Source organism: Mustela lutreola, chromosome 7, assembly GCF_030435805.1.
Source record: "Mustela lutreola isolate mMusLut2 chromosome 7, mMusLut2.pri, whole genome shotgun sequence".
NCBI classification, from domain to species: domain Eukaryota; kingdom Metazoa; phylum Chordata; class Mammalia; order Carnivora; family Mustelidae; genus Mustela; species Mustela lutreola.
In genome coordinates, this window is record NC_081296.1 from 121,221,090 (window position 1) to 121,363,444 (window position 142,355).

General features: G+C 52.2%; 1 protein-coding gene across 3 annotated transcripts; it reads right to left on the minus strand.

Annotated features, from left to right (window-relative positions):
- Positions 1–7,423: 7,423 nt before the first annotated feature.
- Positions 7,424–103,810, minus strand: ACTN1 (actinin alpha 1). Of its 3 annotated transcripts, XM_059182422.1 has the most exons (22): positions 103,307–103,810; positions 51,262–51,376; positions 47,187–47,306; positions 39,462–39,548; positions 37,507–37,594; positions 36,937–37,015; positions 33,444–33,525; positions 32,085–32,170; positions 24,670–24,762; positions 23,128–23,358; positions 21,012–21,159; positions 17,719–17,869; positions 17,156–17,264; positions 16,516–16,656; positions 15,349–15,531; positions 14,917–15,051; positions 13,522–13,701; positions 12,740–12,886; positions 11,682–11,762; positions 11,146–11,211; positions 9,787–9,945; positions 7,424–8,335 (listed from the first exon to the last, which is right to left on the minus strand). In XM_059182422.1, exons 1-22 carry the CDS (start codon positions 103,409–103,411, stop codon positions 8,177–8,179), a joined length of 2,745 nt encoding a protein of 914 aa, XP_059038405.1. In that variant the 5' UTR covers positions 103,412–103,810; the 3' UTR covers positions 7,424–8,176. The 3 variants fall into 3 exon arrangements, with proteins under 3 accessions (XP_059038405.1, XP_059038407.1, XP_059038406.1); XM_059182424.1 differs by lacking the exon at positions 11,682–11,762; XM_059182423.1 differs by lacking the exon at positions 11,146–11,211 and having other exon boundaries at positions 103,307–103,806.
- Between the last annotated feature and the right edge of the window lie 38,545 nt (positions 103,811–142,355).

A 142,355-nucleotide genomic window follows, 5' to 3' on the forward strand; every position in this document is an offset into this window, starting at 1 on the left:
AAAAGTTCTTTCTTGTGTCCAGACAAAATCATCCTCCTGGCAATGATGGGATTTTCCTTTGGTGCTTCCCCAAGTGCGCCCCATGAACCTTCTTGGCTTACTTACTGAATTCTACCCAGAACGTTCTAAGGACAGATTCCCAGTTGTCTTTGCCCCTCTCAGGCCCTACTCAATCATATTCTCAAGAGAGGGAGCCCCGGACTCTGCATCTTTGACAAACTTCCCAAACAATTCTTGAACACAGCAGAGTCTAAGAACCACTAGCAGGTTGAATGAAACCCCGCTTCTACTTCGGGGATCAGAGGGACCTGCACTGATATCCCAGTTCTGCACTAACCTAAGATTTCTGTGACTTGGTTTCCTGGTTTTTATCTTTATTTTCTTACATATTTATTTATTTATTTGACATGGAGAGAGAGAGAGAGCACAAGCACGGAGGTAGAACAGAGGGAGAGGGACTAGCAGTCTCCCCGCTGAGCAGGGAACCCGATGCGGGGCTCAATCCCAGGACCCTGAGATCATGGCCTGAGCTGAAGGCAGACGCTCAACCGATGGAGCCACCCAGGTGCCCCGATGTCCTGGTTTTTAAAGGGATAATAATAATCTGTGTGAAGATTAAATGCATGTAAATGACTTAAGACTTGGGCTTGAGCAAAGTTAAGGGCTCAAGAAATGTTAGCCATTGTTTTTCCCCTGCTAAGTGTGCACCGTTGCTTCTGCCATCCTTCTGTGGCACAAATCAAGGGCCCTCCCCATCCCAGAAATCACCCAGTCGAGCTGAGCTAATGGAAGCAGGAGAGGATGTCCCCGAGAGCGCTTTGGTTTTCCTCCCTGCTGCTCTCCACCTGCCATGCGCTGTAAGGACACACTTGGCCACTGGAGGGCAACATCGACCCAGCTCATGTTAAGACCCGCTTTCCCAAATGGCATTTTCAGGTAGTAGTGTGCAGAGGGAAGATGGAGGCCCTAATGGGGGCTTACTGGACTCTGGGTACGTTGTTTTACCGAATGCCCACCCTCCTCCAGGCAGCGCTTAGTGAACAGATGTGCCCTAAATATAACCTATAAAGAAAAGTTTTGCAAAAACAACTGTTTTCCCATTGTCTTGAATTATAAAATGGGAATTTTGCTCCTAAACCTGGGGTCTCCGGCAAGCGCCCAGGGACAGTTTTCTGAGTGCCCACCATCCTGACACCAGATTTCCCCTCTTCTCTGCAAGCCCACAGCAGGCTCCCTATCCACCCCCCACCCCGGCCTCCAGCCACCAGATTCACGTGAGGAACTCGCGGGGTGCAGCCTAGAGAAAGGAGACGGCTCCCTCCCTGCACACTTGATGTTTCTTTCTCAACCTGGCAGCAGGGATAGGTTCTCCGACCAGCAGGTCCCAGTGTTCTAGGACAGTGTTTGGACTGAGTGTGAGAATCCCTTGGAGTGCATCTCAAGGGTCAAGCTCTCAGGTCAAGTTGCTCTCAGACATGTCCCTGAGAATGGGCTGTGTGTTCATTTGGCTTAGCCCCACAGCAGTCTCTTGGTGGCTGTTTGTGCTGTAAGCTCAGTGGGCAGCTGGACTGACTCCTGTTGGGGTAACACTGTGAAACTGCAAAACCCGAGACTCAATGCCATCCGAGGAGGAGGGAGCTGGTACGCCTTCTTCCTGGAAGCTTCTTCCTGGTAGCCCGCCTTGTCCTCGTCCTCAGCCAGCGTGGTGCTTGGTGGCTCTGGGAGCAAAGTCCCCAGGCACAGAGATGCAAGAGCTCGACTGGGTACGAGTAGGACAGTGACAGCAGTTGCCTCTGACTCGGATGCTGGCCACCCATCGTCCCAGCCCCAATTCCCCTGGCCTCCAGCTGCAGCCCCTCATCAGGGCCGGGAATCCATTCTTTCCCACTTTCGTGGAGCATGTCCTGTTTGTTGGCTGGCCAGCATCCACCTCTGGAGAGTCCACTCCTTATGAGAGTTTTGTGGGGAGGCAGAGGCTGTGTGTTGCTGGCAAGGAAGAGTCCTGTCACACCCAGACCAAGTCCAGGTGGCCTGAGTGGGGCTGCACCCTCCACCTCCGGGGAGCACACAGGCCAGGCTGAAACCAGAGAGCAAATTCCATTGCCCTGGCTGAAGCCACCATGTTCCATACCTCTGGGGGACTTTATCCGGGTACCCCCGCAGCTCTGCCTCAACCTACTTCTGTGACCTCAAGCAAGGCATTGCTCTCTGGCTGTAATCTTCTCCTCTGTCAAATGGCAAGGTTGGACTCCATGACCCCCACATTGCACTCTAACATTTCACATTCTGGTCCTTCATCCCACCGTTCGCCCGCCATGGAGGCCCATTTAAGCTTCCCTGGAAATCTCTCACCCCTCCCGTGGCACTCCCCATGCTCTTACCTTGTAATGGCTCCTTCCTCTCTTCCTGAAATGCTGCTTTCCCCACTGGGCCCAAATTTGGAACTAAAAAGAATTTTTGCCGTGAGTAGAGCCTGAGAGGGCTCCCAGAAAATTCTGGGAAGGACAAGGGGACAGCTCCATTAGATCTGATCCGAGACGACTGAAAACGAAACAAAAACCTCAACTCCTGATCTTCTCCAACAACTTAGTGTCCAGACTGTGTCCTGCTTGCAGCCCTCAGCCCCGTGCCACCATCCAGCTCCCCCACCTCCTGCTGGGCCCAGCCATTCTGGCCCTTTTGGGTGTAGCTTCCATCTCCCTCCTCTGTGGGCTACTGTGTTTAGGGTTAGGGGGTCTGGTCCAAAGGCTGTGTGGCCACCCCCCAAGCACCAACATCGCCAACTCGGGCCTTTGAGCCTGGAGTGGTTTCTCCAGAGCCTCAAGCGTCTAACCCAGGCCACTGATATCAGGGAGGCAGTCAGGCTTCCCAGAGACCTGGACAACAGAGCATGAATTAGTTTCCTACTGCTGCTGTAACAAACTACCACACACATAGTGACTTAAAACAACACAGATTTATTATCTGTGTCTAGCTCGGAGCTCCCCCAGGTTCCATTCTAGATCCGGACCACAATAGAGCAAACATCACAATAAAGCCAGCCAGCTGAAATGTCTGGTCCCCTACTGCACAAAAAAGTGGTGTTTGCACTATACCGTGGCCTAGTATGTGTGCGATTAACATTGTGTCCAAAAAAAACGACGCACATGCCTTAATTTTAAAATGCTTTATTGACACAGAGACATAAAATGAGCAAATGTTGGAAAAATGGCACCAAGACTTACTCAACGCAGGGTGGCCACAAAGCTTCAACCTGTAAGCAACACATTATCTGCGAAGTGCCATACAACAGGGTATGCCTTATGCCTATGGTTTTGGAGTTCAGAAAGCCAAGGTCAGTAGCAGGGCTGCATTTCTTTGGGAGGTTCTAGGGGATAATCCATTCCCCTGCCGGTTCTAACTCCTACCGGCCGTCCACATGCCTCGGCTTATGGCCCAACAGCGTTCCAGCCTCTGCCTCCATCATTTCTCCTTCTCTGACTTAGACACTCTGGCCTACTCTTTCTGAAGGCCCACCTAGACCATCTAGCATAATCTCCCCATCTCCAGACCCTTAATTGCCTCTGCAAAGTCCCATCTGCCATGCAAAAGACGTCATCACAGGCTCCAGGGACCAGGGCCACGATTCAGCCCACCGCGGAGCTCTAAGACTGGAAGAGCACTCCCCTTACTAGGATTTTTCTAGGGCCAGGCCTTTTTGCCTTACGAATATTTAAAATAGCGGGACGCCTGGGTGGCTCAGTTGGTTAAGCAGCTGCCTTCGGCTCAGGTCATGATCCCAGCGTCCTGGGATCGAGTCCCACATCGGGCTCCTTGCTCGGCAGGGAGCCTGCTTCTCCCTCTGCCTCTGCCTGCCATTCTGTCTGCCTGTGCTCGCTTTCTTTCCCTCTCTCTGACAAATAAATAAAATCTTAAAAAAATAAAAAAATAAAATAAAATAGCTTAACAAAGGACAGATAATTTAAAAAAAAAAAAAAAAAAAAACTGTGTTAATACTTACTGTCACCAATTAAATGCCTACCACCGGCCAACTCAAACAGAAAACAGCATTGTTGACACCACGTGGTGGGGGGGTGGTTAAAGATTTTATTTCTTTGACAGAGAGAAAAAAACAGCAACAGGGAACACCAAAAGGGGGAGCAGTAAACAGGGGAAGAAGGAGAAACAGGCTCTCTGCTGAGCAGGGAGCCCGATGCGGGGCTCGGTTCCAGAACCCTGGGACCAAGACCTGAGCCGAAGGCAGATGCTTAATGACTGAGCCACATGTGGGGAGGTTATGCGCCCAGCTGGGAAGTAGCAGGCCCCACCCGAGCCCATGTGTCTCCTCTGAAAGGCACTGATGTCGAAAGAGGTTGTATTTCTTCCCTTGGTGACAGGAAGCAGACCTGTCTAGGGCTGGGTATAGGGTAGGTGACCCAGAGGCATGCCCCACCCCACCTTTCAACACCATCCATGCCCAGCAGCCCTACCCTTTGGCACAGGCCAAAGAACCCACAAAGCCTCTAAGCTCCTTACAACCTAAGGAAACCTTATTTGTTCTCAGTTCTGGTAACTCGCTCACTCTACTGACTGTACCCTTCGGGCATCAGTCTTGTATCCAGGGGACTGTTCTGAGTTGGCCCAGTGACAGGACACAGCAGATTCCTGAGACAGGCCTGGGATGTGGAATGTTCGCAGCATTTTATGGAAGGCTTGACAGGCCAGAGAAAGAGCAGCTGTATTTACGGACTGGCCTTTATCAGGCTGTCAACAAAATCCCTCCAAAGGTATGCGGCAGAGGCAGATAAAAACACAGAAGAAATCCATGCCCTACCTCGGCAGGAAAGATGCAATGTGTTCATCCCACCGACGCAGGATCAACCTTCGTCGGGGTAGGAAATTCCATGCACCCAATCATTCAGAGTAAGCTGGAATGGTTTATGATGAAAAGTGGCCAACAGTGAGACACAAAAGACCATCAAGGGAGTAAGGCGACAGGCTGCAGTAGAAGTGCCCGAGGAGGGGCCTGGGCTCAGGGGCCCTGGTGACCCAGCAAACAACACCCGACTCTAGAATCGATGCCCTGAGATCCCCAGGGCCTTGGGGAAAACCCGGAAGTGGGTTAACGCCTCATCTTGTGTCCTGCTTCAGACTCCCCATGTGACACATGTCACAATCCTCAACCTGTAACCCGAAAACCCAGCAACGAACGCCAGGGGAACTTGAGATCTCCTAGGTAGAAAGAAATAGAAGGATGAAATAGATCCAACTCTTGGCATGAAGATTCAGAGGTTTTATACTCATGAAAACCTGTGGATTAATTTAAGGAGCTTGAAGTCCTAAGAGAATCTGGCATATATTCACTTTGGGGTTTTTACCTGGAATGTGAAATTGAGATTAGATGTGATTTTCATTTTAGAGGTAGAAGGGAACTGTCAGTAAACAGCTTTGAGCTGCCCCAGAGGACTCGATTTCCATTTATAGTATTTCAGTTGCTTTGTGCTGAGCAAGAATTTGTGGCCTCAATTTAAATTTGTCTCAGTGGGGAGCCCGAGGTACCGAGGAATAATTATTAAAATCTGTAAGTATGTTTAAAATATTTACAGGAACTTAATTATTTTGGGAGAGTTAAACGGGGTTGTTTGGGGAGTGGTTAATTGTTACATGTGTGAATGATTAGAAGCAAGAGTGTTTTTATTCTTATAGAAAAAAATGACATTATCCATATAAGAGGAGTGTGATGACCTAAACAGCTTCAGAAACGGATTTTAGAATGTTTACCTCTTTAACAGACTGAAAATTTTAAGTAACTACAGCCATCTGCACACACATAAGCACACTTGAATATTGGGAATATCAAGTAAGGGCATTTCTTTAAAGGATGTGGACTAACTCAGTAAAAGCATACTTTCGTCCAAATGACACTTACACAATTATTTTCTAACCTGAGTGGTGAAAAGGCCGATTGATCGTACCTCTAGAAACTGTGGTATAGTCAAGTGCTTGTACCTTGGGTTTAGGAAACCTTCGGGTTGGAACAATTTCCCCCTCCTCTACTCCTCTACCACTGTGCTCTCAGTTAGACTTGCAAGTAAATAGCTAATAAGACAGGGAATCTTGTGTATTAGCCTCTTTAAAAGGACTTTGAGCCTCTGAGGCCAGGTTCTGGCCTTGTTCCATGTTCTTCCCCCATGGGGCTGCACCCATGGCAGACCAACAGTGAGCATTTACTGGACTTTTAACCAGCTAGTGGTTAATCCGACAGGAATGTCCCCAAAGCAAATGCCAACCTCTACCCCATGTCCTTCCTTCTAAACAGTCTGCTTGCCTCTTTCCCTGGGCAGTGAGTATTCTAGAATGTTCTAAGATTCTAGGAGCTCTATGGATATGCACTGGCTTTCCAACAGCACTGTTATTGCCACTTAATGGCTGAAGGAACTACAGTACAGTCTCCCCACTTTGGAAATGGCAGTCTATTGCACTGGTATTACCACCGATAGTCTTCTCTCCCTGTCCTGTAAATAAGAAACAGCCTCAGGGAGGAGATACAGGTAAGGAGGAAAAACTGGAGAAGCTAGAGGGGGGCACACAGATGCCCTGGGGAGCTTGTTAAAATGCAGATTCTGAAAGTCTGGGGTGAGGCCCAAGACTGCATTTCCAGCAAGCTCCCAGGTGATGCTGGGAGGCTGCTGTTTGCAGGACATTTTTTTTTTAAGATTTTATTTATTTATTTGAGAGAGAGAACGAGCGCAAGTTGGGGAGGGGCAGAGGGGGGGGGCACAAAAGCAGACTCCCTGCTGAGCAAGGGAGCCAGAGATGGGGCTTAATCCCAGAACCCTAGAATCATGACCCGAGCCAAAGGCAGACACTTAACCGACTGAGCCACCCAGGCGCCCTGACTGGATGACATTCTGAATAGCGAAAAACACGAGGACTCTTTAAGACAGTTCAGTGTGGGGGCGCCTGGGTGGCTCAGTGGGTTAAAGCCTCTGCCTTTGGCTTGGGTCAGGATCCCACGTCGGGCTCTCTGCTCAGTGGGGAGCCTGCTTCCTCCTCTCTCTCTCTGCCTACTTGTAATCTCTGCCTGTCAAATAAATAAATAAAATCTTTAAAAAAAAAAAAAAGACAGTTCAGTGTGTTCCCTTATAGGAAAAAATAGGGAGGGGCACACAGGTATCACAGAGCTGATGCCACAGAAAACAAAGGTAGGACTTATCATTACAAAGTCCCTTCCTTACACATCCATGACCTTATCTTCAACTCATTTAAGAGACTTCTGAGGAAACCACTTTTTTTTTTTTAATTAAATAAACATAGCAAAATATAGGAGGATGGAATGTGCCAGAGTCAAAAACCTATTAAGGTTGGGTAGAGGTGGACCCCATCATCCTTGACCCCACACACCCTCCTGGAAAACAGTAAGCAAGGAGCAGGCCAAGAGAGGTCATGGTAGCGCTGTTGCTTTAATACGGTGTGTGACAAGTAGTATCAAAATCGTCCACACTCTCCAATCTTGTTCATTTTTAATCAGCAACATTAAAACTAAAGGAAAAAAGTGTATTAACCACACCTCTGGGCTTAAAAACGAGAAGACAAGACACAGAAATTCTCTTCCTTAAAAAACAGCCATTTCAAAAGATTTTTTTTTAATATCATAAAATATTTTCATGGACAAGTGAGCTAGCAAACACACATGCACCAATGTGCCTTTTGACAAGATATCCCCCTACCCCCACCCCTCCACTCCCACAGCAAGGTGGACATGAGATTGGAGAAATGAATACAGCAGATGATACAGAGAGAAAAAAAAATTGATAAAAAGTATAGAATAGAACGTTGTGCTTGGTTATTGTCCTATGTCACAATAAAACAAAACATTTCGGTGCAAACAGTTAATTTTTCCTCTTTTCCATTTAAGTCTGGTGGAGAAAAAAATACTTTTTCTATAATAAAATATGTGGTTTTTTGGTTTTTTGTTTTTTTACTTTTTTTAACGTAACTTTTTTTTTCTTTTTTGCAGAAAATAATTTTGTAAACTGTCACTTTGCGGGCAGGGAGGCTCGATGCCACGTGGGTCCCAGCTCTCCCGGTTCGAGGCAGAGCACAGAGACCACACCTGGGCGGGAGAGGGGGCAGTGGGGGCGCAGGGCAGGGGCGCACAGCGGGCAAGGCAAGGGCGCTGGCCTGGGCAGGCGGGTTAGAGGTCGCTCTCGCCGTAGAGCGCCGTGGAGAAGGACATGTAGTCCAAAGCACCTGGCACGGCATCGGGGCCGGTGTAGGGGGCCATCCGCGCGATGCAGTACTCGGCCTGGTCGGGCGGCAGCTCTCGGCGCAGCTCATCCACCGTGATGTAGTTCTGGGGAGAGAGCCAGCAGGGGGACCCGGATGTCACTATGGGCGACAGCACCCCGCCCCGTCCCCTACTCCTGCTTCTGGATACAGAGACGTGCGCACACGCACAGATCCACAGGTGTATCCCGTATACATATATAATGCGTGTGTTTATAATGCATACACGTGCATACATACACATGTGTGCATATACAAAATACATGTTCCTTTTCAATCTCCTGTTTGCCATCTCTGTAGCAGTCTGGCCTGTTTCCAAGCTAATTCAAATGCTAACTGCACCTGTTATTTCAGGTATCACTCTGGTCTGCAGCAATCACAGGCTAGAGCCACCCACAGGGACTCTGGTAACACAAGGGAGGCACACCCACTCAAGCAAGCACTCTGAAGATGATGAATATCCACAAATACAGTGAGCATCCAAGTGGGTGCTCGCGGGGGGACAGCTACCTCCACCAGGTTTGCAAGATGCAGGCCTGCCCGCGCCTCCCTGGTCCCCAGCCCAGGTCTCTGCGCACCTGTGACAGGTCTACTGGGAAGTTGGTTCTCTGGGGAGTTTAGCCTCCAGAACAGCTCACTCGGAGGCTTGGCCCCACGAGGTGGGCCCCCAGCACCTTGCCCTACCTCTGCCAAAGCCCCCTACGAACCAGCTTTGAGGAGAATGGGGTCACCCCTAGGTCACTCCAAAAGCCAGGAACCCAGGCCCCTTTCTGGACTTGAGAGACCCAGAGTCACTTGAAGGAGATGGTTTCCAAGGGTCATTCCAACTCCAGGTGCCAGGACTCTAAGAGGGTGTCCTTAAACTTTAGGAACTGACCTTCAGGAACTTCTCTTGGCTCAATCTTTCGCTTTTATAGACTGAGACATTTCAGAAATGATGCTCCCCACTGGCTTTGGCTTTTTATAACTCCATTTTTTCAGTCTGAAGGAAAGATGGCAGAAGGCCTATCCTATGAATTTTACAGAAAGGAAATCTGACCTCCAGACATCCCCGCTTTGCCAGTTTCTGCTGGCACTCCCACTGTTCCACTGCCAGGCAGGGCACTGCAGGGAACTTGGGAAATTGGGAAACCCAAACTGACTGCTGCTCAGGGTAGACCAATCAGACACACGCTACCCTCCCACTCCCTGATGGTGGTCCGCGCCGGCGTGCAGCGCAATAGCAGGGTGAAGTCTGAGTTCTCAGACGACCCTTCCATCACCCGGTCACGTCCTCACCCCACTCTACCCGCCTCCACGACTCACCACTCCCACCTGACTACGAAGGGGTCCCGCTCCCTGGAAAGAGACCCCCTTAGACTCACGCTGTGCCCGAACACCTTAGCTGATCCCAAAACTTTACAGAAATGGGGGGAGATGGACAGCAGGGGGAAGCCCAGTGGAAGAAGGGGACGCAGGGTGCAAGTGACCCCCCCCCTGCACCCTGCACAGACAGCACCCACGCCACCGGAGACCTACCTTGTCCCCAGCCAGGATCTTGAAGGAGGCCATGACCTGGTCTGCTGTGTCTGTGTCGGCCGTCTCCCGAGACATAAAGTCAATGAAGGCCTGGAACGTCACTACACCCAGGCGGTTGGGATCCACGATGCTCATGATACGGGCAAATTCTGCCTCTCCCTAGAGAGAAGAACCAACCCCAGGCCTGTCAGCCTCTCAGCCGCAGGCTGCCGGGAATGTCTCATACGGACCTACGCCCCTGGGGGCTCAGAGCTGCCTGAGGCTGCTGGGGAGGGGGGGACACAGCGGCCCCTGGGGGCTGTCCTAAGGGCATCACAGGGACATTAGACCCAAGAGCGAAGACTCCGTTCAGGCTTCCCACACCCCCCAGGCTCCCATCGGAGCACATGATGACAATGCTGACGACAGCTGTAACGGCTGCCAGTCGCGACATGTACCGCGAACCGCACTCTTCTGACGGCTGGATGCCTTTCACCTCTTTTCTCACCCCCCCCCCCATTGTATGGCGCAGGTCCTTATTACTTCCATGAGGTTTCCAGATGAGCAACTGGAGGCCCAGACAGGCTTGGTGACTTGCTCAGAGTCACACAGCCAGCAGGTTAACAGAGCTGGGATTTGAACTTGGATGGTCTGGCTCCACAACCTGCGCCCCCCCCCCCACCACAGTGTACTTCCTGTGTGTCAGACCCAGGAGCCACACTCACAAAGTTCCTTTGGTGAACCCTGGCCGCAGTCCCGTAGGGGTCCCCTCACCTCACCCTGCTCCCCAAGCTGGTGATGACAGAGCTGGGGTTTACTCCTGGGTTCCCTGCGTCCTAAGCCTGTGCCCTGGCCTGGCCTGGGGCAGCCCACAAGCTCTGCCCTTTGCACTGAGGCCTGGCACCTGCCTCGCGGCCCAGCTCAGGCCCCCGAGTGTGAGGTTATACCATGGAGGAGGCAGTAAAGGCCAAGGGGTGGTGGGCGTGGCTGCAGCCACCCCCAGGGCAGCCGCAGAAATCTCTGTGCTTCCTGAAAGAGGAAGTCGAGCCAAACCCTACCCGGAAGTCCAAACCTCCAGTCCTTCTTGCTAGCGTTGGGGGCCAGCCCCACCAGCCACCATGGGAGAGGAAAAGCCCACCACCACAGGAAGTACCAAAAAAATACACCAGCACAGAGACCGAGGTGAGAGGGCCAGACCTCTGGGACACACGCAGCCCACGAGGCTGGGCCCAGCCTACAGGGCTCCATCTTCCCCATGGACCAGAATCATGAGGGAGGGCAGCCCCTAGCCTGAGGGCTTCCAGCCTGCTCTCGCCAGGCCTCGGCTTTCCTGGCCAGACAGCGAGCCCTCGTCAGAACAGAGGGTGGGGTTTACATTACCATGTTGTAACCCATGGAGATAAGGCAGGCGCGGAAATCATCCGTGTCCATCATGCCTGTCTTCTTCTGTGGGGCCAGTGGCACCAAGACACAGGAGGGTCAGAGGCAGGAGGAGGAAAGGCCGGCCCAGGGCCAGGAAGACAGGGCACAGATGGCCAGAAGGGGAGGTCAACATGTATGATTGGGGGCGTTAGGAAGGGAAAAGGAACACAGGAGGAGATACATCCACGGGGAGGAGAGAGAACAGGGAGAGGCAACAGTCCGTCCACAGGATGGAGAGTGACGAGGAGAGAGGAAGATGGGCCCCGGGCAGGTTCCCACAAAAGACGACCGAGGGCAGAGGTCAGAGGTCGGAGCAATTGGAAGAGGAGCCCGACACGGGCCAGGCAGGGACAGCAGGAGAGGACGAGCCCCCGAGGCCCACAGGAAAGGGGAGACAGGGAGATCCAGACAGAGAGAGAAAAGAGAAAGGAGAAACGCGTTATTTCTCGCCCCGGATGCCACCCCTGAGTGTGCTCCATGCAGGAGGCGAGTACCTGGGGGTCGTTGCCAATATCATAACCCAAGCTGATGAGGCAGGCTTTGAACTCCTCGGGACCCAGCGTGCCGGAGTGATCCTGGGGCCGCCGTGTGCCAGGCAGCGAGCCATGCGGTGCCAGGGAGGTGGAGGCCGTGAGGGGAGGGGGTGGGCCATGCCCCAGGGGGGAGGGTGGTGCGTGTGGGGAGACATGGGGACAAAGGCATGCGGAGGGAGAGGGTGGTGGGTGGAAGGGGCAGGGGAGGAGGGGAAATAAAAAGTGCACACAGTTAGACACACGGACGAGGCCCAGTGGGTGCCCTCTCCCTGGCACACGCAGCCCGGCTCCGGGAAGCAGGCCAGAGGGGACCATGGTGAGCCAGGAGGGTGAGAAGCTCCCCCAGAAGGGCCCAGCCCACCCCAGCCCCAAGGCCCTGATGCCGCTTTCCAAGAGGGCTTCACCCACCCAGGAGAATGGAGGACAGGGAAGCAGGCAGGGGTGGTGGGCAGCACCAAACCCCAAGCGCCCAGCCGTCTGGCTACCCAGAAACCCCAGGGCACTGGGAGGGATGGCCCATGTACAGCTCAACCTGTCCCAGAGCGGGGATGAGAACCCAGGACAAACAATGCTGATGCCCCCAGAGTCCCCCAAAGGCTGCTGGGGAGTGAAATAGGGGAGGGGGCCTCTGCTCCTCTGTCCTGAGGCAGAGGCAAGCTACAGTCCCCACAGAGAGGGGACAGCAGGCCGGCCCCTGAGGCTAGGGTAGCCTCGCTCCCAAGGACTGACTCCCCGTGGCAGGAGAACAAGTGTTGGGGGCCAGTGATCCTCTCTCCACTCACTGTATGAGCTCTTGGTCCAGAAAAGTGGGGAAGTTCACAGCCACACCAGGACAGGCTTTCTGAGACCAGCTGTGCGGTCCAGAGTCAAGGCAAGCTGCCTTCCTGCTTCCCTCCTCCTCTCCCTCCCTTGCCCAAGAACTGGCCCAGCATGGCTGCCCACCTCCTGGGCACACTGCCTTCCAGGGCCCTGGGGCAGGGGCTGGGGACTGCTCTAAGTGTGGGCAGTGGGGCTCTCACCCGGTCAAAGTGGTTGAAGGAGGCCCGGAACTCATTCATCTGCTCCTGGCTGATGCCCTTGGCATCTCGGGTGAGGATCTGATTCTCCACCTCGTTGATGGTCCTGGCGATGGTGGTGAGGAGCTGCTCCCAGCCCACACGGATGTGCTGGGGGAATGAGGGGCCTGTCAGTGAAGGGGCCCCAGGCCTGGGCCTTGGCTGCTCCCGGCGACTCCTCCCCCCAACCGCGGAAATGGCCCAAGCCACCAAATCCAGACTTCCAGCCAGATTTATAGTATCACTGGGCCAGAGGAACCAGATGATGAAAGGGGAAGCACAGGAGGGCCAGTGGCCTCCACCTGAGGCAGCAGAGACCAGAACTGGTGGCCTGAGTCAGGGCAGGAGGGAGGGCCCTGCATATCCGATTCCATAGCCACACACACTTTCCTTCATGGTCCAAACCAGTCACTGCTTGGAAAGCGGGTGTCTAAGCCAGTGTCTGGAGATCACCTGCAGCTGAATCACAGGGGCCTGTTCAAAACATAGACTCCTCTGCCCTTGCCCAGACCTAGGGAATCAAATCCTAGAGCCGAAGGCTTGAAGTCTGCATTCTCGACAAGCTCCCTGGGAAATTCAGAAGGGCCCGAAGACCCAGAGCTCCAGAGGAGAGCAGTGGCGAGTATGCCCTCACTCCCAAGTGAGAGCTTGTCCTCCTACTGTGAGCACTTTCCTTGGAAGATGGGTAACTGCCCCCCTGCCCCAGCCTGGACGTCCCCTGGAGAAGCAAGACCGGTGCCACCCACCTCCATAGTGTAGTTGGTGTGCTTGTTGTCGAAGATGAGCGCCTCCTGGATGAGCTGGTGGTCGCCCTCCAGCTGGTCGATCTTGGGCTTGTAGTTGACAATGCTCTTCTCATACTGTCGCAGGTGGCTGAGCTGGTCCTCCAGAGTCCCGTGCATCTCAATGGAGATCCGCCCGATCTCCTGCTCACCGGGAAGGAAGCCCTTGTCAGACTGTCTGTACCACTCTTGTCGCTGGGGTAGGGACTGGGGCATCCAGGTCATTGGTCAGCCCCTCACATGATTCTCCTTGGTGCCTCCCCTTGCCTGCCACCCCAGTATCAGGGAACCCATCAGTGATAATCAGTCCAGCAAGAACAAAATCCAGTCAGCAGGGACACACTTTGGTATGGAAACAGCATCGTAAAGGGGTATGAAAAGCACTATCACTAGATGACATACCTCCCATCTCTCGGGTGCCTCTCAGGCTCAGAAGGGGGCGGCTAGGTCAGTTCCTAACCTAAATGCTCGCTCCTCTGCTTGCCATTCAAACTCCCCGCCCAAGCTGGGTTTCCAATGATCACCCACCTCAGGGACTCTCTCTGCCCACAAAGCCAGCTTCCCCACAGCCTCAGAGCCCTTGAAGTGTCTCCTCAGTGGTCATGCACCTGCTGTTCTGCTCCTAGGCTGCCTGCCTCCGCCTGCCTCAATCCTACCTGCCCCATAGGCCGGGCCTCAGCCCCCTTTCTGTCTGTACGTCATCTATGGAAACAAAACTTGTTTGTAAAAGCCTTTTCTGTGCACTCAATTCGACCCAGCAAGTATTTCCTGAGCAGCTACTATGCACAATGCATGGTTAAGCAGGTGGGGCTGGGGTGCAGGAGAGACAACCATGAGCTTGACATGGTCTCTGCCATCAAGGAGCTCACGGGAACACCAGGCTCTAACCCAAACAGGGCCCCTTTCCTGATTTACATACAGTACCCCAGGATCTGGCCCAATAATTCAGCAAAAAACCTCCACACTTGCCCAAGGCCCAGTTCTCTCTCTATAAAGATCCTTCTCTTTGACAAAGCTCTCTGCTCAGAAGGAAGGGACACCTGGTCAGCCAAATAAGTCAACGATATATCAGCGATTCAGCAACGATACATCTGTGGCACTTTCTCATGTGGCTCTTTAGTGGCAGCCCTGGGTGGGTCTTTGCGCCCAAACCAGAGATCGAGATCAACCCATTGGCCTTCCCTGACAGGCTCCATACCCCCTGTAGGGCCACAGGCCCATCGTGGGCTTGGGACCAGCATTCCTCCCGGGATCCTGCCTAGGAGGAGAGAGGGCAGCCTGACTGGCTGGGACAGTGCTGGGAAGGGGCGGAAGCCTCCCGTGAGGAGAGCCATCCCTGCCTCCCGTGAGGGGACCCACCTCCATCTTGGTCTGAATCCAGGGCCCGATGACATTGGCCTGGGCTGCAAACTGCTTACGTAGCCTCTCATTGTGCTGCTGGCGGGCGTGCTCCTCCGTCAGGGCCTGGTCCCTCCGTGGCACCAACTGCCGCACCTGGGGTGGGGACAGTCACAGGACGTGGGTAACGGGCCAGCCGCGTGTCCCATACTTCAGACTGAGGAAATGGAGGAGGCATGAAGGGAAGGAGTGAGGCAATAACAGAACAGGAGTGACCAGTTCCAGAAACTCCATCGCTCGTTAACTGGACAGATTGAGTGCTTACCGTGTGATAAGGAAAAAAAATAAAATCCATGAACATCAATAAAAGTCAACCAAAAAAGGGGACAAAATCCATGCCCTTATAAAACCTTCTGTAGCCCAGCCAATACCCCACCCAGCCCTTCCACTCACGTGGTCCCATTTGCCATTGATCTCCTGAGGAGTGATGGTTGTGTAGGGGTTGGTGCCCGCCATGTTGACGTGGTAGGTCTGGACGATCTTGGACACCTCGTTGTGGATACCCAGGATGGCCAGGCGCTCCTTGTCGGCATCAGGGAGGGTGGCCTTGAACTGCTCATGGGCTGTGGTCAGTCCCTGAGTTGAAGAGAAGTAGAATGACGGTGCCTCGTGTGGGCAAGATGAACTAAGGGAGCCCTACGGGTCCCACAGTAGGGGGTGGGGGCAGGAGGGCCACTGAAAGCCTGGCTCCACACCAGCAGGGAGATGCAGAGGCATCAACCAAGGATGCTCATGGCTGAGAACCAAGTGGGCAGGGCTGGCCACAGGGAGGTGAAGGCAGAGCCATCTAACAAGAGCTTCATCCTTAGGACTGGTGAAATCAGGAGCAACTACCCCTAGAGTGTATACCACCCACTGTCAGGACAAGGACAGGGTCTGCTCCCCCAGGTGACCTTCCGTAACCCAGGCTCCCTTTGCAAAATCTCTTAAATCCAAACCCCTGCAGCTGTATAAAAGAATGGGGGAGCTATTTACTGCTATGCAATGAGCTCCAAAATATTAAGTTAAAAATAAGGGTTCAAAATACGGTATATAGTAAGAATGGCTTTTTGCGTTAAAAGGGGTATGAGAAGAACACATTAATAAATATTTTGGGGTGTCTGGGTAGCTCAGTGGGTTAAAGCTTCTGCCTTCGGCTCAGGTCATAATCTCAGGGTCCTGGGATCGAGCCCCATATCAGGTTCTCTGCTCAGCAGGGAGCCTGCCTCCCTCCTCCTCCCCGCCTACCTCTCTGCCTACTTGCAATCTCTGTCAAATAAATAAATAAAATCTTAATAAATAAATATTTTTGCTTGCATAGGCAGAGATAGTGTGGGCCTACTGCTTCACTCTGGGGAGGGCTCTAGGGTAGGAGGGAGAATTTATGGCCTATCATCTTTATTTTCTAGATTTTATACCATCTGCATAGGTTGCCTAGTCAAAATACATAAAATGCAATTTGTTCAAATGAAGAAAATCCTTGGCTGCTATCCCCAGCCCCAAAGAGCAGTCCTGCAGGGGTGAGGTTTGCACAGGGGCCTGGGGGAGCCAGCCTTCAGGGGTGAGGAGTCTGCAGCACACCTGGATCTCTTCGATGGTGTGCACGATGAAGGTGTCCTGCAGATCCTCCATGGCCCCCTCCATCCAGTTGTTGAAGGGTGCAGCCCGCTTGGCGTACTCCAAGTACAGTTGGTCAATGGTTTCCAGCAGCTTCTCTGTCCGCTGGGAGTGAAAATTGGAAGGGGTGGATAGGGAGGTATTCAGCAGAGTCCTATCCAGAATTACCACTCTCTGCCCCCCGACCCCCATCCCAAGCCTCCAAGGTCCTGCTGTCCTGCCCCAAGGGGTCTAGGTGTGGAAGACCAGACTAAGGCAGGCAGAAAGAATAGGCTTTCTCTGGGACACTGGTTCTTAATGTGAGGTCTACAGACCCTCCCACACTGGATTCACCCAGCCCAACCCTCAGTCTGATCTGCAGAATAGGAAAGTGCTCAAATGGCTGGGGTTGGGCTGTGAAGTGCATGAGACAGGGAGGCCACAAAGGACACATCTCCATCAAGGCAAAGCCCAAACCAGCGCCAGAGTAAACCTTCGACACATAGGCCACAGTGGATCCAGGGAACCAGTGGGGCCTTCTGGCCCAAGGCAAAGGGAATCACAAAGCAGCAAGAGGCTCCCAGAGCTGCTAGGGGCCGGCCCCCGTCTCCCTCAGGGGCCACACCTCCAGAGCTTCCCTCCGCTTCTGGGTTAGGGCTCCCAGGTTGTCCCACTGGTCACAGATCTTCTGGCACCGGGCGTTGACACTGGGCGAGTCGTAATAGTCCAGCTCGCTGGAAGGGGAGAGACAGCAAGAGTCTGATGACCCGGGTTTCCTCCAGGGTCTGCTCCCCTCTCCCCAGCGTTGGGCACATGAGTGGTACAGGGAAGCCAGGCGTGCTCCCCAAGACCTTCAGGGACCCCAAGACCCCCCAACTCCTTGGTTTTCGGAAGACTGCCGGGAGACAAATGAAGGCCAGTTCTCTCCAGGGGCCCCTGCCACAGCTCACTGGAGGTGGTCTTGACCCCCTGAGGCCAAGCAATAGCTCTGGTCCAGCACTAATTACAGGGAAGGACTGGATACCCTCATTAGCAGGGTCACGGGCTCATTCTCCGCCTGAGGCAACACTCACTGCCTTCTGTATGGGTGCCCTTCCTGCCCGGGAGCTCACTGTACCCACCCTCCTCGTTTTGCACAGCTACATCCCCTTCCCACTGCAGCCCCAGCCCTCGCCCAGCCGCGCCTACTTGAGCTCCTGCGCAATGGCGGCGATCTGCTCCACGCGGTCCTGGTGCGCGGCCAGATCACTCTCAAAGGCCTCGTGCTTCTTGAGCAGGGCCTTGATCTCCGAGAGGGTGGCGGTCTCGTAATCCTTCTGCCGTAGCATAGCCTCTTTGCCTGCATTCGGGGGAAAGGGATACAAGGCTGAGCAGAAGCCAGAGGCCCCATCTTCTTGGACCTGCCCATCCACCCCTCAGGGCTCCAAAGGCCCCACTTCCAGGGCATGTCCCCAGATGCCCACCATACAGCGATCAACCATCGGCAGTCTGAGAAAGCAAGACGCAGCTGAACATCTGCCACAAGTCTGGGTCGGGGAAGGTGCTACTTTCCATGGGACGTATATGGGGCCACGAGGAGTGGTTACGTCCAAAGGCTACGCTGGGCTATGCCCTGTGGTACAGCCGGGAAAGAACCAGCCAAGTGCCCCATCTTTCTCCAGCTACTGTTGCAGGCCCCCAGGAGCCCTGCAGGGACCCCTCCCCTTGATTATCTGGCTGTGGTCCGCATGTCCACGGCACTCTACACAGAATCCAACAGTGGCCAGAACCTTCTGTGACTGTCAGGGGCGCCGCTCTCTCTTTAGGAACAGGGCGGGCTGGCACGTCTGGGATTTCTGCTTCCCAGGAGGAAATGGGATGAGAAATGAAGCCCCCAGGACTACTGCTACGTGACATCTGCCAGCTGTCTCATGAAGTGTCTGGTCCAGCACAGGGGACCCAGCCCGGCCTGCACGCCCCCACCCTGCACATCTGGCTGGGCCCGTCAGGGAAGCTCAGCCAGTCTCAGCAGATGAAGGCCGGGCTGTGGAGGCTGGAAGGACCGTGCCCAAAGGGGCCTTTCTTTCCTCCCCTCTACCTTTTTTTCTTTTTTTAAAGATTTTATTTTTAGGGGCACCTGGGCTGCTTAGTCATTAAGCGTCTGTCTCTGGCTTTGGTCATGATCCTGGCATCCCGAATCGAGCCCCCCATCGGGCTTCCTGCTCATCGGGGAGCCTGCTTCTCCCTCTCCAGCTCCCCCTGCTTGTGTTCCCTCTCTCACTGTCTTTGTGATAAATAACATAAAATCTTTAAAAAAAAAAAAAAAAAGGATTTTATTTTTAACTCATCTCTACACACAAGGTGAGGCTCAAACTTAACGACCCCAAGATCAAGAGTCACATGCTTTTCCGACTGAGCCAGATAGATGACCTGCTACTTCTTATTCTTTAAGTCAGAATAATAATATGTTAAGTTTACCAGGGAAAAAAAATTAATGATGAGCCTACGTATCTACTCTTTTTCCATCTTTCCTTATACAGATGCCGTGTCACAACCCTCAGGGAGATGGAAGCTGTGCTTTCAAACATTCAGCAGCCCATCCTCAGAGTCTCTACTCTGGCTTCAGTTTTCACCTGTGTCCCCTCTGGTGGCTGAGTCACCACCGGTGTGACCACCTGTCCCCCTACCGTGGGGCGTCCAGACCCCTCAGCTTGTGCTATCAGAGAGGGTCTCCCGGCAAATCTCCCTAGACGTGTGATTTCCCCACGTTCAGGGTTCATGCTTCAGACAGGTTCAAGAACTCCTGGGTCAGCAGGCAGTACCACGGCCAGGTGTGGACGTGCCCAGCGAGACTGCTTTGCCCAGAGGTTGTGCCCGCATTTGCTGCCCTCACACCAGCCATTCTCATGTCCCTGCTGGTAATGGACCGGCTGACGGGGCCAGCCCCTGCTCTGTACCTTCCTGTGAGCTGTGCCCGGGCCCTGGGGAAGCTGTAACTGACACACGTGAGTTGGTGTGATTTCTACTTCCACTCTGCACCAGGTGCACCTGGCAGTGGGGGGGCGGGGGGTTTGCAGAGAGCAAGCTTGCACCACTGTGTACTTGCAACATGGAGCTAACCCAGGCCCCCTCAGGCCAACTCAAGCACGTGCCCATCCCCCACCATGCCACAGGATATAGCCCGTCCCTCACCGTCTCCAGCCTGAGATCTGATGGGGGAGCATGGAGACACTGCAACCTACCTCACCAGCCAACAGAGGCTACGCCAGAGGTTCCAGCTGAAATGGCTGGACCCTAGGAGACGGGCAGTGTGGGTCCCTCTCCACCCCTGGCCCCCAGTTCTAGGAAAAGTCTACTCTAGGTATGACTCTTCTTTCTTTGGAGTTAACTTCAACTGCCAACAGGGAGACACCAGGTGTGGCCCCAAGTGCCTCCAAGTTTCACCTCTGTTAAAACGGCAAGGGCTCTAGGTCACTACCACTGGAGGCCAGAAAACAGCATTAGGGCATGCAGTGGAGGAAGAATCCCCAGGGCTACCATTTACGGAGTGTGCTCTACCTGCCAGGCACTCAGCTAAGCATAAAATGTCCTTACGATGCTTACCGCTACAGCAACCCTAGGGGGACGCATACCGAGTTGAATAGTGTTCCCTGAAACCCAGGTCAAGCCAGAACTTCAGAATCTGACCTTATTTGAAAAAAGGGTCTTTGTAGATGCAATTAGTTAAGATGAGGTCATAGGAGACTAGGGAGGGCCCTAAATCCAATGACTGGAGGCTTTATTAGAAAAAGGAGAAACACAGAAGCAGCCATGGGGGATGGTGCAGCGACTGAACAAAGCCAATGACACCAAGGACAACCACTGAGCACCAGAGGCCAGGAAGCAACACAGACAGCCTCATCCTTGGAGCCTCCAGAAGGAACCAACCCTGCTGACCCTTCTGCTTTGGACTCCTCCTGACCTGGGAGGGAGCACATTTCTGCCATGTGAAGCTAGCCAGTGTCTGGCCCTTGGTTCCAGCAGCCCTGGATGCTGACACAGGGGAGGGCGCTTGGTCCCCTGCATGTCACAGATGAGGGAACAAGACCTGGAGGCTAAGTTGCTGGTCCAAACTTACTCTGCTTCTAGGTGGCAGAGTCATGATGAGAACCCAAGCTAACAGCCTCAGGGGAGAAGACATCATCGCGGTGACCAAAACCAACAATGAGTCACACATACATAGCCTTGTCCTAGGCAAGGAATCCTTCTCGGTGCTTCCGAGGTGCTCATTCATTCTGTTCCCCTAAACCTACCAAGTTGGCACTGTGATTATCCCTACTCTACAGACGAGGAAGCAGAGTCCCCCAAAAGGCCAGTGAGTTTGTCTAAGGAAGAGCAACTAGTAAGAGACAAAGCAAAGCAAAACAAGCAGCAAGACAGAAAGGAGCGGGGGCTGGTGGTCTGGCCGGTGGAGCATGGAAGCTGGTATCCCCTGGGGAGGCAGGAGGCTGGGCTGGCGTTACCGTCCGTCCAGGCCTCGTGGATGGAGGCCTTCTGCCGGAACTTCTCTGCCAGGTGGTCGAGCCGCTCCAGCCTCCGGATCTCATTCAGCAGCCACTCCTCGTAGCCCTTCTCCGCCTGCTCTAGGCAGCCCCAGGCATTGTTGATGTCCTGTAGGGATGGGAGGCACAGGGTCAGGCCCTGCTGGCCTGGCCCCCGAGAACCCCAGCCCCTTCCCCACGTCAGCCAGGCCCCCCCAGCGCCCCCCCCCACCGGTGTTTCCCAGGCTCTGGGGCACCAGGCCTCCTGGGCAGGACATTAGGCCCAAGTCCATATAGGCCACCCAGCTATAGGGCTTTGGCGTGCAGCCCTGTGGGGAAAAAGTCCGAGGCCCTCTGAGGCCCAGGACGCTGACAATCACAGGATGTAGGGCGAGCCAGGGAAAGGAGCAACAACTGAGTGAGGGAAGCAGGGATAGGAGCCTCCCAGGATGCCCACATCTATGGATGTGTCATGAGCTCTGGGCAGTCACCTGGAGTCTGCAGGGACCTTGGTCTGGCTGAGCTGGCCAAGCATCTGAGCATAGGGACAGCTGCTGAGCCCAAACCCACAGCCCTTCAAACCTGTAGGGTCGCTCCTACAATGAGCACAGGGTGCCCGCTGGGCAGACAGGGGCAGAACCGGCCTGGATGCCATCTGGGGGCCCAGAAACAGGCTGCACCCACCCGGGGGCAGGAGGGCCCTTCTAACTCACACAGCACCCTCCAGTTAGCAGGGGCTCTAGCCATCTAAAAGCTGCTATTTCAGCCTGGAATCTGGAAAAAGACTGCAATTGGAGACTCTTTCCTCTCCTCCAGGGTCCCCGGGGATCCTGCCTCCTTCCAATTTGCCTGCTTTCCCCATCCCCTGCCCTTACTGCTTTATATCCCCACACTGTCTCAGGACTTGTCATTTTAAAGGGCAAAAGCTTGGGACGCCTGGGTGGCTCAGTTGGTTGAGCAGCTGCCTTCGGCTCAGGTCATGATCCCAGCGTCCTGGGATCGAGTCCCATATCGGGCTCCTTGCTCCGCAGGGAGCCTGCTTCTCCCTCTGACTCTGCCTTCCACTCTGTCTGCCTGTGCTCGCTCTCACTCTCTCTCTCTCACAAATAAATAAATAAAATCTTTAAAAAAAAAAAATAAATAAAAAAAAAATAAAGGGCAAAAGCTTATCCTGGTGAACTTTTAAAATTTTTTTGCTTGTTTCCCTGGCTCATAATGTTCCTTCCCAAGTCTGAGGACAGGATAAGCAGGAAACAGAAATAACCTAAGTAACCTACAGGAAGAGAATTTAACAACTTGGAAAACCATTCATGATATAATTTTAGTTTTTTTTTTTAAGAGGCTTATGAAATAAACATGCTTTAGGATTTTCTTAAAAATGATATTTACATAAAGATGTTTTTCCAAAGAACATTTTTTTTCGTAAGTAGGCTCCATGCCCAGCTTGAACTCACGACCCTGAGATCCAGATCTGAGCTGAGATCAAGAGCTCGATGTGCAACTGACTGAGCCACCCAGGTGCCCCTAAAAAACATTTTCTTAAAGTTGATATTGACAACTGAGATTATGAGTAATTTCTATTTTCTGTTTTTTACCTGTTTGTATCTTTGAAATAGCCTACCCCCCCCCCCCAAAAAAAAGCCATTACATTTTTTGTATGGTAATACACTTTGGGTGGCTCAGTCAGTTAACTGCCTGCCTTCAGCTCAGGTCATGATCCCAGGGTCCTCGGATCAAATCCCACATCAGGCTCCTTGCTCAGCCAGCTGCTCCCCCTGCTTGTGTTCACAGTCTTGGTCTCTCTGACAAATAAATAAATAAAACCTTAAAAAAAAATGAAGTAAAATAAAGTGTATGAAAAGATTCCACAGCAGTAAAAAAATTATCCTGACTGCTACGGATGGAGCCCTGTTTGGCTGAATATGTAAAGAGGCATTTTGCTTACAAAGATGTTTTTTTGAGGGGTGGGGGAGAAGATGGTGCTGGGAGGGCGAGTTTGGCCTGGAATAGTGGCGAGGAGGGGGCTGAGCCTGGGGGAGGGGCAAGTGGGGGAGCAGCTGGTGGTCCGTTGGGGGGCCCCGGGCTCCCCTGCACTCACCGAGACCATCCTGCCCTCGGAGGGCATGAAGGCAGGCCGGTTGCTGAGGCGCAGCTTGGTCTGCAGCGTGTTGAAGTTGATCTCCAGCTGGCACTTCTCCTGCACCTTGGGCGGCTTGTGCAGGCGCCGGTAGTCCCGGAAGTCCTCCAGCTTCTGCTGCATGGCCTGCATGGTGTTCTCCGGCGCCCGGTTCTCCAGCCAGGGGATCGTGCGGCGGATCCACTCCAGCAGCTGGAGGGCGGAAGGGGTAAGGATGCTGGGAGCCGGTGGAGGGACTGCTTCCCTCTCCTCCTCGTGGCCTTTTGGTCCTTCCCACACGGGGAGGGCCGGGGGGAGTGTGCCCTCCTGATGGTACACTCTGTCCCGACTCCCACTCCCCGGCCACGAGGCCAGGTCCCAGGCCACTCCCCACCCCAGTCTGGCCACCAGCCTCCTGTTTGCCTGGGGAAGAGGCTGACTCCAGCCCCTGCTCTGCCAGACCTCCTGGAAGGTCAGCTTGACTAGGAGGAGACCTGAGCTCGGGCTCCAGCTCTACCACCTGGTCGGGCCTCCGTGTCCTCAGCTGGACCAGGGAGGGGGTGCCCAGTTGTTTCCCAAGGCCCTTGTCACCTGGCCACCTAGAATTCTAGAATGAGCATCTCTGACTCAAAAAGGAAGGGGCTGGCTTCTGGGACACAGGCAGGGAATGACGGCCTGGATGAGGGGACGATGGTGGAGAAGGTGTGGGGGAGGGAGTGTTGGCGGTCACAGGAAATAGAATGAGTGCCGGAAGGGGTCAGCCTGTCCCCTAAATGAACTCCTTGGTATAATCACCTAACCCCATGGGGTGAGGTGCTGTGATCCTCCCCCAGGTTGCAGTGGGGTGACTGAGGCACCATGAAGTCACATAACCTGCCCAGGTGAGCAAGCCGGCACGGCAGAGCAGAGAGGAAGCCCGGCACTTGGGTACCTACTACGCTGGACGGCAGATCCCCTAAGAGGTTGGGCTCAGAAGGCTCAGTTCTTTTAAGGAAGAGGCAAGTGGAGCCTTCAACCCCATACAGTCAATGGAAGAAAGAAGACCCAGCACTGTCTCCTCCTGTCCCCTGAGTAGGCCCAGCTGCTAAGCTAGCTGGAGCCAGCCCTGGTCCCTCTCCAGTTCACATCCTCCCTGAACCAGGCGTCCTCCTTTTCTAGGCCAAGCCACTCAAAGCACAACAGTATACCAGACTAGAAAGAGATCTCTTGGCTTAGCTCTCACCTGACAAGTGAAAAAAACCAAGACCCAGAGAGGTGCAGAGTTCGCCAGGCTCACTGTTTGTCGATGAGAGAAAAGGCCGGGGACTCGGCTCTCTGGAGCCTGCAGCCCAGCCCGCCTCTGCCTCCTGGGAAAAGGGGAGAGGAGCCCAAGCTTCCCTGGATCTGCTGTGCTGGGACCAAGCCTCAGACTGTGCCCCAGGGACGGGTTTGAGGGGGACACGTTCTGGGGGCTCCCTCTTTCCCCCAGGGTGGGGTAGCAGAGCCTTGCTTGAGCAAGGCCAGGAGAAGCCATGAGGTACCCACATCGCTGGCCAACTTCTCATAGTCTTCCATGAGCTGCTCATTCTCCTGGTTGACGGCCAACACCTTGCAGATTCGATTGGCTGCTGTCTCCGCCTGGCAACAAGAAAGGGGGTGGGGGGGATACGCACGGTCAGCCCAGGGTAGCAGGAGCTCCCACCCCAGCAGCTCCACGTGGCAGGAAGGCAGCTCTCAAGGCTCTGAATCCACATCCTCCTTGCCAGCCTCTCTACCAGCCCATGCTGGGTCCCACAGTCAAGGGAGCCCAGAGAAAGATCTTCGTAGCTGAACTGGGGATCCCTGGAGAAAGACCTGAGTTTGAGGCCAACCATTGCATGTTGGGAAGACACTAACATAGTAATGGCCGATATAATCAAAACGTTCCGCTCAGGTAAAGAGATGAGAAAATGCACACACAGCCTAGAATCCCAAGTGGAGGATTCCCAAAACTCAGGCTCTCAGGCTAGATCGGTCAGGATCTCGGGAGATGCAGAAATTCACAGCTGGGAGTCTGGAATAAGGTGCTGACTGAGAGGCAACAGGGCCTCTCGAGATCGCTACTGAATCTGCTCCTGGCTCAAAGCCCTAAGAATATCAGAGAAGACTCAGAGACCCTCTACAGCACAAAGGATAAGACTTAAGGATCAACCCAGCATGGGAAGAATGGCCAGGCAGGCGCCTGCGGGAAAGCTAAGCACGGGTCTTTGCGCTGAGTGAGAGCTGGGCTTCTGCTAGCCTTTGGGTCCTGGTGACAAGAGGAATGAGAGAGGACTGACTGGAAATCAGAGGCAAAAGCCCAGAAACTCCAGGGGACACTGCCTTCTTAGTCTATGAAGGGTGCTGTGGACCTAACACCAGCAAGGGCCAGATGGCCCTAAGTTACCAGTTGCTCCGGTGATTTTTAAACTCATCTTTTCGCATCATGACCCGCCTCCAAGGGAAGGGGAACGCAGAGCCTTTTTGGGGTCCTGGGATAGAAAGCCTAGGGACAGGAGCAGATAATACCAATGAAAAAACAGATATGCATTCTGGGGCCCTAGAGAACAGTGACCCTGCAGATGGCAAGAGCATAAGGGACAGAAAGATGGGACCTCACAACCAGCTGATGAATAACACAAAATGAGCTTTTATTGCAGCAAGATAAATGGAGGCTAGGCATAAGGAAGAACTTCCAGAGAATGAAGGTGCTTTCAACCGGAAAGAAATATTTAAGATCCAAGTGTTTTTTCTTTGCAGAACTTTTCAAATAGGACATATCCCACTGAATCATGTGACTACGAGAGGCTGCTGGGATGCGTGTGCATGCGTGTGTATGTGTGTGTGTGTAAGCAGGTCAGCATAAAGGTCCTTTCGAACTCCAAGTCAAGAGACTGCACTCGCCAGGATAAGGTGTTGGAGCAAGGAGACCTCCCCCAGGTTCAATTGTGGGAATGGCCACAGGCCCCCAAGACGGGATGGGTGCTTTGAATCCCAGGTCTCAAGACACCGAGGCAGGGAGTCACATTCTTAGACCCTCACCCCTCTGCCCTCCAGCCTAACTCTGCCCTGGAGATGCCGTGGCCCCTTCTCACGTGGAACCCCTGAGGGATCATCCTTCCTCTTAAGAACAAACAGGTAACCACAGAAAATTCCAAAAGGTGACGAGGAAGGAAATTCCTTCCTTGTGGGGTCCTGGAAAGAGCAAGGTCATAGGAAACAGGCTGATGTGTCCCATGAGGAGGGCTGGGGATAGCAATCCTCCTGAAGTCACCAGGGCCACTTCCCTTGAAGGCTGGGGAGGGAGACCTCCAGGTGGGCGGGGCAGTGGTCTCCATAGTAACACAGGTAAGTCAGTCCAGCGTGCTGAGCAGGTAGGTAAGAACCAGAGACCGCCACGCACCACAGGCAGGCAGCAGCTACCACTGCCATGTTTCCTGGATAAAGCCCTCCTTGGCCTCATTACCTTCCTGATTCATCTTGAAATTCTGAGTTCAGTGGTCCTAAGCTTTGACCTGTGTGCCGCTTTGTCAAACCAACAGACTGAATGAGGCCTGAGTTCATGGCATGGTAGGAAACAGATCCTGGGAGCCTCCCCTGGGAGCCCTGCCCTTCCTTCGGAGCCTGCCTGCTCCAGGGTCAATAGAGGGTCCTTTTGGATAAAGTCTGGGGGAGCCAGTTCCCCAGTGGGCCACCTGGGGATTTTTCAGAGAGTCCCACCTCTTTCCCAAGCCTGCAACTCAGCCTGCTCACACCCAGGTGGCTTTACCTGAGGAGACTGAGAAAAGCGATCATTATAACCAGGAAATGTGCCTTCGGAAAGAAAGCACAGGTGTCACAGAGCAAGAGTTTAGAAATGGCAACAGCCCATCTGCAAACTCCTCCGAGCTCCCACGGTTCCCTCTAGGAAAGAAGCAGGCTCCTGGAATCCAGACTTGATTTTAAAGAGGGGAAAAAAAAAAAAAAGACAGAAAGATCGCTGACCCGTTTCTTCCGCTCACTGCATAACTCCCCCTGTAGCAGCCTACAAGGTGACACTTGCTACCACACTGGTCCCTTAAAGGATCCAGTCATCCGCCACCCCCCACCCAGGAGGCCACAGAGGCCACGCAGGGAAGGCAGACCTGAGGGATGCACTCGCTGTGGTGAAGGCAAGTGAGGTCCTTGAGGGTGGGACCGAGGCCTACCTCAGTTGTCCCACTTTCTAGTTTTCTAGAAAAGATTTCTCCCATGGCTACAAGAACTTCATCACTATGGGGGATTCGGGAGAGAGGTACCGAGGACCACCAAGTCATAAAGACACCTCAGAGGAAAGATTTGTTCTAGGGGAGGAAACATTCATTGTCTGAGAGAAAGAGAAACCGAAGCCCCATCAGGGGCTTACCACCCTGAGAAGTGCTGGCCTCAGGCTCTCCTGGGCTCTCCCAGCAGGAGGAGATGGGCTGCTTTGGAACGGAGAGGAGAAACCAGACGACCCAGGCCTCTCTGATGTTAACAGAATTTGCAAGAGATAAGGGACATAAGCACAGATATCTTTACCGGGCTGAGAAAGTATTTTATAACATCAGGCAAAAGGACTACTTGTAAATGCCAAAGGAAGGCTTCTAGAAATTTGCATTTACCCCCCCTTGGTTTATTTTTTCATGACTTACTTTAAGTTGTATTATTATACAGCTTAATGCAGAACAATCTGTTTAGTTTCCTATGAGTGTTTTATTTATTTATTTATTTTTAAGTGAGGGACTATTATTCTTGGAGTACTTAACAACTTAGCTAACCCACGTGAAATGCAGCTCTCCCAGGCCAGACTGCTGCCCTACAAAGCAACATCAAATTTGCTGGTCCAGGTAGTGAATTCAGGTGGCATCTCGTCTGTCATCCAAATGTGGCCAAATGACGCACAAATGTCTCTGCCACCCACAATCCACAGGGATTCACGTGAATGCCACCAAAATGTCGTCTGTGATCTTTTTCTTCAAAAATTTCCCATATCTACCTAGAATTGCCCATTTCCTTCCTCCTACAGCTCAGCCCTTCCCTGTATTTAAACCAGCACCCAACTCCAGTGTCCCCACCAACAGGGCCCACAGGCAAAGGGGCTCAGCACGCTCCCCGGCTGCCATCTCTGGCTTCCCCTGGGGGCCTCGCTCCAGGCAGTGGGAGAGACCTGGCCAGCAGGGCGAGCTCACCCTCCCCTCGCAGGCTGCACTGTCCCCCACACTGGGACTGCCTTCCCCACCCTTGCCACATCTTCACTTGAGGACCCCTACCCAACCCCGAAGACCCCCAAGCTCAAGGGCCTCCTGTTCAAGAAAGCGTCCGCGTTATGCAGCCCAGCAGCCCCCCTGGCCTGCCCCTCCCCTGCTCAAGTCTGCAGCAACGTGGGCACTGACTGCACCACAGCCACCCATTGTTGGCTTCTGGGTGTCAGGGCTTCCCCTAGAGAGACCATGTATCCCTTGAAAGCAGGAATGGGGTTTCTTTCCCGCAGGAGATTCACAACATGAAAAAAAGCAACCGAAGGGCCAGACAGATACAAACATCACCATCTACTCCTCAAAGTGCCCAGAAGTACCTACAGCAGAGCCAGCCTGGGCCGTAGATCGCTATTTCTCATGGTCGTTCCCAACAGACCATGAACTTTAAAGCACCAACTACATAAACAGAAGCTGTTGCTTTCTGTTGATTCTAAATTGACATGGGGGAAGAGGAGGGGAAAAGAAAACTGAGAAAGAATCAGAACCCAAACCATCATGTCAAACAGAAGTTGGTCCTCGTCCGACAAGGAGGACCAAAATGTCATCTGTGATCTTTTTCATCAAAAATTTCCTATATCTACCTAGAATTGCCCATTTCTAGTAGACGTGCACTTGCACGCCACATACCTGTATGGGCAGGAGGACCACTAGACATGCGTGCATGCACACACGTGTAGACACGAGCCTGCACATGAGGCACTCTGCTGCCTTTCTAGTTCCACCCTCCAACGCTTGACAAGAGAAAGATAGTGGAGGGGACAGAGGGTACTGGGCATGGGTTTCAGGATCTGTCCCTGGACCGGCACGAGATATGGAAATGGTCAAGACAAGAAGAGTGTGTGGGTCTGGAAGAGCCCTCTTTCTTCCATAGGAGAGGGCGAAGTTTCCCCTCCCCTGGCCCGCTTGGCTCTAAGCAGGTGCCTGAATCCTTGGAAGTGTTTAGGGTTGACTCTGGGAGAGGCTCTCAACCCCAGCCTTGAGAGGCACACCACCACCCTTGTCCCACTCCCCGCCCCACACTGATGACCTTGTCCTTGAATGTGGACCAAAGGAGCGTGAAATGGTTGCAACAAGGATGAGAGGGAGGGAGGAAGGCATGGGGGAGGTGGCATGAGATCGGGGTGAGGGCGGGGGGAAGCAGGCTGCTACATGCACACACACGTACACACACACACACGCTCTCGCACGCACGCACTCCCATCCGAGCATCATCATCAGCCAGGACACAGGGAAGGCCAGTGTCAGCAGGCATGAAGCCCAGGACAGAACCCTCGGAGGAGCTGCAGAGAGGGACGAGCTAGAAAGAGGGAAACCCCGCAGCAGAGCGCCCTCTAGCTATGGATGCAGGCAAGTGGGCCCTCTGTGGGTATCAGGGTGGGGGCAGGGTGGGGGGAGGGGCCGCGGAGCAAGTAGACAGATGCTGCTCACAGCCTGGCTGAAAGGTGGGGGGTCAGAGGGGCCAGAAGAAGTTGGCAAGAGAGCAGCAGCGGTGGTAGGACAGAGAGAAATCGGAAGCAAGAGGCAGACCAGAAAAGAGGCTGGAAAGGGCTGGGGATCCTGGGAGGGCCAGGACACCTGTGAGGAAGCCTCCAAGCAGGATAGCTTTCCTGTCTCCATGCCAAGAAGGCGAGGCCGGAAGGAAGGCAAGGAGGGTTCTGGGTGCCCACCCAGCCAGGGAACAGGGCTGCAGCTCACCCATACGGTGCCTCTGAGGAATGGCTTAAAGGTGCCTCTTCCCAAGGCACTTCCAGTGGAAAACTATCATCCTGGTATGGTAGAGCCTATTTTTCCTGCCATCTGCAGGATTACTTCAATAACAAGTATTCAAATCCCCACGGTCTATGGGGCACCCATGCCTCCCTTGTGGCGCGTGCAGCTGCACCACGTCTACGGGGGAAGGCAGGGCAGATTTCTCCCTGCCCTGTCTGCTGGGTAACTTGAGAGGATGGTCCTGCTGAAGTGGGAAGGAGAGAAAACGAAGGGGTTCCTCAATGTTTCAGGGAGTAGTCGGGAAGCACAGCCCGGAGCTCCACCACCTGGGATAAGGGCCCTCGACCTGGGGTCCAGGGAAGGAGCAGAGATCACAAGCTCCTTTCCCATCTAGGGCCTCCACTAAGCCCAGCGTGTGCGGACAGAGACACACGGGGCCAGCCAGAGGCTGGGGCTCCCCGGCACCTTCAGGTGTCCTGGCCAAGGTTCAGGAGCGCACAAGAGGCAAAGGGGCCTTCTCTAGCCCCTCCTGTCACTGCAGGGGCCACGGCCCCATCTGCCCGCGGCTGGAACATCCCCGGAGGACGGAAGAGGTGGGTGAAGGGCGGCAGGGAGAGCGGGCGAGGCCAAGGGAGAGCTCACCTTCTGCGCACCCAAGAGGGCGTGGCAGTGACATGAAACAATAGGTCACCTGGCCTTCCCATCCGGCCTTAGCGTGCCTACACATCTGCACAGAGAAGGAGAAGAGGTTGAGAGGAGAAAGGGGAGCGGCAGCAGCACAGAATAAACCCAAACAGCCGTGGTGGAGAGAGAGGACACAGGACGGTTGCAGAGACGGCAAATGAGGGAGGGGCAGAAAGAGGAGAAATGAGACGGTGGGAGGAGAGGGGCGGGGGGTGCGGGGCAGAGCACAGGCGGAGACAGGGAAGGGGGGAAGAGAGCAGAGGGGAAGGCTGGGCAGAGGTGGGGGGAGCACCCCCATCATGCATATGGAGACAGGTCACTCGGACCCCATGCGGAGGGTGGGAAATTGGCCTAAGCACATCCACGTGATGGGACAGGTCCACGGCCTGAAACCATGAAGGCCCAGCCTGTGGTCTGTAGTTGTGTCGACCTGCATGTTGTGTTTGCAGGGTCCGGCCCATGAGAGGGGTCTAGGAGAGGGGACTCTGCTGCCTGAGCTAAGCCTGGTAACAAAAATATTCAAATCTTCAATGTCTGTGGCATGAATGGTGCTCTTTAGTTGTGGTACCCTTGTGCAGTGCAGAATATGCACAACTGGACTCTAAACTCAGGTCTCCCTGAGCAAAACTGAGCCAGGACATTTGAAGGGGCTCACGGCTGCCCACTTCCTCCTTCCTCCCCCACCCCACTCCAAGGGTTTGTGCTTATGTCTGTGAATACAGAGTGCAGAGTGACCCCACATGCGGGTCCCAGGTAGGATACAGGAGGATATAAAAGGCACCAGAGTCCAAAAAAGCTGTGGATAGATTTGCTAAATCATGCCCGTGAATGGGAGAAAGGTGGGGGCTTCGTGACACCTTTGTAAAATAAGTCAGTGGAGACAGGAGATACCTCCCCAGGGGACGCCCCATAGCTCCATGAAAGCCTGTAGCTTCAACAAAGGTGGGCACAGAGGGGCTACTGCCCACTGGGCCTTCCAGGCATCCAGAACCCCCAGCCTGATTTCACACATGCAGCTCTTCCTGCTCAAGCCAGCCCTCTGGGCCCCAGAAGGCAAACTCTAGCCCAGTCTTCTCAGAGACCGCAGCGGAAGACGAGAGAAGGAGCAGAGATGCAGGGTAGGAGGCGCCGAGCAAGGACAGCACGCCACGCTGGCCCCACGAGCTAACTCTACCAGAGACAGACCCTCTAGGACCCCCTGCCAGGGAGAGGCGGGCAGGGCGGGAGCACATGGTTTGGGGCCTGGCATGAGGTGTGCTGTGCGAGGAAGGAGCAGGGGGCCCCAGGTACCTTCTGGGCTCCAGAGAAGGCATGGTAAAAGCTGGACACGTAAGTCATGATGGCTTTCTCATCTGGGCGGGCGGTTCCGACGATGTCTGGCAAGAAAAATCCGGAGTTAAAAGCCAGCTGGCGAACACATGACACTCTTCGTGATGTGACGTGGAAAGAAGCTTACAGAACCTCTAAGTCTTCTATGCCCAAATGCTGAGCCTGAACCCTACCCGCTTCTGGCACCAGCCTCCACTTACAGGAGGAGAGGGAGCAGAGAAACAGTGTCCCAAGGAAGCAAACAACAAACCCAGAATAAGGACCATTCCATGAGCAGCCAGCCCGGCTTCTGCAACAAGTTCAACGACAGGAATAAAAAGGAACAGGGCGTGGGAACGGGGGGGTGGGGGGTATGCTACAGACAGGAAAAGACAGAAGACAGAGAACTACTAAATGCCACATGCAGACCTTATTTGGATCCTGATTAAAACAAACCAACTCTCGAGAAAAATAATCAGGGAAATCTGATTTTGAATTGGGCAAGAGATACATCAAGGAATTGTAGTCACACAACTTCCTAGGCATGAAATCTGCTTTATGGCTGCAGAGAAAGAGATTCATTATTTTTAAGGCATGTATTCTCAAGTATGTAGTGGTGAAATGCTGTGATGTCTGGGGTTTAAAATATTTCAACTAAGAAAAATCAAAGGCGGGAAAAGTGACAAAATCTAATTGTGTCTTCGGGAGGAGGGGTATACGGAAGTTCATACACTGTTCTTCCTGGTTTTTACTGATTTGAAAATGGTCCCAGATAATGTCACCAACGATCACCTCTCCCTCCTAGACTCCTAAGGGCCCAGGCAGCTTTCTAAAAAGTCACTTGCTTTTCCATAAATGCTGACTGTCCCCCTCCCTTTCCTCTACAAGTCAGGTGTGGCTTTAGATCCCAAATCTCTAACCACCCCTGCCAAGTACTCATCACTGAGAGCTCTCTGTGAATGCACTTCTGTTTGCTTTTCTCTCATTAATCTGTCTTTTGCCAGTCTAATTTACAGGATCCCACCCGGAGCCCCTAAGGAGGTAGGGGAAAGAGTTTTTCCTTCCCCTACAACGAGGAACACTGCTCCACCCCAGCACCCACTACCCCAGCTCCAAGACAGAGAACCATCCTCAGGCAGCAGATGCCGATCAGGTAGCCTCCCCTTCAAACCACTAGGGAATGAGGAATCCCTCACAGGCAGGTCCCACCACATCCCCACCGGGGTCCCCAGATGAGGTCGCAGAACCAGGCCTCCCCCCCTCCCACCTCGGGCCCCACCCGTCTTGGCCACCATAGGCCGGTGAGGGAAGAGCCAAGGCACAGAAGGAAACACCTATTACCTTCAGCATCCAACATCTTGGGGATGTCCAGGTACTTCTCTGCCACATCAAAGGCTGTGTTCAGATTTGTGAGTGGGTCATCCTAGAGGAAGAAGAAGATGAAGGCATGGTGGGGTGGGGGGAGAAGTCTGGGTGATCAAAGATGGGGGCACAGACAGGATGTCTCTGGCCCCCTGGGTTTGATCCCCAGGGCCCAGCTCTTGGTGTGCACAAGGCTGGCTTCCCTCTAGAGCTTGCTGGGTGGGTGGTTAAAGGGCCATTTTTCCTCCTCAGTTTGTCAGAGAAAGAAGGTGAAGCGTATTGGCCTGCAGCCCAAGAAAAAAATGGCTAAAAAGCACACGCCGAGAGCAGATCACTGACCTGGACGCCGCTCCTCCAGGCTTCTGGTTTCGGCTATGCCGCTCAGCACCCCAGCCTCGGCCTCCCCTCTGCTATTCAAGCAGCTCAAGGAGACCTCGAGCTGCTCCCTTTCCGTGAAATTTGGCGGCTCCTTCAAACAGCCACAATGTGACTATCCTGACATGTGCTACCATCTCCAGAACGCGAATTGGGGACTGAGAAAGCAGAGCCCCTGGGCACACAGTGTGGGGGGACTCGGACCGCCACAGGACTCGCAACCCCACTTCTGGGGGTACCGCCCCAAGAACTGGAAGCAGGGACACAAATCGCTATCTACCCGCCCATATCCAAGGCAGCATCATTCTCAAAAGCCGCGAGGCAAAATTGACACAACTGCCAGCTGCCACATGAGCAGGCAAACCAAGACGGTGTCCCTATAATGGACAGATCCCCGCCTTCCGAAGGAAGGGGAGTCACACCTGCTACCACCTCGGTCAGACTTGAAAACATTTGCTCAGGGAAAGAAGTCAGACACAAATACTGTATGACTCACTCACACGAGGCATTCACAGCAGTCAAGTTCAGAGTCACAAAGTAGGACAGTGGCTGCCGGGGGCCGAGGGCAACAGGGAGCCGGGCGTGACAGTTTCACGGGTGCAGGGTCTCAGCTGTGCAGGACCAAGAGCACAGGGGGCGTTCCCGCCCCCGCCCTGAACACCTCAGCACGGCTCAAGTGTTTAGATCACCTATGCTTTGTGTTTCTATATACATTCCATTTTATGTTATGTAAGTTTACCATAATTAAAAGAATTTTTTAACGGGCGGGGGGGGGGGTGGAATAAAACCACCACACAGTGATGGGACTTCCTTGCTGGTCTTCCCACGCTATTTCTGGGTTCCCCAGACTAACCTACAGCAGCCTGGTTTTGTCAGCCCAGGACTCAGTGTCCCCATGTGCTAAGACGAGAATCACAAAGCTGCAAAGAAATAAATACATTCACCCGGATGCTTTCAGGAAGAAACTGCTCAAACTAAGAGTAGGTAGAGTCCTCCTGGGAAAGTTTCCAGATATGTTTCCAGGATAGCTTCCAGAATGATTAAAAAAACAAAAACAAAAACATAAACAATGCCAAGCTGTGGAAATCACTTCCATCCAGGACATAAAGCAGCCCTCGAGACCAGGCTACACCTGCTGGCCATGCTCAATTTCCACAAACAGCCAGGGTCCCATGCCCAGCTAACACCACAATGGGAAGGAAGAGCTTCCCAGCCAGAGTCCCAGAGCTCTCCAGCATCCAAACACCGCTTGGCTCCAGTAACCTGTACTTTCTGGAAAGCATCCGCGGTTCAGTACGACCAGGTCTGTGCTAGTATCTGGGCTGGATTTTAATAATGCTACTGAATTAAAAAGAGGAGAGACAGACACAGTGAAACAGTGAAAAGACAAGACACATGGGTGTGGGCAGCTGACCAGGCAGCAGACAAAGAGCCCTAGATTCTCACCTCCTGGAAGGCTAAGACCCTGTAGTCTGTGGCATGGGGGAAGGGACCAGACAGCCACTGTCAGCAGGGCCCCACTTTATACAGGGTGACAAACAGCTATGGATTAACTAACTGGCTGTCCCCTCAGCACACAGACACACAAACAGACACATGCATGCCTATGACCGAGGTGCATCAGACAAACAGTTAGGGGGTATATGATGATGCCTTTGAAAAAAAAAATCATCACCTCTAGGGTTTCCCACCTCAGCTCTGTCTGATTCGGCCACATAGCTTTCAGGTAAGTCAGGGGATTCTCAATCTGATTTTCTTCCTCGCAAAGCAGCTGAGCTAGAGCACAGGGACCCTTCCACCCACTAAGATGGTGGCTTGGGAAGAGCTGGACCACTGACCAAAAACATGTGCAGGGCCAGGCCGTGGGCGAGGGGCACCTTGGTGGCTCAGTTGGTTAAGTGTCTGCCTTTGGCTCAGGTCACGTTCCCAGGCTCTTGGGATCGAGCCCCATATCACGCTCCCTGCTCAGCCGGGAGTCTGCTTCTCCCTCTGCCCCTCCCCACTGCTTGTGTGCTCGCTCGCTTGCTCTTTCTCTGTCACTCACTCTTACTAAATAAATAAAACCATTAAAAAAAAGAAGAAGAAGAAGAAGTGGGCCCAGGGCCCAGCCTCAGACTTTGGCCTGGCTTCGAGCGACCAGAGGAAATGGGAGTCTACCCCTTTCCTCCACACCCTGGAAATGGGAGGCCCTGACACCATCACGGAGTTGTCAAGGCAGCTCCCACAGTGGCGACATCAAGCCTGGCCTCTGAGGCCACAAGCCAGGTGGGGTCTTCATTGAACACTGCGTTCTCCAAGCGTCAAGATCAAGTGGAGAACAGGCATTCCTAGAAGCTGCCTTGTCAAGAGAGTCACACAGGGACTGACACCATTCCAACCTGAGCTCCCGATCATCAGCTGGGGGTCAGGGGAGGGCTCCACGGGCAGCCTCTGGGCACCGGAATGGGCTCAGAGGAAAGCTGGTGAGTGAGTTCAGAGTGGTCCCGGACAGATTTCTCCAAGGTCTAGGCCAGCCCAGACCCCATAACCACCTCAAGATTAAGAACAGCTTCCACCTCCCAGTCTGCCTCTCAACCCATGCACAGGTTCAGGAAAACCCCCGCAGCTTCAAGCCAAGAGCCTAAGTGAAACTGAGCAGCAGCTAAAGGAAATCCCCCAGCCAAACTGCAGCAGTGAGCCTGGCGGGTACGTGCAAGGGCTGCCCAGCAAGTCCTGGCCCTGGATAGGAACAAACGCCTCTAACATACAACAGCTTCAATTACGGAAGCAACTACATCCACTTTATAAACCCCGGAAAATAGAAGGGGAAAATGGTAGTGAGGGTCCCATGACCCCAACAATGCCCTACGGTGGTTCCCATACGCTATGGGCTGTTCAGGTCAGCAAGGGCACGGTGTCGTGCACGTGGGACACCCAAGTGGCCCTCACAGGGAAGAGGCTTTCCTCTTACTTCTACAGATTGTCTCTGGGGCCAGTCTAAGGGGAGTGACACCCGTGACCATGGCCATGGGCCCTCAGAAGAGGGCCCCGGTCCTGCCCTTCCACCCCCCGCCAACACCCAGGAGGGACCCAGCAGAAGTCAGACAGGCTCACGTACCTTCCGCAGCTTCCCGTAGTCAATCAGCTCAGGTCGGTGTCGGTGGATCAAGGCACAGAAGCCAAGGCCGTCCTTCCAGCTGCCCAAGGGAGAAGGCGGGGCAGGCTGGTGAGTGGGGCCAGGCACCACCCAAGGGGAAAGCTCTAAACCAGGACTGGAGGGGCCCACCTTTTTTCCAGAGATGAACACACAGTGCTTCAGAGCAGGAGTGACTTAAAACAGGATGGGAAGGAATATTTCTTCCTGCCACAATCCTGGGCCCTGGGGTCAAGATTCTGGGGGGCCTGGGAAGCTAAGACACCTACTGCATCCAACTCTACTCTTTACCCAGGTCTCTGTTGTTCCCCTGCCCCCCCCCACAGAACTTTCTGGACACTCTCCTTGGGGGGGAAGGTGGCATTGGAAGGTATGTGGCACCCCTCACCCCCCGCCCCGCAGAAAGTAACTTCTTCTCCAGGGACCTCTGCTCTGTTCTAGAGCTGAGACTACCCCCAGCCAAAGGGAACCGAGGAGTCTTGGTGGGGAAACAGTCCAGGTTCTGCAAGAACCTGTCAGCCTTCAGCCACTGACCTTATGTGGAAGTTCTGGATGTTGACGTTCTTGTAGGGGGCTGTCTTTCTCTGACACCACAAGAGCAGCCCTTCTTTTGCAGAAGTCTCTGTGAGTAGGGGGACAACGGGAGCAGAGGTCAGTGGGCTGGCTCAGCACAGGCAGGGGTGTTGGCTCATGGGAACCCCACCATGCCCACAGGGTCCATGCTTGTTCATGAGGGGTCCATACAAAGACCCCTAGATTCCAACCCTGGGGCTACTAGGCCACTAAGTCTGTTTCCTCAACGAAGTTTGACAAGTTATTTGAGAAACAGAGAAGCAAGTGAGGCAGCTTTTACAAACTAGCCACATAACACATTTAAATACTGATATAATGGCCTTCCAAGCTTTCAGAATATCTCCCCCATTATTTCCCTTAATTCAAAGACATCGAGCATTACAAAGTAAATCAGCAATCTATGTCAGGTCTATGTCTGATCCATCTATGAAAAGTCCCAGGATCTCTGGGGAGGGGTATTCCGGCCATGCAGAGTGCACAGAGCCGTGTGTGGGGCAGAAGTGTTAGAATATCTAAGAAGTTTCCTTATATTTAATGCATGGATGGACATCACTGCTGTGTGAAGCAGACCCGTGTCTGTAAGGTAAAGCAGGTGGGTGTCTGAGGGGACCCCAGGAGTTCCGAGCACAGACGGCAAACCACACTGTCCCCTTGTGCTCGCATCCATGAATTGCAGAAATGGTACCCGGAGGAGAGGGTTCATGGGTGATCTCATTTACTTTCAATTCACAAAATGGACTTTTAAATGACATGAAAGGATTTCTGCAAAGATAGTATTTCAAGCACAAACAAACAATTAAAAAAAAATCAGCAAAGCTAATGCTTCTCCTCAGCTCAAGCTCATCAGCTATTTTACAAGACTGAAGTAACGACAACTTAACCAGAGCTGAGAAGGAATCAGTCCCCAAAGAATCAAACTGAGCTCATCAAGAAGGCAATTTGAAAATGGATTTATAGCTACCATCACTAACAAGATCCATGTTCGAAGTGACTACTGTGGACACCTTTTCAACTACTTCAGCCCTAAACGTAGGCCTTCCCATGGTTGTAGCATCACATGTCAAACAAAAATTTCCATAACAAAGCAATTTATTCTACATTCTTTCCATCAAAAGAATTACTTTGAATAAAAATCTACAATTCCTGGGCCATGACAATGAATAAAAACATATTTTGTAAAGTTTATGTGTTTATTTATTTATCTTTTTTAGGAATCTCTGCACCCAGTGTGGGGCTTGAACTCACAACCCCAAGATCACGAGTCAGCACACTCCACCAACTGAGCCAGCCAGGTGTCCCATGAATAAAAAATACTTTAAAAATATTATCTCCATCTCACCTGTTTAAAATTTGTTTTGGTATGTGTGTTTCATGATACAAATAACAATATCTCAATATAATTTATTACAAAATAGATGTACACACATCAGATATAAAGCTCAAAAAATGCCAGAGTGTGGGGCTCCAAGTTTAAGGAGATGGCAGCCCCAACCTAGAGCGGCCTCTTAAAGATCTGTGAAGTGGCCACAAGAGGGAGCTATGGGAGCAAAGTGGAGGACCTCGGGTCCGCCAGGAGCCCTGCTATATGGCCTCCCAGCTGCTAAGCTATTTCTCTGCCCTTTTGGATTTAACAACCCAAGAGCCAATACTTCCCCATGCACCCTTGGGCAGTCCCCAAGTGAGTGGGATTCCCTGGGGCCAATGCGCCAGTGGAAACCAGCACCTGAACAGTTCCAGTTTCTCTACAGAAACTAGATGCCACCAATGGGCAAGAAACCCAGGAGGCAGCCCATGATTAGGCCCCCACTGAAGGGGGTCAAGGGTTCCCCAAGCTGAGCTCAGGGAAGAAGACGTGATGGTGAGGGTCGGGGAGAAGAGGGGGCTTGGGAACTAACAAAGCAAAGCAGGAGACTCACCTTCCACAGAGATGTCCTGGATGGCAAAGCGGAGGATAATGGTCCAGATCATGCCCAGGGTCATTTTCACGTTCCCATCCACGATTTCTACAGAAATGGCATCGGGACACTATTAGCTGGGGCAGGATTAACACTCCCGGAGTGCCCACATCACTGCATGAACCATGCAGGAAATCAAAGACCACACAGCTCCACCTCTAGGGAAAGGAAGTTGTTTTTCAAAGTACCATCAGGTTATCACAGGTGCCAGGAGAGAAGCCTCCTTGGGGGTGACCGGGACACGAGATAGGTGTGATCCATTCCAGTGGGTGCATCACAGAAGGCAAGAGAGACGGACAGAGAAGAGGGACAGGTTTCTAAATCATCACAAATGTTCTGGCAACTCTGTGAACCATCCACACCCAAAAGTGCAGGCACAACTCAGAGGAGTCGATCAAAAGGAATCAACCCCATGCCATTACTTGGGCACTAATGTTATTTTTAAAAAATCAAACAACAAACTTCACAATTAAGAGATAATCCATTAAAAATTCAGTCTAAGCAACACTTTAAGAGACTTTTTAAAAATGCTGTAAATTCTATGAAGTCATTTTTTTCCTTTACCAGGCCCGGAGGCAAGGAATATAAACAGAAAAGAGGGAAAAAAAAACAAAACTCTCTTTAAGGAGCCTAAGACATGGAGCCACTTAATAGTCTTGGGAGCTGAACTGATGCCAATCAAATGTAGACTCCTTACCCTCACCTGTTTCCAAACCAGGAGACAGTAACCCAGCCCCACGGCAAGGTACTCAGCTAACCATCTGGCATCCAAGAAATATCTTGTTTTTTCCAACCTGAAAAACTGACTGTAGGAAAACACTAACAAGACCGGGAGAAGGGGTAACTTCCAGGAACTCCCAATATCCCGAGCCCACGTCCACTAGGGTCTTTCCCGCAGACCCTTTAAGCAAGAGTGAATTCCACTAAGGAAATTACATTCTAAGATCTTATCATCTTAAGACCTCAAAAGGGAGGGCAAAACCGCATGCTGCTGTAGGCTCAGCAAGGGGCAGAGCATTGCCGGCAATACCTGGGTGGGGGGGTAGGCAACTCTGCTGAGCCCCCATCGGGGTGCCGAGGAGGAAGAGGGCCCATATCGGGCAGTGGACAGCCTGTGACTCTTCCTGCTCACGAGGGCCTCACACAGCCCTCCCAGAGCCGCAGACACCAGTGGGCCACAGACTGCCTGGGTGAGAGATGGAGAACTGAGCAGCACACAACCACCTTCCTTAAGCAGTAGAACAGCCAGCCGGCACCGCGCAGAGCACACTGGGAGACGCGGTGAAGGTTACTCAGTGAAGAATCAGTCCTTCAAGACTTGGTTCTTGTGTTTTGTTTTGTTTTTAAGATTATTTGTTTATTTATTTGACAGAGAAACCGCAAGAGAAGGAGCATAAGCAGGGGGAGTGGGAGAGGGAGAAGCAGACTCCCTGCCAGACAGGGGAGCCCAATGCAGGACTCGATCCCAAGATCCTGAGATCATGACCTGAGCGAAAGGCAGATGCTTAAAAACCGAGCCACCAAGGCGCCCACAGATTTTTTTTCAAAAACGCCCTTTCACTTGTGATTTCCAAAGGTTTCGTAACGTTTAAAGGGTTGATATAAATTGATAAGGAAAAAGGTCTAAATTCACAATAAGCGAAAGACTTGAATAAATATTTCACAAAACACAAAATATAACCAATTTATACATATGTTCAATCTCTCTTGTAATTAAAGAAGATAACATTCTGGGATGCCTGGGTGGCTCAGGTGGTTAAGCGGCTGCCTTCGGCTCAGGTCATGATCCCTGGGTCCTGGGATCAAGTCCCACATCGGGCTCCTTGATCCGCAGGGAGCCTGCTTCTCCCTCTGCCTCTGCCTGCCTCTCTGTCTGCCTGTGCTCGCTCTCTCTCTCTCCTTCTGTCTCTGACAAATAAATAAATAAAATTTAAAAAAAAAAAAGATGTTAACATTTTCCTAGCTATTAAATTAGCCACTTGAAAAAACAAGGAACACACACCTTCACGTGGGTTGATGGTAAACAAAGGCTACCGACCACACTGGATACAAGTGTAAACTGGTGTGAAAAAACACTTTCTGGGGTGCCCGGGTGGCACACGCAGTTTAGCATTTGACTTGTGGTTTCGGCTCAGGTGGTGATCTCTGCGTCGTGAGATCGAGCCCCATGTCAGGCTCCATGTTCAGCACGGAGTCTGCTCTAGATTCTCTCTCCCTCTGCCCCTCCCGCCCACACATGCTCCAGTGCTCACTTGCTCTCTCTCTCAAATAAATATAATCTTTTTTTTTTGAAGATTTTATTTATTTATTTGACAGACAGAGATCACAAGTAGGCAGAGAGGCAGGCAGAGAGAGGGGGGGGGAAGCAGGCTCCCTGCTGAGCAGAGAGCCTGACACAGGGCTCAATCCCAGGACCCTAGGATCCTGACCCGAGCCAAAGGCAGAGGCTTTAACCCACTGAGCCATCCAGGTGCCCCTCAAATAAATAAATCTTTAAAAACAAAAACAAAAACACACTTTCTGGAAAATAATTTGGCAACAGGATCAAGCACCCTGAAGTTTTTCGACTTCTGGACAGTGAACTCTCCCTCTAGAAAATCTATGCCTAGCTGACTGTCGGACACACGGCGTAAGGCTGCTGTATGACAGGGCCTGTTGTAGGGTCATTTCTTGTGGCCCGAAGTTGGAAAGCAGAAATACACCCAGTACAAGGTGTGATGGAGTAAATGCCCTCCCTGCCCATCACCCATTTGCTCAGGACCTCCGCGGTTTCCCACCTGCCTCAGAGTCCACGCCCATGACCAGTGGGGCCCTGACAAACCCCTCCCAACTCTCCCGTCACGTGGCCTCCCCACAGCTCTCTCCTCCCCAGATATCCACGAGACTTGTCCCGCACCTCCCTCCATCTCCGTTTCATCTTCTCCTGGAAACCTCCCACCTGCACTTCCTGCTGGAATCTTCTCCACCTGGGGTGTGTGTGTGTGTGTGTGTATGTATTTTCTCTCTCTCCCCTTCCAGACCATAAGCTCCATGAGGGGAACAATTTTTCCATTCTGCATCACTGCTTAGAGCCCAGCAGAGGGAGTGCCAGGCACAGAGAAAGCCCCCATCAACATCTATTGAATGAATGAATGAATGAATGAATGAGGGAGCACTGGAGGGCACAACCCACGTGCGGGTGAACGGGCAGAGGTTACTCAGGCCCGTGGCTGGGAGATCATAACCGCACTCGGGCTCCTCCAAGGCAGGACCCAGGTCTGGAACAGAGTGCCGCTGTGCTCAACCATGAACACAGCCACTAAGAATTGCCTTCACTAGTTTTTAATGACCTGGAGAAATCTTTACAATATGGAAAGTGGAAAAAGCAAGTGTGAAATTTCATGGACAGTGTTTCCAACACAGGGGATTATTTTTTTAACATCTAGAAGAGGCTCAGGTGGCGAGGTCTTGACCTTTCCGAGGGCAGAGGCTGCAGCACTGGCCCCCTGCCTCTATCCCATCCCATGGCTCCCCCCATACCTGACCTGTGAAGGCCAAACACCTAGGCCTCCTGTGGCCTCGAGTGTGGTGCCCTCCCAGCACTAAGGGAGACAAGAGGGGCTTCTTTTTTGCCTACTTATTCCTCCCTCCCTTCCCTAGAAACCCCCAGGGATTTCTGCTCACTGAAGTCTCACTCATACCAGATCCTGTAGGACACAGGAGAGCCAAGTACAGGCAAAAAGAGTGGGTTGACATCCCCTACGGCACCCCAGCCTCAGGGCCTGCTGCCCCCCATCCCACCCCCAGAGCATAGCCCCTGCCCCCCCCCAACCCCGAGGGTCCCCAGAACAAATCCTTTTCCCAGGCATCTGTGGGTCTGGATCACAGATGCCCATCTCACCAGAAGCCTTATGTCAGGGGACTGCCAGGAATGCTGGGTCTCAAAGGAGGGTCCCAAGGCCACACTGGGCCATGGGGACAAAACACAATGACAGACTAAACTGTCTACTATGGGTACAGGAAGAAGGGGAGCCATGTTTCTGCCGTTCCTGGTCTACAGCCTGCCACGACGCATTCACACCCTGCACTGACCCCTGCCCCCACCCTATGGAGGCAGTCACCCCGTGCATGACTCAGATGGTAAAATGAAGACATTCTGCATGACAGAAACTAGACCGCCGGGGGTCACGGGCTCCCAGACCCATGCTTCACCCCCAGTACAGGTGACCCATCATCAAGACCACGCCGAGGCTCCTGGCACTCAAAGCCATCAGGCCTTCCCCGCCCGAAGATCTTCAGATAAAAAATCCTTCTGGTCCTCTCACAGGGTTAAATACCAACCACTCACCTAAGTCAAGTCTCAAGTCCATGAAGTCTAGACATTCTAAATCAAGTGTATTCTAAACTTTTTTTTTTTATAAAGATTTTTTTTTAATTTATTTATTTGACAGACAGAGATCACAAGCAGGCAGAGAGGCAGGCAGAGAGAGAGGAAGGGAAGCAGGCTCCCCACTGAGCAGAGAGCCTGATGCGGGCCTCGATCCCAGGACCCTGGGATCATGACCTGAGCCAAAGGCAGAGGCTTTAACCCACTGAGCCACCCAGGCACCCTCAAGTGTATTCTAAATCAAGGATCTATTCTAATCCCACCTGGATATAAGGAAATCCCTTACTTTCAGCCTCTGTGCAAACACCATCGGGGACTGGGACCACAGGCCCCTCCAGAGCACCCATTCCATTCCCAAAGGGCCACCTGGGCCTGGTTTGACCATCAGGGGCTCACCAGAGTCTAGTCCTGCACCCTATGATAATCCTTTAAAGGTCTGGGGTCTCGCCCACGCCAGGCCTGCCCCCGTCAGCCCAGGATGCCCCTCAGCGTACCCAGCAACATCTCTCCCACCCAGACCCCCATGAGTGCTCACTCCGGGGATCTGCTCCACTGCGTTTTATGTTAGTCTACAGCAATAAACCGCATCTCATTATAATAAACAAACCCCATTTGTGGCCTCATCCAGTTTCCTGGCACGGCAGGGCAGGCATCCCAGCACATGATCTTAGAGCTCAGTCTGAAACAGGAGAGGTGATTTCAACGTAGAAGGCTCGGCCTACAGCAAGGAATCCCGAGGGCAGTGAGGTGGTCAGGATTATCTCATTTTAAAGGAGCCTTTCAAAATCTTCAGAGAAGCGAGGCCCGTGTGAAACAAATCAGAAATAGTGGCCAGCTTGGTTGACTTCCTGGAAGGTCAAAGGCACCGGATAGAGTTTATGCCTGGGTCTGTCTTTGCTCCTCGCCCTCTGCCAGAACAGGCACAGCCAAGCGGACCCAGCCCTCCGTAGCTGAGGACAAGCACATAGTAAAGTCCTGCCCTCGGCCCCCACATGCCGTGTCTGCAGCGATGGGAAGAGGTTCAGATCTGAGCTCTGGAGCCCGAACTCCCGGGTTCAATCTGGCTCTGCCCCACGGAAGGAATCTACCCACAGCCTGTGCTCAGCCACACCACCGGCTTCCACCCGGGCAACTCTTCTCAGCCTCAGCTGCCGGGATTACACAATGTGGCTGATGACACCCACCCGACAGGCCTGCTCACGGGCAGAAAGGGAGAGCCCAGCCAAAGCATCCTGTCTAGCCAAAGAGCTGGGAGCAAGTGCTCTTCTCTCCCATCGTCCCCTTTCCTGCTCCCCTTCGGACCTCAGAGGGTTCTTTTTAATTTTAAATTTTAATTTTTTATTTTTTTAAAGCATAGAATTATTGCTCAGAGTTAAAAAAAACAAAAACAGAAACAAACAAACAAACAAAAACCTGTTAGGTAGCTGTTTTTCTTTCTAAAAATCTGGATTTCTGGCTTCTTTCGAAAAAAGATGGAAAGCTCTTGCCATGATGGACCTGTATCCCCCCGCCCCACAGCAACAATCAATCAGACCTGCCTGGCAGGTGCCCCGATTAGGAGGAAGGACCTGCTTTCCCCAGTTCTCCACAATCCCCACCCATCCCTACCATCACCCCAGCTCTCCCTTATACATCCTTTACTGCCCTGCCCCAGGGGGACATGTAAGCTTACACCAGACCACCCCAGCGCCGTCTTCTGGTTTCCCAGCCCTGCTTCATGGAAACTTTTCCTGCCAACTCTTTAATCTTCCCTAATAGAGCAAACTACTCTTTCAAGAAGCAGAGACTACGTTTCCACTCACAAAACAAGTACCCCGCTAGGTGTGAGTCCTTCAAACATCTCCTGAGCACCTGCTGTGCGCGCCACACAGACGCAGAAGACACGGACTTTGCTTCACAGCCGAGGGTGTGCTGGGACACACTTGGTGGCACCCACGACCGCTCAAACGTGAGCCTGAGTCCCCAGAAAGCCTGGGCTTGGTGAAATTGTTCTGCAAAAGCCTGATAGGAAATATTTTCAGCTCTGTAGGCCATACAGTCTCTGTCACAACTTTTCTGCCAACGGTAGCAGGAGAGCAGACAAAGAGAAATGTAAACAGACAGGTGTACAAAAACCCATGTCGGCCAGATCTGAGACCGCGGACTGTGGTTTGCCGATACTGCACTAAAATTTGCCTTTGATGTAGCAATATAAAATCCCTCCATTTCTAGAAAGGAAGGTGGGGGCGGGGAGAGCTTTAGACTCCTCCCACCAGAGAAGAGATGTGCTCCTCTGGTTTACTGGAGCGAGCCCCCCACCCTCTTCAAGAGGGGGGTGGGGGAGATGGGGGGGTGATTTCTCCAACACAAACCTGGTCTCAACTCTGGCTTTGCCCCTTATAGACACTGGGACCTTCAGTACGTTACCTCATCTCGTTAGGCATCTGGTTTCTTCTCATCCAATGAGGGTAACGACGAGAGCCACCAGGGAGGCCATGTGAGGGATCAGTGAGATCGTCTCCCGCCCAGAACCCGCCAGGGCGTGAGTGCTCCGGCATTCACAGCCACGCGCGCATGTGAAATGGTGAGTGAACGGATGGAAAGCTTCCCAGCTTTAGATTTCTGGTGCCGCACCACAGGTGCCCAGGGAGTCCTGATGAATCCACGGGGCACAGTGCTGACACGGCCTGGCTACGGTGTTCCGTTCTCCTCCACCCTCCCCAAATCCTTCCAGAACACCACAGTGCACACCGAAACAAACTGCACTGCCTCGTTTAAACCATTAAGAACGAATAACAATGTATACTGAGCTTTAAAAAAAAAAAACTGTTTTCAAGTGAAAGGAAAAGAGTCAAGAACCTAATCTGTAGAGAAATGCTATTAGGAAATATTCCTGAAGGCTTCTGGACATCAGTCTTCCCCACAGACCCCTGGGAAGACCTCCACCCAGCGCATGTCTGACACTCTCCAGGCAACAGAATTCTCTGCCTCAGGCAGCAGAGTGCAGGCAGGCCCGTGGGTGAGGGAGGTGGCACTCCACTCTCACAGGATCTCAAGGCACCAGGATTCGGCTGGGGGTGGGAGGGATCTAGGTCAGGACCAGGGAGCAGGCCCTTGGTTTTCCAGGGGGCAGAGCCGATATGGGGGGTGCCGAGATTGAACGGAAAGTGCAGCTGTTACATGAAGAATCCGCAGGTTGACCAGATGGAGGTGCTCGCTGCCCCCCACTTCCCAATGCACCCAGCAGCGTGGGAACCCAGGAGTCAGGGAAGAAAAGGCCAAGAGAACAGGGAGCAGAAAATCAGGCTCTGCCGAGCAGCCAGACGGCGGGCCTCACTCACCTTCGGCTCCAATGGACACGAGCTTGACCCCCTTGCTGGCTATGAAATCCAGGGCCTTGTTGACATTGGAGATCTTGTGCACTCTCATCTTGCCTCTCTCCGGCTTGGCCAAGCGCTCCCCTGCATGCAGATCAAGAGGGAGGGCAGGGAGGGTCGAGTGCTGCTTCCTGGGAGCATGGCTGCTCTCGTGACACTCTCGCCCAGGAGCAGCGAGGGGCCCCCACGCAGGGAGTGACAGGGAGAGTCGACCCTGCCTCTTTCCTGCCACTTCTCAGACCTCAGTGCTTGCCCCCACCCAACTGATCTGTATTAAGCCGCTATGTCTGGGACCTGGCAGGCGCTAGGAATACAGGGATGAACAGAACAATTCCCTGCCTTTGCACACTTCTGGACCAGGAGGAGACAGAGCTTCAACAGAGAAACACACAAATACATGTAAACGTATTTGAAGGATAAATGCCTAAAAAGAGGATGCAGAGGAGGACAGGTGGGGCATGAAGGAGTTGTGGAATAGTCAGGAAAGGCCTCTGAGTGGGAGGGCAGCTGCGCTGCGACAGCAGCCAGTGATGATCAAAGCAGAAGAACAGCACATGCAAAGGCCCCGAACCCCTTCTACTCTATACTGCTTGGTCTGGGAAGATGTGTGGGCACTTTAGAATATTCTGAAAAAGTCCCCTAGTGTTCAAAGAAAGCTTCCCATGGTGTTCCTCGCTTGCTCGAGAACCACCACCTCCTGTGGGCATCCTTGGCTCAGCTCCAAGCCAACTCCCCACCCTCAGTCCACCCCCTCCTCCAACACAGGTTCCAGGGTCAGAAGCTGCAGGCAAAGAGCTGGTTCTCCAAAGACCCCATTAAGAGCACTTTCAGCTCAGAACAGAGGCATTCAGGGACCTCTTTAAACTAAAACTCAAAATTAAAATGTGCAACATGCATGCCCATACCAGAGAAGGACATATAGCTTTAGAGTCTCTAAAAGGCCAGGGATCCCAGGAGGCTGAGTACTGTCCCAGAGCCCAAAACTCAGGACCACTGCACCTGCCATGGTCTCCAGGCCCATCCAGCCACAAGCCCCTCTCCACCACACCCAGGACATTAGCAGCCTGGCCAAGAGAGCTCAAGGAGCTGGACAGCCACAATGTGGTAGCAGCGCTTCTCCAGGGGGCCTCCCAGGCCCCCTCCACCCCAGCTTCTGGAGAACAGACTTCCTGCCACAGATGTGATTAGGCCTGGCAGCTCCCAAGGAAGCACAGCTGGGTTTTAATGATTAAATTAAGACATTCCACTTGCAGCTCTCCCAAGGCTGTGGCCCCTGCTCAGCCTCCAAAGTGAGGTACCCCATCAATCCCCCTGGGCAGACGAAATGCCCCGGGGACTCCCTCCCATTGGACGGATGAGGCAGCACTCCATCCCGCCTCGCGCCCTGAAGCTCTCCTGCTGAAGCCCTAGCCCTTAGGTCCTGCCAAGCCTGAGCTCCCCAGCCAGACCCCCAGCTGTGTACCCTGGCTGGAACAGGACTTCTCCATCGGGACAGTGAAGGCAGCGAGGCCGAGGCCGGCAGTTCTCGCAATTCCCATGCCCAGCCCCCTTCCCCTGCCTCCTAATTTTGGAAATTAGGAGGTCTGGGGTGTGCCTAGGACTTTGCATGTGGATAAGCTCTCCTGCAGATTCTGGCGGGGGGTGGTCTGGGGACACTCTTCAGAGGACCACTGGGGGCACCAGCCCCTTCCTTCTGTCCTCCTACTCCCCTCGCAATGCTCAAGGAAGAAAATGCAATGTCTCAGTGACTCAATGTCCCCTACCCCCAGGAAAGAGAGAACCCCAGTTCACGGACGTGCACAGGTCCCCTTGGGCACAGGCCCGCCTGTTCGGTGGGGAATGTGCAGCTAGTCCTGCTGAAAAGCCGGGCATCCGGTCACTCCAATATTTGCCGGCCATCACACACATGCCAAGCACCGTTCTGAGCCCTTGGGACACAGAGATGAGACCATCCCTGCCCCAAGCAGCTGAGAATGGGATGCGAAAAAGCACAAATGGGCCCAAAATGATCATACCGTGGGCAAACGACATGACAGGAATGACAAGAGGAATTAACGGGGTGTGACGGGAGCCCAGAGCTCCTGTCACTCCTGAGGACAGCCACTCATTCGGGGAAAGCCTTCCTGGAGGAAAACCCTGAGCTGAGCCGGGAAGAATGAAAAAGACCACCACCAGGTTTGTGTAAACTAAGAAATGTTAGAAGAGGAGGCAGGGGAGAACACTCAGAAAGGCAGTTGGAGGAGAACAGTATGGTGGATCCTAAAAAATTAAACCTAGAATTACCATATGATCCAGCAATTCCATTTCTGGGTATTTACCCCAGAGAACGGAAAGCAGGGGTTCAAACAGATATCCGTACACCCGAGTTCACAGCAGTGCTAGTCGCAAGAGCCAAAAGGAAGAAGCAGTTCCAGTGTGCACCAGAAGATGAATGGGTACACAGAATGTGGTGTGTATGTACAGCGCAATGTTAGCCTCAAAAAGGAAGGAGAGAGGACACATGGACGAACCTGGAAGACATTATAATGAAATACGCCACAGAAAGACATATATTGTAATTCCACTAATTCCACTAATATGAGGTGCCGAGAACAGTCACACTCACAGAAACTAAGACAAGGGTGACTGCCGGGGCGGAGGGAGAAGGGAGCGGGGGGGCTGGTGTTTGATGGGCTTGGGGTCTCCATGCGGGGTGATGGAGAAGTCGCAGATGGATGCTGGTGTGTCTGCACAACAAAGGGACTGTACAAAATAGTCCAGGAAATTGAAAATGTTCAAAACACTCAATTTTCTGTTTCGTGGGTTGTACCGCACACACACAATCCCCCCTTCCCGTCTTCATTCACCCACACACAAATTTCACCTGCAGGAGGATATTTAAAAGTTCCGGGGAATGAGCTGGCTGGAGCTGGTGCAGAAGCACAGAGGGCAGAGAGCCCGTCCCTGGTGAGGACTGCGCGTCTCTTGGGGTGACAGAGGGTCTGAGGTCTGATACCTTTTTGGGAAGTTAGCTGAAAATGAAACAGGTGCCAGCTCACAAAGGATCCTGCAAGCTACGTGAAGGAATGTGGGCTGTAGGCTTCGAGCCCTGGGAAGGCACTGAAGGGCTCTGAGCAAGAGACAGCGAGACCTTATTTGGGCCTGAGCCGGCCCCTTGGGCTGCCATGCAGAGGATGGACTGCGGTGGGGAAGAAGCGGGGAGGGGTCCAAGGCCTCTGTGGATCATCTAGGTGAGAGCTGGCAAGGCCCACACTGATACCACATAGCAGAGGTTAAAAAGGCTAACAGAAGAAGGAAATAGAAGGAATGGAACTTGAATGCCAAGTTGGAAAGCAAAGCAAAGGAAGCATTGTCTCAGAGCTCTACATTAGGTTTGGGAGAAGAAGACAGAGAATATAGGAGGAAAGAGGTCTGTCGGGGATGCTGGGGGGACATCTGGGTGGAGGTGGGGCCTGAGGGAAAAGGCTGGACTGAAACCAGGTCTGAGCATCACCGATAATTGAAGTAGAAAGTAAAGTGAAGAGAGTAGCTAAGATTACCCAGTGTATAAACCAAGGCGTGAATGTTGGAACCACCAACCTTGAAGGCATGGTGGAGGAAAGGTATTCCTAAGAAGGCAGAGGACTACATTCAGGGGGAGTTTGTCTCTCCAGATTTCTGGACATCCAAATTCTTCACTGGGGGCCAGATAAGGGAGTGGGATCATCTGGATAGAGGTGGAGAGGTACTAGTAGAGCCAAGTTTGGAGATGGTCAGCCATGGTGGACCTTCTTTCTTTTTGCCAATGAGGGTGCGGAAGCAGAAAGACAGTGACTTGTCCAAGGACACGTGGATGGTTGGCAGCAGAGCCAGGACCAAACCCAGTCTCCTAGTCTGAATTCACACATGGCGCCCCTAGCTTCTTGCAAGAGACCCAGGGCTCACCACAAGCAAAGGCAGAGTAGAAGCTAATGTGTCAAGGCAGCGTTCCCCACCCCCACCCCCGGGGCCGAACCCAGCAGGCAAGCACCTCACCCTCAGCCGGGGTGGCCCCCCTCACCTGAGATGACCTCCAGCAGCAGCATGAGCTTTAGTCCGTCTCGGAAGTCCTCCTCGATGTTCTCGATCTGCGTCCCCGCCTTGCGGAGGTGGGAGTTGCACCATGCCGTGAACGTCTAGGCAAAGGGAAGACGAGCAAGTGGTCAGGCTCCCCACACATCCCAGAGTCCCTGAGGCCTTCATAGGGGCCTTGCTGGGTCCCAGGCCCCGCCGACCACGCCCTCTCCGGGCGCTGTGTGGATGATATGGGCGGGCAACCCTGGGACGGACACTCCTTTGCGGCCTCTCCATGCGCCGTTAGAAGGGCTGGCAACTGACCTCTTAGGTTCTTAGGCTTAGTTTCCATCCTCATAGTTACAAGGCAGAATATCCCAGGGGAGGCAGAGTGAGCCTTAATTAATTACCAGGGCAAATGAGTTGAATAAATCTTTGTCCACTTGGCAGCTGGCTTAGGAAAGAATTAGTGAGTCTTGTTGAGTTCACAATTCACAGGCGGTATCAGGACAAGGAGAGAAAGGGGAGGACCCCAATGCGCCCATGTATGTATGTGTCTGTCTGTCTGGAGTCAGGGTGTCAGGCACTTCCAGCTGCAAAGGTGTGAGGAAGAATTCCAGAAGGGACTCTGAAGAGACTAAATGAAAGCCCATCTATATTATGATTTTCCAGTCTGCGGGCAGGGGTTGCGGAGGGGGGCAGGGGGCAGGGGAGAGCAGCAACACTGAAGCAGCCCGGGACCAGCCAAGCAGTCCCGCAAAGACAGCGCCACCTCGTGGCTCCCACAAGGAACAGGCTGACCCCAGGAACAGAGACAGAAGCAGGTGCTTCCATTTCCCAAGCCCGCCTAGAACTGGGGCAGGGTCTCTCCCCAGAAAGAAGAGCTCTCCAGCTTCAGATGCAATCTACTTCTTGGCAACTCCAGAATTCTATGCACCAAACGGCATCTTCAACAACACAGGGTCTCAAGGGCCCATGTCCAGCCCCCCGCCGCCCCCAGCAGCGCCAGTCAGCAACCCTCCCACCCGCCCTGCAAAACTGCAATGGTGAGCGGTGTGTTACTCAACCAGTAGCAGGCACACCAGAACCACCCCTCCCCCTCAGAAAGGTCACCAGACTCATGACCCCCTTCCCCCACCACTTCCTCTTGCCCTGGGGGGGAACAAAGGGAAGTGGCAGGGAACAGGCCGAAGAGAGGAATGGCACCCCAGTGGTCGTGAGCAGAAAAGAAACGGCTGCTCGGGTTTCTGAGCAAGAGCTGCAGAGCCAGTGAGCAAGGAGGAGGGACGGTGTCAGTCCACGCAGGTGGGGAGGAGGAGGCAGCGCGACAACACCCCAAAGTCCAAGCCTCGTCTTTAAATCACGCCTCACGAGGCGATTTCGCTCTCCCTAAAACGCTACTCCACTCTGCCAGTCGGCTCCCACGATGGAGAAGAGGCTTGCGGGTGCTATCCAGAAGCTTTGGGAAGACTGACACACAGATGAGAATGAGCAGGGATAGATTCTGATCCTCAGCCTGGAATGTCCTCCATGCCACGCTTGGCTAGCTCACACTCATCTTCCAAGATCAGGCTCAGCGATCACCTCCTCCCGGAAGCCTTCCTGACAGCCCACCGCCACACCTGGTTTGGGGGCATAGAGCCCAAAGCACCCTGCACCCACGCCATGATTGCCCCTATCCCAGTACACGGTCACTGCCTGGCCACTTGTCGGAGAGGGTGTGGCCTCAGTGCTCTGCCTAGAGTTCCAGAGCACAGGGTAAGGGACACAGCAGTGACCAAAAGAGCAAAAACCCCTGCTCAACAAAAACCCCCTGTGCAGCAGACATTCCAGACAATGTAAAAACTGGACAGCTGGGTGAAGGAGCATGGTGAAGGAGCCTTGCAAAGCTAGGGGGATGGGGGGATGGTTCTAGAAGACCCAGATGCACCTGTGGATGATGCCGGGAGGTATCCGGGCATCGGGCTGTTGGGCCAAACAGTGCCCTTGGGGACCCTCCACCCTCCAGAAGCATAAGACCACTCAGAGGAGGTCTGTTTATTGGGTGCCCTGCCCCTAGTGTTGGCGCAGCGAACTGGCAGGAGACTAGGGGGTACTTAGCCTTTTTCATTTTGTTAAAATTTTTTTGTTGTAAAACATATTAGGGAACTTTCTCATCTTGAAGAGAATTTATCTTGTGGTTCCATATCCTCTCCCAGCTGTGACCTGTCCACATACTTCCCGCCCCGGGTGTCACCACGATCGGTATGCGGAGGGAGGGCAGCTTCTTCTCATCTACCACCATCTGGAATTTCCACCACACCTTGCTCTCACCTCCCTTCCAGGCCCACACTCAGCCTCTGCCCGGGGTTTCCTACAGACTCCAAGGGAAGTGCCCCCCCCCGCCCCCGGCAGGGGACAATTTCGGGTCCAATGTGACCAAGGTCCTGGTGGGGATCACCCACACTGGCCACAGCTGGGGGCCATGAGATCTGTTTATCGCTCAGCTGTGGAGCGGGGTTGGGGATGAGAGGAAGAAGAGGCTGGTTTTGAAAAAAAAAAATACTGCTTTTGCAAGAGGAAAATGCTGTTGAAAGCAGCCGACCCCATTTCCTGGGGAAGCCAGGCTCAGCACTCTGGGAGACAGAAATGCACCTGTGTTTGCTCACGGCTCCCACACAAAGCCCTGGTTCTGAGGCCTCTGGAGCTGCGCGCCACTGGGAGACCCTCAGTCTCCCATCCCGGGCCCCACAGGTGACTGCCTTGAAGGGGCACCTGAAGGAAGTTCCACCAATAAGCAGCACTTCTCACGCAGCTCAGGCCACTGGACGGAAGGGGTGGAGGTCACTTGCGGGCTGAGACCAGGCATGTCGGGGTGCACCACATCTGGTTCAACTCTTTTCCAGCTGTGTGACTCGGAGATTACCCTCCCTCAACTTCAGTTCCCTGACCAGTAAAAGCCAGACAGTGGCGGCGATTTATGAAGTCAGGAGGGTTAACTAGAAAACACTTGTACATTGCCTGTCACTTTGAAAGCGTGCCATTGGTGATAAGGAGGAGGAGATAAAGCAGCTGCCCTCCCCGTGGACTCACCTGCTCTGTGCCCCCAGCCTGCAGTCTCCTCCCTGCCCTCAGCCACCAAACTCTGTCTGGGTACCACCCTGAAGTGCAGCCCTGAGCTCCCAATATGACACCCCGTGTGTCTGAGAACTTTGCTGTGCTTTGGGAAAGGACTAACATTGTGGTGTGGGGTGCAGGAGGCCCATGACTTGGACAGCGGCTCTGTGGATCCTCACCAAAGAAGAAACCAATGGGGCAAAGGAGTGGGGAGGACAATGTGAGCACCACACAGCCATGTGCTCGCCTCCAGCGTACAACCCCACTGTTGTGTCTGGACTGAAGAGTCATGGTTCCCTGGCCAGGGCAGCCCTCCAGGAGCTCCTTAGTGAAGGACTTATTAAACTAAATTCAAAACACAGAGTTCCAGTCATTTCCACCAGATGAACAAAGGATGGAGATGTCCCACTTGCTGGTGAAGATGTGCGAACAGACCTTGGTCTTTACGTTCACCCTCCAACATTATCACAGAGGATGACACCTGCACCTGCTCCTTGGCAGTGCCCCAAAGCTCCAACAAGGACAAAAAGCCAACAGCTACAAGTGATGCCCATAGTTAGAGACCCAGGGCCCAGCGCCTCCAGCCCATGCATCCCAGTGTGGTGAGGTGTGCTACCCCAGCTGGGCTAGGGTCCAGCCTCACTCAAATGAAAGGCAGGGGGCCGTCTTATGGCCTTAGTCCCAACCTTGCCTCACCCTATCGGACCTTCCTATTGCTCCAAGAGCCCCATCATTGGGTCCTTCTTCAGATCAGTCTAAAGAGACAGAAGCTGCTGATGGGGGACACCTGGGTGGCTTAGTTAAGCGTCTGCCTTCCACTGAGGTCATGATCCTAGGGTCCTGGGATCGAGCTCCCTGCTCAGCGGGGAGTCTGCTTCTCCCTCTCCTTCTGCCCCTCCCTTTGCTTGTGGATGCTTCCTTGCTCTCGCTCAAGTAAATAAATAAAACCTTAAAAAAAAAAAAGAAGGGAAGCTGCCAATGGGCCTTTGGTGGATGCACTCTGCAGCAGAAATGGGCTCAGGGGTGCTGGGAGATCTCAGGAAATGTGCTTGGGGCCCCATGCTGGAAGGGCTCATTCCTTTCCCATTTTACCCTCCTCCAGCTGCAGCCTCGGAGGGTGCTGGGAGACAGGGAGGGGCTGGCAGAGAACCAGAACCCGGGTTCAACCTCTCTTAGACCTGGTCTACCCACCTCCAATCTGCATATCTAACCCTATCTAATGGCTGAAAGTCAGGGCTGCCAATAGGCCTGGCCAGGCCCCAAGTTGGGGGTGGGGGGACAGATGGACACGTCCTGACAGGGGGGACAGGGGAGAAGAAGGAGGGTGCTTGAGCCCAGGCTGAGTTCCATGGAGCTAGCCATGGGGAAGCACCTTTGTCTACCTTCTTTCTCTACGGGCCTCAAAGTCCTGCTGTCACAGAAAATCCTCTAATACTTTTCCATTACGTCTTTAACAAGTAAATATTTCCCCTAAAATGTGCAGAGCAAACAAGTGGCTTTTGAGAATGTGCTGTCGCCCACTCCCAGCTCAGAGACACCAGAATGTGACTTGAGTGACACGGATCTCCTTGTGCCTCTGTTTTCAAATCTGTAAAATGGGAATAGACAATAGCATCTAGTCAGCAGAACTGTGATGAAAATGAAATAAGATATAAAAGTAGACAATAAAAACTTAGAAAAAAGAGAATATTAACCTTAATATTGCTAATTTATGCTAATGATGATAACATAGTATTGATATACATCTGAAATACAGTAAATGCGTTAGAAATAGTCACTAGCATCATCATTATTGTCTATACCTTAAGATTCCAAAAGAGTATCTGTATTATTATATTCAGCTTGGTTCTGGAGTACAGAGGATCACCCCATAAGCACGGGTCAGAGGCTGAATCTTTAAAGTCAAGCAGCATTCAGAGCCTTCATCTTAGTGGGAGAAGGAGTGGTCAAACGTGAGATGCTAAAACACGGGAAGTCAGGGCACTTGACTAGAGGATCACTCTGGACAGCAAGCATTTGGGAGTCTGGAAGGATTCACTTTAAAGAAGATCATGCAAAGCCGGGTCCCACCACTTCTGGGTCACGTGGTAATGGTGGGCAAGCGACTCAGTGTGGCTTTGCTCAAGGTGCTCACCTATAGAGCGGGGATAATATGAAGAGGGTAAAAACACATGGGGCCAGGGGATTCCGTAAGATGAGGCATTTAAATCACCGAGAAGAGCCTGGGACAGAGTGGCTGCCTGATAGTTACCTATTCTCACTGCTACCACAATAATGAGAACTACCATTATTACAAGTTTTTGCTGCCCAATACATTTTGCTGAAGAACGTTAGAGCCAGAAGCGATGCTAACAGCAACCACGTCAAAGCCTCCCTTTACAACAGAGGACACGTGACCAGAGAAGGCAAGTAGCTCTTCGCAGGCCACCAAGTCGGGTATGGTCGCAAGCCAGCCTCCTGACTCCCCGTGCCACACCCTTTCCGTTCCACCAGGACACTGCCGATTTCAGGCTGCAGGTACGGTGGGCTGAATCTTACAAAGTATCATTGAAAATGGGTCACTGTGAAATGACACCAGCAACCAGATGGAATCTGGGTGACTCGGGTCAGCTGTGGCACAGAGTCTGAGCTGATGGCCCATCAGGAGAGCTGGTGTGGGAGGGGCAGCCTGTCTGGGGGCAGCGTGGTAGAGAGGTGACGGGAGCAGAGCCAGGAAGAGGCAGGCGGTCACCAAGACATGGGAGAGCATTCTGGATGGCGAACAGATCAGAAACATGTCTTTGCAGGGAACTCTGAGAACTGGGGCTGTCTGACCAGAGGACAGAAGAGAGGACTCAGCGGCTCACTTCAAAGATTTGAAAGACCTTCCCGTGGATGAGCAAATAAGTCTGCTGGACAAGTCAGGAGGCAAAGTAAGGAATATAGATTTGAGAGCAAGACTGACCAGGCCCAGTCCTAGCTTTGCCCCTGAGCGACTGTGAGCCAGTGACTTCACTGGCTTGCCCATCTGTAAACTAGGTGTAAGAACAGAACCCACCTCCAAGGATGGTGAGGGGATGGGTGCACCAAATACACGGCAACCGCTGAGCGCGATCTCCCATGCATTAGGTTCAAAGAATGGTGGCTACTAGTATTAGGATGGTGGACAGTGCCGGGAAGGCTAGAGCTCAGTGTGAGAACAGACCAAATGTCCAGTGTGCTACCTGCCAACAGCATATGCTTGGTGAGGGTGCTGGAGAGAGATCCATACACCCCTCGGCACGATGCTGATTCTCTGAGAGACCAAGGCAGTCCTTGAAAAGGTTACTTTAGAGATATGTTCAAAGAGCTCAGTTACCAAGAGTCACACTTAAACGTGTGGGCAAAGCTTCTCAACCTCTGTACTATTGGTACTTGGGGCTGGTTTCTTGTCAGGGGTCGGGGGGGGGGGGCCTGTCCTGTGAATCACAGATGTCCAGGATCTCCCCTGGGGCCCTCCCGTGAGACACCACTAACATTTCCCCATTTCAAGTGGTGACAACCAAAGGTCACCATCCCTTGAGAGCCCAGAGGAGACAAACACATGCCCTAAATAACAATATTAGCAGCTAACTCTACAAGCACATCTGTGGACTAGACCCTCTTCTGAGTGTTTCACCCTCTTTAACTCTGACATCTTCGCAACACCACTCTGAAGCAGGTGCTCTTACCGTCCTCATTTTATGGATGAGGAAACGAAGCCTCAAAGAGGTTAAATAAATGAGCAGAAGGGGCAAGTGTGAGGAAAACGGGACTGGGGCGCCTGGCTCGCTCCGTTGGCAGAGCAAGTGACTCCTGATCTAGGGGTTCTGAGTTGGAGCCCTACATCGCCTATAGAGATTACTTAGAAACAAAATAATAAAAAAATTTTTAAAAAGACTCCTAGGGTCTCTAGCCCCTTAATGGGAGAACATGGAATCTTCCTAAGTCTCCTAACAAAAAAAGCGGCACACACAGGAACAGGATCGTACAAGGTATTGATGGCAAGTACTAAGCATGCAATGGTGTGTGCATTGGCACCCCTGCAGCCACCACAGCAGGGGTGCCAGCCGCCTAGGGATCTCGCAGCAAAACCTGACAGGACTTCCTGTTGGGGAGGCGGTGGCTCCCCTCACTTGGGCTGGATCGAGGACTGATACCTGTCACCAGGGAGGACAGTGAAAGGTACCACTCACGCTGCCATACTTCAACTGAAACAAAGGGTATCTTATCGACTGTCACTTGTTACCTTGGCAAAAGTAAGTTTCTGTTCATTCCCATGGCAGGGTGGGTACCCAGACAAGGCCCCGCAAGATGTCACAGCAGGCGGGGATGACGTCACAGCAGGCAGGATGACGCCCTACGGTCTCCTGAGGAAAGCTTCCCACCAAGGGGAACTGAAGTGCACGCAAGCCCTAGCCTAATGCTTAGGCGCTATTCTGGGCAAACACTGCTAAATTAAGGCCACGAGTAAGAAAATGTTCTTGTCAGCATTACTTGAGAGGAAAAAATTAGAAACGGCTCCAATTATACTAATAAAGTATCAGTAACGTAAATTATGATTCATCCACTTAATGGAACATTACACAGCCAAAATGAGAGGTTCTGAAACTATGTATTATTATGGAAAGAACCCTTAGATACAATTAACCAAAAAGCAGGATACAGAACCGTATGTACAGCAGCAGGGTCAAAGCTAAGTGAGTGATCCCAGGAACGTGAAAAGCACCTGAAACAAAACCCATCCACACGTGAAGACACCGGGGCTTCAGGAAGCGAATGCCCGACATTCTCTGCTTCCCTGGATCAGGCATCTGCAAATACGACCTGCATTAACGATCTGCTCCCTCGCCCTTCTCCCTGCGAGCACTTTCCTTTTGGATGTTTACTTGCCTCAGAACACAATCCAGGCCGTCCACTCTTGGCTGACCTCACCAGAGAAGCCTCTGTTGACAAAGGTGCCTTTTCTATTGGTCGCACGACAGAGGAAACAAGATAACCCACCTGCAGCCCAATAAGATGGCCTGGCCGTGGTGGGGAGACAGCAGCGCCGTCTCATCCCGCCGCCCATCCATCCAGGCCTTGGGCTCATGTGCGGCCCACACCTCTCCCGGGCACACCCTCCCACTCCTCTGGGATCACTCCAGGGGAGCCATTGTTCAGAGGACCTGGTGTGCGCATGTGATCCCAGATAACTGACCTCGACCCCTTCCAGCTATGGAACCCCAAACAAGTCCCTCACACCTGGCAGGCTGGAATCCAGCGACTTTTCCCATCATAACGTGCCTAATTCAAAGACGGAAGCACAGATGAGAGCTACAATTGGGGTGAGCATAGCATAAGGTATAGAGTTGTCCAGAATGACTACTGTACACCAAAAACCAATGGAATGCTGTGGCAACTATACAATCAAAAAAAAAAAAAAAAAAAAGGCACAACCACAAAGAGCACCAGGGGCAATCTTCTGTTCCTTGTAGGGCTGATTCCGATTGGTAGGCTCTGCTCCTTATCAAAAGAGGCCAATAAATTCCATTAGGGACAGTTTCATCTCCATGAACTCCAAGTATGATCAGTGTTTCAGTCTCGAGACTGACAGCTCCCGTCCTCACAACCAGACACCTGCTGGGAGCTCAGGGGATCACCCACAGAAGCTATATGCTGGAATGTTCCTGGAAGAGAGGGGAGCTGGGGCCTCCTGACAGGGACGGAAGGACATTTTTTTTTTACAGAATACCCTTCTGTTTCTTTTGAATTTTATACTGGATACAGTCATTACCTATTTAAAAAAAAAAAAAAAAGAGCTATGCAAATGTAAGAAAAGTCTGTCTGCAAACATACGCATTTATCTAAGTTAGACCTCCGGGATGGGAAACAGGGAACTTCCCATTGCTCTGGGAATTCGGTGGGGGGGGGGGGGGGGGGGATGCGTGCTCATGTATTATCAGGGCGTGGGGAGATGTTTCCAAAGAAAAAAAGTAATCAAAAGGAAAAAAACTGTCCCATCTACTTAAAAGAATTAGGAAGAGAATCAAATAAGATACCACACAGAGAAAGGGTTCTGAAAAACTTTAAAGTGCCTTATCCATGTAGAATATTCCAGGGAAAGTCATAATCGGGGGCAGGGACAGGAGGATAAGCCAGCAATGACAAACACATCCACCCCAATAGCTGGTAAACTGCTAATCGTGGGGTGAGAGGAAAGGCAGCACTCCCTAGCCAAGAGGCTCCAGAAAACCCCAGTCTAGTTTCTCAGCCTCTTAAAGGTGGTATGTGGCTGCTCATTCTCAGTGCATCCCCTCTATCCCGGGAGCAGAGCAACCAGGGACGTGGTCTAGGCTCCCAGAGTCAAAACCAGTTCTGCAGCCCCCCCCTCCCCGCGGGTGCTCCACCACAGCTGCCAGTTGGTGCAGTGGGTGGGCATCGGGCCCAGGACCCTCAAGGGGGCTGGGCCAGCACGTGCACAGGGTCGAGTTCTCTGCAGCATCCGCGGGCACTGCCAGGGTGCCTTCTCTCTCCCGCCGGCCACCCTGCAGACCCTCTGGTCCCCACCCGTGGCCAGGCCAGCCAGGGTGTGGGCACTGGGTGGTGTGTGTAGGCCAAGAGCTGCCCAGAAGTGATCTCAGATGCCCACTGCTCTCATAACATAAACAGGAGTATCTGGTTCACTTATCAAGGGCACGCTGCCAGCCTTTCAAAGCAAGCTGTCAGCTGGCTTGCTCGGAGATGAAAAGCAGAGTCCTCAAGAACATCTCCACCCAGATCTGTGTACTTTCCCCCAAGCTGGGAGCGGTTGCTGACAAAGTTGAGAACCACCGGGCAGCTTCCTCTGTTTGGAAAGGGTACCTCTCGCACAGCTTGCCCCCCAGGCCACATGAATGCTGGCATCCTAGAGACTCAGGGTGCAGGTGGCTGGGGCGCCCCAGGGAGCTAGACTGCAGAACCGGGCAGAGCTGGGGCTGCGGTCCTAGTCTACACCCTTCACCAGTTCTCTCTGGGCAGGATTCTTGGTCTCGGCCTCAGGATGCCTACCTATAAAATGGGGATAATAAGACACAGCAGGATGCCTGGGTGGCTCAGTAGGTCAACCGTCTGCCTTCAGCTCAGGTCATGATCCCAGAGTCCTGGGTTGAGTCCCGCATCTCAGGCTCCCTGCTCAGCGGGGAGTCTGCTTCTTCCTTGGCCTGCTCTGCCTGCCATCGCCCCTGCCACCCCTACCCCCACAACTTATGTTCTCTTTCTGACAAAAAACAAACAAACAAAACCACAAGACCTACACGGCATGGCATCAGAAAGGACCAAATTAGATCTTATGTACTTAATCAAAGATGGCCTGGCGCTATGTCGACAGCAGACTCAAAAAATCTCAATCCAGGGGCACCAGGGTGGCTCAGTGGGTTAAAGCCTCTGCCTTCAGCTCAGGTTGTGATCCCAGGGTTGTAAGATCAAACCCCACATCGGGTTCTCTGCTCAGCAGGGAGCCTGCATCCTCCTCTCTCTGCCTGCCTCTCTGCCTACTTGTGATTTCCGTCTGTCAATTCAATAAATAAAATCTTAAGAAAAAAAATCTCAATCCAGCCCGCCTCCGTTCCTCACTGGCTGCGGGACCTGAATTAACCTGTCTAGGCTTCCATCGCTTCATCTGACAAATGGGGACACATACTATTCCTACTTTGCAGGTTGCTGTCAAAATGAGGCCAAAGGAAGCAAACACAACAGAGCAGGAACCCATACACATCTGGGGTCATCCTGCTTTCACTTCCCAACCCCTTCTGTTTAATCAAGGTTAATCATTCACAGAGCTCTACAGGCTGGAAAGAAAGCTGTCCTGTGGTGGTTTTTCCTGTGGTTGTTTTTCCCCCCGACTGGTGAGGAAACCTCGAAACCAGCCTGCCAGCCAGGGGAGCAAGGGCCTGCCCATTCCCTCGTTTATGTCCACCTGCAGCCCAGGTTGGGAGACAAAGGAGCAGGGGCCTGACTGGCTCAACCCGGCAGGCCCTCCGACCTGATGAACACACCCGGGTTGGGGAGAGCTCGCACTGCCTCCCTGAAAAGGCCCTCAGAAAGCAGAGGGGAGCCTGGACAGCTCAGCACCTTCCCTCCTGTGTAGGTGGAACTTGCCAGCTTCTGAGAGAATGGGAAATGGTTTTAAAAGACTGGTGGCCCTGTGATCCCTGGAGGAAGCCAAGGCCATCCCCTGAGCTCCTGGCCCACGAAGGTCCGCGACCTCCGCCATCTCCACGTCCACAGCCAGAGACCAAAGAGTGGCGGTGCAGCCGTCGGCCACCGTCAGCCAAAGATCCCCATCCCGGTGGCCTTTGTGATCCCGATCCGCCGGGCCTCTGTTGTCACATCAAGAAGACAAAGACAAATATGAGCATCTACTCCTCACGGTGGTTGGGCGGGAGGGTTGCGCGAGCGAATCCAAAGGGCTTAGCCCATGACCAGACGCAGATTGAGGGCTCGCTGGATGTTCAAAACCGAAAAGCTATCTACAGAGACACAAAGTGAGTCCTCGGTGCTTAGGACTGGGAGCAGAGGAGAAAGCGGGGTGAAGCGAAGGGGCACAGGCCTTCTTTCTGAGGTGATGAAAATGTCTTCAGGGGAGCCTGGGTGGCTCAGTCATTAAGCATCTTCCTTCAGCTTGGGTCATTATTCCTGGGTCCTGGGATCGAGTCCCACCTGGGGCTCCCTGCTCAGGTGGGAGCCTGCTTCTCCCTCTCTCTCTCTCTGCCTGCCACTCTCCCTGCTTGTGCTCTCCTCCCTCCAACTCTATCAAATAAATAAATAAAATCTGACAGGAAAAAAAAATATTCTCAAGCTGACGGTGAGGAGGGTTGCACAGCTGTGAGTACGCTAACTGCCTTCCAACCATACCCTTGACATGGGTGAACTGTATGTAAATTGTATCTCAAAAAAGCTGTTATAAAAAAAAGACAAAAGTAGACTAAACTGTTCCAGGACCCCACTAAGCCTTTTACTGAGGTGCTGTTGTTGTTTACCCGTTAGTCCCACTGGCAAGAAACCAGCCACAAAGGCATGCCTCCCCTTGTCCAGGCATCCAGGCGCAAGGGTATGGACTGAACCAGGCGCGAGGGTATGGACTGAACTAGCCAGCTACTGACTGTGGCCCGAGAGCAAGCTAGCAGGAGGTTTCCAAGGTGACAGGGACGGGTCTCATCTTTGGTGGGGCCAGGCCTGAACCATGAGGTACTGGCCTTCTTGATGTCTCCCCAAGGAACAGCTAGCTACTCTACGGGGCAGCTCAGAGCCCACAGCATCTGCTCCTGGCCACCCCTGCCGCAGAGCAACACTTCGCTCTGGAGACCAGTGTGACGACAGCCTGATCCCCACCGTGGACCCAGAGTGGGCCTCGCCTGGGACGCCTCCCCCACATCTGGAGTCCAGTCCTGGCCCGCAGGTCCGCTGGCATACAGGCCTCAGGAGGCTGGAGCTCACAGGAGTAGCCCACACATTCCTTCTCCAAAGAAGGAAAAGCCACCCAAAAGTGAGGTCATTTGGTTTTTCTGGCACTGACGCTCACAGCTATGGGCCACTCGGTTCCACAGAAAGCTTCCCCGGATGACAAGGATTTGGCCCAGCCTCATATTCATAAAATATGGGGCTCTGTGGTCTGGCTGACTTGCCCATAGCTGGAATTCCCTGTGTTGCTGAGGTGTGACCCTTGACTTTGCCTCTCGAAGCCTCCATCTAGGAGACCACACTCCGCAGAAACAGGCCTCCAAGAGGACGTGCACTGTGTGCGAAACGGTCAGTGGGCACCACGCGGGAGTGCGGGAGGTCCCCTCGGTGCACGTGTGTCCCTGAATCTGGGTCAGCACACTGTGGCGGGCCCCTTGGCCCAACACCTCCGGCCCTGGCCTCCTTGACCCAGCCAAGGACACATGACCGATGGGCCCTCGGCACCAACGCCAATGCCGCGATGCTCCCACCGCACTCTGGAGGGGACTGCCACCCAGTCCATGTGACCTCCCACCAAATACAGGTAGAAATGTGGCCTCCCAGGGGAAAGCTCCAAGCTCCGGGGAACCCAGAGATGCCCCAAGCAGAAAGCAGAGGTGGCGGTGCCAACTCAGAGTCTAGGGCAGTGTGGGAGCAGCACAAGCGGGTTGGGGGGTAGGGCGCAAACTTCCTGAGCAACAACAGACTCAGTGCCACTCCCCCAGGGAACGGGGCTTTCTGCAGAAGATCTCTGTCAATCTCCTTTGGGACAGCAATTACCCCATGCCTAACAGGAAGTTTCTGGTTCCTGGAGCCCTGAATGGAGAAAGGGAACGAGAGGCGGGGCACAGAGTACCTCCTGAGTCACACAATTGTCCCTTTACACCTAAGAGACTGGTCAACAATTAGGATGTTGTTGGGGTCCAGGGAAACAGGGACTCCTACGCCCTGCTGGAGAGCAACCCAGCACTAGGTCGGGAATGACGGTGGGCACACCTGCTCAGCCCCCCAGCAATGCTCTGGGCTGGAAGTCGCCCTCCCAGAGACCTCCTCCCGCGGTGACCACTGGGTCCAAGGGAGAAAATTCATCTTCCCATCAGCTGTGTTGGAAGGGGTGCGGTTGGGAACAATTCGCAGGTCCACTGTAAGGAAGACAGTGGGTAGAGTGGCCGGACACGGACCTGCAGTGACAGTGGGCTGTGAGCTGAGGGCCTAGTTAGGTCAGTTCTCCTCACCTGAGGTCCCGGAAAATAAAGTTTCTTCTCTCAAAACCCAAACACAGATCGGCACATTATAAAGCAACACAGAAACCCCCAAATCCCCCAGTAAGGCCCCAGAGACAACCTGTGAGCCAAGGAAGAGCACAGCCAGGCCCAGGCTGATGCCACCACTGCCCGCACCAGACAGGAGTACGGGGGTACGGCACATTGGCAGCCAGCATGGCGGGCCTGCTGGCCACGTGGCCGGCCCAGCTCAAGGGACAGGGCAGCAAACGGATCAGCAGCAGGAAGCAGGAGGCTGAAGAACAGGAATGTGTCTGCAGAAACGTCCACATTTTAGGCGGGGCAGGTGGGGAGGGGGAGAAGTGTAGTTGCAGGTGGGTCTGGCCAGGACCCTCCAACTCTGCTGGGACCAGGCAGGACATGGGGCATCTGTCTGTGGGGGCGTGTGATTGCAGCCTCCCCCAAAGCAGGAAGAGCCACAGGCACTCTGTCCCCCAACGCTGGACTTAGCCTCAGAAACTGTGCAGAGAGCAGTAGCAGCCAGAGGGCAACATAGCCTCCCCCTAGTCCAAAGAAAAACAGAGTGTCAAGCCCCCCAACAAAAGGGGCACTAAAGGCAATGGGGACCTCTGGCCTCCAGGAGGGGGTCAGAGAGGGAATGAGATCAGAGAGGTTGGCTATCCTTACCACTTTGTGAGGCACCCAACACTTCAGCAAACCTGCTCAACAATCCTGTGCTAGAGGAGGAAACCAAGGGTCAGAGGTGCTCACAACCTTCCCAGGCACCCAGCTAGTGAGAGGCAGAACTGAAATCTGAACCAGGGTCCATAGGACACCAAAGCCTCAGCCCCAGGAAGCCTTCTATTTTCACGTAGGCTGGGAAATAAAGGAGGAATCAGCCAGCACCACCTGCCCCAACCACCCAGCTTCACCCACCATCCTGCATCAGTCCTGCACCTGTCTAGAGCCACACGGGCACCTGTGCAGCTCAGGCCATCCCTGGGCCTGGATCAAGGAGGGTAGCTAAAGGTCAGCCTAGGACACAGGGCTAAGAGTCACCTCCAGTGCTCAGATCCAGCCATGAGAGAAGGTGCTGGACCTGGTGGCTCCCTAGGGATGCAGAATGGGCCAGGCAGGTTTTTCTTCAAGTCTCAACTTTAGGGAGGTAGAGAGAGGGTTTGAACTCTGGTCTCTTTTGGCTTTCTGAACAAAGCCCATTGACAGAGATCAGGAATAATTAAAGGGGCAGCCAAGTCAGGGGTGTGTATGCCAGAGTATGGGCAACTGGCTTGTTTGGGCTTGGACTGGCCTGATGTCAGCAGCCTCCCCCACAGCGGTCCACTGCAGATGCCCTGACTCGCCCAGGCTCCAGGATCCCCCGCCTGGGAGCCGGGAGCTGGGAGCCAGATTCACATGGGCCCTGGGGTCACACGCTGGGCTCCTAAATCAAGGAGCCTTCAGTCTGCTGGGGAAGACAAATGTTAATCACTCATATAAATGACTGTATATTTGCAAGCTGAGATTAAATGCATATGGGGAAAGTTCCAGAAGATCTGGGGCTAAAAAAGGGCCCTAACCTGGTCATGTGTGTGCAGGAGTGTGCATTCACACCCATATGAACTGCTGCCTTGAGGAAGTCAGTGGATATTCTTCTTTTTAAGATTTACTTATTTATTTTAGAGAGCCAGAGAGTGCAAGTGGGAGGGGCAGAGCAAGAGGGAGAGACTCTCAAGAAGACTCGGCCCTGAGCGTGGAACCCAGCACGGGGTTGGACCTCAACACACACACACACACATATATACACAATGAAATATTACTCAGCCATCAAAAAGAAATCTTGCCACTTGCAGTGACACGGGTAGTACTGAAGAGTATTACACTAAGCGATATAAGCCAGAGAAACACAATTATCGTATGATCTCACTCATATGTGGAACTGAAGTAACAGGACAGAGGAGCATAGAGGAAGGGAGGGCAAAACAAAACAAGACAAAATTAAAGAGGGTGACAAACCGTAAGAGACTCTTAATCACAGGAAACAAACTTCGGGCTGCTGGAGGGGTGGGGCTGAGGGAATGGGGTAACGGATAATGGGCATTAAGGAGGGCACACGATGTCGTAATGAGCACTGGTATGGTATGTAACTGATGAATCACTGATCTCTGCCTCTGCAACTAATAAGACACTGTATGTTAACTAATTAAATTTAAATTTAAAAAAATAATAATTACATCAGGGTAACAGGTGCAAACCAAGCCACAGGGTCACCCTATGCAGGTGTGTGGGGCTGGGCGTGGTCAGGCGGCGATTCCCCATGCAGACGGGGCGAAGGATCCCAGTGCTCAGGCACAAGGAGCCACTTGCTCAAACCACTAGAGATGGTGCAGGAGGAAGGTAGGGGGCGGAGGCTGAGGTCAGCCAGCTACCAGGACTTGAGGTTTTGCGGGAGGTTAGGATGGTTTCTCCTAAGAACAACAGAAGCGCCTGAAGAAGTCTGACTTCAGCGGAGGGTCGAGGGGTGAGGATGAGGTGGGTGCTGGAATCAGGTACTGGCTGACCCACAATTACACCTGCATCTTGGAAAGAGACTCCTAATTTTGGTGCGAAGCACAGATCAGACGTGGACAGGAACGTCAGCAGAGAATGGCCAGGGGACCACACAAAGGCCCGGGCAAGAGAGAAAAGTGGCTTAGACCAGGGTGACGGTGGTGGAGACAGGTAAGTGGGTGGGCGCAAGTATACCTGGGGGTCAGGGAGGGATCAGAGGTCACCATCAGATTTCCTACCTGAGCCAAGAAATGAAGGAATGAATGGATGAAGGTGCCATCCACCGAAACCCGGCTTTCCACCAATTCCCCTGCCTACCCAGACACCTCCAGCAGCTCACCATGACTACCAAGGAGGGTCTCGGCAGCTCTCAGACTGACAATCCAGTGTGAAAGTCAAGAGAGAAAGGATCTGAGAGACCAGGATACCCTCCCAAGCCCACTGTCAAGTACTCGGTCAGCATCGGCACCATTAATCCTCCCAATCTCCCTTATGAGGTACATACTATCATCAATCCCATTTTACAGATGAGACAGACACACAGAGCTCACAAAGTCACTCAAGGTCACCTCAAACAGCACATGGGGGAGCCAGAATTCAGGCTGCAGAGCCCATGCTTCTAACCACAGGCTCGGTCAGCCTGGACCTCCTCTCTCCTGACTCTCCCAAGCGCCCAGCAGCAGGTGATGTGCACAAGCCCAGCATGAGGCTTGTCCCCCCTCACTGCCCACTGGCCCATGTCCCACCAACCCAGGCAGATCACTCTCCAGGTGTGGAGCCCGCACAGGAACACCTGAAGCTCCCCAGGGAAGCTATCCTAGGGAAAGGCAATCCTACTGCACAGAAGGGACAGACAAGCTGAGCCTTAGAGCAAAGAGCCTAATGGAGCAAGTTCAGTGAGTGCCACCCTCCTCTCTGAGACTTTCCACCAAAACCCAGAGACAAGCAGGCTGAAATCATTAAGAGCTTCTTGTAGGGAAACTGAAATGGGGGGGGGGGGCACACAAAGAACCTAAAAAGGTTTTCCTTCCATGGACCAAGCCAACCTTGGGAATAAGGAAGGAGGGAGGCAGCAGACTCCTGCCCCTGGAAGGGCCATTCCTCACTTCCCACCCACTCTGCCCTCCACCGTCTGAGCTGGGGGGTTCGCCCTGCCTGTACTTCTAGAGGGCTTCCCAGACCTAATCATAACGGGGGAAGGACGGGAGAAGTAGACACTAGCTACCCACAGGACTTCCAGGATTCCACCAGCGGCCCTGTTCACCCGGCCCCTCCTGCCTCCCTACCCTCCTTCCATCTGTGGATCCTCAGTGGCCCTGGAACAAAGCCCACAGCTCCCCATGCTCAGCTGGGGCCCGACTTTCAGAAGGCACACCTGGGGAAGCTCCACCTGCCCCGCAGCCCTGCCACCCACTCACTGTAGCTGGTCTGCAAGGGCCTCCCTCAAGGGGCGGCAGCAGCAGGTCACCGCTGTTCCCCCCCTGCTACCACCGCAGCAGCAGGTCACCGCTGTTCCCCCCCCCCCTGCTACCACCACAGCCACGAAACTCACCTCCTTCCTGTCACCCCACCTCTCTCCATCCCCCACCTTTTCCATGCTTCAGTAGAACGCTGGCGGGCACAATGGGCACACACAGCACTGCGAGGTCCGAGTTCTAATTCCGCTTCCACGGCAAGGGAACACGGGGCCTGAGTCTGTCCCAGCAGCCTCACGGTCTCCTCACTAAGGAATTCTTTGAGAGGTGGTGCCTGGGTGGCTCAGGTCATGATCTCAGAGTCCTGGGATGGAGCCCCGCATCCGCATCGGGCTCTCTGCTCAGCAGGGAGCCTGCTTCCTCCTCTCTCTGCCTGCCTCTCTGCCTGCTTGTGATCTCTCTCTGTCAAATAAATAAATAAAATCTTTAAAAAAAAAAAAGTATTTGAGGTTATGGGGGGCCATACCTGCCTCACAGCTGTCTCCGTGGGCTCTCGTGAAATCAAACGATAACAGCTGCTGGGACAGGAATCCGAGAGTAGCAAATGCGAAGAGTTTCCAAAACCGGCCTCATTATAAAACATGCTGAAGATGCAGATCCCACCCCAAGAACCGCCGTTCTGGTTCAGGAGTTCTGGGGTGGGACCCACGAATCAGCATTTTAACAAGTAACAAGTACTTCCAGTGAATCCTGTCATCGAGCAAGCCGGGGTAACTCTAGGCTCTAGAAACGCAGAGGAAGTCTGCACCACCTCCCCTGTGCAGAGAAGGAAAAGAAGGGTTTGCTGAAAGCGCTCCCTGGGTCTGTGCACACATAGCAAGTGTGCAGGGAGCCCATGCTTAGGGAGCCCATCAGGTCCTGGACACCCACTAGGGTGGCCGATGTCCCTCCTCTCAGTTAATCCTGGCAGTGACCCTGCAGGACAGACTGCAGGACACAGGAAGAAGATGGCAGAGCTTCCCTTCACCCCGGAACTGCCCACACAAAGCTGGGCTCCTCTCAGCACACTGCAGCCTTTGAAAGACGGACTTCCCCGCAGGGTAGGACAAAAAGAAGACAGCAGCAAGCAGGACTACCCCTGCTTCCTCCCCCGAGCCTGGATGGGATCCAAGCATCCTATCCTACAGGAGAAAGGGGCATCCACTCCCTGGAGAGGGAGACTGCTAGAGTCCCCAAATACAAGGAGGACAGGAGTCCTGGAGCCTGCAATCTAGGAAGGTAGAGGGGACCCACCTAAGAAACAGTCATACGGTGACCCAGCTTAGAGAGAGTAAGAGGGTCTGGCAGGAGAGGGTGCTGGGATCTAAGAACACGTGGCACTGGAATGAAGCCCAAGGTACCCCGGCCCTTTTCTTCCTCCAAAACATATAATCCCTGCTAAGCGAGATGCAGCTGCCCCCATGACAGTGATGGGGGGTGGGGGGGGGGAGATCCACCCCTCCTCTGCTCATCCAGACTCTCCCAGGGGGCTCAGGGCAACAGAGGAAAGCACCAGGCAGTCCCCAGACCTCGCCTTCCTGCACTGGGTCCTGACCCAGGCCTGCTGGCTGGTGGCTCCTCTCCCACTTAAGAGGACACAGCAATGCCCACAGCTTACTTTCAGTGACACCTGCTTACCAAGCAAGCACTATGTACCGGTCATCACGTGGACTCTTCACCACTACCTTGTAAGTCAGATTTTGACCCCCATTTCAGAAGTGGAAAAACTGAGGCTCCAGAGGGTTAAGCACCCCAGCTGGCAAAGACCAAGCCCTCAACCGAAACCCAGGAGTTCCCTAGCACCCAGTTCCACAGTTCCTTCCCCTGCTGCCTCTGCCTCCCTTGCTGAGCCTCAGGGAGCCAACATGGGGCAGAAAGATCACTACACACATTGCCAAGTGGGGCACCCAAGAAGGAATGATGCACAGATCCCTGTAGGGAGCCAGGGTCCTGGCTAGTGGTGGAGGTCTACACCAGCCAGCAGGCAGAAACCGGTTTACTCCACACGCGGCTCTGGGATAGAGCCATATTTGAGGGCCCAGCTTGAACCACTGGTCCACCACAGGGGCAGCAGATGTGGAGAGGAGTTCCTGCTCTGTTATCAAGAAACAGACAGGGGCTCCTGGGTGGCTCAGTCGTTAAGTGTCTGCCTTCGGCGCTGCTCATGATCCTAGGGTCCTGGGATCGAGCCCCACATCAGGCTCTCTGCTCAGTGGGAAGCCTGCTTCTTTCTCCCTCTGCCACTCCTCCTGCTTGTGTTCCCTTTCTGTGTTTCTCTCTGTCAAATAAATAAATAAAATCTTTAAAAAAAAAATAAACAAAGAGAACTGCTCTCCAAAGGAAGCTAGGAAATTTTATATTAGTCTCTGTAACGGGCCAAAAATATATCTCACAATTACCCTCCAGGAGAGCCTCTGGCACAGAATCAGCTCAGGACAAGGGGTCGGGGAGAGTGGGGCCCGCAGGTTCTGGGTCCCCACTCCTCCCCAGAGTGGCCAGGACGCTGCAGTCCCCCTCCCAGGATCTGTAGCAGGAGCAAGGCTGGGACCAGGGCCAAAAAGGCCCTTCTTCAGCAGAAGATGCCAGAGCTTCTCATTAGCTCAGCGGCCCCAGACTTCTCCAGTCTTCTGTGCTACAACCAGCAGTAGCCACAGTACCCCCGTGGTGACCCAGCTGGCCAGCCTGCCCACCTCTGCGGGCAGCTACTGGGGCAAGGCCAATGGACCAGGGACCTGGCCCTGAGGAATGAGGAAAAAAGGGCAGGTGTCCAGAGCCCTCCGCTAACCTACCAACCCTGCCGTGGGGGCTCAAAGTGGCCAAAAAGCATAAACAGTCAATACAAAAAAATAATAATAATAAAAATACAAAAAAACAAAATAAACAGCCAATCCATAAAATGTAGCAACTGCACTTCCGGGTAGACACAGAAAAGAACTGAAAGCAAGGACTCAAACAAATATTTGTATATTTGTGAATATACAAATATATTTGTGAACCCGTGTTCACAGCAGCATCACACACCACAGCCAAAGGGTGGAAGCGATCCGAGTGTCCGCCGAAAGATGAATGGGTCAGCGGCATGTGGTGTACGCAGGCCAGGGAGTACCAGTCAGCCAGGAAGAGGAAGGCCGTGCTAACAGAGGCCACCACACAGATGAACCCAGAGGACAGGAGGCGAAGCGCATAAGCCAGATCCGAAAGGACAAAGGGTGCACGACTGCCCTTCAACCCGGTACCTAAAGCAGTCAAATTAACAGGGAAGATGGAAGGGTGGCTGTCCTGGACCGGAAGGAGCGGGCCATGGGGAGTTCGTGTTTAACGGGGACAGTTTCAGTTTTGCCAGATGACAAGTGTTCTGGAGCCTGGATGGCGGTCTAGTCACACGACACATTCACAGTAAGTGAATGCACTTACTGTCATTGAACAGCACACTTAAAAATGGTAAAATGGGGGGCACCAATTGGTGGGCCAATTGGTTAAGCATCTGCCTTTGGCTCAGGTCATGATCTCAGGGTCCTGGGATGGAGCCTTGTGTCGGGCTCCTTCCTCAGTGGGGAGCTTGCTTCTCCCTCTACCCCTCCCCCTACTCACGATCTCTCTCTCTCTCTAACTAAATAAAATCTTTTTAAAAAATAATAAGTGATAATCTTATGTATACTTTACCATAAACTTTCTCTCTCTATGTAAATAAAAATACAGAGAGATGAAGATTAAACACAAAACCTTATGTGTGGCACAGAAAAAATAACCATATTACCTGCGGGGAATTTTTTTTTTTTTTTTTACCATGAGCAAGTTATACTCTCGTAATAAAACAGACATAAAGACTTAACAACTCGACACTATTCAAATCATGACCAAGGAGCTGCCCACTCCACACAATGGGGCAATGCCATCGCCCGACTGTCCCCTTGCCACCAGCGCCAGCCTGCCCAAGAAACACACCCCACCCTGAAGGCAGGAAAAGTGGACTTTCGGGTGGGGGCCAGCGATCATGCCCAGGGCCTCCCACCCTTTATGAAAACAGCAGCAGAGCTGTGCCCCCAGGGCCAGAGCCCAAGGACTACTAGGGTGCCCCTCCCTGGGCTCAGACTCCAAGATGACTCCAGCTCTGGGAGGAAATGAGCCAGTCTGCCCCAGTTCCCCTTCTAGGAAGCCACGAGGGAATGACTTAGCCCAGTCCCTGCACAGGAGGGCTCTGGGGAAACCACCGCCCATCCTCCACCTCCACTTCAGGGACACAGGAAAAGGGAGACAGAGAAACCGTTCATCTGATGGAGGAAGACACAGGGTGGAGAAGGCGCAAAGGACAGGCGGGCCTTTCCTCTCTCCACCCTCCATTCCCTCCGCGAGCACACAGGACGGCTGCAGCTCCTTTTGGCTCTGAAACCAAGGGCTTCCGTACCCGCTGGCTGATATCCCAGAACTGGGAAAGGGCTGGAGAAGACAAGACATGGCCTTGGAACAAGGAGAGCCTCGAGACAGGGACCCATGCCCGGTACCCCCCTGCCCCCCACCCCCACCCCAGGAAGCAATGCTTCTAACAGGAGCACTAAAACCCCCACCCTCAGACCACGCCACTCATTCACTTCATGTTTTCTAAGCTCTCGCCCTGTGCCAGGGGCCGTGCCGGAGCTGGGAAACCAGTGAGCTGCCCAGCCTCGAGGCACTCACAGCCTCCCGGATGTCTCCACCCCACCCCCTGTCCCCATGCCAGCCCTCAGAGCAAGCAGGACCTGCAAAAGTAATACAAACAGCAGGCAGAAGGAGAAGCCATACGGGGCCCCGAAAAGAGCACCAAGTCAGCTGAGAGTCAGGAAAGTGGTTTGAATCCCACGTCTGCCGCTGATTTTCTGTGTGACCTTGGACTAGCTTCTTCAGCCCTCTGGGCCTCAGTTTCCTGATCTGTCAAAAGGGATCTGAGGCTGGTGTCTGCAGGGCCCTCCAGTTGACAGCCTGGAACGCTCCTGGGATGCCAGGATCCCAGCAGCACCGCTGACCCCTGACCATCCGGGACCTGCAAACTCCAGACAGGCCGAGCTGACAGCAGGCCAACTCCGGGGAGTTCTGGGGCACCAGGGACAGAGCTCAGCCCCGCGATCCCAGCTGCTGGAGGCCGTCTGAAGGCGAACATCTGCTGGAACTTCAGGGATAAAATGGACGTCAGAGAGTTCCCAAAGTCGGAACCTTTCAGCTCAGGATGGGGTCACAGGACCAGGAGGAAGCTTTGTGCATTCTCAGTGCCCCAGTGCCTAGTAGGGGAAAGGGGCGCCCCTCCCGCCCCAGCTCTGCCGGATCTGAACCATAAACACAGCCCTTTTCTGAAGGGAAGGGCTTAACACAAACCAGATGTGGTAGGGACTTTCCCCCACCCCCTCCTGGCCCTAAAATTAAACATTTGGTGTCTCCTCTGCCAAACTCACTTGAAGGCCGAGCCTTAAAGAGCCAGCCCCTCCGGTTCTCACTCTCACACGCTCTCAATCACATCCCTGCTTAAACAAAATGTCAAAGTCCCCAAATGGTAAGTGTGGATGGGGCGGCCCCCCAGAAGCGCCTGGCACCCAGGCAGGCCAGGGACAGATTTAAAAGGAAAGGTCCCTGGAGAAGAAAGGCCGCTCCTCTACCACCAGCCCAGGAGGGACCAAAGGGCAGTCTACCAGAGGTGGTTCCTGCGCCAGGGATTTGCCCCTGGAAAGTGCGGAGGGCTTGCAAAGTCAGGGCGGCCGGCTCCTAGGGAGCACCTGTCCCTCGAGGACTCTGGAGATTCCTAGCAGAGTCCATTTCTAGGCCTAGAGCTGACAGTCTCTACAGATGAGTAACAGGCGTCTTCTTTCTCTCTGCTCTCACACCAAGGCTGCGAGGACCCAGGCAGAGCCCACCTCATGAGAACTGGACTCCGCTGGGCTGCCAGACTGGTTGCTCCCCTGTCTGGAAAGCTCTCCAGGTCCTGCAGGTCCTGGTCCTGCAGGTCCTTCCCACCCCAGCTGAAGGCCCAGACCATCCACCTATCCTCCGCCCACCTCCCCAGGCCCCTTATCAGGGCCAGGGCCATGCCTCAGCACCAAGCACTAATCAGCAGGCCCATCTCCCCAACCAGGTGACACATGTCCTGCCCTTCAGCTCCGGGGAACCACTCTGTATACCTTCTGTGCACTCCACACAGAACGCGGCATACACTGAGCATGCTCAGTACACAAGGTAAAATCTCACGGAGCCGCCATTACTCAAGCAAAGGGCCGGTGACCTCAAAAAAATATTTGGAGAGGGATGGTGCTTCAGGTAGAAATTACCTGACTTGGGGCGCCTGGATGGCTCAGTGGGTTAAAGCCTCTGCCTTTGGCCCAGGGTCCTGGGATCGAGCCCAGCATGGGGCACTCTGCTCAGCAGGGGGCCTGCTCCCCCCTCCCCCCGCCTGCCTCCTCTGCCTACTTGTGATCTCTGTCAAATAAATTAAAAAAAAAAAAAAAAAGAAAAGAAAAGAAAAAGAAATTACCTAACTTGCTATAAAACTGAAATACTATTTTTTCTTGAAAAGTATTTCATCCCAGGGCACCTGGGTGGCTCAGTGGATTAAGCCGCTGCCTTCAGCTCAGGTCATGGCCCCAGGGTCCTGGGATCAAGGCCCCAGCTGGGCTCCTTGCTCAGTGCGGAGTCTGCTTCTCCCTCTCCCTCTGCCTGCTGCTCCCCTGCTTGTGTTTGTTCTCTCAAAAAACAAAATCTTAAAAAAAAAAAAAAAAGGTATTTCATCCTACAACCTCAACAGAGACATTTTCATTTTTGCTTCTTATTTTTGTTTACACCAGTTTTGACGGCTGCAATGGATTACAAGGCACATACCGTATAGTGTTCTGTAATAATCAGCAGACCACTGAGTATTTCATTTCTGTATGATCTTTATAAATGTCGTTTCAAAGGCTGAAGAAATGTCCCGACACTATCAGGTAAGAGAAGGTTTGTGAAATTCCTCCCCTAATGTTCCCTAGACATGGAAGCTTGGGAGCTTTTTTTCCCAGATAGCACAGAGAATATCCTTAGGCATTTCTTTTTTTTTTTTTTTTTTAAAGATTTTATTTATTTATCAGAGTGGGGTGGGGAGAGAGCGAGCACAGGCAGACAGAATGGCAGGCAGAGGCAGAGGGAGAAGCAGGCTCCCTGCCGAGCAAGGAGCCCGATGTGGGACTCGATCCCAGGACGCTGGGATCATGACCTGAGCTGAAGGCAGCTGCTTAACCAACTGAGCCACCCAGGCGTCCCTCCTTAGGCATTTCTATTTCAGCCGGACAGCTCTCTTCGGACAAAATCCTGGAGGCTGGGGGTGTAGAACCACCTGGCCGAAGGGTGTGAGCACTGGCACAGCTTTCACCACCTCAGTGAGCCAAGACACTGACCCATGGGCCACACCAATCCCGAGCACCCTCAGAAAGCCAGGGACCCACTTGTTTAATCAACTAGAACCCTGCCCGACTGGATGCTTCTTCTTGGCGAAACTGTTTCTCAGTTAACTGTATTGCCTGGAAGATTTCGTTATCTCTGGGCCTTCAGAATTAAGGGCGCCACGGGTCCTTTAACTTGTGCCTTTGCTCCTCCTCCACACTAACCCTGCTAACCCTAGTCCATTCTGATGTCACGAGCAAGTCAGGGCTCCCCTGAGGCCTGCTCTACCAAACTCAATCTCCCCCACATCTGAGATCCCTGATCGCCTTCCACACGGTGGGCCCCGCAGTTCCACATCCCCCCTGAGAAACTCCCAAGAGAGACAGGCAGCCAAGGGCTCCTTGACCTAGAGCCCCCAAAATGATGTCCAGGGATGTCGAACTACCCTGGTAAACGGGAGTCTCACAGGCCTTGTAGGCTTCCCGTTGCCTGGGGCCACCTCCAGCGGCCAGTCTGAGTCTGTGCCAACAAAACACACTGCTACTGGCAGCCGCCCAGGCTGGACAGACCCAGGAGCGTGACAACGAGAAGGCGCCCACGGTCCAGAGCCAACCCAAACCCCCCCAGTCACGCCGTCTGCCTGAATGCTAGAAGCCAGACAACAGTCAGCATCTGGCTCCGTGGACACTAGAGGGTCAGAGGTCACGAAGGTGGGACAGGGCAGGGTGCAGGGCGAGGCAGGATGCAAAACTTGAAAAGCCCTCTCTCCACAGGAAACCAAACAACAGAGCTGGACGGTCACTGGAGGACACAGATGTTTGTGCTGGGGGAGCAGGGAGGGTCACCTGTCTGGCAGAGGGGGCCCCTCAAAAACCTTAGGGTGAGAAAAGCACGGCCTCTACCTTGAGCACTGAAGGATTCCTTTTTTCTTTTCTAAAGGTTTTATTTATTTATTTGATGGGGGGGGGGGGCAAGGGGGATGCACAAGCAGGAGAAGCAGGAGAGGGAGAAGCAGGCTCCCCACTGAGGAGGCAGCCTGCCTCTCGGCTCAATCCCAGGACCCCAGGATCACAGCCAAAGGCAGGTGCCTAACTGAGCCACCCAGGTGCCCCCTGCAATGCTGCATTAAAGCCACCTTGCAGGAGCACCTGCTGGCTCAGTCAGGAGAGCAAGCTGACTCTTAATCTCAGGGTTGTAAGTCCAAGCCCCACAATGGGCATGGAGCCTACTTAAAACAAAAACTGGGGCGCCTGGGTGGCTCAGTGGGTTGAAGTCTCTGCCTTCAGCTCAGGTCATGATCCCAGGGTCCTGGGATCGAGCCCCGCATCGGGCTCTCTGCTCCACAGGGAGCCTGCTTCCTCCTCTCTCTCTGCCTGCCTCTCTGCCGACTTGTGATCTCTGTCAAATAAATAAATAAAATCTTTAAAAAAAAAAAAAACTGAATTAAATTTAAACATAAAATAAAACAGCCTTGCAGACAGCCAACTGGCCCCAAACAATATACAGCCAGGAAAGCAAGAACAGATTTTTCCTTCCTTTCCTTACTTTCCCACTAACTGATGTGGATTTAGAACCCAGAAGAGACACTTGGTTCACATTCTGGGAATTCTTCTGCATTCAGACTGAAGCAACAAGATTCTCCAGGGAATCCTTCACAGAAGTCTCTAGTGTCATCCAAAAATTAAGCAGGGTGCTTGCTAAAAATGCAGATTCCTGGGCTCTGAGCCCAGAGCATTTGGTTTGGCAGGTCTGGGCAAGGCTCAGGAGGCAACAGTTCATACATGAACCTTATGTGGGCCAGGGACCCCCTCCCCTTTTAGTAAATATGGCCTTGGAGTGAAACTCTCCCCGGGGGTGGCAGAGAGTGGACATGCCCACGGGAACCAGAAGACTTACAGGGAAATTGTGGTCACCTGGAGTGGGTCCTCAATCAATCAAGTGTAGGCAGGAGGCCTGTCACTGTCCTCTGCCTCACTCCTCAGAGCAAAGCACAAGCCGGCTGGCTTCCTCAGGAGTCCTTCTCTCCTTCCCAATTACCAGAAGTCTTAATTGGACCAGCCTTGACAGTTCCTTGCGGTTTTCTGGGTGGGGAGAGGCGAAGAGGGTAGCATGTCTCCAAGTCAGACAGAACAAATCAATCCCGGCCCGTGCACATGGCCGCAAGCTGGGGCAGCGTGAGGCCCTGACAGGAAGCTCTTTACCCAGACAACCCGAACAGCAGCTGGGACATTCCAATGGCTTCCCCCTTCAGTGCCTCAGAGAAAATGTTCCAATGCCAAGAATCCCTCTGGCGAATCCCACGGCTCTAAATGTCTGGTCATCCACAGCTCTTGGACACCGAAAAGCTGGGCAATATGTTAGATGGGCTGGTCATAGGACACTCAATGTTAGGGACACTCAGCATTAGCACCCCTAGGTGCACCTCTGATACACCCACAGGTGGGCACAGAGGCTTGGGGAACTCTACGACACCGTCACAGAAGGGCCACCCTCTTCCTCCCCCAAGAAACACCCATGGACCTCCAGATGCGGTGCCCAACCAAAGCACACCCAACTCCACATATCCAGGGCTCAGTGAGGCTGAACCACAGGGAGGGCCAGAGCTGCAGGAGAAAGGAAGCTTCTGTGCCTCGCCTCTCACACCTCGAAAATGATGCAAACATCCAGGGGTGTCACTGGTGCATGAGTGCTCCAGATGCAGCACCCATGTGGGCATTTGAGGCCACCTAGGAAATCTTCAGCTGGCTCTCAGAGCTCCCAGGGACTGAGGCCTCCGCAGGTCAAGTCATTTCATGAACAGTCCAACTTCCTCTTCCCATCCCAGCATCTGGGAAATTCTGTCAGATACGTAACCGCGCAGGTGAGAGCAGAGCTGCCCAGGGACAGAAGGAAAACCACAGGTTGGGGGTGCGGCCACCCTCAGCCCAGACCTAGCGGCCCAGCCCAGAGTTCAGCAGGGGCCTGGCCAGCTCAGGAAGCCGGCCCTCCCGCCCCCAGGCTTCCTCCCACAGATAGGGGTACACGAGAGTGGAGCCCAGGCCAGGGAAGTGAACGGGGAGAAGTGAGAGGCGGCAGCTTTAGTTCTCTTCTACAACTTAACCCACTTCCCTCCAATGTTACCAAACACCCTGGTCCTTCTGACAAGCCTCACAGAGAGACAGGGAACTTGGAGACTGTGGTCAGCAGCCAGGTCTGGGCAAAAACTTCCAAGACATGGATTCCATTTCTCCCCGAAAGCTCCTTCAGCTTGTGCCCCTGGCCCTGAGATCTCGCCCTGGCATGCTTGGGAGGGGGGAGGGGGGTTCCTGAAGAATCTGCTAAGTTGTCACTGGGGGATAATATTTCACATCTTCCTCCCAAATATTTAAGTCCTGACAGTTTTCTGAGTCACCTTTCACACATTTAACACTAGATGAGCATGTGAGCAAGGCCTTCAGGTTAGAAATGTAAGCCCACACCCAGGCAGGCTGGTGGCTAAGATATTTTGGGTCAGGGGAAAATCGGGTGCCCCTGCCAGGTAGGAGACACCTAGGACGGCCATTCAGAGGAGACTGTCCCAGCTCCGACCCCGGCCTGACAAGGGGCAGCAGGTTCACTCCAGCAGTGCCCAAAACCAACACCTCCATACTCTTCAGCATGGTAGAATTCCAGGTCATCTCTCTTCTCGTCCTTATACTTGGCTATATTTTCCACAATAAGCATTACTTTCCTTTTTAATTAGCTAAAAAAAAAAAAACCCCAAAAAACAAAAAATAGGTTGTATATTGCTGGTGGCATATTAAGTCAATCCATCTAACAAAGGCGACTGATGAATATGTAAAATGGTCATCTCCAATTAACTCCGATCCCAAATATTCACCTAAAATGCAGGGAAGTGTCCACATGAAAAGAGTATTTACAGAGGCATTAGCTACGATAGCCAAAAACTGGAAAGCATGGAAATGTCCACCACTGGGAGAAGGAAGAGGAGAAAACTGTCACCTCCGTGAGGAGAGAAGCAGCTGGTAAAGGTGCCACGCCAGGCACAGCCTCAACAGGCAAGCCAATTTCCCCCCCGCAGGGCCTCATCCCTGCTCTGCAGCAAGGAGCCTGGGCCAGAAATGCCTGGCTGAGACAAGGAGCAAATCCGAAAGAGCTTCTAGAGGACATCCTTGACCTCTACCGCCTTCCTTCTGAAAAGGGAGATGGGCCACACTCTCTCGTTTTCCTAGCAAAAGAGCAGTTTTGGTCCTCACATGCCTCATACCTAAAGCAAATAGTTCTCGTCTCTGTAAAGCTCTTGGAAAACCTCGAACAAATACAGAGCCAGGAGTCCACACGGAAGGCTCTCCAGGCCCGGACAACCGGCCTCAAGTGAGGGTCTCCCATAAGAAGCATCTGCAAGGAGTAAGGCCTCACCTAGGCTGAACCTCTAGAGGCAGAGGATGACATTTCATTATTGTCTTTTCACAGAAATGCCTTCATCTAACTGTGACTTAACATCATGTCTCCTGGGGTGTGACTTAAGAACCAATATGCAGGGGTGCCTGGCTGGCTCAGGTGGGGCAGGTGACTCTTGATCTCAGGGTTATAAGTTGGGTGTGGACATTACTTAAAAATAAAAATCTTTAAAAAAAAGAAAAAAGAGAGGGCACTTGGGTGGCTCAGTGGGTTAAAGCCTCTGCCTTCGGCTCAGGTCATGATCCCAGGGTCCTGGGATCGAGGCCCGCATCGGGCTCTCTCCTCAGCGGGAGCCTGCTTCCCTTCCTCTCTCTCTGCCTGCCTCTCTGCCTACTTGTGATCTCTGTCTGTCAAATAAATAAATAAATAATCTTTAAAAGAAAAGAAAAAAGAGAAGAACCACTATTCAAAAAAAGATCTCTGTGTTCCATGAAACCACTACTGACAGCATCGGCTGGCGTACCACTCTCCTAAAATGGAAAAGTTCCTGGTATTCAGTACTTAGAAAAAAGTCTCTCTCTCATGAACTGATATACTTCCTTTTATTAGAAACAAACGTATGATAATTCAAATTTCCCCTTTTGCTCTGGCTACCAGGAAGCTCCAAACTAGGGTCAAGGCAAACTTACAAAAACTAACCTCTTATAACACTGTTTTCTCAACTGCCTCCTCCTCACCCTGACAAAACTCAGATCTTGCAACTTTAAAACTTTGTTATACAAGAGTCTTCTAATGTGCTCTTCTCTAACACTTTCTGGAGACAGAAAAAAAAAAAAAAAAAAGGTACAAATAAAAAAATATTCATGAAGCAAACTCTATACTTGGATCTCATTTTCTCCAGGGAAGGAACACAAAGGCTGTGCAGCTATGTATGGAAAAAAAAAATCTTTGATAAAATCCCATGTGGAGAAATAAAAAAGCAGAACTAAACTGTATATATACTATGATTACCACTATCAAAAATAATGCATGTATGGGAGTGAAAACAAAAACAGGTTTCTGAAACTATGAATTGTGTGTTTAGGCAAAAAGATTCAATGGTCATTTTTCACCCCTCGGAAGTTGTTTATCTTCTCGAATGGAAACAGAAGCCCATGTGGGTGAAGGAAGGAGGCAAGCAGAAGCCAGAGCTCCCTGGCGGCTCTGGGGACCCGCACCTTTACTGTGTCCAGTTCTTCTCCAGAGACGACAGCCCACGTCAGGCAGAGAAGTACTGGTGGTCTGAGGCACAGCCTCGCCCTGGAGAGCAAGTAGGAGGCTGACTCACCACCTCGCAGGTGGAGTGAGCTCATTCCCTTCCAGGGCATCCTCAGAACTAGAAACCCACAGCTGAGATGGTTCCCATGGCAACCAGCCAGCACCTCCTCCACCTGTGCCAGGGGTCACCCACCCCACCCTCCCTAGCCTCAAACCTGAGACCAGAGTGAACCGGGGCCTTGGGGGCCGGGCAAGGCAGGGCCCTCCTCCCCCCATCCCACCCCCCACGGGCTTAAACAAGTCTACCCAAACACACCCAAGACCAGAAAACTCATGACCCCGCAGTTCATTCCTTCTCTGGAAAGTCTGACCAATTCGAGCTAGACTCCATCTCCCCCACACAACTCCCACCAGTAGAGTACTTCTCTCCCCTGGGCCTTGCTACATGGCCTGGAGCCTTCTCTACCCAGCCAGGATCCTTCCACGACTCCTGACACGGCGGCTCCCATCCTCCCCACCAGACCGCATGGCTCTCCAACTCTCTCAACATGCAGTGTCCAGTTCAGACAGCCGAGCAGGACTCAGGACAAGCCCAGAGCCCGCGGCTGCCCCCTAATATGGCCGCACTCGCCCCTCTGCTGACTCACCGGGTATGCTGCCACCCACCCCCAGGCCTCTTTCTCTCCGGCTGCTCCCAGCCCACTCCTTCTCGCTCATTCCCTGCCCCGCCCTGGCCAGAGACTGGTACTCATCGCTCATGCCTTTGGTCACACTCTTTGCCTGGTTCACGTCCCCACCCTTTGCACCACCCCCCCGGCCTGACTCACCCGGACATTCCCCAGATTTGATTTTTAGCTCACTTTCTAACTCCTACCTGTCTCCTCCAGGGTGGGTTGAGACCTTCCCCAGGCTCCCTTCACTAAACTGCATGTGACATCTTTTACTGTGACAAGGAAGAGCCAGTTAACAGGTCTGCCGCCCCCTGGCCTCTCAAGTACCTGACCCTGACCTGGAAAGAGCAGGTGCTTGATACCTGTGAAATCTAGGTGGTCAGCACATCGGTTTTCGCTGTACTATTCTCCATACTCTTTCTCGGATTTAAAAACGAACGTCACTTTAAAAAATGAAATGACCGGGGCGCCTGGGTGGCTCAGTGGGTTAAGCCGCTGCCTTCGGCTCAGGTCATGATCTCAGGGTCCTGGGATCGAGTCCTGCATCGGGCTCTCTGCTCAGCAGGGAGCCTGCTTCTCTCTCTCTCTCTCTCTCTCTGCCTGCCTCTCCATCTACTTGTGATTTCTCTCTGTCAAATAAATAAATAAATAAAATTAAAAAAAAAATAAAAAATAAAATATGAAATGACCCACAGTGTGAAATGACTAAATGAGTGTGCAGACGATCATTGGCTACAAGGCCTTCGGCCCCACAGTATGTCTCACCACCTCAAATATCTGGCTGAACTCATCCTTCGGAGACTTTCTTCCCACCCTGGGGCTGCGGCCGGGCCATGTGGCCAGTTACCAAGCAGTTCAAGCCCGGAGCACAGCCCTGTCCATGCCCGGAATGGAGGTGACACGAGGGTGAGTTTGCATTAGGGCTATAAGGTCACCTCACCTGTTTGTCCTTTGTACACGTGAGTAGAGCCGTTCGCGTGACACGCAAGCACACGCATCTCCCAGCAAACTAGCCCAGAGGGCTAAATGTTAACAGGGCAGTTTCGCTGCTGGGTCATAGGTACAGTGGGATTCATTATTCCATCCTCTACTCCTGTATCTGAATCTTCCATAGTGTAAGTTTTTTGTTTTTAACTTATTCATGCAACTAACATTCCCTAAGTGCCCTACCACTTGCCAGGCATTGTAGATAAAGTGAGAAATAGGAAACAACCCCCTCTCCCCTGGCCATGAGTTGAAAACTGGATTAAATTCTAAATTATTGGGCGCCTGGGTGGCTCAGTGGGTTAAGCCTCTGCCTTTGGCTCAGGTCATGGTCTCGAGGTCCTGGGATCGAGCCCTGCATTGGGCTCTCTGCTCAGCAGGGAACCTGCTTCCCCCTCTCTCTCTGCCTGCCTCTCTGCCTACCTGTGATCTCTGTCAAATAAATAAATAAAATCTTTAAAAAAAAAAAATCCTAAATTATTTGCTATCTTATCCCTCCTGGAAAATTCAACACCTGATGGCACGTGCGACGTGAAGACAATTCTGATCTCCCCAAAGGGCAGAAGAGCTAAGGAGGGGCTTTTGGGTGCCGTGTCTCCTGGGCTTGTCTCCTCAGCCCTGCCTCCTTACTAAATGGGACAGCCCCCCCATTTAGTACATGGCTGTGGGACACCAAGGGTGGGCCGCAGGGCTGCTCCCAATCTCCCAAGCCCACGGGCAGCCAGGCCAGGATACCTGCCAAAAAAAGACAGCTTTCCCTCAAAGAGCAGGACCCAAACGCCCTTCATTCTATCATTACAACCTTCCTAAAGCCCTCTGAGTATCAGGGGCTAGGCCAGCTTGGGAGATTGAAAAAAATTCCACACAGAGGTCCCCGACTTCAAGGGAATCACGGTCCTATTGAGTGGAAACCCTTGGACTCAAATCCTTGCTCTGCCACCTACTACCAGCTGCAGGACTCAGGGTGAATTACTAAACTTCTCTGGGCCTCGATTTTCCCATCTGTAAAATGGGGGTACTAATGCTCACCTCGAAGTGGTGGTATGTGATTTTATGGGTCAGCGCATGGAAAGCCCTTGTCCCGGTGCTTCGTGGTAAAAAGCCAAGCCCGGCGTCTGGCACTCGGCATTAGAAGAGTCACTTCCAATGACTCCTGCATGAGTGTTACCCACCAGGCCCCTCTGGCCTAGAAACAGGCCCCGGTGATGATGGAGCTTGAAAGGCAAAGAACAAGATCCCAGAGGCAAGGCTAGATTCCAGACAGGCCCAGACTGGCTCTGGCTGTCCTTGCACCAACACCCTGGCCTGCCTGAGCTATCTTGAGTGAATCCTCAGCACAGCCTAACGGGTAAATGTTGCCCGCGAACCTGTAAAGCTTCCCATCCGGCCAGCGCCTCCTTCTCCCCAGCCTGCCCAGACCCAGGATGCTGCAGCCAGGCTAAGCACTGTTTCCTTGCCAGTTTGGGCTTTTGACTTTTGGAGCCAGCTGCCACAATTTCTGTTCCCTCTGGGCCTTGGGGGGCATGAGCAATTCAGCCCCCACAGACCTGTTGACTCTCAGGTGCAAATCTGAGTCTCCAGCACATTTGACTTCTCGGGGTTTTGATCCCCTCACCTGTAAATAGCCTTGATGCCTTGTACCTTGTTGTGGGGATAAAGCAAGAGCGTGATGTGAAACGCAGGGCCTACAACCACCAGAACTGAGCCGGAAGGGAGAACCTGGGGCACCTCCATAGACACGGGGTCAGCCCAACCAGACATGGCCAAAATCTTGAGGTGCCAGGGCAGCCAGGAGAGGCACAGCCAGCACCCCTGGGCTCCCAGGAAGGCAGGGACTTCAGCCTCTCCCCAGAGGCAAGGCCCAGTAGAACCTCATTCCCAAGACCAGTGCTGGGGATGGCCAGTGCCTGGGGTGCCACATGGAGCAAAAGGGGAAGAGAAAAGACATGGGGAGGAAGGGAAGTGGCCAAGAGAAGCCCACATCTAGCCCGGACATGTCCACTGCCTCACACAGTGCGGGGCCCAGGTGTGCAGCAGCGCTGACAGCAGAGCACCCCCCATCCTATCACTAAGCCCCCCACATTGTAAGGTGAGGTGCAGGGTTGGCTTGTCCAGCATCATGCAGCAGCCATGGGCAACCCGAGGTTCTGCAGTAAGTGAAGGAGTGTGTGTGTATCTGGGGCCCAAGGAGGGTGGAGACCCAGTTCTGTCCCTCATGAGGGGCTCTCAGTCCCCAGTCAGGGCAGTGGTGAGGACTGTGGGCTCCGGCCAGGCAGCCCTGGTTCTAAGGCTAGAACACCACGCAAGAGCTGTGTGGGCTGGGACAATTATTCGATCTCACTAAAGCTCAAGTTCTTGTGTAAGTGGAGATGAAAATGGAAGAGTACCTTTACTCCACAGTGTGGAGTTTGTGTTTTAAAGCTCATCACTGGGTGATGCCACAGGGCTGGGTATGCGGGCGTGTGAGCTGTAAATATCAGGACCGTGACCACTAGTCCCATCCACACTGCCAGCCCTGACCCTTCGGCTCATTCCTCCCTCCCTTCCTCAACGGCAATCTCAGGAGGGAGTCCCAGGAACATCTGAGTATAAGGACAGTCATACAAACGACTCACCTGTCCTTCACCACCTCCAATCTGGCAGAGCACAGCTGCCGTCATGTGTGAAACCCACCTGAACTCAACCACCCACACGCTAACCAGAACTGCAACAGCTCCATCCCTCTGCCTTCGGAAACAGCAGCTGAGGCTGCCTGCCCGCCTGTCTGCAGGTGTTCTCCAGCCCACCCACAAGCATGACCTCAGAAGACGCTGCACAGGGGCTTGAATAAACAGTCCTTAACCAAAACCAGCCCCATGAGGAATGAACCCAGGGCAGTGCTTCCTTGCATAAGTCAGATTACCACTATGGACCTCAGTCTCTTCATCGGTGGGGGAAGAGGGGGGCGAAACCAGGTGACAGTACAGTCCCCTCTGGCATTCTATGGTTCGATTTCTTCCCACTGCTGCAAGGGAAAGAAGGGCTAGAGCTGGGTTCTGGAAGTAAACAAAGTGAAGGACAAGGCCGCCTATTGACACCCCTTGGGCGGATTCCAGGCTGAAATCCTTGCTCCCTGGTGCAGGCTGGAGTTTCTCCCACCTCGCACCAGTCCCGTGACGCAGCTAAGCCTACACAAAAGACAGATTATGAAAGGTTTACCTTGCAGTGGGCAGAGATGCTCTCCCACCCCCAGACCGCACCTGGAGCACCCAGGCCAGAAAGCTGAGCTAAGGGACCCTTCACCAATCCCAAATAAGGCTCCCTCCCCTCCACAGGCATCAGGCTACCCACATGGCCACACCCAAGCAGGCATTTCCAGAATAAGAGTACATGCAGGGCCCAAAACACAGAGCACCACTGGATCCATAAGGGAAACTCATTCACCTGGCCCCACCCACACCCTGCCTAGAGGGTGGGAACAAATTCCTGAAAGCTGAGGACACGGTAGACTTCTGAAGATAAGAGTCTCTGTGTGTTGGCAGAATAGTTCAGTTCAGGGCCAGGCTGGGAAGCCCAGGAATCAACCTCAAGATCACCTCTAGAAGTGCTTGGCTCTACCAACCCCCATCAAGAGGGCAGAAACATGGAATGCTGGCATTGCCCAGACCTCCTCCATGTGATGACACAGGTAAGCCATTTACAACACGGCCCTCCCACCGTGCTCTAACCCAGCCCCCTCATGTTGCAGGTGAGGCTCCCCGCGTGGCTTGTCCAGCATCACACAGGGCCTGGTACATCCTGCACACCTGTTCTCCGCATTCCCAGGCCATAGAACAGGGTCCTCCATGGCACTCCCAAGCTCTCCGAACCGACAGTCCAAAAAGAATGGCTTTTCCACACCTGCTCCTTTCCTAAACGCCACCCACCAGGGTCCCCACAGAAAGGGAGGCAGGTGGACCAAGGTCCTGCTGGACTCCACATGCTGGTGAACGGGAGGCTCTGAAGCTTCTGTCGGGTTCCACCGCCCCCCACCCCCAGGCTGCTGTGGCCAAGGACAGCAGGCTGCTGACATCCTCTGCCTGAGAGAGAACCCTGAGGGCTGGGGCTGGAAGGAGGTTTTACTTCCTTGGAGGCCCCAAACCCATACAAGAAGACCAGAAACTCCCTAAGATTTTCTGAAGTAGGGGCCCTAGCCAAATGCGACCAGGGCAGGGAGCAGAGGGATGTGTCAGCATGGCCAGGACCTCAGCAGAGGAATCCGAAGTTGGCCACTGGCCACAGGAGGAAAACACACAGCTGGACTGCCTAAGAGGGAGCTGGGGGGGGGGGGGGGGGTGGAGTGCACAGATTCCAGGCCGACCAGCATTCAGACACCCTGAGAGGGGGTGCAGAGCAGCGTAGCAGGGCCTGAAGTCATCCTAGTCTCAGACCCCACCTCCAGCTGATGCTTCCCTGGCCTCTGGCCTTCTCCAGACTCCAGGCCACATACCTCTGATACTGGGGAGCCAGGAGGGCTCTGCTCTGGGCCCTAGATTCAGCCCCTACTGCTGTGCCCCTTGGTGACCTGGGCTTTTGCCACCCTGCCACACCCCCTCCCAAGGCACCCACTGTGACCACTCAGCACATCTAATACTTGCTGAGCACCTACCCTGTGCCAGCAGGGGTCTCCCGAGGAGTTACCCCGCTCACGGTGCAGGAGCCCATCTCCCTCCCCAGGCCTGGGCCACCCAAAGAAAGAATGCAGCTTCTCCTTATTTTAGGGAGAGGGGGAGGAGACACTAGGTGGTATCAGCAAAGTCACTATCTTTGTCAGGACCTCCACAGCAGACTGCAAAAGTAGCCCCATTCTTCGCCCCTGCCTGTGTCTAGCTCCTTTGCTAGTAAATTTGAGGTGCCTGCTCGCTTGTTAAAAATGCAAATTCTCAGGCTCCTTCCCAGAAAAACACAAACCCTGACAATGGCATCCAGCATCTGCATTTTACCAAGCCTCCTGGGTGATTCTGGAGCCACCCTTCCACACTTCCAGGCTCTGGGATGAGGTGACGCGAGTCTGTCTAGATCACAGAGGCATAGCCTCCAGGAGGCCCAGATGACAAACCCCCTGGGGGGGGCCTCCTGAGACTCCCCCCCCCAGGCCCATGTCCAATCATCCAAGGAGCCCCAAGTCATTCATAGATCAGTGACCTCCCGAGAACTCTCCAAATGTCCTCAGAGCCAAGCGTTTCACAAGAATGCCCAAAGCGATGGTGATGAGGGCTGCCAACACGCCTGTCCCTTCCAGCTCCCCCTCCCCGCCCCGCCCATCCTCTGCCCAGGCGCTAAGTGGGCAAGGCAAGTGCTGAGGGGCCAAGAGCCAGCAGAGAAGGAAGAAAAGGCCAGAGCCAGGAAACCAGGCCAGGGGCACGGAGACATAACTGGAATCCCACCGGCCACCCCTGGGGCCCGGCCAAGAAGGGCTCAGATGTGGCTCCCCACCTCGGCCTCTTCCCAAACCTTACATGCAGAGGACAACTAACTTCCCAATGCTGCAAGATGCCAGTGTGAGACATAAAATGCAAACTCATTTAGAAGCACTCCCAGATCCACAGTAGCTTTCTGTCACTGTGCATCTGCTTCATCAAGAAGCCATAAAAACCACAACTGCTACTCTGGGAGGAGAAAAACTGGCAAAGCAGCGAGTCCCTAAGAAGCTGACTCTTGGAGGCCCCGGGAAAGGAGGGCGGCGGGCAAGGGTGCAGATGGCCCCCAGGAAATGGGAGCTGGGTGCCCAAACACATGTGGGAGGAAAGGAAAGAGGAAACTGAGGCTGGCGTGCAGTTGCCCTTCCTCCTCAAATACCAGGAGTCTTTGAACCCCGGGGGCTGGGGGGGGGGGGGGCAAGGGGCAGAGCAGCAGGTGTAATACCCGCAGAGGCAGGAAACCCAGCTTCTGGTCTTGCCTCAACCTGGAAGCCCCCGTGCCACCAGGCCAAGTCCCTCAGGTCCTTCAGCCCCTCCAGGCCTCCACCGTGGTCTCCCCCATGAATCGGGGTAGGGTAGCGGGCCAGGCCAACCTCAACGGCTCCAGGGCACAGGAAAGGCATGAGCAGAAAGGACAGCATGCACACACGGTGCCGTTGGCTGTGCCACCACTTAAAATACAGACAACTACACAGGCAGGGATTGCACAACACAACACACCCTGAGGACAGAAAGCACAGAGCACCAGACCTCGGTACTTCCAGGGAGGATGGGAACAGCACGGGAGATGGGCACCCCAGCACCTCACCTCTACCAGTAACACAGGTGGTCTTCGCACACCGGCCTAGAAAAACCTAGAAATACCAGCTGGAACTGTCTGGGCCTTTCAAGGCCTTTCTAAATTTCTTTACCTCCAACTAAGTCATCTCATAAGGGCGCTGTAAATAAATGAGGGGTGCCTGGCAAATAAGTGAAGCGTCTACCTTTGGCTTGGGTTACGATCCCAGGGTGCTGGGATCAAGCCCTGAACCAGGCTCCCTGCTCAGATAGATAAATAAGTAAGTAAATAAATAAATAAATAAATAAAATCTTTTTAAAAAGACTAAATGAATTACTATCTGGGAAACACTTGACCATGCCTGGCCCACAGCTCCCTACTGGGCTGGTGCACGCGGGGCGGGGTAATGCTTGGCTCCACGTTCCCAGACCAATCCCCTGGACCTGGGCCTCCTGAACCAGCAGCTCCCACAGAAGGGGAATCAGGGACAGGTCCCCAAGCCTGGCACCCCTGTGCCCCACTGCAGCCTTCCTGCTTGTGGCAGCAGCCCACACAGGCCCAGTGGACGGACACCCCAGTGCAGCATTCCTTAATTTTTTTCTTTTTAATTTTTAGTTATGTACAACGAACCTCTAAATTAAGTACTGTTTAACTGAAGCAAAAACAGTGGCTTTCACATAGACTCAAGTTTGGGGAAACGTCGAAATTAAAAGAAGGCCTTGGGGTTTCATGCCTGCAAAGATGCCTCCAAACAGTCCCAGCCAGGATCCAGGATGAAGGGCAGGAAACCAGGGGTCTGGCCCCGCTTCCCCTGCTCCGGGAAAGCAGGACTCAAGAGCCGCCGCCTCCATCTCCCGGCTCCCAGAGCCAAGTCTGGAAAAGTACTTCAGGTTCCTGGAAAGAAAGGCCTTTCCGAAATATCAGGAACTCCACTGGAAATTGCCATTATATATGACCAGGAGGATGTCTGTGGGGTTTGCAAGGGAGCCACTCCTCTGCCAAAGTCAAGACTGCGGCCAAAATCAACACAGGGGCTTCTGAGAGCCAGAGAGACACACACATGTACCTGCATTCACACGTGTGCATGGCCTGCACACCCAAGACAGACATGGAGGCCTCGTGCCCCCTTCCCACTGCAGACCACAGACTGGGGGGCGGTGGGGATCCTGTTTTCCTGGCGTTGGGACTGAGAAGAACTGAAAGCCTCACTTCTCTCCCTCCTCAAACGCGAAGCTGTGACAGTGGAGAGTCCCACATCGAACACAAGGAGAGAAGACAGAATCCGACGGCACCAAGCCCCCACCCACCCACCCACCCACCCACACGCAGGGCTCAGGGCTTGCCCTCCAAGCTCCATTTGGAGGCCTGCACGAAGGAGGCCACCCACCCTGATGTACCCACCCCTCCTGGCGTTTCACCTACAGAGGACTTGAAAATAGAGCTCAGCACCTTCCATTCTGTTCCTGCCCGTTTCTAATCAGCTTTACAGATGGCTTTTAAAAAAATAAATCTTCGGGCCCATAAAAATGCTCCCGTGTGGGCCCTGCCCTGGCCTGTGTCTGCGCTCTGACCGGGCCCCTGGTACCAACCAGCATGCAACAGGTAAACCAAGGCAGAGAGGAGACAGCTTGTCACTGGTTCCCTCCCCCACGCCCCCTGACCGCTTTTCCACCACCCACTGAACCACTGGGGGCCTCTGATTTACACCCTGAGCTGAAAGTGGAGATCACAAAGGGCACTGTCCTCCCCGCCCCCCAGGGTTGTCCCCTGCCCTGGCCTGCAGCACTGAAAAGCCTGAACTCACTCCAGCCTGAGCACCCCAACTTTCCCTCCCCAGCTTTCTTAGCAATCTCACAGTTTAAACAAGAACCTCCAGCTTTGGGTTCCATTTAAAATCAAAATAAACAGTGAGCCTAGGCTCCCTGGTTCAAAGCCCGTTCCCCTGGTGACCAAACAAAGGGAAAGACAACCGAGCAGGTGAGGCTCAGGGAAGCACAGCAACAGAGGAGGGACAGGGTTGAGTCCTGAAACAGGGAAGCCAGTTCCCAAAAGCCAGGGTCAGCTCTACAGAGGCCACCGGGGACAGAGGGGGCCCTTCAGGCTCAGGGGACCTCAGTCTACTCTTGTTAGTTACTCCTTCTACTCAGAAGCGTGGAGAAATAGAATCAGAATGCTCTCCTAGGGCACCTGGGTGGCTCAGTGGGTTAAGCCTCTGCCTTCAGCTCAGGTCATGATCTCAGGGTCCTGGGATCGAGCCTCACATTGGGCTCTCTGCTTGCAGGGAGCCTGCTTCCTCCTCTCTCTGCCTGCCTCTCTGCCTACTTGTGCTCTCTGTCTGTCAAATAAATAAATAAAATCTTTAAAAAAAAAAAAAAAAGAATGCTCTCCTAGGGCACCTGGGTGGCTCAGTGGGTTAAGCCTCTGCCTTCGGCTCAGGTCATGATCTCGATCCCAGAACCGAGCCCCACATTGGGCTCTCTGCTCAGCGGGGAGCCTGCTTCCCCTTCTCTCTCTGCCTGCCTCTCTGCCTACTTGTGATCTCTGTCAAATAAATAAATAAAATCTTTAAAAGAAAAAAAAAAAAAGAATGCTCTCCTACCTTTTCAATCAAGAAAAATAACTTCAGGTCGGCCCTGCTCGCCTGACCTGGGCTCACACCCTTCAGTCAAAGACTTGGATTCAAAACCAACTCAGCCCATGTTCAAGCTGAAAGAGAGACCCTGGCAGTCATTTAACCTTTCTGAACCTTACTTGCCCTCTGTATAGAAAGGGAGTAAGACCTCACAAGTTTGCTCATCATGATTAACAAAGAGAAAACCACGTGTGAAAGCGCAAATGTTAAAAATCATGAATCATGGGGCACCTGGCTGGTTCAGTGAGTAGAGCGTGCAACTCTCAGGGTCATGAATTCGAACCACCTACTGGGGACAGAGTTTACTTTAAAAACAAAAAAAGGGGGGCACCTGGTGGCTCAGTGGGTTGAACCTCTGCCTTCAGCTCCGGTCATGATCTCAGGGTCCTGGGATCGAGCCCCACATCCAGCTCTGCTCAGCGGGGTACCTGCTTCCCCCACCCCGCCCCCGCCCTCTACACCTGCCTGCTTCTCTGCTTACTTGTAATCTCTCTGTCATAAATAAATAAAATCTTAAAAAAAAAAACACACAAATCCTGGGGCACCTCGTGGCTCAGTCGGTTAAGCATCTGACTTGGTTTCAGCTCAGGTCATGATGTCAGGGTCATGAAATCAAGCCCCACGTCTGGCTCCACACTCACTGGGGGGTCGGCTTGATACTCTCCCTGCCTCTCTCTCAGCTCCTCCCACTCCTGTGCTCGCTCTCTCTGCGTCTCTCAAATAAGTAAATCTTTAAAAAAAAAAAAAAAAAAAAAGCCCTAACCATGAATCCTATAATGAGTGCTTGATTATAAACGATCTTTAGCTGTTCCTTACGATCTCATTTACATAAGCCTTAACTCTCAAAACATTAAATACAGAATACCAAAAGGTTTGTCGGTACTTATGGTTAAGAATTGAGTTCCAGGGGGCGCCTGGGTGGCTCAGTGGGTTAAGCAGCTGCCTTGGCTCAGGTCATGATCTCAGGGTCCTGGGATCGAGTCCCGCATCGGGCTCTCTGCTCAGCAGGGAGCCTGCTTCCTCCTCTCTATCTCTGCCTGCCTCTCTGCCTACTTGTAATCTCTCTCTGTCAAATAAATAAATAAAATCTTTAAAAAAAAAAAGGAATTGAGTTCCAAGGTCGATCTGCCTGGGCTCATTCATAACCTGGCTTACTGGCTGGTTGAGCTTGGAAAAGATACTGAACCTCTCTGAGCCTCAGTTTCCCTGTCTGCAACAAGGAAAATAACAGTACCTTCCTCCAAGGGTTGACAGATTGAGGTAATTCAAACCATACAACCCTCAAATAGTGTAACAATCAGTCATTTTACTTTTTTGGGGAACCAAGATATTCTTAATAAATACTGGTGGGCTCATATGAAGCAGAAAATGCTCCTTTCCAGCCTTCCCTTTCTCATCTTCTCTTCCCTCCCCAGGAGGTAGACACTGTTTACATAACCTCCCAGGTCTCGGGCTTGGGAAATACTTTAAACCAAAAGGTTCCCCCTTAAAGACCAAGGGCAGGGCGCCTGGGTGGCTCAGTGGGTTAAGCCTCTGCCTTCAGCTTAGGTCATGATCCCAGGGTCCTGGGATCAAACCCCGCATCAGGCTCTCTGCTTGGCAGGGAGCCTGCTTCCTCCTCTCTCTCTCTGCCTGCCTCTCTGCCTACTTGTGCTCTCTTGTCTGTCACATAAATAAATAAAATATTTTTTAAAAAAAATAAAGACCAAGGGCATCAGCACCTTCCTTCCCAGGCCCTTCTCACTCTGCAGCTGGCGAGCATGTTACTTTCTCTCTCCTGGCTTGGGACTTTCATCTGTCAGGAGTGATCATCCCACGTCTCCCTTCCAAGGCTGCCGTGGATGCTAAATGGAGAGAACATGTCTAACATGCAAGCCACGTGCAAGAGGCGTTTCTCTGTGTCCCCCACCCTGCAGGCCTGGAGAGGACCCCATAGCCTCTCAATGAAGAGCAGACCCCAGCCCCAAAGTAGCCAGCTACAGCCAAGGACCAAGCAGGCAGTTTCCAGGGTAACAGCATCCTCTGCATTTACTCCCGATTTCCATCCCCGGCTGCCTCTGTAGTGGGCTAAGTCACCTCTTCCCACTATTGCTAAGCAACCCTGAGAGTGTGCAGCTGCCTCCTGGGGGAGAACCCTGGCCCCGGCTTCCCAGGACTCGGGCCCTGGGGAAAGCTGCCCCTCCCCGTGGACACTCCTACCCCACCCCACCCCATTAACCCTGGGGATGGAGGAAGGTGGGAAGCCCTCCCAGCCAGCAGGGTTTAGAAGAGCAGGTGTGGTGGGACTTGGCCTTGGGGAAATGAGGAGAGCCACCCCCTCCCTCCCCACCCCAGCCTTCTACTTGCCTGTGCTTATGTGTGATCTATTCTTAAGCAGTTTCCAAGCACAGGGTCGCATCAAGCTTTTTATGAAAGATGCCCCTCTTGATTATTTTCCTCTTCTGTGGCTCTCCCACTCAGTCCCCATGAACCTGGATCCCTGACCTCAGAGTAAACAGTGAGCAGCAGAGAACAGGTAGACACAAAGGAGGAAGAGGGGCCAGGAGACAGAGAGCACCAGAAACTCCTGAGAGGCCGCTGAGCTCCGGAGGTGGGAAGAAGGCAATTGTCACTTTCTCCTCTGTATCACTTAGCATGTTCTCAGGCTTTTTAAATGAAGACACAATCATACCATACAAGTCACCCATCTGAGCGGGTTCTAGAAGTTCTGCTTATATAGTATATTTATATATATTTAGACTGTATGTACATACATTTAGTGTATACATATTTTGAGCAAGTTTTAGTATATTTAGTATATGGTTTTTCATGTATGCACAAGGTTGTACCACCATCGCCACTATCTAATTCCAGAATGTTTTCATGTCTCTCTGTCTCTGGTCAGATGTTCCCAGATAACACAAGCATTTCTTTGATAAGCAGCCAAGTGGTGAGGAGGCAAACAGGGGAGCCACACTGCCCAACCTGGGTTCCAGATCCTCCTCTGACCGGCTGTGTGATCTTGGAAAATTACGCTGCTGCTCTGAGCCAGCTCTCTCATCTGTAACATGGGGATAAAGTGCCCGCCTCACGGGACCAGATGTGCTAATTCAACACAGGGTCCCCAACACAGAGCCTGATCCTTGGCCTGTACTCAGGTGGGGGGAGCCACTTTTTTTTTTAAGTACAGTTCTACTCCCAGCTCTGGTCTGGGAAGAGGACTGTGCCCAGGCTGTTGGGGACTGCCACTGTTTTTGCTTATTTGTCTGGGAGGGCTGAATGGGGCACACGTTGGGGGGCGGGGTATGTTGGGGTCATCATGGTCACCCACGTGGCTTTGGGGCCGATGCATCACTCTACCAGACTCTTGAGGTGCCTAATGTGCTGAGAACCTGCCAGATAATCCCAGGCAGGACATGGGAGCAGGGGTTAGGGTAGACAAAGCAGCAACAAAAGCACCTGACCAGCCCTCTCTGTAAAAATTTACCCCCTACCCACTGAGAAGGAAGATTTCTGGGAGTTTGGACTTGATGCCTACCTAGCCTGGGACCCAGTGAGAAATCCTGATGAGGTGGGGTGGGGGGATGCCTCGCTGGTTCAGTTAGTGGAACATGAGACTCTTGATCGTGGGGTTGTGAGTTCAAGCCCCATGCTGGGTATAGAGATTACTTAAAAATCTATTAAAAAAAAAAAAAAAGAGGAAAGTGGGCTTCCAGGCTGGCTCTGAGCACTGATTTGCTGGGTCTCCTGCCCCCACCACTCCCAAGGCCTCTTGCCTCCAGCAGGACCAGGTCTGGGCAATTAGTGCTTAGCAGGACACTGGTACCTCAGCAGTGAGACCCCCCTGGGGCTGAATCAGGAGTCTGAGTGGGCTGACCCAGTGTGGCCAGGAGTTAGGAACCAGGCTAAGGGTTTTCCTCCGCCTACAGCCTCTTGGCCATGACCTCTCCACGGACTAATCTGTCCAAACCAGCCAGTGGGCTCTGAAGCCTCTCCAGTGTCGTTGGTGAGTAACCGAGCCCAGGTCCCTAGGCCCCGGCAGAGATGTGTGCCCACTGAGCATACTCAGTGGGGAGAAAAAAAAGGCTGGGGGGAAGGCTCCCTGAGACAACAGGCCTTTGGCTGCACACCCGCATCGTAGGAAAAGCCTCGGCGAGTTACATGTGGGGGCAACTCAGGTCAGGTGAACTGTCTGGAATGGTCCCCATGATGCTTGCACAGGTGAGTGGTACAAAGAGCCTGGTCTCTCAGAAAGGTGAGAGGTCAGGTCGGGAGGAAGAACGAGGAGGGAGAACAATGGGAGCAGGTGCTGGCCAGGTGAGCTGAAGCAGCTTAGACACGCCTGCCCTCTGGTCTGCCCTTCCACACTTCTCCTGGCTCCCTCCTGCCCGGCCCTCGTTTACACACACACACACACACACACACACACACAGAGCCCAACTGCCAAGAAAAGGGGGGGCTTCCCAGCAGAATCTTCCAACGCTGCCAGTCCTTCAGGAAGCAGCTCAATGGCCCCAGCTCTTCCCCTTCTCCACCAGCGCAGACAGGGAGCAGGGCTGGCTCCTGCCCCACAGCAAGCCAACACCACACCTCTGGCCCTCTGGGGCGCTGCCTGGTGTGACGTTCTAGCCTTCTGCTTCCCTCTCCACCTAAACCAGGATGTGCACGACCCCAGGCGGGTGGAGCGCAGGACACATAACCCGGATTCAGCCAATGCTCGCTGCTGACGGATTCCGCCAGGGGAATTCGTTGATGTTCTTACACTAAGAAGGGACTAGAAGGTAGCGGGGCAGAGAGACCCTGGCTCTTCTCTAGAGACACACAGCAGCAGATCTCAGGGCTCAGGCTCAGGCTGTTTTAGAAGCACAGAAGGCACCAGGCTTCTTGGGACAAGTCCTCAAGCCAGGCTTACAGTTTGGAGCCACTGGCCAGGTGCTGAGCTCTGGGCCTTCCTAGAGGACAGGAGAGGCCCAAATCCCAACCATCACCAGCAAACTACAGGATGCCCGTTTGGTTTGACCTCCTCACACCTAGAACTGCCTGCAAGGAAGGGCCGGCCCATGGGTCCAAGCCTCCCCCACCCGCACCCCCACTGCAGGGAGCATAGCCTTGGCAGCGCCCCCTCAAGAAGTCAGCTTCAGGAAATTGGTGCCTGGGGGCCTATCACTCCTACAAGCCCTACTCCAGTGACCAACAGCCCCCCAGAATCTCATCACTCCTCAAAACTGGGCAATGTGGTTCTCAGTGAGTTCCGGGCCTTCTCGCATCCGTCCTAGGGAAGCCTAGGTGACAGCCACAGCCAGCCGTGCAGCCCCAAGGGTCCACGCCCCTGTCCAGCGTTCTTTCGGGTTTTGGCGATCACTGGCAAACCATGGGGCACGTGTTCTCAGAGCACCCACAAGAGACAGGTTTGGGAGGGAAAGCGGCTGTAACCAGTCCTAGAGCAAAGCATGGCTGGCAGGTTGCCCAGAGGTGTGGGCAGGGCCTCAAGAATGCCCTCAGCTACTCGACCGTGGGGCCTGAAGACACTCCAAGCCGTATCCGGAGGACTTCATGGTTTGGGATCATTTTACCTGTCCTGTAACAAACTGACAGAGCTTTCAGGAGCTTCACATTCATCTCTCCATCCTGGATACCCAGAAGGTAAGTAAAGGGTAGGCAAAGATTCTATACCACTCGACAGTGAAGGGACAGAGCAACCAGAAAGGTCCAGTGACACAGAATGAGCCAGAGTCCACTTCAAGGCCCAAGGTCAACAAAGACACAGCTTTGCATACTCCTAGCCCCATAGGAGTCGGCTGCTTCTAAGACGGGTTTATATGCTACACCTTATCTCCAAGAATATGTGGGAAAGGCCACAGAAACTCTGGCTCCTCAAGAGTTAACATGTATTTACTGAGCACTCACTGTTACGTGCTATGCTAAATTCCCTACACACCTTACTTGGTTTAAACCTCCACTCAACTCTTATCGGGCAGGAATGATTAATTTCCTCATTTCCCCACTGGCATCATCAGGCACAGAGCAGGCAGGTGACTCACTGAAGGTCACACAGGAAGTCCATGGAGGGGGGCCAAGATGTGAACCCAGAGTGCCCAGAGCTCGTCTATCTGCAGAGGCTGGAGCCAGGATATAGCCCCAAGATGAGGCGGCTTGTCTGGAATGTGAAGTATCCCATCTCTGGCCCTACCTCCCATCCCAGAGTTGGGAGCCCTGCGTGGTACTATGTTTCCCGACACCTTGCCCTGTACTAGGCACCAGAGACCAGCAAAGAACACAAGAAGCTGGGTCCTGCGGCCATGGCCACAGGCACCGACTGAGGTAGGCAGGAATGCAGAACAGTGAGGGGCAGGAGGATTGAATTGAGTCAGTTCTCTCCTCCTGCACATTTTTTTTTTAAGATTTTATTTATTTATTTGACAGATCACAAGTAGGCAGAGAGGCAGGCAGAGAGAGAGCTCTAGAGGAGGAAGCAGGCTCCCTGCCGAGCAGAGAGCCCGATTCGGGGCTCGATCCCAGGACCCTGGGATCATGACCAGAGCCGAAGGCAGAGGCTTTAACCCACTGAGCCACCCAGGCGCCCCTCCTCCTGCACATTTTACTTCTACTGGGCATCACTCTGGTTTTTGCAGCCCTAACCTTCAAGGCAAAGGGATGTCCTGTAAACCCCTCCAGGTAAACCCCTCCATAGCAGGCCTCCCCCTGGACCAGTGGCCTTGGCCAGCTTGTACAATGGTCCTGCAGGCCAGCAGGGAGTGTAAACAAGGAGCCCATCTTCCTGAGACCAGGCACGATGTGGGTGCAGAATGGGTGCAGACTCGGGACGTGGGCCTTCATTCACCTGCCAAGTGAATGCCTATTTCAACACCATTAGTTCAACAAACATTGACTAAGCTCCTACACGTAAAAATAAAATAAATAAATAAATAAATTTTTAAAAGCCCCAGGACTGGCACCTGTGGGAATACCCATTAAACCTGAGCCTCCAGGATTCAAAAGACAAGAGAGCAGAGAGAATAAAACTTAACAGCTGGAAACTGCCATTTTACAAATCTTTGTCAACCGAGCAGGTGGGGATATTAGCTCCTTTTTATACATAAGGAACTGGAGGCTGAGCGGTTAAAGTAACTCGCCCAAGGTCACAAGTCTGTCAAGTGGAAAGCCAGGGTGCTACTCAGAGTCCATGATCTCTCCAGCTGGCCTGGTATCCGACAGGCACACATAGGAGGGTGTGCGCAAGACACACGTGAGCCAAGAAACCGGGGCTATCGTCACCTGGCAAAGATGGGGCGTTCAGACCTGCTCCCTTCAAAAAGGCAGCTTCAGAACTCAGCCTTGAAGGTCAGGAAGATGAGGAAGGCCAGCCTACTCCCTAAACCACTGCATTTTGTGTCTAGAGTCAGGGAGGCCAGCTCCGTGAACCCTGCACAGAAGCATTCTTTGAAGCCGGGCCAAGCCACAGCCCACCGATGCACAGACTTCTACCTGCCTCTGCCTAGGCCTCCCCAGTCACCAGGGAAGTACTTCCTGCCGCATCATTCCATCAGAGGCCTGTCAGAGCCTCTGAGGGCTCGGCGGGGCAGGGCGGGACAGGAATGCGGCCCATTTACAGAGGAGGAAACAGATCGGAAGCACCTGTCCGGAGCTTTCGGCTGAAAAGCCCCAGCACTTGGAATGGGAACTGCCTGCCAGGGTAGGTGCTCCCAAAATATTTGCTGAATAGTAGCTCAGAGAAACTATGCCCGAAGTCTCTCCAACTGTTGTAACTGCACCACAGCCAAAAGCAGAGCCTTCTGCCTCCCACCCAGAAGCCTTCGTATCCCACCACTGTGTCCTCCCACCCACCCGCTCGCTCTCATCCTCCTGCCTCCATCCAGAATAGCCGGCCTCCTCTGTCCACTAGTCTGCTCTGATCCCCCTCATCCCTCACCTCCCACGCTCAGCAGGGAGGCTGTCGAAACACCCAGGTTGGGGCGCCTGGGGTGGCACAGTTGGTGAAGCATCCAACTCTTGGTTCTGGCTCAGGTCGTGATCTCAGGGTCATGAGATCGAGCCCAGGCACAGTGCTCAGCTCAGTCTGCTTGAGAGCACGCTCTCACCCTAGCCCTCTGCCCCTCTCACTTGGGCATTCTCTCCCTCAAATAAAAAAAACACATCTTAAAAAAAAAAAAAGGCAACAAGTTACTTTAGGTCTGATCTCCCATGTAATACCACTTCCTTATATCCCCACCACCCCACCGAGAACTAGGTGAAATTTTCAGACAAGAAAATGAGGCCCACGTCAAGATTATAGAATTCACGGAAGGGGAAAAAAAAAAAAAACCCTTGGATTTTCAAAGTCAGGCCCAGAGCCTATCCCACACGCCCACTCCCTCCATCAAGCCTGCCAAAGCACAGGTTGGCTCCCCTTGGTCCAGAGATCTTCACAGACTCTAGACACCAAGCTCAACTTTCTTGCCTTCCTCACTACCCAGGGACAAGTGAGAGGAAGCTTCCTGCCCCTAAGATGGCTGCATTCCAGCTCCCTCCCCCCATGCACCAGTTAGGACTCTGGACTGCTTACTACCCTCTCTGTGCATTTCCTCAGCCTCAGGTGTGTCAGGCTACCATCTACCAATGTCAGCTCTTCAACCACCAAGTTTACCCCCTAGATCGCCGGATTTCTCAGAGGACCCTGTTCCCACCTGGCTGCGCAGAGGCCCGAGACACACCCACCAGCACCCACGTCAGAGTTTCATGAGTCTATATATGTATATACAGAGAAAGAGACAGACAATATAATTTTTCTCCCCAATTATATTTAATACAGTTACTCATTTGATAATACACAATACTATACACGGGTCCAGTGACCAACACTGGGGAGACAAGAGTTTCTGCCCTCCCAGGAACTTCATTCCACAGTCCTGTCACTTGTGCCACAACGAGGCATATAGTAGGTGTTCCGTAAACAGGGATGTTTCCTCTACTCCCCATGGAAGATCCCAAGACATCCACCGCCCTAATCCCACCTCCCCCTATCCAACTTAAAATCTAGTCCCAAGAAGGCCTCATCCTGAAATTTTAAAAAGCCCCTATCCTTGCCCCCATGAGAATCTCCAAATTACCCACTCCATTCACAGCTCCACCAACAGCCCAACTGTGCCAGGAAATAAGCCTGGTGAGTGGGGGGCTGTCACAGCCTCTCCCCCAGATCCACCCCCCCCCAAGACCCTGAGAGGGTGGGGGCAACAGGAAGAGGGGGAGGATGTTTAAGCAACTGTCACAGTGCAAGTAAGTCAGCTCCAACCCAGAGACCTTCTGCCGTTGCCCTATAGGGCCGGGCCAGCCGAAGCCCACGCCTGGGTCTCAGGTCGCAGTCTTTGAGGAAGCCCTTTGTGCGTGTGTTTTAAATTACCTCTGCTTGTCTGATGAAGTGAGTAAAAGGGCCCCGATTCAGGGCTTAGGATTCCTGAGTGAGCTAATACAGGATGCCTTTGGCTGGAAAAAAAAAAAAAACTTCAGTCGGCTCCCTAAACTCCCCCCCTTTTAAGTTTAAAAAAGGGAATGAATGTTACCATTTTTGGACATGAGCGTTCTCCCTCAAGCCCAGCCCTAACCGCACTATCCAAAGGGACGCGCCATCCTGCCCCCCCCCCATTCCCAGATCAGCGGGGGGTGAAGGGGGGAGATGAAACGAGGAGGGACCGGATGGGAGCGGACGTGGGGGGGGGCTGGGGGGAGGGGGAGGAGGGTGTTCAGGGTACGTGGCCGCCTGGGGCAAGAGCTCACAGCACAGGCAGGAAGCAGAGGCAGGGTTGGGGCGCCCTCCCCTCCCGCCCCACAAGAGGGGTTTCGGACCTCTTCCTGCCACCGGCCACTGTGCCCGGGTCCCATCGCCAGCTCCGAGCCAGCCCCTGTGACGGCGTGCGCACCCAGCACACCTCATCTGGGATGCCTGGAGATGGTGGCTAAGCAGGGATTCCCCAATGACTGACCCCAAATATCCCAGTAAACAACCTCTTGTCCTGGAGCCTGTCAACTCTGATCAAGTTGCCCAAATTCGCCTTCTCCCAGGAATAAGCGGTGTCGGAGGGGCAGGACGCAAACGCAAACCCGTGTCGGCCCGCAGCTGAGTTAAGCAATAAAACGGTTTGCCGTCCTGACCCCGCCCCCACAGTGCTGGCTGGGGAACCGGCTTCTGCCCCCTAGTTTTCTCGGCTCCGGCCCCATTCCAGCAGGTCCACACCTCCAGGCAGACCCAAAGGTGGCTGCCAATCCCCGGGGCGCCCGCTTTCCACCCGGCCTGCGGGCTAGGCTTGGAAGGTGCAGAGTCCCGCGATCCTCGCCCCCCGCAGGTACCCAGCCCAGGGCGGCCCAGGAAGCGCGCTGCCACCGCACGCCATATGGAGAGGCGGCCAGGGGGCGGGGAAGGGAAGGGGGAAAATCGATCCGGAGCAAGCAGCCAGCAGCTCAGCCCCAGACTCCCAAGCACCGCCTCCCACCCCCTGCCCACGCGGGGACCGTGCAGCTGCAGCCGGGTGGCCTGAATCGCGAACCCCAAGGCGACCTGCCCGCCGGCGGCCCCACCTCCCCGCGCTCGGGCTCTGCGTTCGCGGGCTCTGGGAAAGGGGCTCTCCCCCTTCCGCCCGCGCCTGTAACCCAACACCCCACCTCGCAGCGGCCGCGCATCCCCCGCCCCCGCTTGTGCGAGCCTGGAGCCCGTTCGGAGCCGGGAGCCGGGAGCGCGGCGGGTGGAGCTGGTTGAGCCGGGGGGTTGCGGCGGGCTGGGGAGGCTGCTGACCTTTCTCTGCTGCTTCTCCCAGGCCGGGTCCAGGAGCAGGTCCCGATCCCAGTCCTCTTCGGGCTGCATGTAATCGTTGGTTTGCTGGGAATCATAATGGTCCATGATGGTGCGCGCGTGCTACGAGCTGGATTTCTTCCTCCACCTTCTCTCCCCGCGGCGGCTGCTGCTGCTCCTGCCCCGGCGTGGGGAGGGAGTCGGGCTGGGCTGGGCTGGGCTGGGCTGGCGGGGCCGGGCTCGCTCCCCTGCGCCCGGTTCCGCCGCGGCGCTGCTCGCGATAGCTGCTGCCAGAGGAAGCGGCGGCGGCGGCTGAGGCTGGAGCTCTCGGACTGCCTCCTTTGGACCTAATCTCCACGCACAGTGAGCGAGGCGGACACACTAGAGCTGCGGGAGCCGAGGCGGGCGGGGGCGGGGGAAAGGGGCAGAGCCCTCCCGAGGTTCTCCATTGGCCAGGCCGAGTTGCCCAAACTTCCCCCCATCGCCTTTCATTGGGAATTCCTGGCATCCGTCAGCCGGGCCGCGGCGCATATAGGTGGCTGGGCGGGCCCCCTCCCGGCGCGCACGCCCCCGCCCACTCCCCGGGTTCCCACTCCTCCGCCGCTCATGTGACACCAGTTTAAGCCGAACGGGACCGAAGCCGGGGGACGCTTCCCCGAGCGTGAGACCGAGCGGCTGCGCGTCCCGGAGCTCCAGTCGCCACCGGGAACGGGACCCGCTCCGCGTCCGCGGGAAGGCGGCGAACTCGGGCGAGCCGGCCTGAATTTGCCCCCCCCCCCCACGCGCGCCAAGCCCCAGGCGGCCAGAGGCTGGAGAAGGGACGCGAGCAAACCCGGAAAGTATTTCATTTGTCCTGCCTAGGGTCCGGAGAAGTCAGCACCCAAGGAAAGGGGGCAGGGAATGCCTGAATGGAAAGGAATTTCCTGGGAATTTCCTGACTCCGTCCCTCCCGCTCCCGCCCGGCCCCGCCCGTCGCGACCTAGCCGACCCCTGCGCTCCGAGAGACTGGGGTCTGACCCGCGAACGGCGTTCGGAGGCCGCAGAACTTTCCCGCCTCGCTACAGGGTCCTTTCTGGCCCGACCTCCGGCCCTAAGGACCGCTCTGCCTAAGGGCTTCCCGGTGGCGCCTACATCGCCGGGCTTCCCGGGATCTCCTGCTGGTCCCCGCTGGCGGGCAAGCAAGATCTACCCTCTTAGGCCCGCAGCACCCTGAAAACTGGAAGGGAGGGCCCTGAGTGGTCTACCTACTACACGCCCCGCCCCCAGCACACACCCCCTGACAGATGGGCAAACTGAGGCTCAAAGGGTTGGGTTGGAAAGGGGATTTTAGCACGTTTTCAGGACTCCAAGGCCAAGCCTGTAACCTCAGGCCTGACAGACAAAGCCATAATTGTTAATGGAGGAAGAAGGAGGGTAAGATTGGCCAAACACCTCTAACTTCTTGGTGCCTGCCTGGGCTTCCTTCCCTGGGCCTAGTCAGGAGAGTCGAACACACCACCCGAGCTGTGACAGATACTGGGAAGAAGAGGCAGGCTCGACCTCCTGGTGGGCTCCTCTGGGGGATACCTGATAGATCATGCACACAGTAGTGCTTTTATATTTCTGCCCCGAGGACTGGCTGAGCCAACCGGAGATACTCCAGCTTTTCCATCCAGAGGCCAGTGAAGAATTAAAGAGAAGAGTGAATCTCCAGAAAGAACCATGGATTAGGATACTTCGAAAGGCCACAAGGACGAAAAAGCTGAAGACTGGGCCTCTGTCTCTCAGAACCGCTGGCAGATGCTGTTGTAAGCAGATATCTGGTGTGGCTCCCCACGACATTAGTCAACCTCACATTTATGCAAGTGTTACCGGTCAGTGCCCTGCCTGCCACAGCCCCTGGCTGGGGAAGCCCTGCCTTGGAGCCAGAGAGAGTAGATTCATGGAGTATTTTATACCCATTTCTAAACTATGGCTCTAAACCTAACATAGAGGGTAATATGGTGCTGTAGCCATTCGCTCACTCAATAAATACTTGCCCCATCTGCATGTCCAGGAATGTGCTAGATGTTATGTATACAGAGATGAAAAGACACAATGCCTTCCCCATGCAACCCAGCAGAGACAAGACGCAGAAACAAAAATGCAGCGCAAGGAGACAGCAGCTCAGACAGGGGAAACCTCTGACCACTGAGCCCAGCCGGGGAAAGAAGGCTCCGGGTGTAACTTTTTGGAGCAGGTGAAATCCAAGTGGGCCTTCAAAGCAAGTTGGCAAGATGCAAGTGTGGGAGGCTCTTCCAGGCAAAAGGATCAGTCTGAGTACACGGGGGCAGGAAACGGGTATAAAAGGAATGCCTAACATTTCAGCGTGGCTAGACTAGAAATTCAAGGCCAGGAGGGGCAAGAGGTAGGGCCACGGAGGTGGGCAGCTGCCAGCCCACAGGGCCCAGGGCAGGGTGGGAAGTGCAGATCTCAGGGGGAACAAGCCTGGTCAGAAGCTGAGAGCCAGGTGCAGAGCAGCTGCAGTCAGCCAGGTAGGAACGGTGTCTTGGTCCATTTGGGCCACTGTCACAGAATACTGTAGATCGGGTGGCTTCAACAAGAACACTTACTTCTCACTGTTCCGGAGGCGGGGAGGTCCAAGGTTAGATTCCGTGCTGGTGAGAGCCCGTGGCCTGGTTGCCAGAAGGCATCTTCTTTGTCCTCGTGTGGTGGGACTCTGCCCTCATGCCCTATTCACCCTCCTAACAGCATCACTCTGGGGGTTAGGCTTTGCGACATAGCAGCATTGGCAGGACAGGAACATTCAGTCAATTGCAAACAGAGAAGAGTGGGTAGAAAACTCAGAATATAAAACCGAGAGGACTCAGAGTTTCAGTGTGAGGACAGAGAGGAGTTTTGTGCCCCACTAGGGACAGACCATGCACTTCCTGTATGATCTACATAAGCCCTACCTATGAGAAGAGAACTACCTCCACCTTACAGAGAAAAACAGCTAAGGCTCAGGCAGGTAGCTAACTCATGCAAGGTTACACAGGATACCTGACTCCTTAACCCATGCTTTGGACCCAGTGTTTCTCAGCCCTGGGATAGCTTGACACCCTCCCCACCAGGGAATATTTGGCAGTGTCTGGAGACATTTCTTAGTTGTCACAATTGGCAGGGTGGGAATACAGCGGCATACAGCGGATAGAGGGTAACTACTGGCATACAGCGGATAGAGGCCAGGGATGCCGCTGAACATCTATGAGTGGGACAGGACAGTCTCCCCACAACAAAGAATGATTCAGCCCAAGATATCAACAGTATTAGAGACGAGAACCCCTGCCTTCACTGCCCGTTTTTAGCTGGGATGATCTGGCGAATGGTGGCAGAGTACAACCAACTGAGATAAAGAATTTCAGACTGGGGAGTAGAAGCCTGGATTGAGTTTGATTGAACACATTGAACTTGAAGTGCTCTGAGAATCTTGAGACTCGGTTGTCCAGCAATCAGTCGGCCGCAGGGCCCTGAACTCAGAGTAAACAGATCTGGGAGTGAAGGGTCTACATACAGTATTGACAACCATGAGAGCATCAGAGGTATCAGGAAAATAAGGCCTGACAGCATTCTTTGCATGTGATCATTGAAAATTCAGTAGTGTCCTTTGCCTGTGGAATTTTAGTAGTGTGGCCAAAGCTGTGAAGTTAAGAGACACTAGGCAGTGAAGAAAGGATATAGAAGGGATAGAAGGGAAAAATATATATATATAGGGTATTCCTGGTGGGGTCCAAAAGAGGAATTTTTTTTTTTTTTAGTAGGAGAAACTTGAGCTGTTTGTGGTTTAAAAGGAAAGATTCAGTTGAGAGGAAAAAAATGAAAATGCAAGCAAGAGAAAAGTGAGAGACAGAATAGTTCTTGAGGAGACAGGACCATGGTGATTCAAGGACACAGACTAAAGGATGGACCAATAAGAGGAAAGGGGTGGCTTAGTCAGCAGAGCATGCGACTCTTGATCTCAGGGTTGTGAGTTCAAGCTCCATGTTGGGTGGACAGATTATTTAAAAACAAAATCAAAAAAAAAAAGAGGAAAGGCCTTGGTGCTCTGAGAGGGGGGAAGGGTTCCAAGGATGAGCATGGGTGTCCATCAGTGAATGGGAAGAGGGTCAGGGAGTGAGTGAAGCAATACTTGATGATCTTAGTCTTCTCTATAGGGAGGAGGCCCCGAGGGACGGACGGAAGGTGATGGATTGACCATTCTTTCCATCCAGGACTCACTAGCGGCCTTCACACTGGTGATACTAGTCCCATACAATAGCGCGTTCTATAGAGAGAACAGAATTATTAAAATGTTAATTTTTTAGGGATACTAAGGTATATGCATGTTTATAATATCCATTCTTTTTTTTTTTAAGATTTTATTTATTTATTTGACAGAGAGATATCACAAGTAGGCAGAGAGGCAGGCAGAGAGAGAGGAGAAAGCAGGCTTCCCGCCAAGCAGAAAGCCCGATGCGGGGCTCGATCCCAAGACCCCGGGATCACGACCCAAGCCGAAGGCAGAGGCCTCAACCCACTGAACCACCCAGGCACCCCCATTCTTTTTTTTCAATTGGAGTATAACATACAGGTGCACTTAACTGGCTCAGTCGGTTGAGCATGTGCTCTTGATCTAGGGGTTGTGATTTCGAGCCCTATACTGGAGATGCCTTTAAAAAATAAAATCTTTTTAAAAAATGGGGTAGAACAGGGATGCCTGGGTGGCTCAGTTGGTTAAACAGCTGCCTTCGGCTCAGGTCATGATCCCAGGGCAGGTTCCTGGGATCGAGTCCCACATCGGGCTCCTTGCTCGGCAGGGAGCCTGCTTCTCCCTCTGCCTCTGCCTGCCTCTCTGTCTGCCTGTGCTCGCTTGCTCTCTCTCCCTCTGTCTCTGACAAATAAATAAAATCTTTAAAAAAAAAAATGGGGTAGAACACATTCTCCAAGGGTGCTAATCTTCCGCATACAGCTCAATGAAATTTCTCCTGGGTTTACCCCCATGAAACTACCACCCACATTAAGATAAAACATTTTCAGCACCTCAGGTTTCTCGTGCCTCCTCCCAGCCTATACTACTTGCAATCAACATAGGAAACCATTATTCTGACTTCCTGCTGCCAATATTTGTACTTACTTGTTTCTAAACTTCATATAAATGGGGTCATACAATCTGTACACTTTGGTTTCTGGATTTTTCACTCGATTCCATATCTATGAGAGTTCTTTATCCGGGGGCTTGCATCAGTAGTTAATTTGTTTCTGTTTTTCTGGTTTTGCTGTGTAGTATTCCGCTGTGTAAGTATATCCTAAATAATTTATTCACTTTGTTATTGATGGGTTTTTGCCTTGTTTCCAGTTTGGAGCGACTATGAATAAAGCTGCCTTGAACACTGTTTTGTTCTTTGTTTTTTGTTTTTTAAAGTAGGCTCAACATGGAGCCCAACTTGGGGCTTGAACTCACAACCCTGAGATCAAGACCTGAGTAGAGATCAGGAGTCAGATGCTTAACTGACTGAGCCACCCAGGTGTCCCTGCCATGAACATTTTTACATGCATTTTGGTGAACATATGCATTCGTTTCTCTTGGGTATATAACTAGGCATGGAATTATTGGGTCATAGGATGGGTCTATGTCTCCTTTTAGTAGATATTGCCAAACACTTTTTCAAATGGGTGGTAGAAATTGGCTCTCCAGCAGCAGGGGTGAGAAATCCATTTGCTCCTCATCCTCCTACCAGGTATTACCAATGTTTTAAAAAATTTCAGCCATTACAGTGGGTGAGGAGTGGGCTCTTTTTAGGGGTTTAATCTTCTATAGGCTTGTCAACCTTTTAACTTCCATTCCTGTGGCTATTCATTTTAATGGCAACTGGTTCTTTTTTCTTTTTTCTTTTTTTTTTAATATTTGACAATTTTTAAAAAGATTGTATTTATTCATTTATTTGACAGACAGAGAGAGATCACAAGTAGGCAGAGAGGTGGAGGGGGGGGGTGGGTGCGGGGAAGAGGGGAAGCAGACTCCCTGCTGAGCAGAGCCCTATGCGGGGGGCTTGATCCCAGCCTCCATCCCAGGCTCCATCCCAGGACCTGAGATCATGACCTGAGCCGAAGGCAGAGGCTTAACCCACTGAGCCATCCAGGCGCCCCAATAGCAACTGATTCATAATATGTTAGCTGCTTGAGCGGCGTCTGGGTGGCTCAGTCAGTTAAGCACACAACTCCTGATCTCACCTCAGGTCTTGATCTCAGGCTGTTGAGTTCAAGCCCCATGTTGGGACTTGAGATAAGGGACAACGGCAGGCATATATCGGTTTCCCCAAGTTTAATTCATTCAATATTTAGCAAGCGATTGCTCTATGCCCAGCACCACACCGGATAAAGATGCCAGATGGTCATGTCCCTCTTAGAACAGGCAGTTGGTGCTTAATAAGTATGGCGTGAATGATGGTCTTGGAGGCTGTTTGAGCCCTCACTGGAACTGTTTGTCTGGGCTTGTTTTGGTGGGAAGCTCGAGCATGTCCACTTCATATGACTTTTCAGTTAAAAGTTGAGAAGAAAACAGCCCCTTAAAAGCAAAACAAAATCCTTGGGGTCATGTGGGCACAGCCAAAATGGAGTGAGGTAAGGTCATGAGAGAAAATGGAAGGATTCATCTGTGAAGCAGTCCTGACCGTTTTCTCTCCAGAGGCTCAGCCTCTGTTGCCCCTTTTCCATTTATCCTCTGCATTTCTCTGGAGGCAACCACAAAGGAACCAGGCTGTGGGCAGAGCTCTTGCCAATCTACAGGCCAGAGGGGCAGAAACGGAAGCCCAAGAAGTTTGCTCAAGTCAAGGTGGGGAAGACAACATGCTCCTTCAGGCCCCCCGCAGGCCTCTCCCCGGAGCTGCTCAAGGAAGGGAGGTCTCCTGACTTGCCAGCAGCAGGCTCTGAGACTAGCCTCACTCACCACCAGCCCTGCAGGCAGCTGTCCCTGCCCAAGTCTGGGGTAATGAGACATCCAGAAAGCCATAGGTGCTTTGCTATTGAAAGAAGCTTGCTCTGGAGTAGATGACCCAGTATCCTTAGAACGAAGGAGGAATTCTCTTGTCTATGAGTTCTGGAAGTACTTACTGGGCACCCCCTCAGTGCTAGGCAGCATGCTAGGAGACACACAGAAGAGCCCTATTCCTCCCAAACCTTCTGGTCTAGCTGGGCCCGAACAATGGACTTCTTCCCCTAGCATTTATCATCTAACATATACTCACAGACAGGCACAGGCCAAGAGAATAGAAACGAACTGGACTGCCCCATGAGGTGACATCAAGAATGTAGAGGGCCAGCCCTGTGTCTGGAAGGCAGCAGACCACTTAGATGCCAGAAGTTCCTTTTTCTTCCCCCACTCTGTGTCACTGGCCATGTAAGTCCCCATGGGGAAACACAGAAAAAGTAGGATCTGCAAGATTCTAGAAATTAAAAGTACCGTGGACCTCCCAGACCAAAGATCTGGGTGTTTCCTTCATCGTGTCCTGAATCTCTTATCCCTACCCCACTAATGGTAATAGGGTCCTTCTTGGCTCTTCCTAAGAGAGCTAAGGGCACAGCGGTATCTGTAGAAGGCTAAAAGGAGGGAGGGAAGATCTAGCTCAGTTGGTCAGAGACCTTAGTTTTGTTGCCAGTCCCAGCAGCGATCTAATTCATGAACACATTTTCTCCTGACCTCCCTTAGACACCATTTATGACTGAGGTAACTCTCTCTGCTTTCTTGTGTTCTTTGTCCACATTCTTTCCCACTGTCCCTGTCTGGTCTCATCCCTTTTCTTTCTCCCACACAGCTTAACACAAGGCCTAGAACACTCTAGGTGGTCCAGCTCAATTTTTGCTGAATAAAAATGGCATTAGGCACATTCTAGCTCTGTGCCTCAGTTTCCCTCATCAAGCTGTGAGAGGCCCTGGAAGGCCAGTCCTTTGACATAGTCCATGTAAGCATTTCCTCGGTCTTCTGACCACCGGGGAAGCAAGTGCTGGAGACACGGACGTGGCCATCATGCTCGTGTGCCTCAGCCCTCAGCTCCCAGCCCTCGCCAGGCCCCTGCCTTCGCCATCTCTGAAAGGTTGCCTATAGGCCAGTTCCTGCCCCTCCCACCACAGGCTGCTCAGGGGAGGAGAGAACACAGTCAGTTTCCCTCTTGCAGGGCTTCTGGTGAAGGACTGGCCCAGAGCAGGCAGAAGTTTTTTTAGTTTCCATGTTCCTCCCAGTTCTCTGGCCTTGGGTGTCAGGGGATGGAACATCTGGCCTCTCTGCTGCCTTCTTTTTCATCTTTTTGCATATATCCCTACTCTGGTGTGCAGAGATAGTCATGCCGGGTGGCTGCCCAACCTCACTCCTCCAGGGAGGGCCATGCACTCTCCCCTAGTGAGCTCTAACTTCCCCGCAAATACCAGAGCAAAACCCCCACGTCACAGGCTGGGAAACTCCTGCTGAGTAGACACTCCCCTGCTGCATTTTAGGACCTGGTGGGCCAGCTGTGGGGCTGGGGAGTGAGTTGCTGCAGGGGAACTCGATTAACCTCAGCTTCCCCCTCTTAGCCGCTGAATCCCACTGGTCTTCAGAAACTCAATCCTGGAGGCCTGCCCAGAGCACTTCCTAGAAGTGAAAGAATATCTGCACGTGCAGGTGGGGCGGTGGGGGGGGGGGGGGGGGAGGCACCTGGCTGGCTCAGTCAGGGGCATGCAACTATTGATCTTGGGGTCATGAGTTCGAGTCCCATGTTGTGAGTAGAGATGACGTAAATAAAACCATTTAAAAGAAAAAAGAGTATCTTCTGGAGGACAGGTATCCTTATCTGGCTGGCAGGATAACATCAAAGAAAGATCCTTGGGATCTGAGGACCTGTGCTCCCTCGGTCGGTTTAGTGCCCCACACAGTAAGAGCTTGGTGGTCCTTAAGCCCTGAGCCCTGTCCTAAGAATATCTTTCTCAGGCTCCTTCTCCCTGCCACCCATGACAAGAAGGACTGAGTCTTCTGAAACCCGGCTTCTCTCAGTCTTGAACATAAGCACGGCCCTCTAGAAAGGATACAAATTCTCACAAAGTTACTTAATTTTTGTTTTAATGTTTCTCAAATGTTGACGAACCTAAAACTCTGTACAAACTTCTTGAGGTTTTAGGTTACAAGTAAAATCAAAACAAGCTTACAAATCCCTGTTCACCTGAAACGGTTAAGCCAGTAAGACTCAAAGTAGCCACGTTAATTTGAAGGTGACTGTTGCTACTTGCTGAAAGGAAGCTGGGGGCTCCCAGCGCTGACTGCGATCCAGCAGGTGCCGGGCGATGACTCAGTTCTCCCGCTCCGTTCTCCATCAGAACCACCACTCATCAGGGCACCATTTAACCTTCACTTGGTGGGAACACATTGTAATGCCTTAAGTTCCCCTCTGCCGCGTTCTCATTAGCACGCAACAATTAAAGGAATTTGGCGTTTTGGGTTTTTTTTTTTTTTTAAGTTCTTTTTCAGCTTTTTGCCAACAGGATCCTTCTCTCAAGTTTCAGTATCCTGGGGTGGGGGATGGGCAAAATAGGGGGAGAGGAGGAAGAAGAGGTGCATTCATTCAGTTATAAAATAAATAAATCACAGGGATGAAAAGTCCAGTGTACGGAATAGAGTCAATAATATTGTCATAACTTTGTGTGGTGACAGATGGTAGCTCCACTTATCATGGTGAGTACACAGTAACGGAGGGAATTGTCGAGTTGCTACGTCAGATACCTGAAGCTAATATGAGGTTATATGTAAACTATGTTTCAGTGAAAATGTTTTTTAATTTTGGAGTGCCTTTCAGCCTTGGTCGGCAGAGTGTGCTGCTCTTGATCTCAGGGTCATGAGTTTGGACCCCACGTTGGGGGGTAGAATTTACTTAGAAAAAAAAAATGTAAGATTTTATTTATTTGACAGAGAGAGAGCACAAGCAGGGGGAGCAGCAGAGGGAGAGGGGTAAGCAGGATCTCTGCTCATGCAGGGCTCGATCCCAGACCCGAGCTGAAGGCAGATGCTTAACCTACAAAGCCACACAGGTGCCTGGAAAAAATTTCTTTTACTCTAAAAACAGTTTCAATGGGGGGTGCCTGGGTGGCTCAGTGGGTTAAAGCCTCTGCCTTTGGCTCCCTGGGTTCTGGGATCAAGCCCCACATCGGGCTCCCTGCTCAGCCGGGAGCTTGCTTCCTTCCTCCTCTCTCTCTCTGCCTGCCTCTCTGCCTGCTTGTGATCTCTGTCAAATAAATAAATAAAATCTTTTTTAAAAAAAGTTTCAATATCCTTATCTATAAAAGAAGTATCACCAGGGCACCCGGGTGGCTCAGTTGGTTAGGTGTGTGATTCTTTTTTTTTTTTTTTAAGATTTTATTTATTTATTTGACAGACAGAGATCATAACTAGGCAGAGCAATAGGCAGAGAGAGTGGGGAAGCAAGCTCCCCGCCAAGCAGAGAGCCCGATGCGGAGCTCGATCCCAGGACCCTGAGATCATGACCTGAGCCAAAGGCAGAAGCTTTAACCCACTGAGCCACCCAAGTGCCCCTAGGTGTCTGATTCTTGACTGCAGCTAGGCCCTGATCTCCAGGCTGGAGGGATGGCTCCCCACCTCGGGCTCCACCTCACCAGGGAGTCTGCTCCAGATTCTTTCCTTCTGTGTAGCACCCCCCGCCACGCACAACCTCTCTCTGTCTCAAATAAATAAATAAGTCTTTAAAAAAAGAGAGAGAGAAAGAGAGGGAAGGAGAATCACCTTGATTCTACCTACTTTACAGGATGACTGTGAACATTCATTCATTCATCCTATCATTATTTATTGAGTACCTACTATGTTCTAGGCACACAGGGTATAGCAGTGACCAAAATGGACAAAAATCCCTGCCCTGTGGAGCTGACATTCCAGCAGGGGAGACTGATAATAAGATAAATAAGAAAACACTATGATAGTATGAAGGAAAAAGGACAAGCAGGGAAGGGAACAGCTTATGGGGATCTGATAATGTGGGTTTTTCTATATCACCAAGCAATTCCCTGACACCAGCAGGTGTCCAACAACTCAACTCCTTTATGATCGTACCTGGTGCCAGCATCGGGCCCCACTGGTTAAGTTCCCATACCTGCAAGATTTCAGATGCTAATCCCAAGTCCAGGATGTCACCTCGATTTTAGACTGAATGGCTCTAGATTCCAGGTCCCCACAGCCCCCTCCATGGGTTCGATTAATTTGCCAGAGTGGTTCAGAAAATTCAGACACGTTTTACTTACTTGATGATTGGTTTATTATAAAAGAATATTGTTCAGATGTAGCCAGAAGGAAGTGGTGCCTATGGGGACAGGGAGCCATTCTCCTGGGTTCTCCACATGTTCACCAACCCAGAGGCTTTCCAAACCCCATCCTTTTTTGGGTTTTTATGGGGGATTCATTACATAGGCATGACTGATTAAATCACTGCCCACTGGCAATTGATCTAACCTCCGATCTCTCTCCTCTCCCTGAAGGTCAGGGGATGAGACTGAAGGGTCTATCCCTTCCAACACATGGTTGGCTACTCCCACTCCCTCTTCTTCCCCCCCTCTCCCCCTCCCCCACAACCAGCACCACTCAGTGCTTTCCAAAAATCACCTCATTTACATAAACCCAGGTGTTATTAAAAGGAGTTCAATAAGAGCAACTCTGTTGGTCTTATCACACAGGAAATTGAAGGGTTTTAGGAACTTTGTGCCAGAAATGGACACAAAGACCAAATATATATTTCTTATTATAAATCACAGTATCGGGGCACCTGGCAGACTCTGTCAGAAAAGCATGTAATGCTTGACCTCAGGGTCATGAGTTCAAGCCCCACTTTGGGTATAAAGATTACTTAAAAAAAAAAAAAAAAAACTTAAAAAAGTCACAATATCTCAGTGGAGAAGTAGAGGGAGGTGACATTTTTAAAGTGGCATGTTCAGGGTGGCTCGATGACTCAGTCATTAAGCATCTGCCTTCAGCTCAGGTCATGATCCCAGGATCCTGGGATCGAGCCCTGCATTGGGCTCCCTGCTCTGCGGGGAGCCTGCTTCTGCCTCCCCTGCTCCCCCTGCTTGTATTCCCTCTCTGGCTGTGTCTCTCCCTGTCAAATAAATAAATAAAATCCTCTAAAAAAATAATAAAATAAAGTAAAATAAAATGGCGTATTCAGGGGAAATTTCATTGAGTAACATTTAAGACCTAAAGGACATGGATGAAGGTAAAGTATGTGAGGAACAACCAGGAGATCAGGTGTCTATTGTGGAGTAACACAGAGCAGACACACACACACACACACACACACACTCGCCCACACAAGGACAATGCAAACGTGGGTATAATAGATACCCATTGTTTCACTGCCCAGCAACCATTTCCCCTCCAGGCAACTCAACCCTGATTTTCCTCTAGGGAGGCACCTCCCTTGCCCCAGGCCCCATCCTGCTGGTAGGGTGGCCCCACCCCTAATGATGGCAAATGACTGGGCCTGGCCAATCAGAGCACAATAATTGGTTTAGAATGAGCATGGGACCCAATCAGAATGAAAGACACACCCTTGGGACCGAGACACACAGACTTTTCCCCTGGAGATCTTAACCCCAAGGATGACCCGGAGCCTGGAGCTCTCAGGAGCCAACACTGGAGAACCTGAAAAAAAGCCGATGCAGAGGAAGCCAGATTGAAGGGCTAAAAGAAACGAAATCCTGGAGACATATTTTGATCCTGTGCATCAAGTCGTACCTACTTCAGAATTTCTCAGTTCATGTGCGCTGATTAATTGCCTGTTCTGTTGGGTTGCATACGCTGGTGGGTTACCTGACGCCGCACAAACCAATGAACTACGGGCAAGATGTGGTAACTGACATCTCCCATTTCATACTTCCCATAGGTCAGGGATTTGGGGGTGCTCTTAGCTGAGCAGTTCTGGCTCAGAGTCCCTCCAAGGAGTTCAGTCTGGGTATTACCAAGGACTCTGAAGGCCTGACTGGGCTAGGCCTGAAGGATATGCTTTCCCAGGGGCTAGCGGTGTGGCCAGTGGTGGGAGCCCTCTGCTCCTTGTCCCATGGGCTCTCCAGAGGCTGACTGAGTGTCCTCACAGCATGGCAGTTGACACCTCCACGACTGGATGTCCAAGGGAGCAATGAGGAGTGCCTTTTGAATTGGTCTCTCAAGTGCACGTGGTGACGTCCGTTTACTCTGCCGGTTAGAAGTGAGTTGTGACGTTAAGCCTCCACTCAAGGGGAGGGACATCCTTCTCAAAGGAAGAAGGAAGATCAAAGAACTTGTGGACATATTTGAAAACCAGCGCTCCTAGTCTGATTTTGGTTTTCCTTCACTGGCAACCAACAGCGTGCTGACAGTTACTCAGGAGTTTATCACTATTGTATTATTGCTGTTATAACATGGCTCTTGGCAAAACAAAAAACCAGCAGCCAGTGAAGTGCTAACAAAGTACATCTCAAAAAGGCCAGTTTGACCCTGTCCTACCTAAGCTCAAAAACCTCCAATCGCCCTCATTCCCCAAAAGGTCAGTTTTCTCTATGGGGCACAAGGCCACCAGGGCTTGTTCCCAGAACCCTTGTCCCCGCTCTCCCACAAGCTCCCTGCTTCAGACTTGTCACGCTGCTCGCTCTTCTCTGAATACGCCGTATTTCCACATCTTCATGCCCTGGTCTGTGACATTCTGCCCAACTTCTCCCTGTAAAGCTCCGCTCAAAAGCCAGTTCAAATGTCACCTCTCCTGTGAAGATTCTCTGATTTCACCTCAGAATTGATACTACTTTACTGATGCCTCCTGAGCATCGGGTCCTTCGTATTTATGAGGTCCAAATCGCAAATCCATGACCCTGAATATACGTGCTATTTATATCATCCCCATGCGCAAATAAGCAGATCCAGGCCCTCTCAAGAGGTTGAGGAACTTGTGGCAGTCGTCCCTCGGGTGAGTGGCAGAGCCCGCGTTGGCTAGTGAGTCCTTCCTCGGCTCCCAAACACTGTGGTCATGTATACTGCGAACAATTATTAACGAATCTGTCTCCCCTGAGAAGAACTTCTTGGGGGCCAGGCCCTCATCTTATGTAGCCTCCTTTATTGGAGCCCTCACTGTATGTGTGAAGCCCAATGATGAATGTTGCCCATTTTCCAGATGAGGAAATCAAGGCTCAGAAGAATTAAATGACCAAGGTCTGACTCCAACCTCCGTGTCCTCATCCCTCACTTGGAACCGTGCATGAGAAGCAGCAGGGGCTCCATATGTATTTGCTGGAAAGCCTGACTGGAGCGAGTGGGACGGGGCTGGCTCCATGCTCCCCATCCCCCACCACCTCCAGCTGGAGGCTTCAAGGTTGCTGTTTACTTGCCTCTGGTGGGGCGGGGTAGCTACAGGCAGGTGGAGTGGAAATACTTCGGCTTCTGGGCCTGGCTGGTCCTCTATCTAACTCGGTGACCTTGGGTGGGTTTTTGCAACGCCAGGTGGGATTTGAGATGACTCCAGATAAAAGGGGCAGCCCAGACTCCTGTGGGTCTAGCAGCTGCTCAGGAAGCCGGAGCCCGGGGTCCTTCTACAGCAGGCAAGTTGCGTGCTCTGCTACCCCAGGTGGGCCTCTGCCCCGACTGGGCAAGTGCCCACTCCCCATCAGGACCCCACCCGGAGTCCTCACCGAAGAAGCCGAGATGAGCTTTCACTCCTTGTGCCTTACCTTGAATGGGCTCAGGGTCCATTTTAGCCACCCTCCTTGCCCGGGACGCAGAGATTAACTCCATCTGGAGTTTCTCACAGACCTTGCAGCCGGCCAGCTGAAACGTGTCTGGATCAACAACAAACTTCATCAGCTCATTTCCGCCTCCAGCCCTCACTAAATGGATTAGGCAATGGGAGCTCTGGGGTTGACCTTTGCAGCATCCATTGTCAAGGCTGTGATTGCCTACAGAAAGAATAGCCTGGACGATAATTCGTGGTTAATGGTCCTTTAACCAGAGGGCTGGAGGGTTCTGGGAACATTATTTCAGGGCTCTCTTGGCAGGTCCTCCACAAGCCTTTTCTTCAAACCCTCTTTCATGCTCCTGCCTTCTGGAAAGCCTTCCTCCATCTTCCCTAACTTCACTGTGGCATAGTTTATGACCCCGCTCCCGGGTTCCAGCCTTGAGCAGAAGCCTCACAGAGAACACTGTCCAGGCCTCACCTCACCGATCTTCTCCCACCTCCGTCTGCCAGCCCGAGCCATCCCCTTCACCGACCTGTTTCCCTGGATGTTCAGAAGGAAGAAGAATTGATGTGCTGAAGTGTTTTTGACTAGGGATAGGGAAAGTACCTGGGCAAATACAATCTTATGGTTGGTATATGGCTTGCTGGTTGTCGGTGCCCCCTGTTCCTGGTTGGCCAGAGGCTAAGTTGTCTGCGAATACAAGTTGTTCTTGCAGAATTGTTACCATAATGTGCACATCAATTTGGCTGTTGGGTGTTGCTATTGGTTTCTTTCCTCTCCTTTTTTCTTCCTTTCTTTCCTTTCTTTATACCATCAAAAAGAATACATTTGCTCTAGCACAAAAATTACCCAACCTATGGCCAAGAAGCAGCTCATCTACTGCCTAGATTTTGGAAAAACACAGTGGGTCAAAATGTATGGCCGAACACCTTTCCCTGAGTTGTTTTGGAAATAAACCTGCAGGAAGGAGGAGATTGTCTGGAGTGAGAAAGGAATGTGTAAAGAGGTGGGGAAAGGCATGGAGATTAGGCACAGTCTCCAGGAAATACAAGCCTGCTCTCCAAAACAATGATGTGGCTTGACAACCAAATGGAATCATGTGGGTCCTGAAATATTTCCAACTGTTTAAAAAAGGAAGTGACTGCACCAATGAAGGCCAGCAAGTGTGTTTTAACTCCCCCAGGAATATCGACTTGGCTTTGAAAGAAGCAGGGAAAAATCACAAAGCCTAGATCCAGGCACATCCGGGCCCAGGTGGGCAGAGGGATGGAGGCGGGGCATCCACAGACACAAGGTGCGCCAGATGCGCAGGCGCAGATCCGAAGGAAGGAAGGAGAGCAGAGCTGGAGTAAGCGGGATCCAGCTGGTGCTGCTGGAGAGGGCAGGGCAGCGTACACCTGAGTGCGGGGGGGGGGGGGGGGGGGGGAGAGTGGCCCTTTTCTCCATCTGTAAAATGGGAATATTAGCAATATCTGTGAGGCAAGGTCGGGGTGACTGGAGAAACAGAACCAATAGGATATATATGGAGAGAGAGAAAGAGACTTATTATAAGGAATTGTCTCACCTGATAGCAGAGGCGGGCAAGTCCCAGCATCCCCAGGATAAGCTGGTAAGCTGGAGACTCGGGAGAGCCAAATGGTTAGTTCTGGTCGAGTCTGAATGTCTGAGAAGCAGGGGAGCGGATACTGCAGTCCCAATGCTCAGGTCCACAGGCTCAGGACCCAGAAAAAGCCAGTATTTCGGTTCAGCCCAAGTCCAAAGGCAGGAAGAAGGCTGACAAACCAGTTCAAAGGCCATCAGACAGGATGAATTCTTCCTTACTTAGGTCAGAGTCAGTCTTTTTGTTCTAGGCTGACCTTCAACTGATTGGTTGAGGCCCACCCACATTAAGGAGAGCAATCTGCCTCACTCCATCTACTGATTTCAATGTTAATCTCCTCCAGAACCACCCAGTATAATATCTGACCAAACATCTGGGCATGAGTGGTTCAGTCAAGTAAACACATAACATTAACTATCACACAAGGTCATCTGGATGGCACAGCACGTAAAATCACTGTGTCCATGGAAGCAGTTCATTTGTAGTCATGTAAACAGATGGCTGGCGTTTGATTAACTGCTACAACTGTGTCTTGCTCTTGGCCTGAAATTCCCTCCTGCGTTGTCCTTGACTTGAGGGAAGGGAGTAGAGAGAGCCAGGGAAGGGAAATGGCCAAAAAGCCATTTCAGCTGCAGAGAGCTGACAGAGAGCTGGGACCAGAACATCCTGGGAGACTTTGGGCTTAAGAAAAAAAGACCACTGGGGAGGCTGAAATAGAGGGGCTACAGAGGGAGGGGCCATGGAGGCCAGGCCTGGCCGGTGGACAGGCTCCCAGACGAGCCTTGGGGGAGGCAACCCCGCCCATCCCTGCCTTGCTTCCTTTAGGCTCTTTATTCCTATCAGGCTCAGGTCCAGGGCCAGGAGGTCAGCCCTTCCTCATGTCCCAAACTGAAGGTTATGGGCACTGATGCAACAATTAATCCCTGTAAGGCTAGGTTAAATTAAATTAGAGAAGGACTCAAAATCTTATCAGAAGAAAGGTAGTGACAGGAGCTTCCTTTGGCCTTCAGAATTCTAGAGGAAGTGGCGAGGGGTGCCTGCCTGCCTTCATCCCTGGGAGGTGAGATCTCACTGGAAATGTGAATTTCTTACCCTATTACAACAGAGCTTACTTCATAGTTCCAGAAGAATCAACCTCTAACCATCCCGCGTGATAAGAGAATGTCTGCAAACACAGGCCTCTCCTGGTTCTGGACCCCGACTAGGGGTCACTAGGGCTATAACCTCATGTGGGGGCTGAGCAGAGTCAGAACCCAGGAGCACTTGAGCACTGCCTGTCTTCTGCATTCCAGCAATCCAGACAGCACATCCCACACGGAGGCCTTCCAAACAAGGGATCCAGCATTGCTGGGGCTGATAAGCACGTTGCAGACTGTTTCTCCCTCGCCGTCCCTGCTGGGACCCCAAGCACAGGGAACTCTTGTGGGTCAAGGAGGGTGGGCGTGTCCAGAGGAAGCTAGGGGCAGTTGGTGGGTGACTTGAAGCCCAGCTCTGGGGCATGGTTCCTGGGCCGCCTTGGGCTAGGAGTTACTGAGCTGCTCCGGGTTTAAATTGTCCTTTCTTCTTAACACAGTGGTTCTCAACCCTATGTTAAAGTCACTTGATAAACTTGAAAAAAGCAACGATACTTTTATCCATCCAGCTGTTGGAAAAAGCTGACTCTCTGGACATTGTAGGTTAGAGACGTAATGTGCATGTTCATCTTTTCCATTTGCTGCTTCTAACTTAGATAACCGAGCTTGTTAGGACAGAGTGTGGTGTGGAGAATGGTGGTGATGAAGCCGAGTCTGTGGCTCCAGGATTCAAACTAGAGCCCTGGGAGCAAATCACAAGGAGGCAGATTTTGGTTCAGACCAGAAAGAAATATCTAACCATTCCTGAAACGCCTCTTCTGGAATCGCCTTCATGACCAGACTATGAACCCCACAAGATGATCAGTCTTGTGTAAATTTATACTGAACATGCCTAATTTTGCCAAGTTGGATGTATTACCTAGATTACTAGACTTGGCTCCAAATAGCTTTCGGCTGTTAAAAAAAAAAAAAAAAATCAAGTCCATTCCCGAGAGTTATTGCACTGCCACTTCCTGCAAGTTCCTTACCCTCTCTGAGCATCCCTGGCTAGTCCTGAAGATGGCTGGGGGCTGGGATGATTGTCCACATGCCTTCCAGTGGGGAGATTTCAACGACGTAGTGAAGGAATGTGAAAGTTCCTGATTGCCGGGTATGAACCTGAGTGAAGGTGAACCCTCACACCAGCAGTGAGGATCTGGAAGGACAGCAGTCATTCGAAGTTCTCAAGGTCATTCTGACCTTGGAGTGGAGAGCTTTGGGCCAGCATTTGACTCCCAGCCTTACCATCCGCAGGTCCCATGGCTTGATCTCGCTAAACGCCAGTTTTTTTCATCTGGTAATGGGACTATGAGGGTCCAATGAGAAATACCCAGAAGTTTCTAGCACAGAGCCTAACACTTGGTAAAGGCTCCATAAATGCTGATCCCTTGCTATTATAATCACCTGGGATACAAATGTGTGGCTCACTGAGGTGACCGTGTCGTAGGGGATGACACTTCGGTGGATGTTTAAGTCTGGAAGGTTCGTTATGAAGGCAGTCCCTCCTGTGGTCACAGCTCATGGATAGGCTGGTTGAATTCCATTCAAATTCAAGTCCCAGGTCCTTGGCTCAGGAGCTCCACTCCCACAGAGCACGTCTGGGCGTGAGAACAGAAGCCAAGGCAAGTGTTTGCTTTGGAACAAGGAAGGGACAAGGGTGGATTCCTGGAGGCGCTCGCCATTTCAGAGCAAGGAGTCATCTGTTTCTCATAAGATGGAATCCATCTTTCTGAACTCTCTGGGATAGCTCCTTACTTGTCGGCCACAGACCCTGTGGGTTCAGAGAGCAGCTGAAGTAGGACCAGGGCCTCCCACAGCCAGGCCCAGACTTTTTGAAAATGGACTTGACTTTCTTTGGAGTCTTTAAAGTTTCGTCTAAAAGCATTTCCAAGTTGCCCCCATCCTCTCCTCCATAACTAAACCTGTTGGGCTGGGGGATTTCAGTGGGGAAGGGGTCCTGAGTCACTGGCTCTGGAAAATTCTGCCATCGAACTAATTCAAATTCCTGAGAACACTTTAACCTCTCTTGTCCCCTCCTGTGGGTGGGATTCAGGAAACTGCTGTCTTGAGGCACCTGAACGTATGTATGGGCCTGGTTGCAGGAATCCCCACACAGAGCTGTGCCTCCCACAGACCCTGCCATCATTCACAAGGGAAGGGTGCTTTCCCCGGGGGGCGGGGCGGGGGGGTTCTCTCCATTGAACTCTCAGGCTCATGTTCTGTTCCATGCATCACCATTTCATTAAACCTTCCTCTTTAAAAAAAAAAAAAAAAAAAAAAAAAGGCACTTGCAGCTCAGGTCTGTTTTCACTTTATTTATTTATTTATTTATCTTCTGTTGTTGTGACTAGAGTCAAGGCATAGATGAAGTGAGGCGCGAGGGCCCTACTACTGGATGCCCATAGTCCCAAATCTTTCTTCCCTGTTTCATGGCGCCAAGGGGACGGTTCACAGTAAATGCGGAGGGCTCCCTCCCCTCCCCCACCCCCACTCCCACGGTCCCCTCCCACAGGACAGAGGCAGCTAGGGGCCAAGGAAGGGAGAAGGTGCAGCTGCCAAGGCTTGTTTCAAGTGGAAAGTGGACGGCAGAAGCCCTCAGTCCCAGTTGCTCAACAACCCCAAACTCCTGACCGGGATGTACATGGAAGGCACAGAAGTGTGGACAGACGGAACTCAGAAGAACTGCTGCTTAATAACGATTATGTGCCTCCTTCCCTGGGGAGCTACTGACCTCATTGTCACGCCCCAGGGGTCCACAGGAAGGGCCAGTCAGGTAGCCTCCCTGCCTTTGCCAAGAATGAGCATCTTGCTAAGGGAGGGCAAGGGGCAAACGTGTAGTGAGCTCTTTCCGTGAGCCGACACTGAGCACCAAATCTGACACCCATTCTCTCTCTCTCATTCAGTCTTCACCGCAACCATGTAAACCGAGTGTCATTACTCCAGAGGAGGGGAAACTGAGGCTCGGTCTGTATGTTCATGAGGCCAGTCTCGGCTGCGCCGAGGTAACAGACGGTCCCGGGAATCTCAGTGGTTTTATGTAACTCAAGTCCATTTCCCACTTTCATAGCAGCTCTCCGTGCAGTGACTCAGCGATCTCAGTGGCCTTGACCCTTCCGCACACCGTGTCCACGCCAGGACTCCTTCCACAATCACCGGGGCAGGGCAGGAGGGAGCCTGGAGAACCAGGCCCACGGGGTTCACTCCGCCTGGAAATGATCTAGTCCCATGGCCCCACCCAGCCGCCAGCGAGCTGCATCTTCACACTCCTGGGAGAGGAGGAGGCCCAGAGAGTGGGGAACCCTAGAGCACGTGGACCATAGGGACGTTTCACGACTCGCAGGTAGTAAATGGCAGAACGAAAACGTAAACTGCCCCACAGCTCAAGAAAACCGGAACGAGGGAGGTGAAAAGACTTGACATGCTCAGAGCTCGTCCCTGAAATACTCAGACTAGAACTCAGTTCTTCCACAGCCTAATCTGAAGCTCTTCCCAACACGTAAAAGTCTCTGTAAAAGATCACCTTTTCGGGGAGCCTGGGTGGCTCAATGGGTTAAAGCCTCTGCCTTCAGCTCAGGTCATGATCCCAGGATGCTGGTATCCAGCTCCTCGTTGGGCTCTCTGCTCAGCAGGGAGCCTGCTTCCGCCCCCTCTCTCTCTGCCTGCCTTTCTGCCTACTTGAGATCTCTGTCAAATAAATAAATAAAATATTAAAAAAAAAAAAAAAGATCACCTTTTCTCCTTAAATCATCTCCTCTCTACCTCCTCCCTAATGCCTCAGATCCCACCATCAGGACTTGGTGCCTTCGTGGGGCCCTTCTTTGGGGGAGGTCATTGTCAACGCATACAAAACCACTGAAGTGTCATATTGTGTAGCCAAGAACATTCCAGACAGAATTAAGAGAATGGAGAGATCAGGGTGAATGGGAGAGTCCAGGAAGGCTGCACTGAGAAGCCGCTGGCTTTGGTGAGATGTGATTAAAGGGGGATTTCATTCCCAGTGAAAATTCCTTCCTAATTCTCTTTCCTCCTCCATTCTGTTCTACTGCGTTTAAAAGTCTGCAGAGAGGTGCCTGGATGGTTTGGTCATTGGGCATCTGACTCTTGCTTTTGTCTCAGGTCATGATCTCAGGATCCTGGGATCAAACCCTGTGTTGGGCTCCTTGCTCAACAGGGAGTCTGCTTGTCCCTCTGCCCCTCCCCTCTTCATGCGCGTGCACACACGCACATGCTCTCTCTCAAATAAAATCTTAAAAAGCAAAGAAGATTCTCTCTCTTTCCCTCTCCCTCTGCTCCTTCCCCCTTGAATGAATGAATGAATGAATAAATATTTTTTAAAAATAAAAATCTACAGAGTGCCTTTCATTTACCATTTTATTTAATTTTCTGAACAATTCTATTAGGGAATTGAGAGGTTAGTCAGATCTTTCTTCCCATTTGACAAAAAACTGAAACCTACAAGAGTATAAAGTGGCTTAGAGCGAATCAGAGCCTAAACCTGAATAAAGAAGCAAAACTATTAAAAAGGAATAATCATCCATCTTTGTGTGTATGTAAGGAAACTTTCATATTCAGAACCACCTGGTGGTGTATAAATTAATACACTTTATAAAAATCAAGTTTTTGGTATGAAATATTTCATACTAATAACAGAATTTATATAACACATATATAATATTTAGAATAATAAAACACTCTATCTACCACCTTGCTTATGACCAATGTTCTAAAACATTAGGTCACTTTAAGTTTTACAAATGATATATACCAAAATATTTAGCCAAAATTCAAATCATGCAGAAGATGGAAACTTTAAAGCCCCCTTTCTCATCATGTCAACCTCTACATCCCACACCCCAGGAATAACAACTGTTAGCACCTGGACCCGTGAACTCTATATGTTCATTCTGGAAAACAAGCCAGCCATATACACATATGTGTGTGTATCAAAAGTCATTTTAAAAACATCTGTAACAGGAAGCCAAAGATAGTTCAGTCTGTTGAGCATCCCCTTGGTCATGAGACCAAGCCCTGCGTGGGGCTCTGTGCTGGGCATGTGTGCAATCTGCTTAAGATTTCCTCTCTGCCCCCTGGGGATAAAAAATATATTATATGTTTATTAAGAAATTTAAAAAATTAAAAAAAAAAAAAGATTCCTTCTCTCTGTCTCCCGCTGCCCCTCTCCCTGCTCTTTGTCTTTCTTTCTCTCAAATAAATAAATAAATAAAATCTTTTAAAAAAATATCTATACCTTTGGTCCTGTCACTCCAGACCTCCCAGGCTTCCATCTTTCCTAGAAATGGCCAAATTCATTCCCACACGAGTCTTTTCCCCTGTGGTTTCCTCTGGGACTCTGTTTACCCAGACTGGCTTATGGTTGGATGTCCATTCAAGTCTCAGCTCAAAAAAAAAAAAAAAAAAAAGTCTCAGGTCAAATGCCACCCTAAGAGGCTGCTCATGGTCACCTGTCTAGACTTGTTTGCTCCCTCTCCTCACAAAAACCTCCTGGTACACATTAGGAATGCACTTTTTAGTCCAGAGGATAAAGATCCCCTCGTGAAACCAGCCCCTGGTCTACTTTGGTGAGGGATGTTATTTGACTTACCTTGGAACCCTGGCAGCTACTTCTGCAAAGAAAGAGTTCTCACTGCCTTTCAAGACTCTAAAAGACTAGCTGAGTGGGAAGGCAGGCCAGCCTGGGGCCAACCTGACTGTCATTTCTTCCAGCAATCTTTCAGATACAGATGCTGCAGGCAGGAAAGTTGCCCTCCCACTAACACGTTTTCCTTCTTGGCTTCTAAAACAAAGAAGAGGTAAAGAAAATTCAATGGGTGAGAGTCTCTGTCAAAATAACACCTAGGCAACACTTAATTAAGATGAATAATTTCAACACTCTCAAGTCAGACAATGGAAATATTAAGAGTTTCCACCAAAACATAAACTGGGCCAAGTGGGCGGGGTCTCCAGAAGCCTCTGAGAACATTCCCATTTGGGGGAGTCAGGGAGTGGCTTCTTGCTTAGGGGTGGGGAGGGGGTTAACTAATGACTCAGTTATTTCATGTGTTAAGCATTAAGCTTGCCACCTGTGCCTTTGTATTTCAGATGTGCCTTTTCTGGCAAACCCGGGAGCCTTTCCAGCCCTCTTCTCCATTTTCTGCTTCCTGCAATGGACAGTGAAAAACCCCAAAATTCACTTTCCCAGTCTCCCCAGCAGCTAAGCGTGACCTGTCTTTGCCGATGAGAACCAAGGGGACATCTATACAAGGATCTAAGAATGTTTTTTCCCTGCTTGACAAGAGGAGAGAAGCCCAAAACCAAACTCATCATATGGGCCCTGCACCTCATTCCCAACTTTTGACCCCTGTCCTGTGGGTGAATGATTCCAGGAGCTATGGCAGCCATTTTGCAATCATGAGGTGACCAGCCTAAGGATCAAAAAGCCCTCTAATAATGGTTTGTCCTCATTTACATCAGGGGGGTTGCTGAACCCACCCTGGAGGAACCCTGGAATCTAACTCCTAAAATAAATTTCTTTACAGTTCCAGTTAGTGGTTTTCAGAGTTTGTGGTTAAATTAGCATGTTGGAATCACCTGGGAAGCTTTTAAGATTCCTGATGCCCAAGCCACAGCCCCTACCGGTAAAATCAGCATTTCTCGGAGGTCTGCGGAAGGTGGGGTGGTACTCAGGCACCAATATTTTTAAAAATCTGGTGATTCCAACGTACAGCTAATTTGAGACCCAGCTGCATAAGCCAGTATTTATGTGCTTACAAATCACCTGGGAATTCATTAAACTAAGACTGATTCAGTAGGTCTGAGCTTCTATATTTTTAGCAAGACCCCAGTTAATGTCGAAGCTGTGGGTTCAGGGACCATACTTTGAGTTGAGAACATCACTGTTACATTGGTTTAAGGCATCCTAACTGGTTCACCCAGGTTCTAGAGGTAAAAATGCATCCTCATTATTTCACTAGTGTGGGTGGAGGAAGCCCTCTGGGAATGGGGAGACAGCAAGAAGAGCCCCTCCCTTCTTGCTGTAGACACAGAGGTCTCCCTTCTTGCTAATAGACACAGAGGTCTATTAGCCCCTTTGTGTCATCAGGCCCCCAAGCAGAGCCGATGGCTTCTTAAGCCAATGCCTCATCTAAGTAGTAAGAAAATCCTGGGCTGTGAGGCTGGCTGTTTGCTGATGTCCCATCCCGTGCGGGATCCCAGCCTGGCCAGCTCTTAGGACCCACCCAGGCCTATGGAGCCTGGGGCAAAAGGGCTCTAACTAGAGCTCCCCCTTTATCTTGGGGCCCTTCTCCACCCGTCTCCATCTCAGCTCTGCTCTTGGCTATTTAAGCATCTTTCCCCTTGTTTGCTAAAAGTCAGAGACTTTTTAGTCTTGGCAGAGGCCCTCCATCCCCTTCAGAGCTGCCTGCATATTTCTCCTTCCTTATGTCTTTCCTTCCAGTCTCCGGGACCACATGCCGGCCTCCCGACTGACAGTCCGCTTCTACTTCTGCAGCTCTGAAAGTTCTCAGCAAGGTCATCGGGGCCCGCGGCCTTCTTCACCCTGCAGGTCCCACTGGCTAATCTCTGGCTCCATTTCCCTGTTCCCTTGCGTAGCAAACACCCTTCAGGGACATTTGTCTTCCCTTGCACCTAGGTGTCCCGCTGTCCCACGCATGCCTGCACCCACTCTTCCGAGGCCTCAGTCCCCATCACCCCGCTGAGGCTCTCTTGTCCACGTCACCCGCGGCCTCCAGCAAGCGGGTCTAAGTGTTCTCACCCGTGAGCAGTCTGGGTGCCAGGTCAGCCGGCCCCTTTCCTGCCAATGTGCCTTCACTTGGTCACCTCGCCTTGCCCTCTGGTTTCATCTTTCTTGTCCAGCTCCTCTTGTCAGGTCTACCTGGGCTGGTTCGGCCTCCTCTGGCGGATCTCCATGGTAGAGGCCTGGGGCTCGGTGCTCACTTGGCTGCTTCTCCCTTCTCAGTTTCTCCAGGGGTCCCATCTCTCCCAGAGCTGTCAGCTCCACCTGTCAGCCCCACCTGTAAGCCAGCCCCGACCCCACCCCAGATCCAGCCTCACAGCCTCCCATCCCCAGCCACAAGCCAGAGTCTCCACAGTTGGACACCTCAAGCGTCATGGGTCCCCAGCAGAATTCTTAACTTCCCCTCGCCAGCACTGGGGACTTGGAAACTCAGGAGGCAAACCTAGGAACCCGCCTTGCCTCCTCCCTTTTCCTCACACCTGCCTCCATCCCAGCATCGAATCCTCCTGTCTCAACTTCTCCGAGAGTCGGCAGCTTTCAAATCCCTCGCTCCTCGCTCCTCCCAAGCCAACCTGTGACCTCCCGTCACGACGCACAGAAAAAGTGGGGCCCCGTGGGGGGCAGAGATGCAGCCCTGCCTACCTCTGCCCCCCCCGTTTGCCACCACACTCTCCTTCCCTGCACGGTAGCCGTGCTGACCTCCTTGTCATGCCTCAAGCTCCTTCTGGGAGCAGAACCTCCATACCGACGGGTTCCTTCCCCCCTTCCCTCCATCCAATCTGCGAGCTCCATTCCTTTCCCTCAGGCCTCTGCTCACTGCCTTCCAAGGCTTCCCCCGCCCAGGAGCCGAAAGAGCTCACCTTTCCACCCCAACCACTCCCTCTCCCCTTATCTCGCTTCATCTTTCTTCCTGATACCACTGACCTGATTAGGTTCTGTACTGACGTGTTCGCAGTTTGGTGTCTGTTCCCCTCCTTCTCCACTAGAGCCCGGCTTTGTTGGCGTCATTCAGGGCTGACTTGCAGAACCAAGCAAGGTGCCTGGCTCCTAGCAAGTGTTGACTGAATGCGTGAGCCTGTGTTGCCTGGACTCATGCTATGAGAAAGGGGCCTCGGCTCAGGCTAATGCACCTAAAAGACCACAAGTCTGCCCCAGAGCCGCTTCTGGAATAGAAGCCAGAGTCCGTTCCCGAGATGGTCCCGTGGTCACTGGAGCCACAGCTGCTGCCCCCTGGGGTCAGCCTCCCAGGGATCCCTCAGCCAGCCCTGGGGGCCATTTAGATCCTGGTCTCTTTCATTCCTGGTCCTGGGGCGCCGCAGGCCCAGGAACAGCTGGGTCAGATCTGTGGGCTAGGAGCAGGGGTTCTCGGAGCTCTCCTGGGACTCAAAGTCACCCCGCCCTCCAACAGGCCTTTTCTGTCTGGCATGCAGCTTCCCTGGGGGTTGGTATGAGTTCTCGTATGGGTCTCTTCAGCCAGGCTGGGAGGTTAGAGAAGCCTATCTTGGAGGCTGTGCTAGGGCAAGCTGATTAGCCCCAGGAGCGCATTAGAGGAAGCAAAGAAATGGATGGATGGATGGATGGATGGATGGATGGATGGATGGAGAAGTAAGTGAAAGCTCCTCTTGCCTCTTTGTTTACCATCCTTGAAATTCTACTCTTAGAAATTCATTGTTTTGGGATGCCTGGGTGGCTCCATCAGTTAACCATCTGCCTTCAGCTCAGGTCAAGATCCCTGGGTCCTGGGATTGGAGTCCCTCTCAGGCTCCCTGCTCAGTGGGGAGTCTGCTTCTCCCTCTCCTCCCCGACCACACTCTCTCTAGCTCTCTCTTGCGTGCTTTCTCACACAAATTTAAAAAAGTTTTTTTTTTTTTTTTTTTTAAATGTAGGCTCCACACCCATCATTGGACCGAACAGGGTGCTTGAATTCACAGCCCTGAGATCTAGATCTGAGCTGAGCTCAAGAGTTAGACTCAGGCGGCTGAGCCCCTCAGGTGCTCCAGAAATTCATTCTTAGGGAATGAGAGGAATGTGGCTCTGCCTCCTGCAAGAAGCCCCCACCCAGCCCCCCTCCGCAGACTTGCGTCCTCATGCCCCCAGGGTCTCCCCCCACCTCCACCAGGTAGCCCTGGGGGCCAGGCCTGCTTCTTCCTCACCCTGGCATCCTTCAGAAATTCCTACACCTTACTGTGCAAATAAAATCATAAGAAAATAAGAAAAAAGGAATCCCTCAGGGATGGGTCAGAGGCATAGATTCATCTGGTTTGGGGCCCACGCCCGGAGGCTGTATTGTAAGCTAACACTCCTGTCTTGTCACACAAAGACCCTCAGGCGACACCAGAAGGGACTGTGTAAGCCACACGTCTGCCTGGGCCTCTGCCACGAGACCTTGATTTGGACGGTCTGGGGCACCCTGGGCTTTGGGACCTGAATGCCCTTGGCTCCCACACCCACGGCGCCCCCCGTGGACACCACCCCGCCTTCCCCGGGTGCCTGGGCCAGGGAACCACTGACTCCAGTCTGGCTAACAGGGGTTGACTGGCCTGGAGGCCCTGGTCCAAGGGCATCTCTCCGGATGGGCTGAGTCACCGGGCCGCGCCGCCAGCCGAGAACAATTCTGCCTGGCAAGCATTTCTGAAGAAGCCCTGTGCCAGGCCCTTGTTGGTTGCTGGGGAAATGCAGGGAGACATGGTCCTCTCAGAGTTTCCATTCACCATGAACAGTCAGAGCTCGGGAAGCGGCTGGACAGCCTCGCCAGGCTCTGGTGATGAAGTGCAGGGTAGGGGGAGGAAATGGCTGTGGGCGAGGGGCTCCTAGCAGTGCCAGACTGGCTCAGGTGGTTTCCTGCCCCAACCCCCACCCCAAACCTGCGGGGAGGACCTGTTATGGGAGCGGAAGCAGTGTCCACAGCGTTGAAGGTCTGGCCCTGTACAACAAGTGTCTTAACTACTGTTCTGTCTCTGTCTAGATGCTTTGTGGGGGCCATAAAGAGAGTCCAGGGAGCCAGACTCTGACGTTTAACCCTGAGGGTTAGAGGGATCTTGGATGCTTGCCGTCCTGGGGTTAGGATCCCTCCATCAGCTGGGGAGTTGGGAGCAGCCCCAACCCCCTCAAGTCCTCTGTGTCCAAGAGCCCTCAACATGCAACATCCTGGCTCGCTCTGTCTGCTCTAAGACCCTAGGGATTCTGCCCTTACTCCCCTACCAGACTGGGAGACCCATTAAGGGTGGGGGGACAGGATTCCCCCTTCCCCACCCCACCTCTCCTGGGCAGAGCAGGCCCCCAGCCAATCAGGTACCAGAGGGCTGTCCTTGGCACAAGACTTCTGGGCCAGGGGTGGGGTGGGGGGTGCAGGGTCTGCAAAGCTGAGAGTGGCCTTCGGCTAGAGAGGCGATGTAGAGAAGCCAGGGGTCAGCAGCCCAACCCAGCCTAGCTGAGTGACCCTGCACTTAAGCTGTCTGTGCCTCAGCATCCTCAGCTACAAACTGGAGAAATTTATTGTTGTACCTACCTCCTCACCTTGTTGTGAGCGTGGCTAGAGCACCTGTACAGCTCAATACATCAGGATCAAAGTATTGTCTGTTGCTGTTATTGACATCATGCTATCATTACTGGTGTCTAGTTCCCAGTTTGGCTCCCGGCCAGCCCGTTACCAACCTTGGATTTTGAGCTTGGCCGGGGCTTCTCTGCCCTGTTTCTTAATCCTGGGGGTGGTCAGGTGGTGGGCACCGTATCTGCAAAGCCAAGGGCACTCAGCCTTGGCTGCATGTTAGAACCACCTCCAGCTGGGGAACCTTTAAAAGTCCCCATGCTCCATTAAAGAAAAATCCATAGCTGTAGGATCCAGGCATCAATATTTCTTAAAGCTCCCCAAGAGAGTCCAACCGGCAGCCAAAACAGAGACCCAGTACTCGATGCTCGCTCATTTCTCATGCACAGGAGAGCCAGGTCTCCAGTGGCTGGAGGCTGGTTTGGGGGTCAGACAAGTGGCTCTTGACCTACTAGCCACATGACCTTGGGCAAGTTCCTTAAGGCTTCTCTGACTAAGCTTCCTCATTTCTAAAATGGCGGGCAGTATCGGGGCTCCTGAGTGGCTCAGTTGTTAAGCGTCTGCTTTCAGCTCAGGTCATAATCCCAGGGTCCTAGAATCAAGGCTCCCTGGAACTGGGCTCCCTGCTCATCAGGAAGCCTGCTTCTCCCTCTCCCACTACCCTTGCTTGTGTTCCCTCTCTAGCTATGTCTCTCTGTCAAATAAATAAATAAAATCTTTAAAAAGGGGGGGCAGTGCCAACCTCACAGGTGGGTTTTGAGGAATTACATCAAGTTAAATAGGGTGCCTGATATGTAATAGGAATTTAATATGTATTATTATTAATAGTCCATAGTTCATAACCTCATCGATTGAGTACACCTTCCAACACGCTCAAGAAGATGTTACCCACCCTCTCCCCACACATACATTTAAATCTTCCTCCTGAGGGGCGTCTGGGTGGCTCAGCGGATTAAAGCCTCTGCCTTCGGCTCAGGTTGTGATCCCAGGGTCCTGGATCGAGCCCCACATCGGGCTCTCTGCTCTGCAGGGAGCCTGCTTCCTCCTCTCTCTCTGCCTGCCTCTCTGCCTACTTGTGATCTCTGTCTGTCAAATAAATAAATAAAATCTTTAAAAAGAAATAATAAAAAAAAAATCTTCCTCCTGAGACTGCATGAGTCCAAATGTGCCGTTTGTCAGTCCCACTCTCACCTCACACTATTGCCAACTAGTTTCTTGGGATTATTTTAATGCTTCTAAGGTTGCCCCTGGGTCCCATCTTAGAAGGTTCTTTGTGTCTTCCTTAGGTCTGATGTGTGAGGCATTGCTATTACTAGGGGGTCCCCCCAGGACAGGACTTTCTCATTTGGAGTCTTCAAATCCCTGGGTTAGGAATGGAGAAGGACGGTGCCCCATGCATTCACCCACCCCCTCAAAAAAAAAAAAAAGCTGCACAGCCTGATTGAAATGTTGTTTCCTTGCTTTGGGCTAAAATTATCTCACCTCTTACTGATTGGAAGCCCTGGCAGTTAAATGCCTTTGATTAATTTTTTTTTTTTAAATTTTATTTATTTATTTGACAGAGAGAGATCACAAGTAGGCAGAGAGGCAGGCAGAGAGAGAGGAGGAAGCAGGCTCCCTGCTGAGCAGAGAGCCCGACGTGGGACTCGATCCCAGGACCTGGGATCATGACCTGAGCCGAAGACAGCGGCCCAACCCACTGAGCCACCCAGGCGCCCAAATGCCTTTGATTAATTAAGATGCAAAAATAGATCAATGATTACCTATTACATTCATTTTTCCTCCACAAACCTCTCAAAAATGAAGATTTCTAGGGTGCCTGGGTGGTTCAGTGGGTTAAAGCCTCTGCCTTCAGCTCAGGTCATGATAGCCAGGGTCCTGGAAGCATCCAGCTCTCTGCTCAGCAGGGAGCCTGCTTCCTCCTCTCTCTCTGCCTGCCTCTCTGCCTGCTTGTGATCTCTGTCTGTCATATAAAAAAAAAAAAAAAAAAAAAAAAGAAGATTTCTAGAGAAAAATCCTGGCCACAGGAGGGGTCATTGGTAATGGCACAGTCAGGGATCCCTAGATAGGACAGGATCAATCAAAATGTGGTGGTGATATGAGTCTCCCCAATTCATATCCAGGCATTGGCGCTCAGGTTAAAACTAAGATGCTGTTCTGGCAGGAAGGGCTGATTTTTGTCCTCTGAGGAAGGATCAGGAGGCCGGACCCACAAAACCTGTCTGCCCCACTAGGCCAGAACTAATGTCTGAGCTGAGAGTTAGGAGCTGAATTATAGGGAAACCACCATGGTCGAGCCTCTGCCTTAAGAGACATGATTATTATAATAGATGCCATCTCTGTGCTCCTACCAGATACCAAGCATCTGACATACCCTCTCTTGCTAAGTTCTCCCAGCAATCCTATGAATTAGATGCTAATCTCCCCAGAGAGAGTTTCTTTATTCCATCATTTACAAAAATATTTATTGAGCTCTCCCCATATGCTCAGCTGTTTTGGGGAGTGAAAGCCAACACAGTCCCTGCCTCACCAACTTTACGGCGGGTCTAGTGGGGGAGACTAATATTACTTGGACAATACATAGATCAATGTGTCAGAATCCTTTTGGCAACATGTCAGATTGACCCATTTCAGTTTTCTTTTCCCTTGCTACCATATGCTGCGTAGAACATGAGACAACACAGCTGAGCTCAAAAGAAAGAAAAGAAAATCCTCAGATTCCAGAGATAATGCACAAACTCAAATCCAGGGTAAGGAATGGGAACTCTGCCTAAGATTCATGGGGTTTTGACTAGGCAAAGGCTCTCAGGCCTGGAGCCTGGAGTTCTAAGGTCCTTTCAAAGACTGGAGATAGCCCTAGGCTGTTTGAGGCAGGAGAGCTGGAATTCATCTCCCTGAACTTATCCTTTTAAGGCTTGGAACCTTAAAAAAGAGCCCTAGTCAGGGAAAAAGGAGGCTGGGAAAATTCTACCAACCTGGCCTGCATAAGGAGCAACAACACTTTTTCAGCATCCTGGGCTTGGATGAGAGAAAAGTTGCTGTGAAAGGTGGAAGTTCTTGGCCTGACCCCCATGGAAGAGAGGTGGACTCCTCTCACTCCATCCCTGGCCCCAGGACTCTTGCACCAAAAGTTAATGTACAAATTAGCCCAGAACTTAATACCCTGAAAGAAGCAAGCCCCAAAGTACTCTGTAAGAACATTTTCACAAAGTAGGGCTCACAATATCCCATTAACAAAAACAACTCCCAGTGAAGATGAGTTCCCAATCAAAATTACAAACCATGCAGTGAAAGAAACTATCAATAAGAGAAATCAGTAAAAAAGAAGAAGAAGAAGAAGAAGAAGAAGAAGAAGAAGGAGGAGGAGGAGGAGGAGGAGGAGGAGGAGGAGGAGGAGGAGGAGGAGGAGAAGAAAAGAAAGAAAAGAGAGAGACAGAAAATCAGTAAATACAAAACAAAACACGAGAAAAAAGGCAGAAGAATTCACCCTCTCAGAAATAGAACTAATAGACAAATCTAAAAACAAAGTAAACATTTTGAGTGATTATAAAGAGTTTTTTCAAAGAAGGGATGCCTGGCTGGCTTAGACAGTAGTGCTTGCAACTCTTGATCTCAGGTTTGTGGGTTTGAGTCTCACACTGGACATAGAGATTACTTAAGAATAAAATCATTAAAAAAAAAAAAAGAAAAGAAATAATAATAGAGAAAGGATAATACAAAAAAAGTGATGGAAGAAAAGCCAAAAAGAAGTTCTAGAAATGAAAAAATACAGTCTTAATAAATTATTGATTAGGGCATCTGGGTGGCTCAGTAGTTTAAGCTTCTGCCTTTGGCTCAGGTCAGGGTCTCTGGGTCCTGAGATTGATCCCTGCATTGGGCTCTCGGCTCAGTGGGGAGCCTCCTTCCCCCTCTCTCTCTGCCTGCCTCTCTGCCTACTTGTAATCTCTGTTGGATAAATAGATAAAATCTTTGTAAATAAATAAATGATTAAAATTAATAGGTTGAACAGCAGAATAAGACACTTAGCAAGTTGGGTTATAACTCTGGGAAAAAAATCACTCTGCTAGTACACAGTGAGAAAGTGAAGAGAAGAAAAATATGGGAGCAACCATGGCCAAGAGATATAGAAAAAGAAATGACAAGCTCTAGCACACCTTAGCCAGCACATCCAGGAGAATGAAGAGTGAATGGAGAAGGGGCAATATTTGAAGAAAAAAAATGGCTGGGAAATTGATCAAAAGTGAAGAAAAAACCTCAATCATCAGAGAATAAATACCCAGAGTCCCGAGAAAATAAATGGCACAAATTCGCACCTTGGACACAGGGTGGAAAATCTGTAGAATAGCAAAGATAAACAGATAGTATTAGATAGTGTGGTGTTTCTATGAGGGAGAGGTACCAAGTTCAAGAATAGCATGTAGGTATGGAGTACGGAGGAAAGGGCGTGCTCATCTTCCCTAGAGGTCAAGGAAAATGTGATTAATTTTACATGTCCACTTGACTAGGCTGCTGTACCCAGCTATTTGGTAAAATGCTAGCCTAACCGTTGCTGTGACAGTATTTTTTTAGATATGATTAACATTTACAATCAGTAGATTTTAAGTAGAGCAGACAGCCCTCGACAAGGTGGGTGGGTCTCATCCAATCAATTGAAGGCCTTAAGAGGAAAGGCTGAAGTCTCAGAAAAAGGGATTCTCTATCAAGGGCTCAGTCCACGATGCTAGGGAGTGGAGGACAGAAGAAGGGAAGGACAGAGCAATTGCCTCATCTTCCACCTCCAAGAAGAGTGAAAGTACAAAAATCTTTGCATAAGGCTGACACACAGCCAGAATGTGCCAGAATTGTTTAAGTGCTTCCATTCTGCTTGGTAATTAGTCCCAGTCCTGATCTCCACCGCCTCCCCCCACCTTAAGTGTCCCCAGCGCTCTGGGGGCCCCTACCCTTCCCTGGAGACCCTCACCTTCAGCCAGGACCTGCCCTAGCCCCTCAAGCTACATTAGTTCTGTTTGCTCACTTCCCTGGTGTGCTGGGAGCTGTGTGGAGTGCCACACCCTGCGTGGGTTTTCGGTACTCGGTTGGGAATGCTCAAAAGAACTACTTAGCCAAGACCACGGAGGCTGACCCATTTGATAACAACCAGAGTGAAATCAGGTGACATTTGGCATTCTTGCCTGGTTTCTCACATCCAGGGAGTGGCTGCACAGGGTTTTTGGGGGTCCCCTGCAGCCTGTGCTGTCAGAGAAAAACCATTGACCTTAGAGCCAGAAGACTTGGGTCCTGCTCTGGTTCTGAATATCCTAGCTGTGTGACCTTAGGCAATTTACCTAACCTCTCTGAACTCCTGAAAAATATCCCTTACACAAGATTGCCAGGGGGATGATCATACTGAAACCTTGGGAGCTCAGTCCCTTGTCTCAAGGTCCTGTGCTAAATGCAGACCTATAAATATAGCAACAAGGATCTGCCCCCGCCTGCTGGCTCCTGCTGTTCCCAGTACTCTTAGTCCCTGGTGATCGTTACCAGGATGCTGGCTGTAACCAGGTGCTCCCTTGGCCAAGGACAGACTTCCCTACTCCTCGGAGGGCCTGTGGATAACAGGCAGGGAAGTGACTGAAGGGGCGCTGGCCACACACCTTTTCTCTGCCCTGTATAGTTCCTGGTGAGTGGAGTTTGTTGCTGGGGGTTGGGGGAGAGGTGGTCACCCCCCCTCCAGAACTCATCATTATGTGGATTGTCTCCTCTTCCTCCAGGCCCAGCCCACCTCACACTCCCAGACGCTACACCTCCAGGCACACTCAGGAACACAGCAGATCGATCAGATGCACACTTGCATATTCATGCACACTCACACACATATACAGCCCACACACCTACACTCACCTCCCACACCCTCACACTTACACACACACACATAGAGATGCTCACACATGCACACGTACTCACACACACCTGCAGACACACACATACATGCTCACATACCCTTATACACACATTCCCAAGAACATGTAAAAAGTGCAGTACATAAAATAATTTTAGGTTATTCACATGTTTTCAGAAATCCTTAATAGTTAATGATTTATTTTAATATGTAATAGAGAAAAATGACCAGCCTATCAAACCAGGGACTTCACAGCAGTGATTGTTTAAGACACAGCTAAGAGGGGTGCCTGGGTGGCTCAGTGGGTTAAGCCTCTGCCTTCGGCTCAGGTCATGATCTCAGAGTCCTGGGATCGAGTCTCGAATCGGGCTCTCTGTTCATCGGGGAGCCTGCTCCCCCCCTTCTCTCTGCCTGCCTACTTGTTAACCGCCCCCCATGAAATAAATAAATTAAATCTTTTTTTTTTTTTAAATATTTTATTTATTTATTTGTCAGAGAGAGAGGGAGAGAGAGCGAGCACAGGCGGACAGAATGGCAGACAGAGGCAGAGGGAGAAGCAGGCTCCCTGCCAAGCAAGGAGCCCGATGTGGGACTCGATCCCAGGACGCTGGGATCATGACCTGAGCCGAAGGCAGCGGCTTAACCCACTGAGCCACCCAGGCGTCCCAATAAATAAATTAAATCTTAAAAAAAAAAAAAATGACACAGCTAAAGAAGGTAGAGCAAGATTTAAGTGAAAGGGAGTGAGTTGCTTTAAAGTAAAAAGTTGAGGGGCACCTGGGTGGCTCAGAGGGTTAAAGCCTTTGCCTTTGGCTCCAGTCATGATCCCAGGGTCCTGGGATCCAGCCCCGAATCGGGCCCTCTGCTCAGCAGGGAGCCTGCTTCCTCCTCTCTCTCTCTGCCTGTCTCTCTGACTACTTGTGATCTCAGTCTGTCAAAAAAATAAATAAATAAATAAATAAATATCTTAAAAATATATATATAAAGTAAAAAGTTGAGTAAATTGTGGCAAAGTTATATGAATGATCCCAGAAGGTCCTCGGTTTGGGGAAACACGGTAGCAGGGGGAGTGGAAGGCTGGGGCCATTGCATGGGACATGTGGGGGAGTGTTAACACCTCAAGCTGCAGAGGAAGCATGCCAGCCATGGAGGGAGACTCAGGGACTCTTCTAGAAAGGAAGGGAAACGTATTGGTTTCTTTCATTTAGGTTTACTGCTTTCTGTGTTCCATCTAAAAAATAATTTGTCTACTCCAAGTTTATGAAGAGGGTCTCCTATGTTTTCATACAGAAGCTTTAGAGTTTTGGCTTTTACGTTTAGGTAAAAGCCTAAACGTAAAACTAACTTTTCTTTGTTTCTTTTTTTTTAATACGTAAGTTTTTGTTTTTTTTAAAATTATATTTATTTTTTTAATTTCTTTTCAGTGATCCAGAATTCATTGTTTATGCACACAGTGCTCCATGCAATGCATGCCCCCCATAATACCCACCACCAGGCTCACCCAACCAACCACCTCCTGCCCCTCCAAAACCCTCAGTTTGTTTCTCAGAGTCCACAGTCTCTCATGGTTCGTCTCCCCCTCCAATTTCCCCCAACTCCCTTCCAACTAACTTTTGTGTATGGTAGGAGACGGGTCAAGGTTCATTTTTTTCTATATGAGTAACTTGTTGTTGTTCCAGCACGCTTTGTTGATGTAACTTTCTTTTACTCACTGAACTGCCTTGATGTCTTTCTCAAAATCAATGAACTATATTTTGCATGGATCTGCTTCCAGGCTCGCCTGTCCTACGACCACACTGTCTTGATCATCTTGATCATCACAGTCTTATTACAAGTCTTCAAATCAGCTCTACATTTTTTTCTTCTTCTTAAAGATTATTTTGGCTATTATTAGTCTTTTGCATTTTTAAAAAAATATTTTATTTATTTGAGACACACAGAGAGCACAGCACAAGCAGGGGGAGAGGCGAAGGGAGAGGCAGGCTCCCCACTGAGCAGGCATGATCCCAGGACCCAGAAATTACAACCTGAGCCGAAGGCAGCCGCTTAACCAGCTGAGCCACTGAGCACCCCGGTTCTTTGCATTTTTATATAAGTTTTAGAATTTGCTTAGAATCGCATTAAATCTATTGCATTGAATTTGAGGAACCCTGATGTCTTCACAATACTGATTCTTTCGATCCGTGAACAGGGCCTATCATTCTGCTTGTTTCCTTCTCAGTCTCCTTCAGGAATGTGCTCTCATTTCCAGCGTACAGCGCTTACACATCTTCCATTCAAATTATTCCCAGGGGGTGCCTAGGTGGCTCAGTGGGTTAAAGCCTCTGCCTTCGGTGCAGGTCGTGATCCCAGAGTCCTGGGATCGAGCCCAGCATCAGGCTCTCTGCTCAGTGGGGAGCCTGCTTTCCCACCCCTGCTGCCTGCTTCTCTGCCTACTTGTGATTTCTGTCAAATAAATAAATAAAATCTTAAAAAAAAATTATTCCCAGGTATTTTATGCCATTATATGTAATTCTATTAACATATGATATATATAGTTATATATATATGATTATAATTTTATACATATATATATGCATGTTTTAAAGTAATCTCTGTGCCCAGTGCAGGGCTCGAACTCAGGACCCTAAAATCGAGGGTCACATGCTCTACCAACTGCGCCAGCCAGGCGCCCCAGCTTGTATGCATTTTTAAAATGACATACATGGCATTGTGTTGTGGATCTCATTCTGTTTCTTAGTTTTTACTCTCAGCCCTAGATTTTCAGACCCATCCCTGTTGCTCCGTGCACATCTAGTTCATTATTCACACCGAGAGCATCACTCTTCTGATCAGTAGTCTGCATTTGCCCCTTGAGCTTTCCTCTCCACCTGTCTCCTTCCTGCTCCATGCCCTGGGTTCCCTTGCCCTCCGAACTCCCAGGGGGTGTGGCCAGTCAGGGACACAATCAGGAGATCAGAGGGCAGGGAGAGAGAAGAGAGGTGTCGGGGTGTGTCCCTCCCTCCTTCTGAGCCCTTAGCTGAGTCCCTTTCCCCAAGGCCGCAGCCTCTGCCAGGTGGACCACCCTTAGCGCGACAGTTCTGGTGGATTTCGGTTGTTCTTGCCACTCGTCCCTCTTGTTAGATCTCGGGGCTCTACCATTGCTTCTTGGTCTCCCTGAGCCATGCCCACACCTTATAACCAGTCTTTTCCTAAACTATCCTGATCACTCACCCCTTTCAAGCCTGCATCTGGGTCCTGCGGGGACCCAACTGACACAGTAGCCCGTGATGGACATGCACCACACTTTGCCTCTTCACCCCATCGCGATGGACCCTCAGATAGATACCTCTGGTTCTCTGCCACCCATAAACACTGCTCCACGGAACGGTTTCCGGCAGCCTTCTACCAACTTAGGCACTGGCTTTCACCTGGAGCGTGTCCTAGGGAGCCTGGGCCTCATTCGACTAGCTGCTGTCCGGTTAAGCTTCAGAATAGCAGCTCACCTGCTCAGCAGAAGTTCATGGGAGTCCCTCTTTACCCACCTCCACACCGAAGCCAGGCATCACTAACCCTCCCATGTTGCCCGTGGATAAGGTGTAAAAGGAGATCTCGTTGTTCCTCTCATTTGCATTTCTCTGATTACTCATGAGTTTGAACATCTCTTCAGATGGTTTTTAGCCTTCAGATTCCTCTTTTGCAAATTCCTGGTTTATACTCCCTTATCACTCTTCTTGGGAGCTATTTAAAATGTAAAGCACTGTGCAGGCATCAGTGGGCAAGCCTGGCCTGTGGGAAGACTGTTTATAATCTTTACACGAGTCGAAGATTTTCCCTGCCTTGCTTCCACATTTTACTCTCAGTGGGTTCCCCTCCCCAACTTTGCTGCCTAACCCTCTCCAAGGCTCCTCAGCTTGACCTTTTTTTTTTTTTTTAAGATTTTATTTATTTATTTGACAGAGAGAGATCACAGTAGACAGAGAGGCAGGCAGAGAGAGAGGGAAGCAGGTTCCCCGCTGAGCAGAGAGCCCGATACGGGGCTCGATCCCAGGACCCTGGGATCATGACCTGAGCCAAAGGCAGCGGCTCAACCCACTGAGCCACCCAGGCGCCCTCAGTTTGACCTTATTAGCACAGTGATTGGCTGAAAAGTCAGTCTATCGCAAACACTCAGCATGGGAAATTGGCATATAGATAGACCTTGACTCACTAATTTATTCATTTAAATAAGCTGGACACTAGGCAAACCTCTGGGCTACAGATAACATGTCCTTGAGAAGCTCCTAGATGAATACTATCCAGTGAACTCCTACTACACAGGCAGACTGGGCTAGATAGGGTGGGACAGAGAGGTCATTGTGGAATAAAATATGTGAAATCATGCTGAATAATAAATAGAATCACTTGCATTTAGGAAGCACTTAGAATGTGCCAGGCACCATGGCAACTGCTTTGCATACATCAT

What these genes read in the sequence shown, in the direction of transcription:
- ACTN1 (XM_059182422.1), bottom strand. Translation starts at nt 103,411, where the DNA reads ATGGACCATTATGATTCCCAGCAAACCAACGATTACATGCAGCCCGAA. An exon ending in CAAGATGTTGGATGCTGAAG is followed by an intron (nt 32,171 to 33,443) that starts GTAATAGGTGTT and finishes TTTTCTTGCCAG; the next exon opens with ACATCGTCGGAACCGCCCGC. An exon ending in GCCATTGCGCAGGAGCTCAA is followed by an intron (nt 17,265 to 17,718) that starts GTAGGCGCGGCT and finishes CTCCCCTTCCAG; the next exon opens with CGAGCTGGACTATTACGACT.